The sequence below is a fragment of the Bos grunniens genome, chromosome 16, assembly GCF_055505025.1.
Source record: "Bos grunniens cultivar Pamir isolate PY7600 chromosome 16, Bosgru_T2T1.0, whole genome shotgun sequence".
In the NCBI taxonomy this organism is placed as follows: domain Eukaryota; kingdom Metazoa; phylum Chordata; class Mammalia; order Artiodactyla; family Bovidae; genus Bos; species Bos grunniens.
In genome coordinates, this window is record NC_141180.1 from 38,360,490 (window position 1) to 38,482,385 (window position 121,896).

Here is a 121,896-nt window from a genome sequence, read left to right on the forward strand (position 1 = left end):
TCCCCACCCGGGATTCCCCTCCAGGTATCTCCCGTATTCTCTCCTCCATTTCCTGGACCTTTGGTCAGGCAGCTACTGGGGGGTCAGGATCATGGCTCTTCCATCCTCCCATGCATCCTGCTTTCAGGCCCTAGCTTCTCCCCTCCCAAACCCACCCCAGCCCTCCAAGTCAGCCCCGTACTCTGAAAGCTTCCTCACAGCCTCTGGCCAGCTAGCTCTGGGGCCCCACGGTTCACTCTGGGGGGCCACTGACCCTAATGAAAGAGATTTAGGGAACCAGTAGTTAAGAGTGGAACCAGGAAGACAGAGTTTGAATCCTGGGTCTCCTTCTTGCTAGCTTTGTGACTTGGATACATTGCTTTAACCACCCTGTGCCTCAGTTTCCTCATCTGTAAAATGGGGACAGGAATGGTGTCTTCCTCACTGGGCCTTTGCAAGCCTTGTGGGGGAATGTAAGGCAAAGTATGAACATCCTTTAGCACAGGGATTTAGGGCCACTGCGCCATTCAAAGAAAGGGCTGTGGGGGCAGGAAGTCCAGCCAGTGTCAGAATGAGGGATGCTGGGACCAGCCGGTCCACCCACCCCGACCTGTGAGCCCTTCTGGGGCAGCTCCCCACTGTCTCAGGGCTCTTGGTGCCACCTAGTGGTGGGTGGGGGCATCAGGGGGCCTGGCGGGGGCAGGGTGGGGCTGTGGATACCAGATATGGATACCAGAGAGGGGAGAAGAGGTCAGGAGCAGTTATTCACCTGTCTTGCTGGGCACTATCTGGGGCTAGCGTGCACTCAAGAGGCCACCCCACCCCAGGCCTGGCAGCCTTCCTGGGAGAACAGAGCAGGGAGGAGCCACCTCCAGGGCGCCCTGTGCCAGCTCAGGGGTCCCCGCCAGCCCCACCAGCCATAGCTCAGATGCCTGTGCTATTATTGAGGGAGAATAGAAGTGAGGCAGGGGAGGAGCTGGGAATATCCTCTGCAGCCCTCAAGTGTCCCAGCCTCCTGTCCATCACATCCCCTCCCTCCTCAGGACCCAGGACAGCAGGAGGTCCTGGGTGTCAGGGCTGGATGACCCTGTCCATTCAGGCACCAAGTCCTTCCATGCAACACATGCCTGTTGAGTCCCTACTATGCGGCAGGACACTGGGGAGGCAGAGGGAACAAGACAAAACCCTGGGACTTCCCTGGTGGTCCAGTGGCTAAGACTCCAGGTTCCCAATGCAGGTGGCCTGGGTTGGCTCCCTGATCAGAGAACTAGATCCCATATGCCACAACTAAAGATCCCATACGTTGCGATTACGATCCAGTGCAGCCAAACAAAATAGGGCAGGTGCTTGTTGTTCAGTCACTCAGTCGTGTCCAACTTTTTGTGACCCCATGGACTGCAGCACGCCAGGTTTCCCTGTCTTTCACTATCTCCCGGAGTTTGCTCAAACTCACGTCCATCGAGTCGGTGATGCCATTCAATCATTTCATCCTCTGTTGTCCCCTTTTCCTCCTGCCTTAGATCTTTCCCAGAATCAGGGTCTTTTCCAATGAGTCAGCTTTTCAAATCAGGTGGCCAAAGTATTGGAGCTTCAGCTTTAGCATCAGTCCTTCCAATGAATATTCAGGGTTGATTTCCTGTAGGATTGACTGGTTTGATCTCCTTGCTGTCCAAGGTTCTCTCGAGTCTTCTCCAACACCACAATCTGAAAGCATCAGTTCTTTGGCGCTCAGCCTTTTTTATGGTCCAACTCTTACATCCATACATGACTACTGAAAAAACCATAGCTTTGACTATACGGACCTTGCTTATTTGAAAGTAAATGAGCTTGTATTAGTTGGGGTGGGGTGCAGGCAACAGGTGGGGAGAGGGAGAGGAAGAGACAGAAAAGCAAATAGCAGAAATTCTCTGTGTGTTTAACCAGCACAGATGGTTAAAGTACTGTGGACTTCAAAGCAGCAGGGAGGGCACGCAGGGGGGAGGGCAAGCAGTGGGGAGGGCAAGCAGGGGGGAAGGCAAGCATTGGGGAAGGCAAGCAGGGGGGAGGGCAAGCAGGGGGGAGGGCAAGCAGGGGAAGTTGTGGTGTAGCAGGGTGTGGGGCCCACAGCATCACCTGGTGGTTAGGGCCTTGGGCTCAAAGCTTCCAGGATGCCTGACTCTAACCTAGCTGTGAGGCTTTGGATGAGTTATTGAACTTCTCTGGGCCTGTTTCATTGTTGGTGAAATGAAGAATAATAAGAGCTACTATCTTACTACTTGATGGGTGGGTTTGTCCCCAGGACTGAATGAAACTCAGAATGCAGGGAGAATCTGAGGCTTTAATTGTGGCAACAGCTCCAGGACCCTCTGCTCCTCAAGACCCCACTCTAGCGTCACCACACACACACACACACAGCCCAGGAACACTGGAGGCCATATCCATATCTGTGTAGACATGCCCAGGTGATCTCAGGAATCAGGGCTGCACCTGGACAGGTGTACAAGGCCCTGAATGTGCCAGGCCATGTGTGCCCATGGAAGGGAAGAAAAAGACACCAGGGAATAGACAGGAAAGAAGAGAGAAAATTTTGGAGGTCTAGTTCCCATCCAGGGACAGAGGCTGATACTCTGGATTAGGATTTCCTGAATGGTCTACCAAGGATGCTGCCTAGACTCAGCCTTCCTTGCCGCCACCCAAGGCTGAGGTTCCAGGGCCCTTCCAAACTTTGGAAAGCTCTGAGGCCTGGGCAGAATATGCCCTTGTGTGCATGCATGCTCAGTCATGTTTGATTCTTCACAACCCCATGGGCTATAGCCCAGCAGGCTCCTTCTGTCCGTGGGATTTCCCAGGCAAGAATACTGGACCACCAGGGAAGTCCTACATTGTCATTTCAACTCAATAGATCCTAAATACCTACTATGTGTTGGGCATTAGGGATCCAGAGAAGGATAAAACTCATTCATTTAACAAATGATTATTGGGTACCTATGTGTCAAGCACAGTGCTATGCATTGGGAATACAAACATTGAAAAGATTGATTCATTCATTCATTTGTCCATTCAGCATATGCTAACTAAAAATTGACGATGTGCCAGGTACTGTGCTGGGTCACAGAGATGGAATAGGCTGTGCCAGCCCTCAGTTGCTCACAGTGAAGCTGGGAAAACAGACTCCCAGGCAGATTCATGCCCTCCTCCAGGGGATCTTCCCAACCCAGGGATCGAACCCAGGTTTCTTGCATCTCCTGTATTGGCAGGCAGAGCCTTTACCACTGCGCCACCTGGGATCCCCATGGAGCCCCTTTATTCCAGGCTGAGGGTCCCTGCATCAGGCTGCCTTGTGTCAGGTGCTGGGCCTTCCCAGGCACCAGGGAAAGGGAGCAGAAGCAAGCCTCAGTCTCCTGCATCCTCGCCCCTCCTGCATCCTTGCTCTCACTCCTGCCTCTGGAGTTCCCAGGATGCCTCCCAGCAGGTGGTAAACCTCGCCAAAGGGCCAGCTGTCCTTCAGTAGGCTAAGACAGGGATCAGTAAGCAAGAAGCGGGAAAATAGGAGGCTTCTCATACCGACACTGCCAGGCTGGGCTTCGCATCTCCCCACCCCCATGGACTGGGGCAGGGCTACCTGTCAGCAGCAGAGCCCCTGCCTTTTCATCAGACTCATAGCAATGTGTCAGCAGCTGGCAGGGTCTCCCTCCTTTCACTGGGCAGCCTCCATCAGCAAGGAGACAACTGAGGCAGAGTCTGGACTTCCAGCCTGATGAATGCAGTGAATCTGCCTGGAAATCTGTTTTCACAGCTTCACTGTGAGCAACTGAGGGTTGGCACAACCTCTTCATCTCTGTGACCCAGCACAGCACCTGGCACATCGTCGATTTTTAGTTAGCATATGCTGAATGGATAAACGAATGAATGAATCTTTTCAAAGTTTGTATTCCCAGTACAGAGCACCAATAATCATTTGTTAAATGAATGAGTTTTATCCTTCTCTGGATCCCTAATGCCCAACACATAGTAGGTATTTAGGATCTATTGTCATTTCAACAGAACTTCCTGATGGAAATGACAGTGCAGGACTTCCCTGGTGGTTCACTAGTTGAGAATCTGCCTTCCAGTGCAGGAGACATGGGTTCCATCTCTGATCCGGGAGGATCCTACATACCATGGAGCAACTAAGCCTGTGTACCGAAACTACCGAGCCCACGCTCTAGAGCATGTACTCTGCAACAAGAGAAGCCACCATGATGAGAAACCCGGGCACTGCAACTAGAGAAAGCCTGTGCACAGCAACCAATACCCAGAGCAGCCAAAAATAAATGAATAATTTTTTTTTAATGACAAAGTGGGCTTCCCTGGTGGCTTAACGATAAAAGAATCTGCTTTCTGATGCAGGAGACATGGATTCAATCCTTGATCCCACAGAGCAACAAAAGCCACGAGCCGCAACTACTAAGCCTGCATTCTAGACCCTGGGAGCCTCAACTACTGAGTCCATGTGCTGCAACTACTGAAGCCTGCGTGCCCTGGAGCCCTTGCTCTGCAACAAGAGGAGCCTGTGAACTGCAGCTAAAGAGTGGCCCCTGCTCTCCGCAACTAGAGAAAAGCCCACAAAGCAACGAAGACCTAGCACAGCCACATAAATAAATACATAAAATTATTATTTTAATGACAAAGCAAAACTCCTGAGGGCCTGTCCAGTCCAAAGGGGACTCCAATGATAGGCTTCTGCTTAGACTGGCCCCAGCCTCAGCATCCTGGGAGGGCCTGGGTTCTGGGCACACTCCACAATCTCCCCAACCCCATCTTCCTCCTTGTCTAGAATGGGGTGAGGTGGGGAACTTTGGCTCCCTTGGCACAGGAATTGATGGGTCAAAGGCAAGAGGGAGAGAGGGGAAAGGCAGACCATCAGACAGACACCACTGCAGTGGGTCCTGCCCACAGAGGGGACAGCAGGGTCCCCACAGTGTCCCTGGAGGCCCTTCCCCTGACAAACCAGGTTGTCCTACTGCATCCCCTCCATGCAAAGGGCTCCCCATGGCCCCGCACCTACAGAGCCCTGCTTCCCGACCCTCTGCACACTCAGTAAGTCGGGGTTGGTGAGGGGGGCCAAGTGGAGGGGGAGATAGAATTCTTCTTGGCAGTTTAAAGAGTTTTGGCATTTTCACGAGGGCGCATGTAATATTTAAATTACTTCCCCGCAGCACGCCCTCATGCCTGCCTTGGCTTCCCCAGGTGAATTTGTAGGCGCTGAAATGGTCTAATTTCCCGCACAAGCCATGTCAAATATAATTTGGGTGCAAAGTTGGTAATTATACGTAACATCAGTCTGATGTTAAAAACACTGAAAAATTTAGCAAGAAGACACTACTGGAAAGACGTAAGTCTGAGGCCCAGCCAGAAAAAGGCAGGCCCGGGCCCTGCAGAAGCCAAAGTCTTTAATTAATGATAGCATGTTTTCAGAGACTCAAAGGACGCGGGTCCCCAACTGTCTGAAACTCCTTTGTCTTCCAATTACCAGCATCTGGGGAGAGGGAGGCAGAGAGGAAGTCGAAGGGGGGCACCCAGATCCTGGCGGGAAGCTGCTGAGGTCTGGGCAGCGGCTGTGGCACCTGAAGACCAAGGTCCTGCCGTCAGGTGACCCACCGTGTTCTTCTGTCACCAGAGACCAAGCCCGCACACAGGGCCAGCGGGAGGAGGGGCTTGTCCCCCCCACCCCTGACTCTCTGGGTGAATCATGGGGAGGGGGTGAGGTTGCCGAGCAGACCTGCCAGTCTTAGAGGGTCTGGAGACAACGCCTGTCCCCTTCCTGATTTACCTGGACCTTTTTCTTTTCTTTTCATGTGGACCATTTAAAAGTCTTCACTGAATTCGTTACAGTATCATTTCTGTTTTACATTGTGTTTTTTTTTGGCTGCGAGGCACATGGAATCTTAGCTCCCTGACTCAGTAGGATTGAACCTACATACTCTGCATCAGAAGAAGTCTTGATCACTGGAGTGCCAGGGAAGTCCCTCTTTCCTTTTCAAACAATTCAACCAACTCTTTCTGTGAGGACAGGGGCCACATCTTGTTTGCTCAGCTGTGTCCCTGGATCTAGCACATAGTATGTGCTCAATAAATATTTGTTACCTGAATGTTCTGTGAAACTAGCTCAAATTGCTTCTCACTCTAACTCTACGTGGACCAAGAGGGACCCCAGCACAGGAGACATTCGAGAAGCTAAAAGGACAGATGCTGAGCCTGGATTTGGTTGGTGATTCCACACTTATAAGCACTATAATCTTGAAACAATTGCCAAAACTGTGCCTCAGTTTCCTCATCTGCATAATGGGCACAGTAATAGATCTGCCTCCGAGGATGACTGTGAACTCTGGGTGAGATTCTTGGAGGCATAAAGTACTCTCAACAGTGCCTGGCAGGTAGCTCTTGTTTTGCTAAGAGAGGCGAGGGAGGTGTGGCTTTGTAGAATGGCTCTTCAGAAGGGGTTTCCAGAGGCTGTGTAAAGACAAGGAGAGAAGGGGTGGCCAGCATGGCAGAGGAACCTGGAGTGAACTTGATTTCCAGTGGACAGTTCAGAAAAGTTTCTGCCATTAGTGACATGACAAGAATACCTTCTTGACTCCTTAGGAAATCTTTAATAAAATGTCATCCGTCTCTTGATACATGATATGGAGTTGTGTCTGTTTGGGCTATATGGCCTCCAGGTGAGCAAAGACCTGAGCATCTCCTGTGAGAGGTGACTACGTTCAGAGTGGGTACTGTTACTTATTTATTCGACTGTGCTGGGTCTTAGTTGCGACATAGAGATCTGCGGTCTTCATAGCGGCCTGTGGGATCTTTAGTTTTAGCCTGCAAACCCATACGTGGGATTTTAGTTTCCCCATCAGGAATCGAACACAGGCCCCCTGCATCGGGAGCTGAAGTCTTAGCCACTGGACCACCACCAAGTCCCCTCTTACTGTTATTAATGGTTTATGATGTGAAAGCAGGGCTCAGAGAGATTAAGTAGTGGGCCTGTACTTCACACTTTGGTGTGGTGGGTTTGTCTTCCCACTGTCCACTTTTAACCCTCTGTGCTCCATTAAACATACCAGAAGATTCTGCCAAATAATAACAAAAGCCAGAGCTGACATGAAGCACTTTACTGAGAGTCAGATATCCTGGTTTACCCCACTTCATCCTAACTGCCCTCGGAGGCAGGCACCACTGGTATCTCAGTCTTAGAAATGAGGAGGCTGTGGCTCTGAGGGGTTGAATTGCTCCAGGTCACAGGACGTGGGACGTGGAAAGAAATCCAGGCTGACCCCAGAGGAGCCCTGCCCTCAGAAGGAACCATCTCCTCAAACGCTGTCCTTATCCTGCATGAATGCCCCAGCTACACCTTCTACAAACTGGTCCTAGGCCCTGCACATTGGAATCATCTGGGGACCTTTAAAACCACTGATGCCCAAGTTTGAAGTGGCCTGGGTTGTGTCTGGGCAACAGGATTTTTATAAACTCCCAGGTTGTCCTAACACTGAGGACCTTCCTCCTGTTTCAGCTAAATCTTCCTGAGCTCCTTCAACTGTAACATGCACATGAATCACCTGGTTGTTGCTCGGTCACTAAGTTATGTCCTGTTCTTTGCAACGCCACGGACTGCAGCACGTCAGGCTTCCCTGTCCTTCACTATCTCCCGAAGCTGGCTCAAACTCGTGTCCATTGAGTTGGGGATGCCATCCAACCATCTTCATCCTCTGTTGTCCCCTTCTCCTCCTGCCATCAATCTTTCCCAGCATCGGGATCTTTTCTAATGAGAAGGCTCTTTGCATCAGGTGGCCCAAGTATTGGCGCTCCAGCTTCAGCATCAGTTCTTCCAATGAATATTCAGGCTTTATTTCCTTTAGGATTGACTGGTTTGATCTCTTTGCTATCCAAAGGACTCTCAAGAGTCTTCTCCAGCACCACAATTCAAAAGCATCATTCTTCAGCGCTCAGCCTTCTTTATAGTCCAACTCTCACATTTGTACGTGACTAATGGAATCACCTGGGGATCCTGATAAAACACAGCCTCTGTTGAAGATGTCTCTGGGTTGGGGCCTGGGATTCTGCATTTCTAACAAGCTGAGGCTTCTCCTCTGAGGATCACTCCTCAGAGGCTACTCCTCTGAGCTTTGAGTATAAAAGCTCCATACTAACAACTCTTAAATATGCCTGTATATTCTAATCATCTGTAGAGTTTGAAGAAGTTTGAATGCCTGGGTCCCAACCCAGAGATTCTGGTATCATTGAAAAGGAAGACTAGCAACTGGGTGGGGTTGGGGGTGTGCTTTGAAAAAATACCAATGCCTAGGCCACATCCTCGGCCAATTAAATCAGAGTCTCTGGCATGGCACTTGGGCACCTGCATTTTTTAAAGCATTCAGGTGATTCTGACAAATAGCCAGTCTTGAGGACTAAAGCTTTGGGCTGCATCTCACATAGTGTTTGAAAAGTGAAAGTGTTAGTCGCTCACTTTTGAAAAGTGAAAGTGTTAGTTGTTCAGTCGTGTCTGATTCTTTGTGATCCCATGAAGTATAGTCTGCCAGGCTCTTCTGTTCATGGAATGCTCCAGGCAAGAATACTGGAATGGGTAGCCATTCCCTTCTCCAAGGATCTTCTAGACCCAAGGATCAAACCCAGGTCTCCTGCAATAAATTCTTTATTGTCTGAGCCACCAGTTGCCAGATCCTATCGAACTTAGGCTTCTTCAGAGTTTTGCATTCATCGAGTCTGAGGTAGGACCCAGGAGTCAACACTCTTATGCCCTTCCCAGGGGATCCTGGTGTAGGTGGACCTCAGACTCCTTCATCTTCCCCATCCTCAGCCCCTGCCCAGCTGATCCCTCTGCACAGCATCCCACCTCAGCCCACAAGAAGTATTCCCTGGGCTAGTGGGACCCCACTCCTTAGGACTCCGGGACCCGCCCCCCTAACAAGGAGAGACGATAAAGCCACAGAGGGAGACCAGAGGTGAGGCTGAAGAGGGGCTGGTCCAGGCTGCAGCCCTCTGTCACACTTCTGTGGCTGACCAGCGCTCAGAGGTCAGCTTCATCCTGTGACAGGCAAGGAAGGAGGACTCCTGGCTTCTGAGGAAGGCAGGGGTGGGGCAGAGACTGGAAAACCAGACAGGAGGATTCCTGTCTAGCCAATTCCTCCGCCTGGCTCCCTGCACCACCCACCTGGGCAAGTCAGGACAACACCCCCACCCCATGCCTCTATTCCTGTATTTCTCAAATAAAGAGAATAATCTTACCCCACCCCACTGTGTATGTGTGATTGTGTGTGTTTTCTTTTTAAAGTAGTAAGTGCTCAAGGCAATGAATTCAAACAGATCAGAAGCATGTGAAGTGAGGAGTCTCTTTTGGAGGAAGCACTATTAATAGACTCTTGTGTGTTTCCAGACAATTTCTGTGCATGTACAAGCAAACCTCTGTATGCATCTTCTAAAAAACAAGATCATATATGTTGTTGCAATTTGTTTTTTGCACCTAGCAATATTTTATAGGTACCTTTCCTTGGAAATCCATAAGATCTAGCTCATTCTATTTGAAGGTTGCTTAATATTCCACAGTACTGATATACCTTTGTTTATTCAGCCATTCTTCTATTGGTGGACATTGAGGCCATTTTAACTTTTTTGATTACAATAGATGATGATGCAACAGACATCACTATATGAGTGCCTCTGAATACTTCTACAAGTGTGTCCCCAGCACATTCCTGGGAGTAATGTTAAGGTTCACTCAACTTTCTCTCTCATTTTAACAGAGACTGAAAAGCTCAAGTTTGCAAAACCCATGGATCTTTAATGAGAAGAGACAAGTTGATAACAAACAGTAACTCTGTCTAGAAGTGGACAAGACTGCTATGGGTTTTCACAACAGTAGGATTTCACATAGACACTACTTAACATCTCCCTTATTTCCATCATAACTGGCAGCACTCATACTATTGTCAAGTCACGGCTGCCAGCAGCACCACCAGACCATTGACACCAATGCCATGAGCAAAACCGCCATGACCATCATTTCCACATCAGCCTGTGTTCTCAGTTGCAGACAACAGAACCTACTCTGATTTAACTGGAAAGGTATTATTAAAGGGTAGTAGACAAACATCTAAATGTAAAATCCAAAACTATGAAACACCTAGAAAAAAAAATAAGAAAAATTCTTTAAGACCTTGGGTTAGGCAAGGATTCCTTAAGACAAAAGCACAGATAGATCATAAAAGAAGAAAATTGATGAATCTAACTTCACCAAAATTTAAAATGTCTGCTTTTGACAACACTGTGATGAAGATGAAAAGACAAGCTACAGACTGGGAGAAAATATTTGCAAAATGCATATCTCACAAAAGACTGGTAACCAGATAGACAAGCAACACTCAAAACTCAAAAATAAGTAAAGAGACAATCCAATAAAAATATGAGCTTAAGATCTGCATAGACACTTTACCAAAGAAGGTATTTGGGTATAATGTGCTCAGCATCAGTAGTCATTAGGGAAATGAAAATTAATACCATAATGAGATATCACTGCATACTTATTTGAACCGTTCCAATTTTTAAAACTGACAGTAAAAAATGCTAGCAAGGATGCAGACCAGCTAGAATTCTCATACATTGCTGGTGGTAATGCAGAATGATGCACCCTCTTTGAAAACCTGTTAGGCAGTTTCTTGTACAGTTGAACATATATTTAACACATGGCTCACCAATCCCACTCCTAGGTATTTACCAAAGAGAAATTGAGATATACGTCCTCGTCAGAAAAAAAGCATGGCATGTGAATGTTTATAGAAGCTTTATTCATACCAAAAATTGGAAACAACCCAAATGTCCATCAGCAGATGGATGGATAACCAAATTATGGTACATCCATTCAGTACTATATGCAACAATAAAATTTGTAACATAATTGTTACATAGTAACAACATAGTTGTTACAATATTGTTACTATGCAACAATAAAAGGGAACAAGTTACTGACATATGCAATGACCTGGAGACTCTCAAAAGCCATATGCTAAGTTAAGGAAGCCAGACTCAACAGGCTACATATTGTATAATTCAATTTATATGACATTCTAGAAAAGGCAAAACTATAGCAACAGAAAGCAAAGAGGAACTAAAACAGCCTCTTGATGAAAGTGAAAGAGGAAAGTGAAAAAACTGACTTAAAACTCAACATTCAAAAAACTAAGATCATGGCATCCAGTCCCATCACTTAATGGCAAAAAGATTGGGGAAACAATCGAAACAGTAACAGATTTTATTTTCTTGGGCTCCAAAATCACTGCAGATGGTGACTGCAGCCATGAAATTAAAAAATGCTTGCTCCTTGGAAGAAAAACTATGACAAACATAGACAGCATATTAAAAAGCAGAGACATTACTTTGCTGACAAAGGTCCATCTAGTCAAAGCTATGGTTTTTCCAGTAGTCATATATACATCTCTCTTTGGTATATACCTAGGTGGCCGAAGGCACAGCAACCCACTCCAGTGTTCTTGCCTGGAGAATCTCCATGGACAGAGAAGCCTGGCTGGCTACATTTCATAGGATCGCAAAGAGTCGGACATGACTGAGGCGACTTAGCACACATGCATATACCTAGGCATGGAATTGCTGGGTCATATGGTAATTCTATGTTTAACTTTTTGAGGGACCACCAAATTGTTTTCCACAGTGGTTGTACCACTTTATATTCCCACCCGCAATGTACAGATTCCTATTTCTCCATATCCTCATCAATATGTATTATTTTGCCTCCCCCCCATTTTTTACTATAACCATTTTAATGAGTATGAAGTGGTATTTCACTGGGATTTAATTTGCATTTTCTTAGTGACAAATGGCGGAAAAGGCAATGGCAACCCACTCCAGTACTCTTGCCTGGAAAATCCCATGGACGGAGGAGCCTGGTGGGCTGCAGTCCATGGGTTTACTAAGGGTCGGACACGATTGAGCAACTTCCTTTTCACTTTTCACTTTCATGCATCGGAGAAGGAAATGGCAACCCACTTCAGCGTTCTTGCCTGGAGAATCCCAGGGATGGGGGAGCCTGGTAGGCTGCCGTCTCTGGGGTCGCACAGAGTCAGACACGACAGAAACGATTTAGCAGCAGCAGTGACAAATGGTATTGAATATCTTTTCATATGCTCATTGGCCATGTTTCTTTGAAGAAACATCTACTCAATTCTTTACCCACTTTAAATTGGATTGTATGTCTTTTTGTTGTGGAGTTGTAAGAATTCTTTAGATAGTCTGGATATTACACCCTTATCAGATACATGCTTTGCAAATATTTTCTCCCATTCCATAGGTTGTCTTTTCATATTCTTGATAATTCCCTTTAATGTACCAAAGTTTTTAATTTGGTGGAATCCAACACATCTATATTTTTATTTACTGCTTGCATTTTCAGTATCAAATCAAAGATTCTGTTGCCAAATCTGAAATCATGAAGAAGTACTCCTGTGTTTCTTATAATAGTGTTACCGTTTAGCTCTTATATTTAGGTCACTGATCCATTTTGAGTTAATTTTCGTACAAGGAGAGAGGTAAGTGTCCAAATTCATTATTTTACATGTGGTTATCCAGTTGTCCCAGAACTACTTGGTTTTGGTTTTTTTCTGGCGAGGAGGTAGGGGAAGGTGGAGGTGCGGTAGCACTTCATGGGGCGGCATGCAGGATCGTAGTTCCTGGACCAGGATCGGCACTCACTCTCCCTGCAGTGGACCTGCAGAGTCTCAACTGCTGGAAAACCAATCAAGTCCCAGACCTGGAACTACTTGTTGAAGAGACTGGTCTTTCTCCGGTTAAATGGTCTGGGCACCCTAGCAGAAAATCAATTGCTCATAGATGTCCAGTTTATTTCTGAACTGTCAATTCTATCCCATTTGTTTATATATGTATCCTTATGTCACTGTTTTTATTACTTTCACTTGTAGTAACTTTTAAAATTGAGAAGCGTGATCCCTTCATATGGTCTGAATTGCCCCCCCCCCATTCACATGTTGAAGTCCTAAGCTCTAGTACCTCAGGATGCAGCTGTATTTGGAATAGTTACTAGAGAGGTAATCAAATTGATATGAGGTCATTAATGTTAGATGCTCAGTTGTGTCTTACTCTTTGTGATCCCATGGACAGTAGCCTGCCAGGCTCCTCTCCGTGGAGTTCTCTAGGCAAGAATACTGGAACGAGTTACCATTCCCTTCTCCAGGGTATCTTCCCAACCCAGGGATCAAACCCAGGTCTTCCACACTGCAGTCAGATTCTTTACCATCTGAACCACAGGGAAGCCAGGCAGACCCTAATCTAATATAGTTGGTGTCTCTACACAAAAAGGAAATTTGGACATGGACATGCACAAAGGGCCCCTTCAAGGATCACAGCCTTGTGAAGGGGCTTGCGTAACTCAGTGAAGCTCTGAGCCATGCCGTGCAGGGCCACCCAAGACAGATGGGTCATAGTGGAGAGTTCTGACAAAATATGGTCCACTGGAGGAGGGAATGACAAACCACTCCAGTATTCTTGGTGCGAGAAACCCATGAATAGCATGAAAAGGCAAAAAGATATGACACCGGAAGATGAGGCCCCCCAGGTTGGAAGGTGTCCAATATGCCACTGGAAAAAATTGGAGGACAATTACTAACAGCTCCAGAAAGAAAGAAGCAGCTGGGCCAAAGAGAAAATGATGCTCAGTTGTGGATGTATCTGGTGGTGAAAATAAAGTCCGATGCTATAACGAAAAATATTGCATAAGAACTTGGAATGTTAGGTTCATGAATCAAGATAAATTGCCAAGCAAGAGATGGCAAGAGTGAACATTGATATCTTAGGAAGCAGTGAACTAAAGTGGATGGGAATGGGTGAATTTAATTCAGATGACCCTTATAACTACTGCTGTGGGCAAGAATCTCTTAGAAGAAATGCAGAAGCCCTCATAGCCAACAAAAGAGTCTGAAATATAGTACTTGCATGCAATCTCAAAAATGACAGAACGACCTTGGTCGTTTCCAAGACAAACCGTTCAACATCACAGTATTCCTGTGTATGCCACAGTATGCCACAATCACTGGTGCTGAAGAGGCTGAAGTTGAATGGTTCCATGAAGACCTACAAGACCTTCTAAAACTAACACCAAGAAAAGATTTCCTTTTCATCATAAGGGACTGGAATGCAAAAGTTGGAAGTCAAGAGATACCTGGAGTAACAGGTAAGTTTGGCCTTAGAGTACAAAATGAAGCAGGGCAAACGTTAATAGAGTTTTGTCAAGAGAATACACTGGTCATAGCAAAAACCTTTTCCAACAACACAGGAGAAAACTCTACACATGGGTATCACCAAATAATCAATAATGACATCAGATTAATTGTATTCTTAGGAGCCGAAGATGGAGAAGCTCCATACATTCAGCAAAACAAGACCTGGAGCTGACTGTGGCTCAGCTCGTGAGCCACTTGGTGCAAAATTCAGGCTTAAATTAAAGAAAGTAGGGAAAACCACTAGGCCATTTAGTATGACCTAAATCAAATCTCTTATGATTACAGAGTAGAGGAGATGAATAGATTCAAAGGACTAGATCTGGTAGACAGAGTGCCTGAAGAGCTATGGGCAGAGGTTCGTAACATTGTACAGGAGGCAGTGACCAAAACCACCACTGCAAGAAAGCAGAAAGAAATGCAAGAAGGCAAAGCAGTTGTCTAAGGAGGCTTTACAAATAGCTGAGGAAAGAAGAGAAGCAAAAAGCAAGGGAGAAAGGGAAAGATATATCCAACTGAATGCAGAGTTCCAGAGACTAGCAAGAAGAGATAAGAAGGCCTTCTTAAAAAAGCAGAGGAAAACAATAGAATAGGGAGGACCAGAGATCTCTTCTAGAAAATTAGAGATTTCAAGGGAATATGTCATGCAAGGATGGGCAGGATAAAGTACAGAATTGGTATGGACCTGACAGAAATAGAAGAGATTAAGAAGAGGTGGCAAGGATACACAGGAGAACTATACCAAAAACGGTATTAATGACTAGGATAACCATAATGGTATGTTCACTCACTTAGAGTCAGACGTCCTTGAATGTGAAGTCAAGTGGACCTTAGGAAGCATTGCTACAAACAAAGCTAGTGGAGATGATGGAATTCCAAGTGAGCTATTTAAAATCCTTAAAGATGATGCTGTGAAAATGCCACACTCAGTGTTAGCAAATTTGGAAAACTCAGCAGTGGCCACAGAACTGGAAAAGGTCAGTTTTCATTTCAATTCAATTCAATTCCAACTCAAACTATCCTACAATTGCACTCATTTCCCAGGCTAGCAAGGTTATGCTCAAAATCCTTCAAGACAGGCTGAAGCAGTATGTGAACCGAGAACTTCTACATGTACAAGGTGGGTTTAGAAAAGGCAGAGGAACAAGAGATTAAATTGCCAACACTCATCGTATCACAGAGAAAGCAAGGGAATTTCAGAAAAACATTTACTTCTGCTTCACTGACTATGCTAAAGCCTTTGACGGTGCAGATCACAACAAACTGTGGAAAATTCTTAAAGAGATGGGAATACCAGGCTTACCTGTATCCTGAGAAACCTGTAGGTGGGTTAAGAAGCAACAGTTATATTGCTTATATGAAAGAACTGACTGGTTCAAAATTGGGAAAGAAGTATGACAAGGTTACATATTGTCACCCTATTTATTTGACTTATATGCAGAGCACATCATGCAAAATGTCAGGTTGGATGAAGCACAAGCTGGAATCAAGATTGCTGGGAGAAATACCAACAACCTCAGATATACAGATGATATCACTCAAATGGCAGAAAGCAAAGAGGAACTGAAGAACCTCTTGATAAAGGTGAAAGAAAACAGTGAAAAAGCTGGCTTAAAACTCAACATTCAAAAAACTAAGATTATGGCATCTGGTCCCATCGCTGTATGGCAAATAGAAGGGAAAAAAGTGGAAACAATGACAGATTTTATTTTCTTGGGCTTCAAAATCACTGCAGATGGGGACTGCAGCCATGAAATTAAAAGACACTTGCTTCTTGGACGGAAAACTATGACAAACCTAGACAGTGTATTAAAAAGCAGAGACATCACCTTGCCGACAAAGGTCCATCTAGTCAAAGCTATGGTTTTTCCTGTAGTCATGTATGGATGTGAGAGTTGGACCATAAAGAAGGCTGAATGCTGAAGAACTGATGCTTTCAAATTGTGGTGCCAGAGGAGACTCTTCAGAGTCCCCAGGACAGCAAGGAGATCAAACCAGTCAATCCTAAAGGAAATCAACCCTGAATATTCACTGGAAAGACTGATGCTGAAGCTGAAGTTAAAATACTTTGGCTACCTGATGCAAAGAGCCAACTCATTGGAAAAGACCCTGATGCTGGGAAAGATTGAAGGCAAAGGAGAAGAGGGCAGCAGAGGATGAGCTTGTTGGATGGCATCGCCGACTCAATGGACATGAGTTTGAGCAAACTCCAGGAGATAGTGAAGGACAGGGAAGCCTGGTGTGCTGCAGTCCATGGGGTCACAAAGAGTCAGACATGACTAAGCAACTGAACAACACCAACCATGCACAGAGGGAAGACCATGTGAAGACAAAGGAGAAGGCCACATACAGGCCAATGAGAGAGACCTCAGGAGAAACCAAACCTGCCTGACACCTTCCTCACTTCTAGCCTCCAAAATTGTGAGAAACTACATTTCCATTGTCTAACCCATCCATTCCGTGGCACTCTGTTATGGCAACCCTAGCAAACTATTACACTCCTCCAATTTCATTTTTCTTTTTCAATATTGTTTTGGCTATTTGGGGACCCATGCAATTCTGTATGAATTTAAAGGTCAGCTTTTCAATTTTACCCAAAAAAGAGGCCTTTGGAGTTTTGATAAGATCACACTAAATTTGTGCATCTCTTTGGGGAAAATTGCCAGCTTAAACATACTAAGTCTCTCAATCTATGAACATGGGATATCTTTCTATTTAAATAAGTCTTTGATTTCTCTCAGATAAGTTTTGTAGTTTTCAGTGTATGAGTCTTTCACCTCCTTGAGTTTTTCCCTCTAGGTATTTTCATCTTTGGATGCTATTGGAAATGGAATTGTTTTATTTATTTCCTTTGCAATAGTTTATTGCTTTTATAGAAACACAACTGATTTTTGTATGTTGATCCTATACCCTGTAATTTTGCTGAATTTATAGCATACAATTTACATATAATAAAATAGTAAATTTCATACAGCCAGTGGATTCTCACAGAATGTTGTAGTTAATTTCACCAAACTCATGAATCTGTAGCCAACCTGTGGTTGCAACTGACAAACATGTGTTGCTCCAACTTGAATGTCGGTTGATATTTTCCCTCACATTAAAGAGTGAGGTTGAAACCACCTACGCTCACACAGCTTGGAAACTGAAGACTCAAACCCTCTCCACTCCCCCCAACCCAGTCTACAGTAACAAGACTCCTCGATACGCCAGGCCCTGCACTGAAAGATCCTCCATAAAACAAACTTCTAATTCTTAACGAATTCTGACTTTGCCTCCCCACCTTGACACACAGTAAAATCTGTCAGTGCATTAGGTCTTTTTTACCATGGTGAGAAATAAATTCAGCTTTGTCTTATCAATGGGGTATTGGGGGTGATATTCGGGGAGTAAGACAAGAAGAAAACAACGAATATATATGTCAAAACTTCCTTCAAGAAAGACAAATAGCATGTGACATCACTTATATGTGGAAACTTAAAAAAATATATAAATGAACTTATACACAGAACAGAAATTGACTCACAGACATAGCAAACAAATTTATGGTCACCAAAGGGGAAAAAAGAGGAAGGATAAATTGGTAATTGGGGATTAACAGATAAAAACTAATATATAAAGCTAGGTAAACAGTAACAATCTACAGTATATAGCACAGGGAACAGTATACAGTATCTAATAATAACCTATAATGGAAAAGAACCTGAAAAAGAGTACATGCATATGTAAAACTGAGTCACTTTGCTGTATATACCTGAAACACTGTACATCAGCTTCACTTTAAAAATATAATTTAAAAGTTAATTGAATTTTGAAAAATAAGAACTTCCTTCACTCACCAATGACGTGAATGACTTCTTTGCTGAATCAGATAATAGTGCTTAAATGTGTGTTAGTCATTCAGTCGTGTCTGACTCTTTGCAACTCCGTGGACTATAGCCCGCCAGGCTCCTCTGTCCATGGAATTTTCCAGGCAAGGATACTGCAGTGGGTTGCCATTTCCTTCTCCGGGGGATTTTTCCCAACCAGGGATCAAACCTGGGTCTCCTGCATTGCAGACAGATGGTTTACCGTCTGAATTACTAGGGAAGTCTGTGCTTAAATAACAGAAGAATATTTCCTTAATTTTTTGTGCCATTTGCAAGGTAATGGTTACAGACAAGCACACTTTTAAGTTTAAGCTGCATTATTTATATTTTCTCCATCATTTTCTTATGTCTAGACAATCAACAAAACAGTAAGTCAAATCCCAATCTGTAGCTATCAATTTCTCTGGTGCAAATTCTCCCACCAACATGAGGTCACTGAACTTGGAGCAGAAAAGAGCTATCATTACATAGTATTTCTACCAAATATAATAAACATAATCTCACAAGCATAAGTAGCAAAAGGTAGCAAAATCATTAGGAAGTAAGCTGGTTTTAGAAAAGGCAGAGGAACCAGAGATCAAATTGCCAACATCCACTGGATCATGGAAAAAGCAAGAGAGTTCCAGAAAAACATCTATTTCTGCTTTATTGACTATGCCAAAGCCTTTGACTGTGTGGATCACAATAAACTGTGGAAAACTCTGAAAGAGATGGGAATACCAGACCATCTGATCTGCCTCTTGAGAAACTTGTATGCAGGTCAGGAAGCAACAGTTAGAACTGGACATGGAACACCAGACTGGTTCCAAATAGGAAAAGGAGTTCATCAAGGCTGTATATTGTCACCCTGTTTATTTAACTTATATGCAGAGTACATCATGAGAAACGCTGGGCTGGAAGAAACACAAACTGGAATCAAGATTGCCAGGAGAAATATCAATAACCTCAGATATGCAGATGACACCACCCTTATGGCAGAAAGTGAAGAGGAACTAAAAAGCCTCTTGACGAAAGTGAAAGTGGAGAGTGAAAAAGTTGGCTTAAAGCTCAACATTCAGAAAATGAAGATCATGGCATCCGGTCCCATCACTTAATGGGAAATAGATGGGGAAACAGTGGAAACAGTGTCAGACTTTATATTTTTGGGGCTCCAAAATCACTACAGATGGTGACTGCAGCCATGAAATTAAAAGACGCTTACTCCTTGGAAGGAAAGTTATGACCAACCTAGATAGCCTATTCAAAAGCAGAGACATTACTTTGCCAACAAAGGTTCATCTAGTCAAGGCTATGGTTTTTCCTGTGGTCATGTATGGATGTGAGAGTTGGACTGTGAAGAAGGCTGAGCACCAAAGAATTGATGCTTTTGAACTGTGATGTTGGAGAAGACTCTTGAGAGTCCCTTGAACTGCAAGGAGATCCAACCAGTCCATTCTGAAGGAGATCAGCCCTGGGATTTCTTTGGAAGGAATGATGCTAAAGCTGAAACTCCAGTACTTTGGCCACCTCATGCGAAGAGTTGACTCATTGGAAAAGACTCTGATGCTGGGAGGGATTGGGGGCAGGAGGAAAAGGGGACGACAGAGGATGAGATGGCTGGATGGCATCACTGACTCGATGGACGTGAGTCTCAGTGAACTCCGGGAGATGGTGATGGACAGGGAGGCCTGGCGTGCTGCAATTCATGGGGTTGCAAAGAGTCGGACACGACTGAGCGACTGATCTGATCTGAATGAGTTTATTACTGTTGTTTTTAATACAAGTTATTTGTTAGTTTATGTAATTTAACATTTAATGAGGGCTATGTTTAACAATCAGCTTGCAAACTTCCTGAAAATTTAACAACTGACTCTCACAAAGTGACACTAGCCAGCTCTCGCACAGCACTAGGATGGACTACAGAGTTGCACGGGGAAACTTTTGAGAGTGACAGAAATATTCCATGATTGTGGCTGTGGCTATACGACTATGTAAGTTTGTTAAGATATATAGAATTGTGAATATAAACAGGGTAATTTTGCTGGATGTCAGTTATACTTCAATAAACCTGAAATAAGTGGGTATTTGGGAACATACTAATTTTCCATAGAATCAGACTTGGAGCCTGGAACAGCACCCAGAGATACAGGAGAGGCTTCTGTTGCTGTTGCTGAGCACAAGGAGTGGGGGCTTGCACCACCAATGTGGGCAGGGAAGCCCCTGCCGGGACCCCACCCATGTTTCCACTGGACTCTGGTTGTCTCTCCAACAAACCCATCCACACCGAGCCTGCCATGTACCTCTGCTACATCAGAGCCCTGTGTCTGCATCTGACTGATGGAAGTGAGAGCACACGACTACACTAGCTGCAAGGGAGACTGGAAAATGAATTTCTTTTTTTTTTTGGCCACACCATGAGGCATGCGGGATCTTAGTTCCCTGACCAGGAATCGAACCTGTGCCTTTTGCAGTGGAAACAGAGTCTTAACCATGGGACTGCCAAGGTAGTCCCTAGAAAGTGAATTTCTGATTTCTACCTTTGTGGAATAAGACTCGTAGTATGGGAGACACCTTGAACCTAGGAAGAGAGTTACAGGATACAGAGTGGCCCCATAAGCAAGAAAACTGTCCCCTACAATGACACCAGCTACTGTCAACAGCACGTGAATACAGACACCAGCAACAATGTCATCTCGGTTATTGTTATAAGTCTGGTCCCAGCCCTTCCATGTGAAGGCCACACGGAAGGTTAGAACCCACATGGAGACAGGTGTCAGACAGGCCCCTTCTTAGAGAAGCTTACCTCCTGATCGGAAGTCCTGGTCATCCTCCTCCAGGGCGGTGTGTACTCAGTTGCCGCAGGAGGACCTGAGACAGGAAGGGCTGCGGGAACCAGAAGGAGAGGTCCGTGGCGGCTGGGAAGGGAAGGGAAGACTTCCTGGAGAAGGGGAGCATTTGAGCTGAGCTTTGAAGAGTGGGAAAGACTGAGACGTGGGTAGCCGAGGATCAGGGTACCTCATAAGAAGAGGCCTTTGGCAAAGGCTTGGGTCAAGAATGTGCTCCTCATGCTAAGGGGTTTGGCTAGTGCAGAAATGCAGGCAGTGCTTCTCAGAATTCTTGACCACAGCTTCAAAGTAGGAAATAATACATTTTACTTGCAATATACACATATATAATATACAAATGAGTAAAAATTTCACAAAGCAGTGCTTACCCTTCTCCATGCAGTGCACTTTGATGTTTTCTATTCTCATTTATCCTGTTTCATTACTTTTCTTTTTTTCAAATGCTGGTCATCACTCATTAAATTGACTTCATGACCCATCAGTGAGCCACAACCTGAAAATCACAGATGCAGGGGCCATAGATCTGGAGGAAGAAGCAGGGGTGGGGCTGTGAAGGGCCTTGCACACCAAACCACGGCATTTTTTGCTTCATTGTTTTGTTTTTGACCACACCACAAGGCTTGCAGGACATTAGTTCCTCAACCAGGGATTGAACCAGGCCTGAAAGTGCCAAGTCTTAACCACTGCTGGTTATTGCTGTTCAGTCGCTAAGTCGTGTCTGCCTCTTTGCAACCCATGGACTGCAGCACTCCAGGCCTCCCAGTCCCTCACTATCTCCCAGAGTTTGCTCAAGTTCACGTCCATTTAATCAGTGATGCTATCCTAACCACTGGACTGCCAGGCAATTCCAAACATTTGGACTTTTCCCTGTAGATTCTTGATCCCAGAGGTCTTGTGTGGAGTTGTGATTTGAAACGATTAACATACACCATCTATCGATCTTTAAAATGCACAGAGTATTTGACCCAGCAATTCCACTTCTAGGAATGTAGCCTGGAGAAACACCCACCAAGGAGTTCACAATAGGATGTTTGCTGCCACACAGCTTCTCACTGGAAAAATTGGAAGCAGCCAAGTACTATGCAGCCCTGCAAAAGAATGAGGTCAGTCTTCATTGTGGAGAGATTCCCAGGACATTCTACAGGGGGACGATCAAATCGTCTCAGAGCCAAATCTGTGGTTTGCCTTCAATTTTGGATAAAACACACTTGTATATGCATATTTATACATGTAGATCACTTTTTGTGTGTTAGTCATTCAGTCATGCCCGACTCTGTGATCCCATGGACTGTAGCCCACGAGTCTCCTCTGTCCATGGGATTTTCCAGGCAAGGATATTAGAGTGCGTTTCCATTTCCTTCTCCAGGGGTTCTTCCCAACCCAGGGATCAAACCTGGGTCTCCTACATTGTAGGCCGATGCTTTACCATCTGAGCTACTAAGGAAGCCCCATGGATGACTTTTTAAAAGATCTAAAAGGAAATTCAGACACATGCTACCACATGGATGAAGCTTGGAGACATTATGCTAGTGAAATAAGCCAATCACAAAAGGACAAATACGTGATTCTATATTTAGGAAGGATGGAGAGTAGTCAGCTTCATGGAGACAGAAAGTAGAATGGTGGTTGCTGGTGGCTGATTGGAGGGAGGATGGGGAGCTAGTGGCTTATGGGGAGGGTTTCAGTTTAGGAAGAAGAAGTTCTGGAGATGGATGGTGGTGATGTTTGCGCAACAATGTGAATCTACTTGATGCCACTGAACTGTATTCTTAAAATCGGTTAAAATGGTAAATTCTGTGATATGTGTGTCTTACCACATATACCAAAAATGATTTAGAGGCCCTAAACCAGATTTTGGGCATCCCTGGTTGCTCAGATGGTAAAGAACCTGCCTGCAATGCAGGTTCGATCTCTGGATCAGGAAGATCCCCTGGAGAAGGGAATAGCTATCCATTCCAGTATTCTTGCCTGGAGAATTCCATGGACAGAGGAGCACGGTGATCTACGGTCCATGGGATTGCAAAAAAGTTGGACATGACTGAGCAACAAACACTTTCACTTCACTTTCACACCAGATCTAACCGTGATTGCCACGGGGAGGGGAGTGAACTAGGGTTTGTGCAGGTAAAGGGGGTCTTTCATATTTCACTCTCTATGCTTCTGTATGGTTTGTAATTCTTGAATAACTCATATGATTTTTAAAAAACCAATTAAATATATATATAAAGTTCAAGTGGGCATAGGAGGGTTAGAGGGTGGGGATGAGGGAGGGGTTAGGGTCCAGAGAGTCCTGGAGGAGCTGGAGGGTATGGCCAAAGGGGTTACCTTATTAAGACCAATGCTGAGTGCAGGAGGATGTCAAGTAGCTCACTAGATGAGGAGGTTATAATCCAGTGCAGTAAACATTAGGAGCTCTGGGACCCCAGAGAAGGTGCTTAATCTACCCAGAGTATCATGGAAGACTTCCTGGGAGAAGTGACTGGAGCTAGGAGTGAGGACTGTGAGTAACTCAGCTGAAGAGCAGCAGCAGCAGACTCGGAGGCAGTATTTTCTGCAGCCCAAAGCCTGGAATCCCAAGCACCCTGGGCTGGAGGCCGTTGGTCTCACCACCGAGAAGGCACAGTTCCAGCCCTCTCCCCAGAGACTGGCAGGATGGGAGCAGTTATGCAAATCACCTCCTGGGTGTAGCAAGAGCAGGGACTGGCAGCTGCAGAGCCTCCCTGGCCTGGGGGTGGCGGGGAACAGATGCTTTGTTCCCATCTCTTCCCCCAGCCCTCCTGCGAGAGCCCCCAACCCTAATCCCATCTGGTTCACATTGGTCCTGTTTGGTTCCAATTGTCTCACTTCCTGCTACCGTCTCTGGGCACCCCAACCCCTGCCCCCCTATCTGTGGGAACAGACCCCTCCCTCTCTCCTTCCCTCAGCCTGCAATAAGGCCTTGGTTGGGGGAGGATCCCCAGGGGTGAGGGTCCCCAACAGCCCTGTGGACCTCCCCTTGACCCCTCTCATGAGCATGATGGGTCATGTCACTGTCCCCCAATGTGCCTTCTGCCCATTATTCTGAGGTGTCCTGGCTCTGATAATGCCCACCCTCATCCTTCTAGGTCTGGCCCAGACATCTAGGAACCCCACTATCCCCTTTGCCTGGTCCTTCTCAACTCCTGGGGAGGGGCATTCCATGTCAGGCACTGTGCTGGACTCCTCTGTCCCCACACCCAGGCCTTCCTGGGAGGTCCTTGGTAAGAGTGAGCCAGAGGTGTGTTTACCTGGAGGGCATTTCTCTCCAAAAGAAAATAGCCCCTAAAATAGTCCCCACTTCCAGGGGTTGCTGAACCTCAGAGACAGAGCTGGATAGGGTGGTGGTGGGTGTGTCAGGGAGCAAAGGGCTGATAACACAGGAGATGAGACTCCAGAAGGCAGGCACTCAGACACCCACCCATATGGAGTCAGCAAAGTGCTTTAGAGGGAAGTCAGAGAGTGCCCTCTGCTTCCACCTCTGGGATCAGCTGGGAGTGCAGCTCTCTCTCCAGTACCAGACCGTGCCCTGGTGAAACATGCTCTGTAGTGTTTGTCCCAAATGATCACTAATCAGTGACAAACTAGCTTACCATAAGCCAAGCCCCTAAAATACGTTAACTCCTTTAATCCTCTTGGCAGCCCCATGAACGAGCTATCATCGTTGCCATCATAATCCCATTTTACAGCTGAGAAAGTTGAGTCGGGAAGAGGTTAAGTAACTGGTCCAAGGTCACACAACTGGTAAATTGTGAAGCCAGGATCTGGGCCCAGGAGCCTCTTAATCTTGGAGGCCAGGAGGCCCCCAGAGAGCTGGTGTCTCTGCTTCCATCACTACCTGCCCCTCGACTGGACCAGACTCTGGACTGGGAGCTCCTTGAGGACAGGAAAAGGGGCTGAGGTTCCTCGATGCCTCCCCCACAGCCAGCACTAGACATCCACCCATCCATTCATTCATTCATTCCATAGAGTTTTTCCTGAGTACCACGAGGCAGTCATATGCCAAAACCCCTCTGAGCCTCCAATCCCTCATCTCCAAAATTCAAATGTTGTCTGAGCAGAGGGGGTCCAAATAAGATACTGCAGGCCATGAATGTAATTTTAAAACTTCTAGTAGCCATGTTTAAAGGAGTAAAAAAAATGACAGGTGAAATTAATTTTAATAGCATACTTTCGAACCCAATACCTCCAAAATACTATCATTTTAGCATGCAATCGATGTAAAACTGATGAATGAGATATTTGACATGCTTTTGTTTGTACTGGCCCCGAGAAATCCTATGCGTATCCCTTTCTGGCACTCCTTCCTACGGACTTGCCATCCATTCAGTGCTACGTGTGGTCGTCGTACTGGGCAGCACATATTCGGGCTGTGAGGTTCAGTAGAGATCAGAGGACACTGGTGTGTTAGCCTCCAGCTTCCAGTTGGGTCCGAGGTGGGAACACATCCAGGTGTGAAGGTCCCAGCCCCTTCCTTCCCTCGGCCTGGCAGAGCCTCCCCTTTCCTGCTCCAGGGGGAAGGGAGGCCCCTCTGGGGTGCCCCTGGGGCTGAGACGCTGCTGGCTTTCCGGGAAGAAGCAGGAGGAGGAGGGGGAGAGCAGTCTGGGGCCTCGAGGAGGGAGCTGCTGCCGCCTGGCACGGGGACAGAGTTTGTTTGCACCTCTTTGAAGCCGGGAGATGAAAGCCGGGCCCACATGGCTGCCTTTGATTCCCCCCTCCCTGGGCCCTCAGAGCTGCAACCGGGCCAGGCCCGGTCCCTCGCTGCACCCGGGGAGCAGAAGAAGCCCCAGGCCAAGGGTTTCTCCCCTGGGTGGCTTGGAGTGTAAGCAGAGGAAGCACCCTCCATCCTGGGGCATCTACCCTCCCATAGACAGACCCACCCAAGGGAAGAGTGACAGCTTCCCTGGAGAGGATGGGGCAGGTGTGATGTGTAAGATGCAGGGGCGCCTGCAGACTCGAATCTCTCTTCTGCTAATGCCTGAGCATCCACCGTCAGTGGTCAGACCTTATGAAGAAACACAAGAGCGTGGCGGTTGAGAGTTGGGTGGATCCCTTTACCTCCCTAAGCCTTTTAATCCAACAAATGTTTGTTGTAGACCTACTGTGTGCTTTCAAACTGTGGTGCTGGAGAAGACTCCTGGGAGTCCCTTGGACAGCAAGGAGATCAAACCAGTCAGTCCTAAAGGAAATCAACCCTGAATACTCATTGGAAGGACTGATGCTGAAGCTGAACCTCCAATCCTTTGACCACCTGATGCAAAGAGCTGACTCATTGGAAAAGACCCTGATGCTGGGAAAGATTGAGGGCAGGAAGAGAAGAGGGTGACAGAGGATGAGATGGTTGGATGGAATCACCAGTTTCACGGACATGAGTTTGAGCAAGCTCCGGGAGATAGTGAAGGACAGGGAAGGCTGGCATGCTGCAGTCCATGGGGTCACAAAGAGTCGGAGGTGATTCAGTGACTGAATAAGAACAACTGTGTGCCAGGCACTGTTCTAGGCGCCCTCCAACTACATATCATGGAGCAGATGGAAGGAAATGACGTGTGTAAAGTGCTTAGCATGGTGACTGGCATGTGGAAATTGCTCAGTACATGTCAGGCAGTATCAGCATCATTACTGCCAAGTTCTGCAGGGTCTCTTAACCATGCCCAGGCACTGAGAGAAGAGGATCAGCTGCTGAAAGAGTGCCCACCCTCAGGGTCATGGCCGTCTGCTTCGGCCTGGGCTCTGCCACCTCCTCTCTCTTAGGCCCTTTGGGGCAGGTCCTGGCCTAGAAGGGAAAGCAGGAACATTGACCAAGACCACTGACGTCTCTGGGTCAAGAACGGCAGCTCAGATCGCAGGTATCATTCTCGGGGACCTCCTGGCTATGATAGACTCACATTCACATCTGAGACCTTGGTGGGCCCCTCCCCAGACCTGCAGACCCCTCCTCAGGCAACTGGAGACCCAGGGGCTGCAGGATCCTTTAGAGCAGCAGGGCTTTGGGCATCTGCTGTACTAGGGGCGTGGCTTCTGTGATCTCAGACCCTATATCATCCTGGCAGCATGGACAGGGTGTCCTCAGCCCTAATCCCTGTCCAAACAGTTTCTGGAGTCTCCCAGCTGCTGCCTCACCTCAGAGGAAGAATCACCTTTGTCCCCTTCCTCTGGCACAGGGCACCATCTGCACCATCCTGCTCACTGCATCCCCGCACACACACTGCTGGTTCACACTGCTCAGGGCACAGCAGTGCACAGAGCAGGTTTTCTTCTCTTGGGCCTGCGAGCCCCTCGGGTCAGAGAGGAGACGTGGTGGAGCCAGGGCTGCAGATGAGAGCCAAGTGGGTAAGACCCATGTCCCGAGGGCTCCTGGACAACCCCTGGTAGAAGAAAAGGTAGAAGCAGTGACAGGTTTTATTTTCTTGGGCTCCAAAATCACTGTGGACAGTGACTGCAGCCATGAAATTAAAAAACACTTGCTTCTTGGAAGAAAAGCTATGAGAAAACTAGACAGTGTATTAAAAAGCACAGACATCATTTTGCTGACAAAGGTCTGTAAAGTCAAAGCTATGGTTTTTCCAGTAGTCATGTACAGATGTGAGAGTTGTACCATAAAGAAGGCTGAGCACCGAAGAATTGATGCTTTTGAACTGTAGTGCTGGAGAAGACTCTTGAGAGTCCCTTGGATTGCTGGATCAAACTAGTCAATCCTAAAGGAAATCAACCCTGAATATTCATTGGAAAGACTGATGCTGAAGCCAAAGCTCCTATATTTTGGCCACCTAAGGGGAAGAGCCAATTCATTGGAAAAGACCATGATGATGGGAAAGATTGAGGGCAGGAGGAGAAGAGGATGACAGAAGATGAGACGGTTGGATGGCATCATCAACTCAATGGACATGATGAGTTTGAGCAAACTCCAGGAGATGGTGAAGGACAGGGAAGCTTGGCATGCTGCAGCCCATGGGGTCACAAAGAGCTGGACACAGCTGAGTGACTGAACAACAACAGACGCAGGTCATTCCCAGGTGCATCTCGATCCTCATGCATGGTCGTACCCATTTCACAGATTGGGGAATCAAGGCTCTTTCACAAATGCACACGTAGGAGGGAAGGCAGCCACATTGGATGCCAGGTCTGATTGATTCCAAAGTCCATGTTCTTTTCACTCAACCTGCCAAGGAACCCAGCTCTCTCAGCGCACTCAGAGCAGCATAGTCTGAAACTCCAGGGCCGAGAAGCCTGCCCTGTAGATAGATGTGCTGGAGCAGAAGAACCCTGGCCTTGCAGACAGACAAACTGGTTGGGGAAACCACCAACCCTGGAGCCTTGGGCAGGTCGCCTCACCTCGAGACCTTCTTCTCTTCCAGGGATTTCCTGAAACATGCATGGTTGGCAGGATTATCTTAGGTGTTAAATAGCCTTTTTAAAAAACTATAATTTTGTTTATTTATCCATTTTTGGCTGTACTGGGTCTTCATTGCTGTGCGGGATTTTCTCTAGTTGGCAGCGAGTGGGGGCTACTCTCTAGTTGCGGCGCATGGGGTTCTCATCGCAGCGGCTTCTGTTGTTGCCACGCACACTGTCTAGGGCGCGCGGGTTTCCATACTTGTGGCATGTGGGCTCAGTAGTTGCGGCTTCCAGGCTCTAGAGCGCAGGCTCAATAGTTACAGCACATGAGGTTAGTTGCTCCGTGGCATGTGGGATCTTCCTGGATCAGGGATCAAGCCTGTGTCTCCTGCATTGGCAGGCTGATTCTTATCCACTGAGCCTCCAGGGAAGCTCCTACATAGCCTTTTCTTTCTACTTCAGTTGTTACAGATTTGTTCTATTCTGTAGTAGACCAGAGAGATGTAACTAGCACACCCAACTCATAGTTTCACAGATATTTTGGCTTAGGTGGTGTCTACGTAAGTGAGAAAGGTGCATTGACTTAAGGGATGATACTAAGCAACTAAAAACACAGGTGGAAGGAGGATGTGATTTATCAGCTGCCTGTGTCTGGGGAGCAGGAGCTGGTACAATGACCAGCATCAGCCAGAGGGGGACACCAGGTGGCTCGGGGCTGGACGCTGGGTACCCTGGCCCCATTGGCTGGGGCGAGCTCCACGGAGGCTTGGACAGGAGAGGGAAGCGGGCATGGAGGTGGGAAGAGGGGGAGACGCCAGTGGGGCTCCAGGCTCACCCCAGCTGGCTGGCCTGCTGCATCCACCCGGGCCTCTGAGCCTGGAGGCCACATTGCCGCCTCCCCTCCCTGGGCCACGCAGTCCACAGCTGGCTGATGTAAAACACACATGTTTTGACTGAAGCTGTTCTCCCCCCACCTCCTGAAAAACGCCAACATTAAAGGGAGCGTAGCTTTGTAAAACTGAAACTGTAAAACGCTTCTGAAACCCAGCCCGGGGGATTAAAGAAACCACATGAAAAGAGATTTGGGACGACCTGCACCCTGACTTCCTGTTCAGAAGTTCGCTCACCATGTGCCTCCCACCCGCTGGTGCCATGGAGCGAGGAGGAGAAGGAGGGAAGAGGAAGGCCAGGCCCGCAGGGGCCGCAGAGAGCCCCCAGAAGTCCAGCGCTCCCTGAGGTCCAAGGCCTGCCAACCTCAGCCATGGCCCTCCCAGGCCTCCAACCTCTGGGGGTTCTGAGAAGACACCCTGCTGCCCTTGCCCTTGGACACCCTCTCTTGTCATAACAGAGGGATCAGGCAAGCAAATGAGACCTCAGCCAACCACCATAGGCCTCCCTCCCAGTTTCTGCCATTCTCCCCTGCTATTCCCAATGTGGTCTTCACTGGCCCTGGAGCCTCGTAGAGGCAGGAAATGTTTGGACCCCAGCTTGGCTTCCTGTTCTAGCATAGCTAAGAGCCTCCCCAAGGCACAGGAATCGACTATTCGAATCCTAGCTCTGCCCTTCTTTGCTCATGGGATGAGCACAAGCTACCATTGGAAGCTCCCACTATCCCCTACCCTCGTCACTGAACAGCATGAGCGATGCTGTGTGCAAAGATGCTGCGACTGGGATGATGCCAAGGCGGTCCTTCTCCCACTCTTAGAAGACTGGGGTAGGAGTTCCCATGGGTCTCCCTCTTGCTATGTATGTGTTCTTGGGCTTATCACTTTCCCTCTCTGGGCTCAGGATCGTCATCCTTGAAAAAAAGAGGGTAGGATGGGCTTGGCCAGAGGGGAAGCCTGGCCTATGGACAGACATCATATCCAATCGTGCATGGACACGCACTCATCCCCCACCACACACATCATACACACACGAAGACACACACAGGCCACTTGGTGGCCACCCCCAGCTTCATTACAGCCCTCTTTCCCTTATATAAACTCCCCATGCCCTCCAGTGTCCCCCGCAATCACTTACCTAATATTAGGATATTAAAAAATATGGCAAGATTTTAAGAGACTTATTAAAATGCAATTAGCAGCCTGTACGACTTAAGCAGGGAGATTATTTTTAAAAATGACTTGATTGTGCAGAATACCACGCACCTTCCTGAGGCCGTAAACCTGCCAATCACACATATTCTCAAATGAGGAGATTTCCCCGCTTTCTCTTTGTCCTTCAGGGTTTTCTCCTGCCCCCAGGGACCATGAAGGCTGTGGTACCCCAGCCATCTGCCCACACACAGACACTCTGAACCCTGCAAGAGGCCCCTCAGAAGGAAGCAAATGGGTTAATCAGGTTCATGCCAAACCTGGAGAAGCTTCCAGAAACTGGCCAGAGGGTAGGCATGGGGATGAAGAAGCTCCCATTCCCCCACTCATGCCCACCCCTGTTAAGATTTGGGTCTGGCCGGGGCTGCAGCCGGGATAACGATGACAAACTGTCCTCGGAAGGGGCTGGGGATAGGAAGGGCCAAGGGAGGTGGAAGAGGTCCCAGGGAGAGGGCTGCTGCTGGCCCCCTCTGAGGGCTAAGCCTCAGAGACCCCCTGCCAACGCCCCCCACCTAGCGCCCACTTTCCCGGCTGGAACGGTGGGTTATGCTGCCCCCTGCTGGCTGCTCTTGACACTGCAGCCCCGCTCCCGGGACCGGCGGCTGAGCAAAGCAGCGGGGCTCGTCCAGGGTCAGTCCTTCTCCAGATGCAGGTCCATTAGACGGACCCCAGGATCCTCCAGGCTCTAGCCTAAAAAGAAACACACCTCTGGAAGCATGGGACCCGCTCTCTGGCCACCCCCACTCAGGCCGCCCCACCCCTGGCTGGAGTTTATCAAATGTGCTCGCTACTTCCTGGCATTAGGCTCCCGCTGGCACTTTTATTCCAACCATAAAAAGGCTATTTCATTGAGAAATAAAGTCCCATCTCCCTGACGTGTAACTCCTTTCAGAGCTCTTATTCAGCTGCCAGGCAAAATTTATGTTTCCTGGAGGCTTTCTCCTGGGATTGCAACTGGAAATAGGGGAGAAGGGGCCGGAAGGGGGAATTTCCTTTCTGGCTGATGGACATGTATTTATTCCTTTGACCTAAGGATCCCCAGAAACCCAAGGTGTCCAGGAGGGAGCCTTGGCCTTCGAATGAGAAGGCCAGGGTTCGAACCCTGGTTCTGCCACCTATTAGCTGTGACCTTGAGTGAGGCTGAGTTTGTTATTCAGTCGCTAAGTCATGTCTAACTCTTTGTGACCCCCATGGACTACAGCATGCCAGGCTTCCCTGTCCTTCACCATTTCTCAGAGCTTGCTCAAATTCATGTCCATTGATATCACCCATTGATATCATGTCCATAGATGATATCACCCAACCACCTCATCCCCTGTCATCCCCTTCTCCTCCTGCTTTCAATCTTTTCCCAGCATCAGGGTCTTTTCTAATGAGTCAGTTCTTTATATCAGGTGGCCAAAGTATTGGAGCTTTAGTATCAGTCCCTCCAATGAATATTCAGGGTTGATTTCTTTTAGGATTGACCGGTTTGATCTCCTTGCAGTCCACCGGACTCTCAAGAGTCTTCTCCAGCACCACAGTTCAAAAGCATCAATTCGGTGCTCAGTCTTCTTTATGGTACAACTCTCACATCTGTACACGACTACTGGAAAAACCACGGCTTTGACTATATAGACCTTTGTCAGAAAAGTGATGAGGCCAAGTTTTGTCATCTATAAAATGGGAAGAACAAGTCCTCTCTTCCTCAGAGGGATAGTGCTAGATGCAGTGAGCAGATGGAGGCAGAAATTTATTAGATGCTGTTGAGTGCAAGTATTGAAGGTATATGGAGGCAGAGGAGTTCTCAGACTCCAAAGGGGGCAGGGGGCCCCTGGCACAGATTCTCCCAGGGGTGGTCTTCAGCTGCCTTGTGCGTCAGAATCACTTGGAGGACTTATTACAACACAGCTTGCTGGGTCCTGCCCTGTGAGTTTTTGAATGGTAGAGGCAAGAATTTGCTTTTCTTACAAGTTAGCAGGTGAAGCTGATGCTGTTGGTCTGGGGGCTCCACTTTGAGAACCACCATTCCGAAGGTTTTAAGATCTAGGCTGCGAGACAGCTCAGCTTGGGCCTCAGGGAAGGCATGAGGAGAAGGTGGGAGGTCACCTGTAGAGTCAGGTAGATCTGAGCTGTAGCCAGCTCCATGGGAATGAGGATGGGTCCACGGCACCCCGTCTTGTTTCCCCACTGGCTTGGCCAGCCCCTACCCCGAGTCCAGACCTGTGAGCATGAATGTCAGTAGGTGGACTGACCTGGGCAGGATGGACCTTGGAAGGGGATGGGTTCTCTCAGAGCTGCATTAGAGATTCTTGATTGCCATCTTCAGGGGTTGACTGCCAAATCACCCTAGAGCAGGGGTCCCCAACCTCCTGGATTTAATGTCTGATGATCTGAGGTGCAACTGATGTACTAATGATGGAAATAAAGTGCACAATGCATGTAATGTGCTTGAATCATCCAGAGACCATCCCTCCAATCTACCCACCTACCCTGGTCCATGGGAAAACTGTCTTCCACAAAACCAGTCCAGTGGTTGGAGACTGCTGCCCTGGAGCACCGGTTCCTGTTTCCAAACAGCCGCATGCCAAGGTAGGAGCTCAGAGAAGTGAACTGACTTGCTCAAGGTCACACAGCTTGGGCAGGACACCCAGAAGAGAGCTCTTCTCACCACACTGCCTCTCTGGTTATGCAGTAATTTGGAAGATTACTAAATTGATGACTCCAATTCCAGTTTAAGTAATATTCAAATACCCAACAGAGACTTGCAGCTAAGGCTGAAAGAGCATGTTGTGATGGAAGAGGTCTGACGTGGGAAGCATCTAAAATCTGGAAATTCGAGACCTTCCACAAGGGAAAAACAAGGAGCTGGGATGTTTTAGAGCGTGAAAAATGGCTTTGTGCTCAAGGAGGGAAAACCCAAAAGGGAATCTGGATCACTGACTGTTCCCGTAACAGGAGAAAAGGACAATAAACACATCAGACACTGGATTTTACACACAGAGTCATGGGGGGAATGCTGAGGATCCAAGCTGCTGAGGGTAGGGGGCCCCAGATTTCTAACTACCCCCAAATCTCAGGTTGTCTGAGATCCCACCCAGCAGGGCACTGACCGGGAGGGGCAGAGCCACTGTCTGCCAGGATCTCACCGATTACACTCGTGTCACCTGTCAGCCGTAAACAAATGACTGCATGACCACGGGGGAGGTCTCAACAGGAAAACCGGAGGTCCCCAGGGCAGAGAAGACACTGGGGCACGTGTACACACGGCTGCGGGTCAGACCCGGGTGCCACCCAGGCCCTGCCAGACCTGGAGCCCCGGTTCCAGATCCAGGGTTGTCCTATATTGAGGGAGAACAGGAGCCCTCCGGAGAAGCGGGATCACTTTCTAATTAAGTATGACTGTCCCGGTTTTGAGCCGATGCGGAGCAGAGCGAAGGGAAGGAAGAAAAGGAAAGTGGTTTGTTCCAGCTGTGCAGCGAGCTGAGCTGGGAAGAGTGCCCAGAGCAGTTAATGTCCAGACCCTTTCAGCCTTGCAAATCGCTGCCCGCCTGGGGGGTGAAGAGCCATTTATGCCAGGTAAAGGCGGGCGATTTCATTAACTTCGTTCCCTGTGTCTCGTCTCCAAGGGCGCGGGTGGTTAAATGTGAGCAGGACTTGGTAAAGGGTCAGCCTGGTTGGCAGGACTTGCTGAGGGCTGTGCGCCTCTGGTCTTTGAGGTCCCGAGGCTGAGTGGCTCTGCAGAGGTGAAGAGGGGAAGAGGTGGGTGTGGGGCAGGGCCACGGGGCAGATGAAAGACAAACTGAGTCAGAGACTGATTCCAGACAGAAACACTGCAGGCCTGGGGACTCCCCCTCCAAGCTTCTAGTGCAAGAGGTTTGATCCCTGATCCGAGAACTAAGATCCCATGTGCTTTGAGGGCAGCCAAGAAAATATATTTCAGAAAAGAAGAAAGAAAGACTGCAGGCTGGTGTTTTGGGGTAGAAGATGTGACATGTCTCAAATGTCACCAGCAGTCACCCCCACCACTCCAGCCACCCCAAGTCCTCCAGGTGCAGGGCGAGAGTGGCCCAAGCCCTCAACGAGGAGCCCTTGGAGTCACCTCTCCTCATGGGGCCTCTCTTGCCCTCCCCTTGTCCCCTCCCTGCTGCTCTTGTCCATCTGATGTCCAGTTTTTTAAAACAGAATAAAACAAGGCTCCTGCTTCGGCCTTCAGGCTCTGCTGGTCCCCTCCTTCCCCCTACTTTCTCCCGCTGGAAGGCCGTCTTTCTGTCCCTTCCACCCTCCTCAGGACCCTGGCACTTGCCTTGCCTCTGCCTGGATGTCCCCTACCCCAGCTCTTTCCAGACCAACTTCCTCAGAGGGTCAGGGTCCGCCCCCACCATCCCACCCAAAGCAGCCTAGGATGTGCCCGCCCACGTTGTCCATTTGGGGCTCTTCAGAGCACTTGGTGGGATCTAGAACCGTCCATGCATGTGTTCACTGTTGCTCTGCCTGCCCCTCATATGCACGCGTGTGGGGCTTTCTCTGTCCCATTCCCCTTCCTCTGCAAGTGGACCGGTGCCTGCACAGAGGATGCACTCCGTAACTAAGTGATGCAGTCCAGGAGATGCTCTACAGGAAGGGGAGTGATCTGGGGAACCAGCCAACAGTGAGCCCACGACAGCAGCGCTGGGCTCCAACCATTGCCCCACCAGCCTCTGCAGACCTTCTAGCCCCCCAAGCCCTGGTTTCCTGTGAGTTGCTCCAGGCTTCGAAGAGGTCAGGCCTTCTTTCTTCACCAGTCCAGGCCACCCAGCCAGCTGTCCAGGGCAGCAGTCAGAGGCTTGGTCCTCCTCCTACCGGCTTCCCCTCTAGGTGTCAGGCTTGCCCTGGCATGGGGGGCCGCCATCCCTGGGCAGCGGCTACCCACAGGGGAAACGCCTGGAGGGGCGGGGAGGGTGCGGAGGGGGCAGGCCTTGGAGTCACGGTTCCGATTCAAGAAGGGAAATCATCTGAGCTTTTAAAAAATTAAATGGAGTCAGTAATTTGATTTCAGAGAGAAGCTGAAAACCTCGTAATGGCAGGAGCAGCTCAATTCCGTGGTGAAAAGGAAAAGCCTTAAATGGGGCTATTAAGCTTTTGCCTGGGATGGATCTGCCCGGAGAAGTAGGAAGGAGGGAGGGCGGGTGGGGGGAGAAGTCATCCTCGAGATAGAGACCGTTTATCAGCCAAGACAACCCTGATTATTTATTTATTTATTTATTTTGCGTTTCGGGCGTTGCCGAAGGCCTCCTCTTCTTGGCTGCATTTCAAATCCCACTTCCAGTGAAGGGCCAGCCTGGGGGTGGGGGTGGGGCTGCTACCCTTCCGGGGAAGCGCTGAGTACCCGCTCTGGCTCAGGCCGCAGCTGGGCTTCTGGGCTAGAGAGCCTGGGAACACTGGCGTCCCTGGGGGTCAACAGGGGTCACCGGAGCTGTCCGAGCCAGCAGAGTGCCAGCTGCTGCCATGGGAACCAGAGGAAGGGAGTGGTGAGTCATGAAAGCAAAGCAGCAGCACTCCCCATTCCTCTCCTGGGGTTCCTCCCATGAGGCTCTTTAATGACCTGGGGTCGTGGCCCTCTGAGGCCCAGGAGAGAGGACTTCTCACATCACAGCACTTTATCAACACCTACCTTCTCAGAAGACGTCTGAACTATTGTTGTTCAATTGCTAAGTTGTGTCCAGCTCTTTGTGACCCCATGGACTGCAGCACACCAAGCTTCCCTGTCCTTCACCATCTCCCAGAGTTTGCTCAAACTCAAGTCCATTGAGTCAGTGATGCCACCCAACTGTCTCTTCCTCTGTCGTCCCCTTCTCCTTCTGCCTTCAATCTTTCCCAGCATTAGGTTCTTTTCCAATGAGTCAGTTCTTTGCATCAGGTGGCCAGAGTGTTGGAGCTACAGCTTCAGCATCAGTCCTTGCAATGAATTTTCAGGCTTGATTTCCTTTCGGATTGACTGGTTTGATCTCCTTGCACTAGAAGAGACTCACAAGTCTTCTCTAGCACCACAGTTCGAAAGCCTTGGCATTCAGTCTTCTTTATGGTCCAACTCTCACATCCTGAGCTATGACTGAAGGCTTATCATGCTCTGCTGGAATAAGCAACCATCCTCTCTGCCTGGGCCTGGGAGCCTGACTGTTCAGCTTCTCTAGATGGCAGCAGAAATGACCTCAAGAGTGGCTCACAGGCTCTGAGTTAGAAGCCTGTGTCCATCTTCTCAGTGGCCCCTAAACAGACCTGTTGGGAAAAACCATTGTCAACCCCTGTGTAACTGATCTGGAAACTGAGGCACAGAGAGGTTAGTGCCTTGCCCAAAGTCACCCAGCCAAAGAATGAAGGGACTGGGACTTGAACCACAGCAGCCTGGCTGCAGAGCCTACAACCCTTCTCTTTTCCCCGTGCACTCATGGGTCGTCCAAGCAGGTGGGTGTGCATGCATGTGTGCTCAGTCTTATCTGACTCTTTTGTGGCCCTGTGGACTGTAGCCCGCCAGGCTCCTCTGTCCATGGAATTCTCCGGGCAAGAATACAGGAATGGGTAGCCATTCCCTTCTCCAGGGATCTTCCCAGCCCCAGGATCCAACCCATGTCTCCTGCATTGGCAGGTCACTGAGCCACCTGGGAAGCCCCAAGCAGGAGGGAGCCATGCCCAAATGATGCCCACCCACCCCCTTCCTTGCACTAGTCATCCCTTGGGGCACTGCCAGGACTCACCCCACTAAGGGAGTCTCTCAAAGGCCCTCGTGAAGTTCTGAAGCTCATGAGGCCTGTGCCCTCCAGGGCTTGATGCCAACATGGGCTCTGTCGGTTCCTGCTAGGGGCTCCCCAGGCCAGCAGGGAAAGGGTCTCTAGGTTCAGCTAGGCTGGGTGAGGAAATGGGTGCTTGTAAGCTCTTTGTTTGCTGGACGTGTGTGTGCCACCCCCACTCAGCCTGCTCCACTGGCCAGCTGTGCACTGACTTTAGGCCTTGGACTCTGTATGACTCTCCCATAGATGAGTCAGTGGCCTTCTAGGAGGCAGAAGACAGACAGCTCTCAGGAAGGGCTGTCAGGTGGCTGCACTCTGCTGGCAGCTTCTCAGCAGTAAGAACTGGCAGGAGGGCGGCTGGGCCCTCCCGGTGCTCTGGCTTGGGCTCAGGTCTGAGACCTTCAGACGGGCACCAAGGCCTGGCACTGCACCTTGGAAGTAACTGTTGGGGCAGTGATGGTGGCATGTGCCCCCAGAAGGAGGGTGAATCCCCCCCAGGTCCCGACTTGGTTCTGGGAATGACAGATCCAGGTGCCCTCTGATCCCTCCCCAGGTGGCCCCACAGCTTCCATTCTGGAGTTGGTTGGCTAGCACTTTCTCAGGGGACAGTGGGAAGCCAACACCTCTCCAGCCGGGCTGGTCTTCAAGGACCTTGTCAATGGCTGGACCTCCTGTTGGCCTGGCCAGGGCCCCAGACATGGTCTAGTTGGCTGCCACCTCCCCCTGTGACAGTCCTCCGGGAGGAGAGGACTTCCTGGTAGCTGGGGGGAGGGAGGATCTGTTCAGGCCTAGACTGTCAGGGTCACAGATAACCTGAGACCCCCAGAGAGCCAGGTAGAAAGGAGACAGCTGAAGACAAAGTTCCCTGGGGGCAGGAAGAACTGGACAACTACTATAGTGAGACGAGGGGACCAGGTCACCCCACTTTCCCTGGGGGAGCTGATCCTCTGGGAAAGGGAAAAGGGAAGCCAGTAGGTGAGCATCTTCTTGCACAGGCTGGCTGTTTGCAGAAATGGTCCAAGCCCCTTCTGCAGCGAGAGAGCGGTGGAGAGAGAAAAATCTCCAGAAATAAGATGTGGTCTCGGCCACTAAGAATGGCAGCTGGTGGCAGCTGCGACCTGAGGCTGGTTCTCTAGGCCTGGCTCCCAGGCTCCGGCCACAAGTCTGTGGAGATGTGCCTCAGTTTCCCCCTGATTTTGTGCACAGCCACAGACCCTCCCTACTGCCTCCTCGTGCCCAGTCCCAAGGCCGTGGAGGGATGTGAGCCAGGCAGGACAGCTGGGCTGCACTCAGGTGGGAGCTCTCAGCGAGGGTTGGGGGCGGGTAGTGTTGGGGAGTTTTATCGAGAAAATGGCTAGCATTTGAGGAGGAGGAGACATGGCCAGAGATCAGAGTGGGGCTCCCTTTGGAAGAATGGTGGTGAGAGAGGGGCCTTGTGCCTGGTTGGGTCCACTGATGCCTCGTGGGGCTGTGCCCTTTAGGGGAACCCGTGAGTGGAAGTCAGGGTGAGGACTTCCATCAGCCAGTCCATGGGAACTGGACTTCCATGGTGAGCGAAGCTCTGACAAAGCCCCTCCCAACAAGGACCTATTGTATACCACATGGAGCTCTGCTCGATGTTATATGGCAGCCTGGATGGGAGGGGTTTGGGAGAAGAAGAAAAGATACATGTATATGTATGGCTGAGTCCCTTTGCTATTCACCTAAAACTACCACAACATTGTTAATTGGCTGTGTGTGTGTGTGTGTTAGTCGCTCAGTTGTGTCCGACTCTTTGCTACCCCATAGACTATAGCTCACCAGGTTCCTCTGTCCATGGGACTTCCCAAGCAAGTATATTGGAGTGGGTTGCCATTCCCTTCTCCATGGGATCTTCTCAACCTGGGGATCGAACCTGGGTCTTCCACATTGCAGGTAGATTCTTCACCATCTGAGCCACCTGGGAAGCCCCATTAATTGGCTATACCCCAATACAAAATAAAATGTTTAAAGTTAACAAAAAAGAAAGAAAGAAAATCCTTCCTGCTGCTGCTGCCCAGTCGCTTCAGTCGTGTCCGACTCTGTGCGACCCCATAGACAGCGGCCCACCAGGCTCCCCCGTCCCTGGGATTCTCCAGGCAAGAACACTGGAGAGGCCTCCAAATGCAGCTGGTCCTCAGTTTGGAACTGGGAGAAAGTGGCAGATGGCATTCCTGCTGGAGGGGTTCCTGGGGATGGTGGGGAGTGGTCCTCAGCATGGCAGCTGAAGCAGACAACTCCTTCCTGAACCTCTCAGAAAGGAGGCAGAGATCAAGTCCTTCTCCTAAGAGAGCAGAATCCTCCCGACACCCTGCTGGAGGGGCCATTTTTACAGACAGGGAAACAGGCTTTGGAGTTCAAGTTCAAGCACTGGAGTAGAAACTGTCCTCATCGGTTGAATTTCACAGACCCTTGACCTGGAGTCCTTTTTGAGACCAAAATCTATTTCTGAAATTGAATCACAATTTCAGCTTTTCTGTAAAATTTTATTTATTTATTTTTTGTTGCTGGGTCTTCATTGCTGCACACAGGCTTTCTCTAGTTGCAGCGAGCAGGGGCTACTCTTCATGGTGCTCGGGCTTCTCGTGGAGGTGGCTTCTGTTGTTGCAGAGCACAGGCTCTAGACACACAGGCTTCAGCAGTTGCAGCGTGCAGGCTTGGTAGTTACAGCTAGTGGGCTTTAAGAGCACGAGCTCAGTAGCCGTGCCACACGGGCTTAGTTGCTCCACGGCATGTGGAATCTTCCCAGACCAGGGATCGAACCTGTGTCCCCTCCACTGGCAGATGGAGTCTTATCCACCAAGCCACCAGGGAAGTCCCAGGTTTTCTGTAAATTGCCCCTGGTCCCAACTCTCTGCCTCTCTGTTTGATGCCACCAGCTGGTTCCACCTCTGAGCCATTCCCTGTGTTGAGACCAAATCCATCAGCTCCGCCCCAGGAACCATCCAGAACAGACTCTGCGTTGACCCCGTCGACATCCCGGGCAAGATCGTTCTTTGTTGTTGGGGGGCCTCCTGTGCACCCCAGCAGCATCCCTGGCCTCTACCCTCCACGTGCTAATAGCATCGCCTTGCCTTGTCATAATCAGAAACATCTCCAGACTGCTAACTGTCCCCCGGGAGGCAAAAATGCACCCCACCCAGTTGCAAATTCTGGCTCACAAGTCAAATATAGCCCTTAGACATGTTTGGTTTGGCCTGCAGAGGGTTTAAATATTTTCTAAATTAACTGACAAAATTTTATAAACAGATTTTCCTGAAAAGTCACATTTGGCCACGCCAGCCTGCCTCCCTACAAGGCAGGAATGGGTTCCAGTAAAGTGAAGCTACTTTTCTTTTTTTTTCTTTTCTGGCCACACCACTCAACACGTGGGCTCTTAGTGCCATGCCAGGGATCAACCCCATGCCCTTGCATTGGAAGCAAAGAGTTTTAACCACTAGACTGCCAGGAAAGTCCAAAGCTACTCTGTTTAAAGTGGTCTGGTGGCTGCCAGTGCACCAGAGTCCCCGCCACTCCCTTGTGGCTCCTACACTGAGCTTCATGGCCTTTGTCATCCGACACTTGGGCCAGGTGTGGTTGCAGAGCAAGATGCTAAACAGGGCAGGGCCCCTGATGGTTTTCTAACCCTCACTCCTGCTTTAAAATGTAAAACAGGTTTAGCTAAACCACCCTCTTGGTTTCTTTTCCAGGCTGGGCACTCCATTGCCTCCACTGTCCTTGACACCTCTGATCTTAAGTAATTAGGATTTCTCCCATAGGTTCTAATCACCTTTTGCGGGGGAGGAAGGAGATTTTTAAAAATCTGTAAAGAGGAATTCCCTGCAGTCCTGTGGTTAGGGCTCTGTGCTTCCACTGCAGAGGGCTTGGGTTTGATCCCTCGTTGAGAAACTAAGATCCTCCATGAGGTGTAGCCAAAAATTAAAAAAAATAAAGTGTGTGTGTGTGCTCAGTCACTCAGTCACATCTAACTCTGTGGCCCCATGAACTGTAGCCTGCCAGGCCCCTCTGTCCATGGAATTTTCCAGGCAAGAAATACTGGAGTGGGTTGCCATTTCCTACTCCAGGGGATCTTCTCAACCCAGGGATCGAACCCAAGTCTCCCTTGTCTTCTGTTTTGGCCAGTGGATTCTTTACCATTGTGCCACCTGGGAAACCCAAGTAAATAAAGACTAACAGTTTAAAAAAAAATCTGTAACCTCCAAGTGCTTAGGCACTAATATTCCAATAGATTACCCACATATTATCTCAAAGAAATGTTCTTTGTCTAAAACTTTTTAAAAATTCCTGCTGAAAATTCAATCCCATGGGCATTTATTAAGTGTTTACCAAGGCCAAGGCAGTCTGATAAGGCCCACAAAGAGCAAAATGCTGAACCAGGCAGGGCCCCTGATGGCAAGGAGTTCCCAGACCGCAGGACAAGACAGGAGCGTGTACCAATAACTATAATAAGAATAGAAAGACCTAGAAACTGCAGGGGATATACAGGGAAGGCATGTTGGAAACCAGGGAGGGGAGAGGTTCATTCTGGCTGCTGGTATTAAATTAATAAAACAAGGAAGAGAACATTCTTTCCTTGTGTAAATCTTTCGAGAGAGGCCAAAAAGACTTCCTAAAATGTTCTTATTGCTGTTGCCAGCTATTTTTGTATCTTATGTACTAGGTCCCTACCAAGAACCTACCCTCTCTTCAAAGCCCTAGACAAGGGTCACGTGCTCCTTGGCGTCTCCCTCCCCAAACCCGCCTGCCCTCCATTACAACTCCCTGGACATTTCTTTTTTTTTTTTTTTCCCTGGACATTTCTTCTCTCCCCTTCCAGACAGGCCAGTACTTGAAAGCAAGGACAGAATCCGGTGAACTCCGTTTCCTCCCACGGGGCCTCATGCGTGGCAAATGCTTAGTGAATATTTGTTGGATAAAATTCTGGCCCTCCCTTTCCAAAATCAATGTCATCGCTGCAGGAAACTGTTAAAACAAAAACAGCCGAAATGTGTAAAAACTTTCAGGAAACTTTTCCATTTTTAGCAGACTGTTAGAACTCATCCCCGCCCCGCCTCTTCCTTTGTTTCTAATTCTGAATTTGGGGCTAGATGGTAGGCAGTCCCCCTTTTAATCTTTAAATATACTTCTGAATATAATTACATTTTTATGCAGCACCGAAACATCATATCCTGGTAACGGGGCATTCTTGCACTATTAACATCTGAGTTAAATCTCCTTCGCGTCTGTCTTCTATTGAGGACAGTTAGGAAGTCGAAGATGAAAGTGATCAACATCATTTGTGAATTATGTGTATTTCCTTATGCTGTATTTCAATGGGTTTTGCTCCTGGTGGTTTTGCGAATACCAGGTTGTCTGGTAACTGCGCTTTCACCAAAAACCCCTTTCAAGCGGAGAATCCCAGCATCTTGGAGAGGACACACACCACGTGGAGAAGAGGGCTCGACTTGGGCTCAGAAATAAATGGCATCAAGTACTATTCTTTGCCGAAGAGCCTACTCCCTCCTGTAGGTGACCCGAGAAGCTGGAGCCCACACAGATTGCTGGAGGATCGAAATGGAAGTGGCTCATTTTGTGCCAGGAACCCCACCGAGCTCCTAAGAACCATCACCTCCAGTCCTCAGAGCAGGTACCCCTATTCTCATTTTGCAGGTAAAAAAAAAAAAAAAAGGCTGAGGTCCTGCAGCTAGAAAGTTAACGTGTGCCTTCCCTCTCCCCGGCACTTTGACCACATCACCACATCAGCCAGCAACCACATCATCACCGGTTCCCTCGGCTTTCCTGTTCCTGGGCCAGTTCCAGCCAGTGTGCCTGATGCCATTGCTTCCCTGGTTGGGTGTGGGACGTGTCAAGCCAGGGGATAGGAAGCCTTGTCATGGGAGAAGGAGCCACAGGCAGAACCAGCCCTCTCCGTGACTCTCACCCATACACCGGAAAAACCCCAGAGGATGGGTGGGGGAGCAAATTTCCAGCTCAGGGCCATCCTATAGAAAGCCTGCTTTCCCGGGGCTCCTTGGGCCTCCTGGCAAAGCTGCAGGGCAACGAGGTGTTATTTGCATGTGTCACAGTGCATCCTGCGCCCTGTGGCTGTCCCTCCCATGGAGCCACCCTGACAAGAGCGGCAGCTTCCAGGGTGTAAGTGGCAAAGGTCCATTCCTGCTGGCCTCACCGTGCTGCACTCATGTCTCTGACTCCTCACCACCTCAGTGGCCTGAGCAGAAGGGGCCTTCAGAAGGGGCAGGACAGCCAACACCACTACCAAGACCCTGGCCTGGACCTGGTACACCCCAGCCTCCAGGACACAGACCACCACAGTCTCTGTCTTCAAGATGTAGGACTGGAACACTCAGGAATTTTAGGCTCAGGCTCTCCTCTTGTGGCTTAGACAGTGAAGAATCCACCTGCAGTGTGGGAGACCTGGGTTTGATCCCTGGGTTGGGAGGATCCCCTGGAAAAGTGAACAGCAGGCTACCCATTCCAGTATTCTCCATGGCCTGGAGAATTCCATGGACAGAGGAGCCGAGTGGGCAACAGTCCATGGGGTCACAAAGAGTCGGATCCGACTGAGCGACTTTCACTCACTCCTCTGAGTAGGAGCCTCTTTAGACCAGATCAAGTCTCTGCTTTGGGACATGAACAAGACCCCCAACTCTGGCTGGGGGGATGATTCTGGAAGAACACGTGACACAGAAAGATACACACTCTGCAGTCACATGGACAAGAGGGTGGTGGCAGGACCACAGCCAGGGGCCACGGCCGTGGCCGGCATAGTACATTTTCGGGATCGGTGACATGAGGTTGGGTTTCCCAGGTGGCACTAGTGGTAAAGAACCCCCCTGCCAACGCAGGAGCAGTAAAAGACTCAGGTTTGATCCCTGGGTCAGAAAGATCCCCTGGAGGAGGGCATGGCAACCCACTCCTGTACTCTTGCTTGGAGAATCCCATGGACAGAGGAGCCTCGCCAGCTACAGCACATAGGGTTGAACAGAGTCAGACATGACTGAAGTGACTTAGCTTACTTGCTCGCTCAACACGAGATTACTTGGTGTTGAGTATCACTCCCTGGGCTGGAACGTGGCCACTGATGAGCAAGAGAAGGAAAAGCCATCCCCAGCACCGGGGGATCCCACCATACTCAGAAGCCCACAAGGAAGCAGATGTTGAGAGCAGCTCTGCTGTGGGGAACTACAGAGATGTCTCAGCCAAGACTTCTTCAGCTCGGTGACCTAGCCTGGTGCCCCTTTCATTACCAAAGCTGCTCTTAAGAAATAAAGCTTGTATCAGTTGTTTACACTTTAGCAAGAATTTTGTCGTGTCAGCCCTCTCACGGGGCCGTTTTAAGCCAGCTCTGCAGTGGCTAAATGAAAGCATCTGTCTCTGAGTAAATGGATTTCAAGCATTGTGAATAAGAAAAGAGATGTTTGAGGGCTTGGTGAGGCCATCCCCAGTGCCCTAAAGTCTCCAGAGCCCCGTCGTAAAATCTGGCCCATGATAAAATTCTAATACACCCATGTCACATCTTAGTCACCTCAGATCTACCCGCTCAGGATGAAGCCTTGGATCCACCTAAATCCGCACACAGAGTTCCTTAAAATTTAATTCCCCAAAAGTAGGAAGTGATCTTCCCGGCCCCTCTGTATCACACCCCACGCTGGATGAAATAGTTATCACATCCAGGGTCTAGATCAGGGGTCCCGACCACTGTCAGACCACAGAGCCCTGGAGAGCCTGGTGAAGACAGAGGACCCTCTCTCATCTATGTTCTCGGAGCCCCTGGAGGCCACCTCGGACTTCCTAGGAGTTTGAAGACCCCCGGGTTTGGAAAAGCAGATGATTCCACTTTTCATCCAGTCTCCATACTCCATCCCTACTCCACACACACACTCATACCCACCAGGAAGAGCCAAGGTCTGTCTGTGCCAAGCAATTCAAGAATGCACGGCTGAGATGGGGTGGACCCACTGGCACAAGGTGCCCAGAGGATGGAGGAACACAGAAGGGACCAGAGAACAACGCAGCCAGAAAGGCAGGACCTTGGGGGCACCCCTGGGTCTCACCCGGTGGGCCAGCGGCTCCCAAAGACTAGGTGTAGGGACTTGCCTGGTAGTCCAGAGCTTCCTCCAACCCAGGGGGTAAAGGTTTGATTCCTGGTGGGGGAACTCAGATCCTGCCTGCAGTGCGTCTCAGCCAAAAAATAAAGCCTAGGCATAGTGGCCGCTCCCCACAAGCAGCAGGGACCCTGGGGGATGTGCAGCACCTGCTGAGGCTGGAGTGACTCCCGTGACCTCAGAAACTGCTCCTCCAGAAGCAGACCCCCTCCGACATTCCAACCAGCCTCTGGACTGAACCCCCAAGTGTCATAGAGCTCAGGTCAGGGACTGTGGCTCCAGTACCACCGGAAATATTATTTAGCTGAGATATTTTTAGCAGCAAGCCAGCTCAGAGCAAATGTCATGTGAGCCATCTTCTCTTACACGGCAACTTTGGGCTATTTAAAGAGATGGTAATTACGCTCCTGCCACCATGATCAGGACGACGAGCTGAATGCGTGATTGCAGAAGCCCCCCGTCTGCCTCCCAGAGCACTTGATGCTAATGCAGCCCAATTTTCGAAGCCGCCTGCCTAAATCTGTCCAGTCTCCAGGTGGACATTTGAATCAGTGTTTGAGCCCCAGGGAATTGTTCTCTGGGGCCTCTCCAAGGGGCCACGCCTCAAGGCTCCCCACCTGGCATGGTTGCTGTCCACCCCTGACCTCCCGCCTCTGGACAGCGTCTTGCCTTGGGCTCTGTCAGGGGAGGCGGGTGGTGGTGATGGCCACACTGGTCATCACCGTGCTGATAATCCCATCAAGCTGCCATTGCCCAGAGAGGCTGCCAGCTCCCCTCTATGAGACAGCAGACACAGGGTCTGGATAAACAGGACACACTCTTAAAGAGTCTGGCCAAGGAGACTGGGTCACTGGGGGCTCAAGCAGAAGGTGAACTTGAGGAGACATACTCAGGAAGGTCACAGGGTCAAGGGGAGGATGGGCAGGACCGCGAGGCCAGGCAGCATGCCACTCAGTTCAGTTCAGTCGCTCAGTCGTGTCCGACTCTTTGCGACCCCATGGACTGCAGCATGCCAGGCTTCTCTGTCCAACATCAACTCCCGCAGCTTGCTCAAACTCATGTCCATCGAGAACCCATGAATAGTATGAAAAGGCCACTCAGAGAGGAAAGCAAACTGGACGCTTGACTCCTTATACTCCAGGGGACCCCTGGCAGGACCAGAGCCGGGAGACAACCTGGCTGAAAGATCCAATGCACCGTGACCCCTGCTAGCAAGGCCGTCAGGTGACCTGCACTCCACCCAGTCTGCATGCTGCCTCAGTTCCCTTTGCAAGCTTCTAGTAGGACCTTGGCAAACGGGTACCTGGATGGCGGGAGGGGACGGGGAGGGGACGGGGAGGGGCCCCCAGTCCCTATCCTAGGAGGACTAGCAGGAGGCATTCAGGAGAAGATTTGAGGAAGGGAAAGCTCACTGACTTCACATATTCAAAGGGATGTGAAATGAAGACGGGACCGCCTGCTCCCAGGGGGCCACGGAGAACAGAGGACCAGCTGATGGAAAGTTTGGGGAAAGAGCTGGGCAGTACGGGAACAGGTGGCTTTGCAAAGACATGAGCTTCCATCACTGGAGACGGTGCAGAGGGAATCACAGCACTGGGTAGACCTCGGAGGCCTCCCAATCAAAGCCAGGACCCCTCCTCAGATTCTCCTGGATGGTCTCAGGCCTCTGCTTGCAGGTACCAGTGTATGCTTCCAACTCCACCGCCACAGCCCAAGCCCAGCACACTCAGCCGCACCCACTAATACTCTCCAAAGGAGAACAGAAGTCAACACCTCCTGCCTTGGGGCGTCCCCAAACACCAGACCTGGCAGAACCTTCAAGAAAGTTGCTCCTGCCCCAGCTATCTGTCCACAGGCGCTTCTCGTGGGGTGAGGGGGAGACCTGCAGAACAGAAAGCAAGCAACCTCTCCTGGCAAGCAGTAAGCAAAGGTGAGAATAAACATTTCTGCCTGAGCACAGAAGTGCTGGCAATTACCCCAGCGGGAGGCTGGTGAGGGAGCCCTGCGGCTGGGCTGTTTGCTCATTAAGACAAGAAAATCATTTATGTTCTGAGACGCCAGTGTCAACAGACCCAGGGAAATGTCGTTGCCTCAGCTGCTTCCCTGGGCCCGGCCAAGGGGGCAGCAGGGGTCCCAGGCAGGGAGGAGGTCCCGGGCGCAGCTGGTGAGGCCAAGAGCGCATGAACGTGGCAGAAGGGTCTCTCTGGATCCCCCAAGTTCACACATTTCTCCCTCACCCTTTCTCTTTCCTTTTCAAATCCAATAAGCAAAGGTGGAAGGAGTGCTTCCAAGGGCTGGTGCACTCACCACTGGCATTGAACTCGGGGTGGCCACACATCACAGTTTCCTGGGAACTGAGCAGGCCCCCCTGGTGTGGGACTTAGGGCCAAAGCAGGAATAGTCCCAGGCGAACTGAGCTGGTGGGTCACCGTCCTCCCTGTGAGCCTCAAGACCATGCCCTCAGGGAACCAGTCTTCTCGCATCACAGATGAAGGGAAGGGATGGTACAGGCGAGACACCTTCCCAGGAGTTTCTGCTGCAGCCCAAGCCCTCCACCCTGCCATCCTCTCAATTCTTCCTACTTTCTCCAAACTCCACCTCGCATTTGCTTCAGGCTTTGGCAGGGCAGTCTCCGCACAAGAAGAGAGTCACAGACCAGCCAAGGGTCCGTCAGAGATCATCTGACCACATCCCATCCAAGGTGGGGACGTGTGAGGCCAGAGGGGACTGACTTGCCTTAATGACACCCCCATCCAAGACTACCCTCTAACTCCTCCATACAGAGGGACAGAGAGGGGCTCCCAGGAGCAGAAAGAAACAAAAGGGACCTGAGGAGACCCCAGCCAGCTCAGCCTTCTCAGTTCCCCAGCTCTGCTGCCCCTTGGCCCCTCGGCCCTTCCTTGCAGCAGGCTCGCAGTGGCCCCCAGGGAGCCCCTCCAGTGAGCCCCAGTGTCTCCTTTGGAGGTGCCGCCTTCGCTTGGGGAGTGAAGAGGCAGGAATGGGGCAGAGGAACCTCCCTAGCAGTCCAGTGGTTTAGAACACCGTGTTTCCAATGCAGGGGGCCCAGGTTCGATCCCTGGCCGGGGAAATAAGACACCATATGATGGGTGCCACAGCCAAAAAAAAAAAAAGAGGAGTAGGGCGGATTCCTGAGGCTTGGTGAGAGGATGGAGAGGATTCAGCGTTTCCTCTGCCACTACTAGCGCGGTCCTGCTCTTGTCCTCCGCCGCAGCCTGGAGGAAGGCAGGGGAGCTGCTGCAGGCTGGGCTTTGAGGAGGGAAGAGTTCTGCTTAAAGAAGGAAGGGAAGACAAGAACGAAGCAAAAACGCACGGTGCCCTTTAAGGCCCCACGCGGAGGCTATATTTAGGGCCGAGGACATTCCGCAGGACCTCGGGCAGTCTTCTCTGGGAGCAATCGCTAATCACTGCGTTGAGTTTACGGGTGCCCCTGGGCACACTTAACCCAGGGCAATGAATAGTTATTGCTCGGCCTCCCGCTCGGGGCCTGTGGGCACACTTAAGTGAGCTCGCGGATCGCTGAGAGCGCGCATGGCTCGGGTACACCCTTGGGCACCCTGCGCCTTCAGTGGGGAGAGGCAGAGTATTAAATATCTATGTGCCCCGTGCCCACAGCTGCATGTAGCCAAGGGCAAGGCCGGTGAAACGGCTTTAATTAAAACTTAAAGCAAGTTCAAGGTGCAGACGCGGAAGCGGGCTGCAGAAGTCACCAGGAATGAATCAGTCAATTCGATGAGGTCCTCAGGTGGGGGAAGGGGGTGGTAGGGAGGGAGGCCAGGGCAGCGGAGACCTGTCCTCTGTTGAGTACTTGCTGCCCACCTCTCTGCATCTGTGTTCAGGGATGAGGGGGCCACCGCATACACCCACGCCTCACTTGGAAAAGGATGCTGAGATTCGGGTATCCAGGCTTCAAAGGCAGGTGGCTGGAGACAAAGCAGTCGCCTGGGCCGGGAGTGAGTCCTGCTTTTCTCAGTCACTCGGCCCCGTGTCGCATGACACCGGCAACACCGTCCCCCTGGCGGCAGCTCCCGGAATTACAGGCCCGTAGCAGAGGAGAGGTGACCGGCGCAGGAATGTCAGTGGAACGCCCTGGGGCGATGCTTAGGGATTCTGGAGGTCTGGCCCTGTGATTCTCAGGAGGACTAGCATTAGACTTGGCCTGGCCACTTGTGCCACTAAGAAGGCAAGTAGACAGGGTTTCCCTGGTGGTCCAGTGCCTAAGGCTCCATGCTCCCAAAGCAGGGGGCTGGGGTTTGATCCCTGCTCAGGGAACTAGATTCCACATGCTGCAACTTAGAGCCCATGCAGCCAAATAATATCTGGAGAAAAGAAAAAAAAAAAAAGACAAGTAGGCAGAGAAAGCCCTGCCGCTCTATCCCTGCTCCTTGTGATTGGGAAGCAAAAGAATCTCAGAGAGGCCAGCCCATCTGCCCATGACAGCCGTGAGCCAGGCTCAGAGCTGGAGGAGCTCAGATCCTCTGAGCTGTGGTCTGGGGACTCTCCTTGCCAGGCACATTTGTTTTAAAATTCAGACCTGAGGAAAACACAACTACAAGCAATTCTCTGGTGGTCCAGTAGTCAGGACTTTGCACTTACACTTCAAGGGGCACAGATTGAATCCCTGGTCAGGGAACTGAGACCCTGCAAGCTGTGTAACGTAGCCAATAAAAGAAAACACAGATATAAACCCTTCCTGGGCAAGGCTCCATGTCTCATTCAAATCTATTCCCTTAGCAACAGCACAGCACCTGGCCTAGAGGAGATGTTTAATAAATGCTTGCTGGGTGACTGTCGTTAGCAGGTTTTTTGCACCAAACTCTTTACATTTCTCTTTCTGTTTCCTAATCTTTAAAATGGAGACATTATACCTGATTGTATTGGAGGTACTTTTATGACTAAAAGTCTATAATTCCTCGACACTACCCAGGTCAAGAAGGAACATGCAAACTAGCAACTTTTTCCAATGGAGGAAAAAGAGGACAAAGACTCAATGAGTGTGAGTGTGTTAGTTGCTCAGTCGTGTCCAACTCTGCAACCCCATGGACTGTAGCCCTCCAGTCTCCTCCATCCATGGGATTCTCCAGGCAAGAATACTGGAGTAGGTCGCCATTCCCTTCTCCAGGGGATCTTCCCAACCCAGGGATCAAACCTGGGTCTCCCACATAGCAGGCAGACTCTTTACCATCTTAGCCACCAGAGAAGCTATAGCTTAACTCTGTCCTCCAACTATCTCCAGTGCCAGCGAGGATGGGAAGTGGAGGACATTAGCTCGGGATCTTTAATACCCCCACCCCTACTCCATCCCATTTCCTCCCAGCTTGCTCAGACAACAGCCCAGTGGACCCGGGCATCCAGCCAGTGCCCATGAATGTCTAGAGGAGAACTGTGCCACCTGTCACTTCCAGCTGCCACCTGTGGGCCCAGCCACATCTTGAGGCTCAAGAGCCATGGCCTCTGGAAGGAAACTCGGCCTGGGAACCCCAACCCCACCCTCAGGCCTCTGAGCCCTTTAGCTGAATGAACGTGGGCCAGCAGTGGACACATTCTTGTCCCCATCTGGACATGATCACTGGACACTTCATTATGTAGCAGTCACTCTGCTTCAAACTTTTCACCCCTCCTTTGGGATATTCTGATTTCTAACCCATAATTTGTTTTCTGGAAGTAGAGAAAAATTCATGTGTGCAAATGAAAGAGGAAAACATAGTTAATAAGCTGCAATTATAGGTCAGTGACTGTTCATGGCAAATATGATTAACATCAACCCACTGGAAGCTGGGCAGTTCTCATGGAAGAGTCTAAGAAGTGAGCTGAGGCTGCTAGGGATGAAAATCTGGGTCCAGCTTCCAGAATCCAGTAGTTCAACCCCCACCAGGGAAGCCCTTAAAGCCAAGGGACACTTGTGGATTTCAGGAAAGTCCAGCCTTGCCAGACTGAACATCCCTTGACCGGTGTCAAGCATCTCCTCATATCTTGTCTCCCTTGACCCTCACCGATATCCCATAGGGTTGGCTTTCTTATTCCCATTTTACAGATGAATCAGTTGAGGCTCAGAGGAGGTAAATAACCAAGCCAAAGGCATGTCGCCACTCTGAGACTGCCTGGCTCATTCCAGCACTCAACCATGAGCAAGACGGATCTTCAAAGATGTCAAAGCAGTGGTTCCCGTGAGGGATGCTGGAGTTGACCTCAGTCAGTCACACAGCACATACCCAGGTCAGTGCTATGTGGTGGGGCCTGAGAAGAGAGTGTATTGGTGGGGTGGAAGGTGGGGGACGTTAAAGAGGAGAGTGATTACAGAAAGGAAAAGAAAGAGAAGGGAAAGGAGAGTTACTGAAATTTCTCCCCCACTATGGACCACAACCCTCCCGGGAGAAATTCTGGGCTGGGTTAAGGGAGGGAGGACAAAAAATGAAGGAAAGAGGAAATGGAAGTGAGGAGAAAAACAGAAGAGGAAAACAAGAGGGTCCAAGGAGCAGTTCACACCCTCCTGGGGGCCAAGCAATTGAATGAAGCGACAGGTGTGCTCAGGGAGCCGCAACCCTTGGGCTCCCAGGCCATCAGAAGAAAGTGAAAGTGTTAGCCGCTCAGTCGTGTCTGACTCTTTACAACCCCATGGCTCTTCTGTCCATGGAATTCTCCAGGCAAGAATACTGGACTGGGGAGCCATTTGCGTCTCCAGGGGATCTTCCCCACCCAGGGATTGAACCTGGGTCTGCTTCATTGCAGGCAGATTCTTTACCATCTGAGCCACCAGGGAAGCCCCCCAGGCTATCAGTTGCTGCCTAAATCAGGGCGGTTTCTTGTCTTCCTGACTCTCAAAGAAGCATCTGCCGCCCCTCTAGCCGGCATGAGCCCACCCCTCCAACCGCAGCTCTGAAACCTGCTTCTCTGAGCCTTCCCTGGGCATGGTCCAGGTCGTATGGGGTCTGCAGCTTGTGTAATTTGGAAGAAGGTGGTTTTTAAGAAAAAAATACAAACATATCTCACTTTTGCAAATTGTACTGAATCATATGGTCTTGTGAGTAATAGACCATGCATGTGAGGGACCCTGAGCTTATGCTCTATCAGCTTCACAGTCAGTCAGCATTTTATTCACCCCAACCCCCCATTAAGCAATAATTGAGCACCTACTATGTGCCAGGCCCTAAGGCAAACACTGTGGGGGTGACTCCCTTCCCCAAACACACTCCAGACCTACCAGGAGAAGCTGTGTGAGCAGATGTTATTCATCAGGGTGGCAGGCGTTGTGGTAGAAGCAGGTACAGTGCGCAGAAGAGGAGTGATCCACTATTAGGAGGACTGCCTGGAGAAGGCAGCATCTGAGCTTAGCAGTCTTCCTAGATCTGTGCCCATAAACTCTGAGAAGGCAAGACCTGATCTTCCCTCTGTCCGTCTCTCTCAGCTGGGTTTCTATGGAGGAAGGGTGGCAGTGTCCCCTTTCTGGACATCTGAGCTCAGGCTTAGCACCTTTGGTCTCCTAGAATGGAAGCTTCCCAAGAGACATCACCAAGTCTGGTATTGCCCAAACCCACCTCCTTCTGCATGAAGAAGGCTAAGTATCAGGCTTGTGAAATGAAGATACCAGGGCTTCCCTGATGATCCAATGGCTGAGATTCAGAGCTCCCAGTGCAGGAGGCCTGGATTCCATCCCTGGTCAGAGAACTAGATCCCACATGTTGCAAATAAGAGTTCACATGCCACAACTAAAGATCCCACATGCTGAAACTAAGACCCAGTTCAGTCAAATAAATAAGTAAAAATAAATGTTTTTTTTTTAAAGAATGAAGTTACCATCAGGATCATGATGCAGGAAGTAGTCACATTTGGCAGGAAAAGAATCCAAGCGTTTGGGGGCCTCCAGGTCCCTGTAATGAGAAGAGGACAGAATCATGGGCTGAACCTGCTCAGGCTACTTCTCTGCGAGGCTGGAAATCTCGGACACCCAGATAGAAGCTAAAGGGCTGCTCTGCCTAGAAGCCCCTTACATGAAATAGATTTTTTAAACAGCAGTAATAGGAGAAAGTTTGGAAAGGTACACACCAACAGGATATTCCATGGGTTTGTTGTTGTTTAGTTGCCAAGTCACGTCCAACTCTATTGCGAACCCATGGACTGTAGCCCACCAGTCTCTTCTGTCCATGGGGTCTCCCAGGCAAGAATACTGGAGTGGGTTGCCATTTCCTCCTCCAGGGGATCTCCCTGACCCAAGGATCAAATTTACATCTCCTCCATTGACAGGTAGATTCTTTACCACTGAGCCACCAGGGAAGCCCTCACATTGGTTTTACCTTCAAAATATACCTAGAATCCAGCCCCTTCTCCCCACTCTGGCCCTGGGTTTCTGCAGCTTCCCCTTCCCTGTCTCTGGGCTTCCTCCCTCACCCCTGTTTGTCTTCATTCCATGCAACAGCTGCAGGAACTTGTTCAAAACTAGATCAGATCATGTATCTCCTCTGCTCAACCCTCCCTATTTTTCACTCCAAAGAAAAGCCAATGTCCTTGAAGGCCTTTCCCCTCTCTGACCTCTCCCACCTACTCACCTCCCTGCCCCTGCTCCAGCCACCTTGGCTTCCTGCTATTTCTCAAGCATGCCAGGAACACTCTTTCCTTAGGGCCTTTGCACTGGCTGTGCCTTCTGCATGAACTCCTCTTCAATATCTGCACAGCACACGCCCCGACCTCCTTCAAGTCTTTGCAAAAATGTTGCCTTTTCAGTGAGGCCCACCCTGACCTGCTTTATCCTACACCTCTGCTTCCTTATTCTGTAGCACTTGATACCTTCTAATCTGATTTGTTATATTTAAGGTTCGCCTCCCCCTCCCCACAAATGTCAGCTCTGTGGGGCCAAGGAGTCTTTTTGCTTATTGCTGCATCTCTAGCAGGGCTTCCCCAATGGCTCAGTGGTAAAGAATCTGCCTGTAATGCTGAAGACGCAGGACATGTGGGTTCAGTCCCTGGATTGGGAAGATCCCCTGGAGGAGGAAATGGCACCCCATTCCAATATTCTTGCCTGAGAAATCCCATGGACAGAGGAGCCTGGTGGGCTAGAGTCCATGGGGTCACAGAGAGTCAGACACGACTGAGCACATATGCATCCCTGGTGCCTTGAGCAGTCAAGCATCTAAAGGGCTGTCAATAAATACGTGTTGAATGAGTGAAACACACAAAGGACTATCTCTGGATAGAGAGATTATGGGTAGTTTTTAAATTTTCTCTAGTCTCCATAATTATCTCATACTGCTGCTGTCATGATTTTTTGTCATTTTTAAAAGCTCACGGTTTCTTTTTCAAATCCTTGACTCAACTGTGTATTTGATAGAAGATGAATGTGCTATTTCAAAGAACAGCTCTGGAAGCCTTTCTGGGGGACCTGGAGGGGATTCTCTGGCAACATGTTTTCCTTTTAAATGCACACAGCTTCCACCTCTATCTTTAGCAAACGATCAAGGCCGTGCCTCTGGCAGAGGGAAGTTCTGAAAGGTTGATCGCTGGGGAAATAAAGCGTCTTAGCCTGGATGTGCAAATTGACCTGCATCATTTTAGTTTTGCATTCACGTTTGCACTTTGTAAATATTTGCCTGGCATCCCGCTGCTCACACCTGCTTGCTGTCCCCTCAAGTTTATGGAAGGCAGCAGGCACTGTCATTTCTCCAGCCCCACCTGGCGCTGCTGCAAGAAAAGGAAACGCGCCCACGAAAGCCACAGGTGTCTCTGACAGCGCCTAAAACTAATGGCCTGTGGCTGGCCGCTGTGACTAATTCTCTGATTATTGACTTTATGATTTTACGCTTAAAACTTCTTTATAATAACACACAGAAATGTTTAATGGGCTCTATCCAGAGCCATAAAAATTACTTATTGAACAAGCGTTTTAAAACTATTAATCTATTGTTTTCCATTAATAATGGCTCTCTAAAGAATGGGCGACAGCTTAATGTATCCACAGCATTTCTCCTCGAAAAGTGCCTTTTTAATACATAAATGCCACTCCCCAGGCATCACAGGTTGGCCGGCCATTGGGCAGTTGACCCTCCCAGGACAGATTCAGGCTTGGCCAGTCCCAGAGGGTACTTTAAGGATTTCCAGAATGAACACGGGCCCTGAGAGATGTTGCTAGTCTCTAAAAGAGAGCAGAAAGTCCCTCTTCTCAATTTTTCTCTTTTCATGCAAAAGAGAAGAGGAATTTCAAGGATCTGCTCTGCAGTGCCCAAGATGGAGAGAACAGAGGAAAGCAGGCAGTTTACACTCTACGTGTGTTCCTGGATTTCCCTGGCGGCTCAGTGGTAAAGAATCCGCCTGCCAAGCAGGAGACGCAGGTGGGATCCCTGGGTCAGGATGATCCCCTGGAGCAGGAAATGGCAACCCACTCCAGTATTCTTGCCTTGTCCCACGGACAGAAGAGCCTGGCAGACTACAGTTCATGGGGTCATAAAGAGTCAGACACAAATTAGCAACTGAAAAACAACAACCACCCTTGTTCTTTCTGGAAGGTTCCAGGTAACCATCTGGTGGCACCCACCGCCCCCATTCTTCTGTTGGCAATCCCATAGCTGAAAGTTTTCTGTGATACCATTCCCTTTTTTTTTTTTTTTTTTTTGCCATTTTTCCTGACACAATTCTCCCACAAAGCATGAGATGGCTTCCTGCTTCAACTGTGTAGAAATCACCCCTTGAAAATAAATCATCCATTTATTTTTCTTGGTAATTTTGATGGTGGAGCTTATCAGCACCAGATGGGTATTTCTTCGAAAGGCTTCAGGCTCTTCGCTCTTTCAGTGAATATTTATTGAGCATCTACTAAGTACCAGGGTGTGTTCCTGGTTCTGGAGACATAGGAATAAATCAGAAACACAAGGGCTTTGCCTTTGTAGAGCTCTTCTGTTGGATGGGAGTGAAGATGACAGCAGGTGAACATTACAGAAGATCATTTTAAGATCATTTAAGTAATATGTGCTGGAGGTAGGCGGGGACTGCTTTGGATGGAGAGTCAGGAAGGCTTCTTGGGGGAGGTGGCCTTTGAGCAGAGATTTGAGTGACAGGAAAGTCCCAGCCATGAGACACATTCCTGGCAGGGGAAAGGCAGTGCAAAGGCTCTGGGATGCAGTATACCTATAGGCATCTCTCCCTAGGTGAGGTATCTGCCCAGACAACAACTGTCCCTTACCTGGCAAGTGTGGGATCTCTCAGCCATGCCTCAACCCCCCGGAGTGGCTCCTGGGATCCAAAAGGCATGTACTGAGATGGCCAAAAAGATGGTTTGGGTTTTTCCAAATCAGCGTGTGGAAACTAGAACAATCTTTTTGGCCAACCTAATAGTTTGAGACATACACTACTTCATCTATTGAACAATAAGATGCTTCTCCCAGCCCTACTTCAGTGGAATGGTTGGGAAGAGGCACAGAGGAGTCTTACTCTCATAACTGAGAAAGACCCTTTACTCCATGCAGAGATCATACCATAGAAAGTCAGAGGGGATATGCCTTAAGACACAGCTCAATCTTCAGGTGCCTACAAATCACCTGGGGGTCTTTTTCAAATACAGATTCTGATTCAGCAGGTCCAAGGTGGGTCCTGAGATTCAGCAATTCTAACAAGCTCCCAGGTGATGCCAGTGCTGCTGGTCCAGGGACCATACATTGAGCAGCAAGATCCTTGAGGCCATTAAACCTCACCACCATGTTTTATAGGGGGAGATAGAGAACAATGTGACTTAATGGTAACAGGAGACAGGACACCTGGGTTTGAATCCCACTTCTGTTCTCTGTGAGTGTGGGTGTGTGCACATATACCAGTTTCTTAGTTTCAGTTTCTTTCTGTGAACTGATTGTATGATGACAATGTCAATGATGATGGTCACAATGGTGGTAGAGATAGTGGTGATAATGGTGATGGTGGTGGTGATAGTGATGATGGTGGTAGTGATAATGATGGTAGTAATAATGATGAGCTAGACCTAGACAGCAGATTAAAAAGCTGTCATTTTTAATTCAACCATGGGGTCGCAAAGAGCCAGACACGACTGAGTGATTGAACTTTACTGAACACAGTCAAAGACTTTAGCGTAGTCAGTGAAGCAGAAATAGATGTTTTTCTGAAAGTCCCTTGCTTTTTCTATGATACAATGGATCATATAAGTCATTCTCTGTCTGACTTACTTCACTCAGTATGACACTCTCTACGTCCATCCGTGTTGCTGCAAATGGCATTATTTCTTTTTAATGGCTGAGTAATATTCCATTGTTTATATGTACCACATCTTCTTTAGCCATTCCTCTGTCAATGGACATTTAGGTTGCTTCCATGTCTTGGCTGTTGTAAACAGTGCTGCAGTGAACACCTAGGTGTACCTACAGCTCAGTTCAGTCGCTCAGTCATATGCAACTCTTTGCGACCCCATGGACTGCAGCATGCCAGGCTTCCTGTCCATCACCAACTCCTGAAGCTTGCTCAAACTCATGTCTATCGAGTTGGTGATGCCACCCAACCATCTCATCCTCTGATGTCCCCTTCTCCTCCCACCTTCAATCTTTCCCAGCATCAGGGTCTTTTCCAGTCAGTCGGCTCTTCCCATCAGGTGTCCAAAGCATTGGAGCTTCAGCTTCAGCATCAGTCCTTCCAGTGAATATTCAGGCTTTATTTCCTTTAGGATTGACTGGTTTGATCTCCTTGCAGTCCAAGAGTCTTTTCCAACACCACAGTTCAAAAGCATCAATTCTTTGGCGCTCAACTTCCTTTATTGTCCAACTCTCACATCCATACATGACTACTGGAAAAACCATAGCTTTGACTATACGGACCTTTGTCGGCAAAATAATGTCTCTGCTTTTGCACCTACAAGTCATTTTTAAGTAGCCACAGTCCCAGCAGCAAGAAAGATTCTTTTGAAATATGAGGGCAATCCTGTCCCTTCCTTGCTCAGATTTCTCCAGGGCAAGAATCTCCATTCTTAAGATAAAGTACCAGTCTTCAATTTTTTTGTTCTGCCCCCTTGCCTGCTCATCTCACCTTGTGCCCACCACCTGTCCCTTAGTCACCGGCTCCAGCCCCACTGACTTTCTTTCCGTTCCTTAAACATACCTAACTCATCCTCTATTTTAGGGTCTTTGCACCTACTATTCCATCTGCTGGGGATGCCCCCTCCCCAGAGTTTCTCTTGGGACTACTTGACACATCATCTTGGCTCAAATACTACTTCTTAGCAATGTTTTACCCTGATATTGTTGTTCAGTCACTGTCATGTCTGACTGTGACCCCATGGACTGCAGCACACCAGGCTTCCCTGTTCTTCAGTATCTCCCAGAGTTTGCTCAAACTCACATCCATTGAGTTGGTGATGCCATCCAACCATCTCATCCTCTGTCATCCTGATACAGGAAACTCGGAATAAGCAGAAAAGATTACTGCCTGTCTCCAGTGTTAACAGGGCACCCTTCCTGCTATCTGACTCCAGCTTTTCATCGTTTCTGAGATATTTTACAGCACTGGAAGTTGTAGAGCACCCATGGCAATGAGTGATCCTTGTCTTTGGACGGGCAAATAAATTGCATCCAGGGGAGTTCAATCGACTTCCATCACCCTCCGTGGAAGAAGCCAATTTCAGTCTATTTCTAAATTCATTCCAACATTTTTCATCTATAAATGTGTCTATTCTTTGATTTCTCCTTTGAACTGGTTGTAACCTCTGTCCAATTCCCTCATTAATAATTAGTTAAATAAAATCATTAACATTTAAAAAAATCAGTACAAGAGTCATGATGTTACCTTTTTTTTTTTTAATTATCTTTTAACACTGACCTTCCTCCACCCAACTCTTCGTATTGCATTGCTTTACTTTCTTCAGAGCTAGATCGTCTTCTGAGATTACTTTGTTCATTTATTTCTTCACTTGTTTTTTGGTGAGTCTTTCCCTGTCTTGGTCATGGCACAGGGTGGGCACTCCAAATAAATATAATGGACTGAATGAAGGAAATTAGATCGTTAGCAGCTGTCCCACCCACAGCCCTTCCCTGTTCCTTTGTCTTAACTGTGTTCACCTGTGGTGCTCCTAGGGCACCTTCCCTTTGGGTCAAACAAGGACAGGTTCATCCCTGTGTCTGAAGTTTTCACAGGTAAATGAATGATGTTTTTATGGCTTGCATCAGGCTTTGGCAATTTCCCCACTGAGCAGACTAATAAGCAGCCTGGTGAAACCGGGTCACTTGGGAAGTAAGAGGCCTTCTATAGGAGCCTGGATTTTTCTTTCCTTTTTTTTAAAGTTTTTTTCTTTTGGATAGTGACCATTTTTAAAGTCTTCAATGAATTTGTTACCATGTTACTTCTGCTTTATGTTTTGTTTTTTTGGCCCTGAGGCCGGTGGACTCTTAGCTCTCTCCTTGACAAGAGATGGAACCCACATCCCCTGCATTGGAAGGCCAGATCTCAACCACTAGACCACTAGCGAAGTCTCAGAAGCCTGGATTTCAGTTTCTCATTCTCCCAGAGAGGAATTAGGAGGCTAAGTGCTGATGGTCATGTCACTGGCTAGTGCCAGAACTGGGGCTGGATCCTCTGACTCGGAATTCAGCACTTGTTTTAGTAATGAAAACCACCACACGGAGCATGTGCCAGGCCTGCCTTCAGGGATTTATGTCCATTAACCCATCCTCATGACAGCATGACTTTTAGATGAGGAAACCAAGGTCTAGGGGAAGGAATGGCTTATCTGAGTTCCCACAGCAGTGAGCCAGAGGATTTTACCCCAGCCAGTGAGGCTCTGCCACCACACCAAATAGAGGACACTAGAAAAATAGCATGTCATGGGACTTTCCTGGTGGTCCAGTGGTTAAGACTCTATGCTGCCACTGCAGTGGGCCTGGATTTGATCCCTGGTCAGGGAAGTAAGATCCTGCTTGCTACATGGCTCAGCCAAAAAGAAAAGTAGCACATCTTTGTTGAACACTTATTCTAAATGTTGTACGTACATCGTCTCATTTTATCTTCTTGGTACCCAAGGAGGGAGGTGCTGGCTCAGGGGTCCCCAAGACTAACCTTGCTTTTGACACTAGCTTCAAGTTGAGGGTTCAGTCATTCATTAAAAGGACTCACAGAACTCAGAAAAGCTGTTACATTCATGGTTCTGATTCATCATAGTGAAAAGATACAGATGGAGATCAGGCAAAGGGAGAGGCACACAGAGCAGAACCCAGAACAGATTCTGGTACAAGTGTCTAGTCACCCTCTCCTGGTGGAGTCGAGTGGACAGAATGACCCCCTTCCAACAACGATGACAATATGTCAGGGTGCTGCCAACCAGGAGAGCTCACCCCAACCTCGGGGTCTAGAGAGTTTACTGGGGATCAGTCACATAGGCATGGCTGACCACCTGTGTGGCTGACCTTAGTTTTCAGCCCCTCTAGAGGCTGAACTGATATCATAAAATTCAAGGTCCTCTACCATATATCACATAGTTAGCACAGAGTATCTTGTGTGGTCCAAGGCCCCCAGGTAGACACAGAAAAACACTTACTAGGTGAGATAATCCAAGGGCTTAGAATTTATCTCCCAGAAACTGGGGGCAAAGGGCCAAACCTTTCTATGGGCAAATTAGTCCTTTACTGAACATGTGCCCATTTAAAAGATGTATTGATTTATTTTTGGCTGTGCTAGTGGTTGTCCTAAGAGGGCTTCTTATTGTAGTGGCTTCTCTTGTTTCAGAACACGGGCTCTAGGCACATGGTCTTCAGTCACTGCAGCACATGGGCTCAGTAGTTGTGGTATGTGGGTTTAGTTGCCCCGAGATACATGGAATCTTCCCAGACCAGGGGTTGAACCCGTGTCTCCTGTGTTGGCAGGCTGAACTTCCAGGGAAGTCTGAACATGTGCCTATTTTGCACAAGAGGAAATGGAGTCTCAGAGATGTTAAATAACTTGCCCAGGTCACACAGCTATATCCAGGTTCTGAAACCTGATAGTCTAACCCCAGGGCCCCATGTATCTTTATTCTTTCCAGCAGCTTTAATGTCTCTGTTGAGGGAGAAGTTAACCCAGGAGATAAGATTTTTCCATCTCCCGATTTCTCCAGTTGTCAGATAAGTCATGTTTAGAGTCTATTTAATTTAAGGTCTCTATCAACTCTATGCATTAGGGAGGCCTGGGCAAGACTCTGTTTGAGGAACTATATTATGTCCAACAAGATTATGCCATCTCATTTGGTATTGTTTCCCATGTGGTTACAGAAAACTGCACGTATTTGGAATAAAAAACATGTATTTAACATTTATTTACCAGGCACTGGGCAAGGGATTGGAGTGCTATGGTAAATAAGTTAGACACAATTTATGCCTTTTCATGGAGCTTACCTTTTATGGGTCAGGGGGAAAAGGGAAATAGACAAATCACCAGACCATTACTTTGTCCATCATTCCCTGTCTTCTGGGCAGACTAGGCTGCAGCCAAAACCATTTACTGGAGAAATATTTACTAAGCAGTTACTGTGTGCCAGGCACTGGCCTTGGGAATAGAGTGTGAACAAAACAGTCAGTCACTGTCCTTCTGAGCTTGTTTTCACTTGAATGAGAGACGAGCTCGTCTGCGCCTGTTGTTGTTGTTCAGTCGCTAGGCCGTGTCCAACTCTTTGAGATCCTATTGACTGCAGCACACCAGGCTTCCCTGTCCTTCACTAACTCCTGGAATTTGCTCAAACTCATGTCCATTGAGTTGGTGAAGCCATCCAACCATCTCATCCTTTGTCGCCCCCTTCCCCTACTGCCCTCAATCTTTCCCAGCATCAGGGTTTTTTCCAAGGAGTCAGCTCTTCCCATCAGGTGGCCAAAGGACTGGAGCTTCAGCTTCAGAATCAGTCTTTCCAGTGAATATTCAGGGTTGAGTTCCTCTAGGATTGACTGATCTCCTTGCTGTCCAAGGGACTCCCAAGAGTCTTCTCCAGCACCACAATTCAAAAGCATCAATTCTTCAGCGCTCAGCCTTCCTTATGGTCCAACTATCACATTGTACATGACTACTGGAAAAACCAGAGCTTTGACTATACAGACCTTTGTCAGCAAAATGATGTCTTTGTTTTTTAATATGCTATCTACATTTGTCATAGTTTTTCTTCCAAGGAGCAAGCATCTTTTAATTTTGTGGCTGCAGTCACCTTCTGCAGTGATTTTGGAGCCCAGGTAAATAAAATCTGTCACTGTTTCCATTGTTTCCCCATTTATTTGCCATGAAGTGATGGGACTGGGTGCCATGATCTTAGTTTTTTGAAAGTTGAGTTTTTAAGTCAACTTTTTCACTCTCCTCTTTCACCTTTATCAAGAGGCTCTTTAGTTCTTCTTTGATTTCTGCCATTAGGGTGGTGTCATCTGCATATCTGAGTTTGTTAATATTTCTCTCAGCAATCTTGATTCCAGCTTGTGATTCATCTGGCTTGGCATTTCATATGATGTACTCTGCATAGAAGCTAAATAAGCAGGGTGACAGTAAACAGACTTGACATACTCCTTTCCCAATTTTGAACCAGTCCATTGTTCCATGTCTGGTTCTAACTGTTGCTTCTTGACCTGCATACAGGTTTCTCAGGAGGCTGGTAAGGTGGTCTGCTATCCCCATCTCTTTAAGCATTTTCCAGTTTGTTGTGATCCACACAGTCAAATGGAAGAAAAGCCATGACCAACCTAGGCAGCATATTAAAAGCAGAGACATTACTTTGCTGACAAAAGTCCATCTAGTCAAAGCTATGGTTTTTCCAGTAGTCATGTATGGATGTGAGAGTTGGACCATAAATGACTTATATCCCTTACATATGGAATCTAAAAAAAAAAAAAAAATGATACAAATGAACTTACAAAACAGAAAGAGATGCACAGACTTACTGTTGCTGGGGAGAAGGATAAGGGCAAAGGATAGTTAAGGAGTTTGGGATGATCACATACACTTGCTATATTTAAAATGGATAGCCAACAGGGACCTATTATATAGCACAAGGAACTCTGTTCAATGTTATGTGGCATCCTGGATGGGAGGGGAGTTTGGGGGAGAATGGATACAATGGCTGAGTCCCTTTGCTGTTCACCTGAAACTATCAGAGCTTTGTTAATTGGCTATACATCAATACAAAATAAAAAGTTCAAAAGAAAAAAAAAAAATTACTTTTAGGGAATTCCCTGGTGGTCCAGTGGTTAGGACTCATGGGCTTCCATCACAGGGGGCACAGGTTGGATAGCTGATCAGGGAACTAAGATCCCACAAGCTGCGTGGTGCAGCCAAAAAAATTAAAATGACTTGTAGGCAAAAACCTAAGCTTCCTGGGAGGAAGTTTTCCTTAGGGAAATTCAGAAAGTAATCCTGGAGCTAGAAGCCAGAAAGAAGGACCGATTACAACAGGAAGAGACAGTAGGATGCAGTGCAGTGAGAAAGGTCGTGCCTTCCTGTGGGAAGGAGATTGGCTCAACGTTAGGAGCCTGATGTGCGTGTGCAGTGTCAGTCATGTCCAACTCTTTTCGACCCCATGGACTATGGCCTGCCAGCCTCCTCTATCCATGGAATTCTCCAGGCAAGAATACTAGAGCAGGTTGCCATTTCCTGCTCCAAGTGATCTTCCTGACCCAGGGATCGAACCCAAGTCTCTTGCGTCTCCTGCACTGGTAAGCAGATTCTTTACCTCTGTGCCACCTGGGAAGCCCCTGGGAGCCTGGTAGGATCTGCTAAATCGAACATACCTCCACCCTCTGACCTCTAGTAATTCCACTCCAACAGAAGTGCAGACACATAGGCACCAAAAGACACAGAGAAGAATTCACTGCAACACTATTACTTCCTAAAACTAGAAACTGCTCAGATGCCCGTCAATACTAGAACAGATACAGCAGTTGTTGTTGTTGTTCAGTTGCTTAGTCGTGTCCTACTCTGCAACCCCATGGACAGCAGCACGCCAGGTTTCCCTGTCTTTCCCCATCTCCTGGAGCTTGCTCAAACACATGTCCATTGACTTGGTGACGTCATCCAACCATCTCATCCTCTGTCATCCTGTTCTCCTCCCGCCTTCAATCTTTCCCAGCATCAGGGTCTTTTCCAGTGAGTCGCTGTTCGCAACTGGTGGCCAAAGTATTGGAGCTTCAGCTTCAGATTCAGTCCTTCCAGTGAATTTTCAGGCTTTATTTCCTTCAGGATTGACTGATTTGATCTCCTTGTAGTCCAAGGGACTCTCAAGAGTCTTCTCTAACACTACAGTTCAGAAGCATTAATTCTTTGGCACTCAGCTTTCTTTATGGTCCAACTCTCACATCTATACATGACTACTGGAAAAGCCATAGCTTTGACTAGATGGACCTTTGTCAGCAAAGTAATGTCTCTGCTTTTTAATATGCTGTCTGGTTGGTCATAGCTTTTCTTCCAAGGAGCAAGCCTCTTTTAATTTCATGGCTGCAGTCACCATCCACAGTGATTTTGGAGCCCAAGAAAATGAAATCTTTCACTGTTTCCCCATTGTTTCCCCATCTATATGCCATGAAGTAATGAGACCAGATGCCATGATCTTCATTTTTTGAATGTTGAGTTTTAAGCCAGATTTTTAACTCTCCTCCTTCACCTTTATCAAGAGGCTCTTTAGTTCCTCTTCACTTCCTGCCATAAAAATGGTGTCACCTGCATATCTGAGGTTATTGATATTAATACAATGGTAAGTTCATCCAATGAACAACTATTGAGTAATGAAAAGGAATGAATTACTGATATGTACAACAGCATGGATGAATCTCAGAAACACTTTGCTGAGGGTAAGAAGCCACACACAGAAGAGTATATGCTCTTCAATCACAGTGATAGAAGTTTAAACATAGACAAAAGTAGCCCTTGGGTTTGGAACCCGGAGAGTAGTTGCCTACAGGGAGGAAGACAAGAGAAATGAATGAATGAGAAGAAGCCCAAGAAGGACCACCAAAGAGATGATGATAATGTTGGTATGTTTCTTGTTCTGGATGGTATTTACAGGAGCGGTCACTATGGAACAACGAATGAAGGAGTCATACGCTAGAGCTGAAGGGAAAACTGAAATCCTTTGAAATAGATTTCAAAGATTATTAGGTGTCTTTATTGGAAAACTAGGAGTTGTCTAGTGCACACTTCCAGATTATTTGGTTCTGTGCACCTTTCATCAAATGATTCTTGTCTGGGACTTCCAGTGGTCCGGTGGCTAAGACTCCATGATCCCAATGCAGAAAGTCTGGATTGGATCCTTGGTCGGGGAACTAGATCACACATGCAGCAACTAAAAATCCCACACGCTGCAACTAAGACCCCACCCCCACCCCCCCAACCCCCCCAACCCCCCAACCCTCCCCACCCCCCGTGCAGCCTAATAAATATATATATTTTTAATGATTCTTATCTACAAAAATGGGTATATTGTATCCAGTGGCGTTTTGGAGTTACAATATTGAGCAATTTTGTATCTACTAAGCAAATTCATTCCAGCATTCCTGACTACCTATATGTGTGTCTGTTCTTTGGAGTCTCCTTTGAGCAGATTATAATGTGTTACTTAAATGAGTTAATATGTGCCTTTTTTTTTTTGGCTGCAACCTACAATATGCAGAATCTTAGTTCCCTGACCAGGAATCAAACCTGTGCCTCTTGCAATGAAAGCCTTGTGTTCTTATTACTGGACAGCCAGGGAAGTCCCTACGTGTTCATTTAATATTTGTATGAAAGTCACGATTACACTATTTTAAAAAATTCTCCTTGAACAAGATCTAAAGGTTTTTTGGCCTATGACTTCAATTTTAAAAGTTAAATATATGGGGTGGGAGGTGAAAGGAAGGTTCAAGAGGGAGGGAACATACATATACCTATGTCTGATTCACATTGATATATAGTAAACCAACACAATATTGTAAAGCAATTATCCTCCAATTCAAAATAATAAATAAATAGTGTGTGTGTGTGTGTTAGTCACTCAGTTGTGTCTGATTCTTTGCAACCCCATGGACTGTAGCCAGCCAGACTCCTCTGTCCATGGAGTTCTCCAGGCAAGAATACTGAAGTGAGTAGCCATTCCCTTCTCCAGGGGATCTTCCTGACTCAGGGATCAAACCCGGTCTCCCACATTGCAGGCAGATTCTTTACTGTCTGAGCCTCCAGGCAAGCCCAAAGTTAAATAGAAAAGGGCAGAGCAGGGCGTTGTGATTCCATCTAAGATTGTTGTCATCGAGCCTTGGGCCAGGGCCAGGCCAATTGCCAGAACCCACAGCCTCCCCAGAGTGAGTTGGCAAGAATGACAGGGTGATTCCCTGGCCGGGAATCTGAGCTGAGGCTGCAGCCTGAGAGCCAGAGGAGCAGGAAGCTGCCAGCTGCCTAACTTTATTCACCAAATTCACCAGCTACTGGGATCCCCTTCGGAGGAGACGGGCTCCTCCCCACTCTCTGAATCTTCTGCGTCCACTGGCTCTCAGTAGGGGCAGGGAGCATTATTATTATTTGATTAATTCAGAAAACAAAGACCTGGCTGGGACAACTGGGCTTGAAGTAAGTTTCTCTGCGGGGGAGTTAATCTGAAAGGAGAACAGAGAAATAGACCAGGGAAGGAAAAGAGTCATCTCTGACATTTAGCACCGTCCTCACGGGGGAATTCCTGCCTCTGCCTCTGCATGAAGGAAAACTACCCAAAGTTGACCTTGCAAAACCGGACATGGGTGGACAGCCACCCCCGCTTCTGTACCCAATTCTCCTCCTTGAGTTTCTGACCCACTGCAGATTGACAAACAATTCGGAGAAAGATGCAGATTTGTGTTTTGCGCCCTCATTTCTGCAACCCAGCTGAGGTGGCCCCTGAATCTGCCTGTCCCAGCTGCAGGGTGGAATGACACCCCATCCCGAAGCTGAGCCCCCTCGTTGGGCATCTGTGAGAAGTGGGTGGGTCCTGGGGACCTCAAGGAGGACAGAGCCCAAGCCTCCTCCTGGCCCACCCTCCTCCACCCACAAAACTGGAAACAGAAGCCCTGCAGTCATCTGCCAGCTCCCACCCCAGGGGAAGTGACAACAGCCAGCTACTGTTGCCATTCAAGCCGGCCCTTGGAGACCTCCCTTCCCACTCACAGGAGCTTTTCAAAGTGCTTCTGAAAAGTGGTCTCAGCTGGGGAAAGGAGGCAGCAGTCCTGCTGTTGAGACCAATGACATTTTCTCCACATCCTGACCATTCACTAACTTGTGACCAGAGCCCCTGCCACTTGAAAACTCCTTGAGGGACTTCCCTGATGGTCCAGTGGCTAAGACTCCACATTCCCAATGCAGGGGGCTCAGGTTTGATCCCTGGTCGAGGAACTAGATCCCACATGCCACAACTAAGAGTTTGCATGCCGCAACGAAGATCAAAGATCCCGTGTGCCGCAACCAGCCAAAGAAAAAATGAGTAAGTAAAAATAAATATTTAAAAAGAGAAAAACTGCTTGAGATCAAGCATCTCTCAGTCAATATGAACCCTAATTTGTTTTAAGGATCCCCTCTAAGAAAAACAAGGCGTGTTCCAGTTTCTCCTTCACAAGACAGAATGACCCAGACTTGGTCACACCTCACACCACCCACTTAGCTGCAAAGTTTCAGAATTCTGATGAAATATTTGGCTTCTGCTCCAAGCAGTGCTCAGCACTCCAGTGGCCTCCCTGAGTCCCACAGTAGCCAGATGAGACCTTTGGGGACGCCCTGGATAAGTAACACTCATCAAATGACCACTGGGAACCCTTATCATGTCTTCAGGCTCAGCAGTTCTCTCTAGCACTTGACAATTTCACCCAGAAGCAGTTCCAAGCACATGAATGAAAGGTCAGCCTCTCCCTGCCTCCTCCAGTGCAGGTCTCAAGGGTCACTCAGGAAGCATCCCCCAACTCCTGTTTTAGCTCTGGGGGCCCCAAGTAAGAGTGGGGATCAGAAGGATGACAATAGATCACCATTCTTTTGTCATCTATGCCTTCTAATAGAAAGGCAAGGGCTCAACCTCTGCGTGCAGGAGCAGCCTGTGGAGGGAGGAAAGAAAAGTTTCCTAGACCTTCTTAGGGTCCCTGGGGTCTCAAAATTGAACTGATCAGGCAGAGTAACAGGAGAAAAGCATACACATTTATTTCACAGAAGTTTTACAGGACACGGGAGCCCTCATAAGACAATGAAGACCCTGAGAAATGGTTCAAACTCCAGGAGCTGGTGATGGACAGCAGGGCCTGGCGTGCTGCAGTCCATGGGGTCGCAAAGAGTCGGGCACGACTGAGAGGCTGAACTGAACTGAACTGAAGAAATGGTTCAACCCAAGTGTTTCTATTCGAGGTTTGAGGAAGAATGGAAAGCCGTGGAAAGATAAGACTAAGGGTATGAGTGAGAGCAGTCAGCTGGACACGACTCAGTGACTGAACAACCAAACCACAGCATAGTTGATCTACAAGGTTGTGTTAGTTTCCGGTGTACAGTAAAGTGATTCAGTCATAGATACAAGGAATGATGCTGAAGCTGAAGCTCCAGTACTTTGGCCACCTCATTCAAAGAGTTGACTCATTGGAAAAGACTCTGATGCTGGGAGGGATTGGAGGCAGGAGGAGAAGGGGACGACAGAGGATGAGATGGCTGGATGGCATCACTGACTCGATGGACGTGAGTCTGAGTGAACTCCGGGAGTTGGTGATGGACAGGGAGGCCTGGCGTGCTGCAATTCATGGGGTCGAAAAGAGTCGGACACGACTGAGCAACTGATCTGATCTGATCTGACACATATGTACTTACGCTGAGTGCTCAGTCATGTCCGACTCTGTGTGACCACATGGACTGTAGCCCACCAGGCTCCTCTGTCCATGGAATTCTTCAGGCAGGAATGCTGGAGTGGACTGCCATTTCCTTCTCCAGGGGATCATCCCAACCCAAGGTTCAAACTAAAGTCTCCTGCATCTCCTGCATTGCAGGAGGTCTCTTACTGCTGAACCATCGGTGAAGGCTCTCATGTACATATATCCATTCTTTTTCAGATTCTTTTCTCATATAGATTATCACAGAGGATTGAGTAGAGTTCCGTGTGCTATACAGTAGGTCTTTGTTGGTTATTTATCTTATATATAGTACTGTTCATATGTTCACCCTAAGCTCCTGATTTATCCCTATTTCCAACACTTTGCTAATATTTCCCCTTTGATCAGACTTTATTTTTAGGGGCTCCAAAATCACTGCAGATGGTGACTGCAGCCATGAAATTAAAAGACGCTTATTCCTTGGAAGAAAAGTTATGACCAACCTAGGTAGCATATTGAAAAGCAGAGACATTACTTTATCAACAAAGGTCCATCTAGTCTATAGTTATTCCAGTGGTCATGTATGGATGTGAGAGTTGGATTGTGAAGAAAGCTGAGCACCGAAGAATTGATGCTTTTGAACTGTGGTGTTGGAGAAAACTCTTGAGAGTCCCTTGGACTGCAAGGAGATCCAACCAGTCCATTCTGAAGGAGATCAGCCCTGGGATTTCTTTGGAAGGAATGATGCTAAAGCTGAAACTCCAGTCCTTTGGCCACCTCATGTGAAGAGTTGACTCATTGGAAAAGACTGATGCTGGGAGGGATTGGGGGCAGGAGGAGATGGGGATGACAGAGGATGAGATGGCTGGATGGCATCACTGACTTGATGGACGTGAGTCTGAGTGAACTCCGGGAGTTGGTGATGGACAGGGAGGCCTGGCGTGCTGCGATTCATGGGGTCGCAAAGAATTGGACACGACTGAGCTACTGAACTGAACTGAATCATAAGTCTGTTTTCAGGATCTATAGGAATCCAGTTACTTCTGTTCATCATTTTTGGATTTTTTAAATGGAGCTGGAAGAAAATTACCCCAGTTATATAAAAATTTTAAATTTGAGGGTTCAGGGATAACAAGACCTTATTTTTCAATTGGGTCTCTCCCTTTACCCAGCATTTCATTATGATAATTTTCAAATGAACAGAAGTCAGAAGTGTACAGTGAACACCTATGTACCTACCACCGAGATTCTACTTAGACTGTTGAGCTATTGCTCCATCTGTTTCGGATTATTATTTTTTTTAACTCATCTCTCTGTTGATCAACTTTTCCTTAATCCCACATTGCTCTGGATTTATCATGAGCCACGTGAGAAAACATGGGATTGGACGTCGGCCCCCATTGTGGTGCCCAGGGGCTGCTCATCACCAGGGTCTATCCATGCACGGATGGGAGGCACTCACAACACCCAACAGAAGCAAACAAGAGCAGAACACACAGCTGGTTAAACCTTCACAGGGACTCTGGAGGGTACCAAGGGGCTTGGAGGCCCTGGCCCTCTTCAGAAGGTCTCACCGAAGAAGGCCAAGGCCAGTGCATCCTCATCTCACTCAAAAGAACCTGTGAGAATCTCCCCTGAGCTCTTGTTTAAATCTTTTTTTAAAATTGAAGTATGGTTTCTTATTTGTTTGTTTTTGCTGCATGGCATGTACGATTTTAGCTCCCTGACCAGGGACTGAACCCTGCCCCTGCAGTGAGAGCTCGGAGTCCTAACCACTGAACCACCAGCGAAGTCCCTTTTGAAGTCTAATTGACTGACAGTGCTTCAGGTATACTGCAAAGTGATTCAGTTTCATATATATCTATAGATATAGATATATGCTTTCAGATTCTTTTCCATGATAGGTTATCACCAGATATTGAATATAGTTCCTTGTGCTATACAGTAGGTTCTTGTTATTTATCTATTTTATATATAGTATACAGTAGGTCTGTTGTGTGTCTATTAATCCTAAATTCCCAATTTATCCCTCCCCCCTTTCCCCTTTGGTAACCATAAGTTTGTTTTCTTTTTCTTTTCTTTTCCACAGGTTTGTTTCTATGTCTTTGTTTAAATTTGAAAAAGAGAAGAGGAAACAGGAATTGAAAAGCAAGTTTCTTCTCTATTTGACAACCCAAAGTCCATTTCTCCTACATACACATTCCGCTTCACACATAGCTCCACACTCCCACACACACCCCTATACAAACCCTTACACGTACACCCTTCACACACACACACACACATATATATACACATGAGGGCTCCTGTGTTGGATATTCTTAGAGAAAGTGGTTTCATTGGGATCTTTTCATTTGCGCTCAAATTTTATTTCTCCATTTGGGAAAAATCACATTTTGAAAATTGCTTTTACTCAATAGACTGTATGCCTCGGGAATTGACTGAATCACAGTCCCAGCGTGGTTTCACCACAATTTTATTTATTAACACCCTCCCTCCCTTGCAAATAAGAAATTGTGAAATCCTTTTTAAACGAAGGGCTCTTCTACCTGCTCAGCTGGTTTTTCAAAAACAGAAACCACTGACCCACTCACTGGTTTCCTTTGATACTTAGAGGTCAAAGGTTAATAAAATATATTAACACCAATTGCCAAGCTTCCAAAGTATTCTAAATTGGCCCATCTTGTGAGATCTGGCACCATCATTACCACTTTATAGATGAGGAAACTGACATTTAACCAACCAATTACAAGGCTTGTTAAAAAGGTACTGATTAGTCAGTTGCAAAACACACACAGCACCCTGGGAACCAGGAAATGAATGGTCAATGAGCTGTGATAAGAAAACCCAACTTTCTTATTTGCTCTATTAGAAGCAGTGATCTAATTTATTCTTGAGAGGAGTTCCCTCTCCTGGCGTGCGTGCTCATTCACTTCAGTAATGCCTGACTCTTTACAACACTATGGACTGTAGCCCATCAGGCTCTGCTGTCCATGGGATTCTCCAGGCAAGAATACTGGAGTGGGTTGCCATGCAGTCCTCCAGGGGATATTCCCGACCCAGGGATCAAACCTGAGCCTCTTATGTCTCCTGCATTGGCATGCAGGTTCTTTACCACTATTGCCATGTGGGAACAGAATGAAAATCTTTTATCATCCTTCCCTCCAAGAGGGCAACCAGTTTTTCTGCTGCTAAGAACCATCATTTATCAAGTGATTCCAGAATCAGGCTTGGTTCTAAAACATGGAACATCCAATGTGGGAATTCTTACCCAGGGTCCACCCCAAGGGTACATGTATAGAACTGGGGGTTTCTTCAACTTGGATGGGAAAGAAAATCACATCTTTATTCCCATTAACTTCTAACTGGAATTTAGCATTTTTATTACAATGAAGACAACAAGCCTCATCATTATTATGACTCTGTCCACAGTGGAAAACCCAGATATTTTCGTACAACATGACAGTTGATACAGAGATATCAAGATCTTTTACAAATATCACTATTTTTTAAAAATAATAGTGAATTAATCTGCTGCCATTTAAATTCCAGGTGGTACAGTGGTAAAGAATCTGCCTGCCAATGCAGGAGATACAAGAGACAAGAGTTTGATCCCTGGGTCGGGAAGATCCCCTGGAGTAGGAAATGGCAACTCACTTCAATATTCTTGCCTGGAAAATTCCATGGACAAAAGAAACTGGTGAGCTACAGTCCATGGGATTGCAAACAGTCAGACACAATTGAGTAACTGAACACACGCGCGCGCACACACACACACACACACACACATTTAAATCCTAATAAAGCTGTGCTTATTCTATCACACATCATACCTTATTAGTTTGTGTGTTTTCTCAGTCACTTGACAGTCATGTCCAACTTTTTGCAACCCTATGAATTGTAGCCTACCAGGCTCTTCTGCCCATGGGATTCTCCAGGCAAGAATACTTGAGTGGGTTGCCATGCCCTCTTCCAGGGGATTTTCCCAACCCAGGGATTGAACCTGGGTCTCCTGCATTGGAGGCAGATTCTTTACTGCTGAGCCACTGGGAAAGCCCCTATACATTAGCTTAGTATCTTGATAACCCAGATAGGAGTTTTGATATCGGGTTTTGTAAACCACCTCTTTTATCATTTTTATTTGTAGTAAAACCCAGGTAGTAATATAAAATTGACCATCTTAACCATTTTTCGGTATACAATTCAATAGCATTAATTGTTGTTCAGTTGCTCAGTTGTGTGTGACTCTTTGCACCTCCATGGACTGCAGCACACCAGACTTCTCTTTCACTATCCCGGAGTTTGCTCAAACTCATGTCCATTGATTTCATTCACAATATTATGCCAACATCACCACTATCCATCTCCAGAACCCTGTCTTACAAAACTCAAACTCTACATCCATTAAAGAATAACTCCCATTCTCCTCTCCCTCAGCTGCTAGCAATCACCATTCTACTTTCTTTCTAATTTGACTAGCCAGACCTCAAATAGGTGGGATTATACAGTATTTGTCCTTTTGTGATTAGCTTATGTCACTTAGCTTAACATCCTCAAGGTTCATCCGTGTTGAAGCATGTGTCACAATTCCCTTCTTTTTTAAGGCTGAATATTCCATTGCATGTATGTACCACATTTTATTACTCATTCATCCATCTATGGAAACTTGGATTGGATATAATTATTTCTTTGTTATATCATGTATTTTATTATGTGCATTTTAATCTTTTTTAAAGACCTTATTGAATTTATTACAATATGGCTTCTGTTTTATGTTTTTTGGTTTTGGTGCCGCAAGGTATGTGGGATCTTGGCTCCCAGCCCAGGGATTGAATTCGTACCCCCTGCTTTGGAAGGTAAAGTTCTAACCATCTCACTGCCAGGGAAGTTCTTTATTATATGCATTTTAAGAAGTTATCTTGAGAGGAAGTCCATTGACTTCATCAACCATCCAAGGGATTCATGTGTAATACATAAAGGGGGAAGAAGCCCAGTGAGACAGACATGAGGAAGTGGGCTCAGAGAAGTTGACATTTGCCCGAGGTCACCCAGGAGGGAGTCAAGTCCAGCTCGGTCAGAGTTGACTGAGGTCAGGTATGACTTCCCTTGCACAGAGAATGGCTCTGGTTTCAAAGGACACTTGGTGTTTTTCCAGAGAGGCCCTCCAGGAACACTGTGAAAGGAATGAAGATGCCTTCATCCTAGCACTGAAATTCAAGGTGTAAGTCACCATTTGTGGGAGGAAAGTCCAGCCCTCTCTTCACTCCCATTTCTCAGGCAGCGCTCCTGTGATTAGGTCTTCACTTGCCTCTGTCCAACTCCTGAGTGAAGACCCCAGGACAGCTGAGACACAAGCGGGCCTCTGATGTCTCATAAGGTACCTAAACCCCCAGATCTGGGACAGTGGGGAGTGTGCACCCCACTAAACCCTTAAGTCTGTGAGCAGACAACTAGAATACCCTCATTCTCACCCAACAGCTGGAAGAGGGCAGTGATTCGCAAGCCTCTCCCCAAGTCGTACTGACAAACAGTCACACAACTTTAACACCCAATATAAACTTTCAGGTCCTGTAATTGCTCTAGTTTAGCAAAACTTACCCCTGAGAAAACTAAATACTGAGATTATTCACACTGGTGTCATGGGAGACCCTCTCGAAAATGCTAAACTCTCTGACATCACCATATAATGATTCTTTTTCTTGTGAGCACTGATGGGGATAATAATAACAGGGTGGAAAGGGGAGGAGGGATAAATTGGGAGATTAGGGTTCACATATACACACTAATACACTATTGTATATAAATAGATAAGTAATAAAGACCTACTGTATAGCAGAGGGATCTCTACTCTATACTCTGTAATGATCTATATGGAAAAAGGTTCTAAAAAAGAGTGGATATAAGTATACATACAACTGATCCACAGCTATACAGCAGAAACTAACACAATATTGTAGATCAACTATACTCTGATAAAAACTAATTTAAAAAATAAATAATAGTCACTATTATTGATTGGCACTTTCTGTGTGCCAAGCATGTTAATTCTCCAACAATCATAGGTAGCAGGGGCAACTACTGTCCCTCATTTTACAGAAGAGGAAAGAGAAGCCCAGAGTGGTCAGTAATTTTTAAGAGTCACACAGCTGGTAAGTGACTTGAACTTTGACCCCAGGTGGTCTGCATGAAGCGCATCATGCCAAGATCTGGGAATTCTCTTTCTGAGACACAAGCCTGCACTTTCAACAAGGGAGGAAGGCATATAAATGTCTGTCAATTTCTTGGTTACACTCTTTTTTCACCTTGTGTAGGAGATAAAGTACAGTAAGTCCCTTACATGAAAACTTTCAAGTTGCAAACTTTAAAAGCTGCAAATGTGCCTGTCTACCAGGCTCTGTATGCCAGCTGTTGTACAGGTGTTGTTCAATTACTCAGTCATATCCGAGTCTTTACAACCCTATGGACTGCAGCCTGCCAGGCTTCCCTGTCCTTCACTATCTCCCAGACCTTGCTCAAACTCATGTGCATTGAGTTGGTGATGTCATCCAACCATTTCATCCTCTGTCGTCCCCTTCTTCTCCTGTCTTCAGTCTTCCCCCAGCATCAGGGTCTTTCCTAATGAGTTGGCTCTTCGCATCGGGTGGCCAAAGTATTGGAGCTTCAGCTTCAGCATCAGTCCTTCCAATGATTATTCAGGCTTTATTTCCTTTAGGATTGACTGGTTTGATCTCCTTGCAGTCCAAGAGACTATCAAGAGTCTTCTCCAACACCACAGTTCAAAACCATCAATTCTTTGGTCCTCAACTTTCTTTATAGTCCAACTCTCACATCCATGCATGACTACTGGAAAAACCATAGCTTTGACTAGATGGACCTTTGTCAGCAAAGTAATGTCTCTGCTTTTTAATATGCTGTCTAGGTTGGTCATAGCTTTTCTTTCAAGGAGCAAGTGTCTTTTAATTTCATGACTGCAGTCACCATCTGCAGTGATTTTGGAGCCCAAGAAAATAAAGTCTGCCATTGTTTCCCCATTTATTTGCCATGAAGTGATGGGACCAGATGCCATGATCTTAGTTTTTTGAATGTTGAGTTTTAAGCCAACTTTTTCACTCTCCTCTTTTACCTTCATCAAGAGGCTCTTTAATTTCTCTTCACTTTCTGCCATAAAGGTGGTGTCATCTGCATATCTGAGGTTATTGATATTTCTCCTGGCAATCTTGATTCCAGCTTATGCTTCATCCAGCCTGGCATTTCACATGATGTACTCTGCATACTGTACTGTAAGATTAAAAATGTTTTGTTTTTGTGTGTTTGTTTTTTATGCATGTATTATTTGTCTGGAAAGTATTATAAACCTATTACAGTATGGTACTATATTACCAATTATGTTACTAAGGCACCTAGGCTAACTTTGTTGGACTTATGAACAAATTGGGACTTACGAATGTGCTCTCAGAACAGAAATCCTTCATAAGCAGGGGACTTACTGTAGTTTTATTTCAAGAAGCAAATTAACAGCTAAGAGCCCAGATTCTAGGAATATTCAAATTCACTAGATACCAGAGAAGTGCAAATTAAAACAACATTACGACAGAGGATTTACACTCATCAGAATAGCAAAAATTATGGAGGTGGAAATGAGAGAGGAGGAATGTTGGCAAAACTGTGCAGAGAGGCAGGAAGGCAAAGAGCTCAGAGCCCAGGTGCCACAACCAGTCTGGGGAAGGCACACCCACCTGGGCACTCCTGAGCTGGTTTCCTTATCTGCAAATGGAGGTGATTTTATCTACTTCATAGAATTGCTGCGAGGATTTCAACAGCTAATGACACCCAGTGCTGGGAAGGGCACCTATGCCAAGTAAGGGCTCTGAAAACAGCACAGGCAAGCCTGAGCTCCCAGAAGGCAAGGCCTTTTCTCTTGTCATTGGCTGCATCCTAGTGCCTAGAAGATTCCCTGGAAAAGGGCATAGCAACCCACTCCAGCATTCTTGCCTGGAGAATTCCATGGACAGAGGAGCCTGGTGGGCTATAGTCCAAGGGGTTGAAAAGAGTCGGACACAACTGAGAGACTAACACTAACTCAGTTAATATTTGTTGAATAAATGAAAGCATTTACAAATTGTATGGGGAGAAGGCGACATCTCAGCACCACTTGATGGAACATCAAATAGTTAAAAATTGAAAATCTTGAAAACTGGGACAACACGGAAGGAAAATTAAGTGTCTGACCACTCTGTGAGGCAGTTGTCTCACTTAGATGTATCTCAAGAGTTCCTCGTCTGGTTCACAAAGGGGGCAAACCAGGGGACAATCCAGGGAACAAGTGAGTCAATGTGGGAAAGCCACACGAGAGAAGATGCTGCAGCAGTTAGAAGCGATCATCCAGGGACTTTCATGACGGCCCATCAGGTAAGACTTTGCCTTGCAAGGCAGGGGCTGTGGTGGCTGTGGATCCCTGGTTGGGGAGCTAAGATCCCACATGCTTTGCAACCAAAAAGCCAAAACAAAACAGAAACACTATTGTAACAGACTCAATAAAGACTTAAAATAAAAAGTGATCATCCAGAGCAGGGCTTGGCAAACCTTCCTGTAAAATGTCAGATAATAAATACTGTAGGCTTTTCAGGCCACAGGATCTGTTACAGCCTTAGATGATATGCAAGGCTGTTCCAACAGAACTAACTATTCATGAACTCTCAAACTTGAATTTCATATAATATTTATGTGTCCCAAAATATTAATCTTCTTTTGAGTTTCCCCACCACCACCAAGTTGTTTAAAAATCTTAGCTTGCAGGCTGCTCAAAAACTGTTGGGAAATGTGAGACTGGACACTGCAAAACTCTTAGAGGAAAACATAGGCAAAACACTCTCTGACATAAATCGAAGCAATATCAGAATAATGGAAATAAAAACTAAAATAAACAAATGGGATCTACTTAAGTTCAAAAGTTTTTGTACAACAAAGGAAACAATAAACAAAACAAAAAGACAACCCACAGATTGGGAGAAAACATTTGCAAACAATGTCACCAACAAGGGATTAGTCTCCAAAACTTACAAACAGTTCATGATGCTTAACAGCATCAAAACAAACAACCCAATCAACAAATGGGCAGAGGACCTAAATAGACATTTCTCCAAAGAAGACATAAATATGGCCATGAGGCACATGAAAAGATGCTCAACATCGCTAATCATTAGAGAAATGCCAATCAAAACTAAAATGAGATATCACCTCACAACAGCTAGAATGGAACAATAGCATCAAATAGCATCAATAGCATCAAAAAATCCACAAACAATAAATGCTGGAGAAGGTGTGAGCCCTACACTGTGGATCCAACACTTACACTGTTGGTGGGAATGTAAATTGGTACAGCCCACTATGGAGAACAGCATGAAGGTACCTTAAAAAACTAAAAATAGAGCTACAACATGACCCTGCAATTCCACTCCTGGGCACATATCCAGAGAAAAATGTGATCCAAAAGGATACATGTAGCCAAATGTTCACTGTAGCACTGTTCACAACCCACAAGATACAAAAGCAACCTAAATGTCCATTGACAGAGGAATGGTTGAAGAAGATGTGGTACATATGCACAATGGAATACTCCTCAGCCATTAAAAAGAATGAAATAATGCCATTTACAGCAATATGGATGGACCTAGAGATCGTCTTGGAGAAGGCAATGGCACCCCACTCCAATACTCCTGCCTGGAAAGTCCCATGGATGGAGGAGCCTGGTGGGCTTCAGTCCATGGGGTCGCTAAGAGTCGGACACGACTGAGCGACTTCACATTTACTTTTCACTTTCCTGCATTGGAGAAGGAAATGGCAACCCACTCCAGTGTTCTTGCCTGGAGAGTCCCATGGACAGAGGAGACTGGTGGGCTGCCATCTACGGGGTCACACAGAGTCGGACATGACTGAAGTGACTTAGCAGCAGCAGCAGAGATTGTCTTACTGAGTGAAGACAGACAGAGAACGAGAAATATTGTATGAAAACCCTCATATGTGGAATCTAAAAAGAAATGATACAAATGGACTGACTTACAGAACAGAAAGGGATCCACACACTTAGACAATGAACTTATGGTTGCCAGTGGGAAGGATGGGGTTATTGCACAAAGGCGGACCCCTGCCAGGGCCCAAAACTGGGCTGTTGTCTAACACTTGGAAATGAATTGTCCAAGGAGACACATGTGCTGACAAAGCAAGAGATTTTATTGGGAAAGGGCACCCGGGTGGAGAGCAATAGGGTAAGGGAACCCAGGAGAACTGCTCTGCCACGTGGCTTGCAGTCTCAGGTTTTATGGTGATGGGATTAGTTTCCGGGTGGTCTTTGGCCAATCATTCTAATCCAGAGTCTTTCCTGGTGGTGCACGCATCGCTCAGCCAAGATGGATGCTAGCGAGAGGGATTCTGGGAAGTGGACGGACACTCGGTGTCTCCTTTGGACTTTTCCTGAACTCTTCCACTTGGTGGTGGCTTATTAGTTCCGTATTCCTTATCAGGATCTCCTGCCATAAAACAACTCATGCAAATGGTTACTATGGTGCCTGGCTGGGGTGGGTGGTTTCAATCAGTGTGCTTCCCCTAACAGGGTGAAGGGATAGTTAGGGACCTGGGGATGCACATGCACACACTGCTGTATTTAAAATGGATAACCAACAAGGACCTACTGTTTAACACAGGAAACTGCTCAATGTTGTGTGGAAGCCTGGATGGGAGGGGAGTTTGGGTGGAATGGATACGTGTGTATGTATGGCTGGGTCCCTTCGCTGTCTACCTGAAACTATCACAACATTGTTAATCAGCTATACCCCAGTACAAAATAAAATGTTTTAAAAATGTTAAAAAAAACTGCTGGGGCTCAGACTTTGCCCATGAGCCATCATTTGCTGAGCCCTATTCTAGATATGTGTCAACAACATGGATGAATTCCAAAAACACAACCAACAAGGCTGGTAATCTTGGATAGGATGGGGGTTAAAGAGAAATGACCACACATTCGAGACTTCCAGAGAAAGACTAGTTTACCCCAGGTTGTCCCAGTAAATAATAGCCCATATCTCACTCTCTAAAGTCACAGATCAAATGATAAATTATATGTGCCCTCCCCAGTTAAACCATCATTCTTGTTACATAAATTACAAACAGACATTCAGAACAACCATCAACAGGAGGACACTGGAACCTACCAAAAAAAGATACCCCACATCCAGAGACAAAAGAGAAACCACAAGGAGACAGTTTGATAAGCACCTAGTCTCTTCCTATCTAAAAAAATAAAAATAAAAAATTAAGCAAGAACAATAATTCTTCCAAAAAACAGACATTCACTCATGTATCCTCCAACATCTAGAAAAGAGGTTGGCAACTTTTTTCCTCATAAAGGACCAGATAATAGATATTTCAGGCCTTGTGCTATGTGACCTATTGATGAAGCCTGAAAACAGTCAGAAACAGCACAGAAATTAAGGTGTGAGGCCAGGTACCACTAAAACTTCCTGATGGACGTTGAAATTTGAGGGTCATATAATTTTCATGTATCAAAAAATTTTATCCTTCTTTGGATTTTTTTCAATCATTTGAATATGTGAAAACACTTTCAGCTCGTGGGTTGTATACAATCTGGCAACGGGCTGGATCTGGCCCAAAGGCTGTAGTTTGTTGACTATCAGTCTGGAAGAACACCTGGCCCCATGGTAGGTGCTGCAGAAATGTCTGTTTTTAGCTGAGTGCACTTACCATCAACAACCATGCCTGTCTTACAAGGGCACATGCATATTTAAGGACAGATAAACACCTGAGAGGGCTTCCCTGGTAGCCCAGATGGTAAAGAATCTGACTGTCAAGTAGGAGACCTGGGTTCGATCCCTAGGTCAGGAAGATTCCCTGGAGAAGGAAATGGCAACCCACTCCAGTATTCTTGCCTGGAGAACCCCACGGACAGAGGAGCCTGGCGGCCTACAGTCCAGGCGGTTGCAAAGAGTCGAACATGACTGAGCGACTCACACAAACGCCTGACTGAGGGTTGAGGAGACACTTAGGAGGGAATAGGGATTGGGAATAAATGAGAAAAATAATGAAATAAGAAAAACTTCACTCAGACTGAGAAAGATGACATTTAATCATGAACTGAGTTGGGTGAGAAATGAAACTCCACTTCTGAGGCAACAAAAAAGGGAAAAAAGAAGAAAAGAAAATCAGGGCTCTGGAGCTAGAGAGCCTAGATTTGAAATTCTGAGGCTGCCCCCACTATCTGGTGACTTTGAGCAAGTTTAACTTCTCAAAGGTTCTTTGGAAAATGGAACTAAATATGGGACCTTCTTCCTAGGGCTGCTGTGAGAACGGAATGAATCCATACAGGAAAAGGCTTGGCACAGTGTCTGGTCAATGAACAGTATACTGTTACGGCTGTTTTCCATAAAGAACAGAGAGAATCGTATGCCCCGGAGGTATAAACAAGGTGAGTGAGCACAGGTAATTAGGGCTTCCCTGGTGGCTCAGATGGTAAAGAATCTGCCTGCAGTACAGGAGACGAGGGTTCGATCCCTGGGTGGGGAAGATACCCTGGAGAAGGAAATGGCAACCCACTCCAGTATTCTTGCCTAGGAAATTCCATGGACAGAGGAGCCTGGCAGACTACAGCTCATGGGGTCGCAAAGAGTTGAGACCACTTAGTGACTAAATAACAGCAACAAAGAGATGATTGAGGGAACAGGCTCTAGAGCCAAGAACCCCAGTTTTGCCACATACTGGCTGTGTGACCTTGACCAAGTCCTGTGTGCTTTCTGTACCTCAGTATCCTCAGCTGGACAGTAGTGCTTGCCTCATCGGGTTGAGGTAAAAATCAAATTACTCAAAACATAGCTTAGCACACAAGTGCTCAGGTACGTTAGTATGTTACCACTCTGGACCCACAATTTCTGCCCCAGGGGAAATTAAGAAAGGAGTCAGAACAACAATCCCATGTGACACACTCCAAAAGGTCCAAGGAGCTGGGCTGTGGGCTTTGAGCAAGGATTCAGTGGAGGAAACATCTAACATGAGAGACAAGATCAAAACAAACAAACAGAAAGTAACTATTCTGATGAAACAGACATAATGTTGTGTGCAAGAAAATATCAGAGAAACTATCATTAATAGCTTCAGAGAGTTAAATAAAAAAAATATTGCCTGTATGAAACAAGAATCATGGCTATAATCAAGGAGAAAATAAGGGAATAGGAATGATCTTCTGAAAAATGAAAATATAGCTGCTAAAAAAATTCAAATAGAAAGACTGAAAGTAGAGTTGTTGGAGAAATTTTACAGAAAGTAGAACAAAAAGAAAAATTTGAAAAACACAAGAAAAAAAGATTTTTTAGATGATGTGTTATTGCAGGAGGTTCAGTAGCTAACTAAAGAATTTTAGAAAGAGAGAACCAAGAAAACCATGGGGAAGAAATTATCAGAGTAATAATGTAACAAACTTTTCCAGAATTGAAAGAGAAGACTATCTGGAAAGATGCGATCACCTTATGCCCAGAACAATGAATGAAAAACAAGATCTCCAGGAAGACAAAGTAAGTCACCATCTTCAATTTCAGAATACAAGTGGTAAGAAGATTATGAAATATGTTAGAGAAAATGCAGATTACTTGAATGACCAAGAATACAACGGCCTTCTCAAAACAACAAGAGAAGCTAGAGAGCAGTGGAAAAAAATATCTTCAAAGGGCTGAGAAAAAATAATTTTCAACCTGTTATTCTGTATACAACCAGACTATCAGTAAAGTTTGAAAAAGGAATAAAGCCATTGTAAGGAAGTCCCAGGATGACAGCTGATACAACTCCCAGAAAGCAACTGAGAAATAAGGTTTGAAGACTCAAAAAAAATCTAAAAATGAAAGTGATAATTATCGGACAGATTGGACTATAAGGAAAACCTTAAGAACTTTCTACACCTTTTGGAAGGTATAGGGAGATGGAGATGGAGATGTTCAAAGAGAACAAAACAAATGAAAAAACAAGGCAATTAATAACAAAAAAAATTAAAAGTTGCACAGGAATAGCTACTTCTTGGCTCAGTATTGAATAAAATTTATGTAGTCACAATAAAAAAAAAATATTATATGTGTATTTAACCAAAACTTGTGATATAACTATATTCTAAAAATGGAGGAAATAATAATGGAGCATATGAGTTAAAAATCTTCACCAATCAGGACTTCTCTGGTGGTCCAGTGCAGGGGGACACTCAATCTCTGGTTGGAGAACTAGGATCCTAGGGGCCATGGGGCAATTAGGTCTTGAGCATCACTCCTGGAGAGGCGCCGCACCTCAAGTAAGACTTAACACAGGCAAATAAATAAACAAAAAGGAAAAAAGAGAGAGAAATAGATTTTAAAAAATCCTCGCTGATCATAACAGGAAATCAACAGGTGATCTCTAAGATAGGTGAATCAAAATATTATATAACAGCTGTACTATTTAAAAAGAAGGAAATCTGTAAGAAGCAACTAAAAGAATGGTTACTTTGAAAGGGGAGGTGGGGATTGAAGAGAATATGGGACTGCAGCCTTCATTACTGGTGTTTTGGCACTAATTGGCTTTTAACAAAAAGCATTTTAGGGCTTCCTTAGTTGCTCAGTGGTTAAGAATTCACCTGCCAGTGCAGGAGACACTGGCACCCCTGCATTGGCATGAGCTCCATGCCTGATCTGGAAGATCCCACATGCAATGGAGCAATTAAGCTCATGCATCCTGGAGCCTGCACTCCACCCAACAGGAGAAGCCACTGCAACCAGAAGCCTGAGCACCGCAAGTAGAGAAAAAGCCTGCACAGCAGTGAGACCCAGCACAGCCGAAAACAAATAAATAAACAACTTAAAAAAATCTTTTTTTAATCTAAGACCTAGGCCAAATAGGGGAGGCAGATCTTAATTCTGGCAGGTTCTAAGATATTTAAATGAAAAGGAAAGTAAGTCATGATGAAAGAAAAACAGCTTGCCTTGGTATTATATTATTTTATCTTTCAAAAATGCTTCTGGCGACCAAAGCAGTAATGAGTACACCTAATGCCTGGCTTCTAGTTTCTAAATGTCTCTTCTGACTGAAAGGAGCCAGGGCTCTTTAGAGGAATGGCTGATTCCAGGCTTGGCACATGGAAAGTATAAGGTGAGCCTGGAACACTTTGTTATGCCAGAAAGCAAGAATGTACTCAAAGAGTAATGGGAACACATCAAAAGGACCAAAAGCCAGTTTAAAGGGCTTCCCCAGGCCATAATCAGGACAATTTGATCATTAAAAACACTAATGACTATAATTATTGCAAAACATTGAATAAATAAAATCCAAGAGTTCATGGTAACTACAAAAAAAAAAAAAAAAAAGTAGTTACCATTGCAGATGACTATTGGTGGTTTAGTTGCTAAGTTGTGTTTGACTCTTGCGACCCCATGAACTGTAACCCCCCAGGCTCCTCGGTCCATGGGATTCTCCAAGCAAGAATACTGGTGTGGGTTGCCATTTCCTTCTCCAAGGGATCTACCCAACCCAGGAATCGAACCCAGGTCGTCTGCATTGCGGGTAATGACTATCTACAGGAGAGGACTATTAGGCCAACCTATTCTGAAAATTGATAACAAGTTAAGCATTTAGGGGGAATTGCAGTTCATCTCCAGTTAATGAAGAAAAGTTCTTCTTTACAAAAGAATGCAGAATAAATTATATATTTAAAATTTTGCCATTCTGCAATCCCCAGTGAAGTAACTGAATCAGGCAAAGATCGTCAGTGGATGTTAAAAACATTAAGTAAAAGGTTGTAGGGAAGTGGGATATTTGCCTTATGCCTGAGTATCATCCAGAGATCACTTGCAAATTGCAGAGGGAAAGTATACCTTTTCTGTGGAGGGATCCAGTGGTCACAATCTTAACTAAGGAGTCCAAATTTAGCATCATTGAAAGTAAGACAATCAGACATTGTGTTCCTGACGGGTGTAATAGGACATATTTGGCTGTACCCACAAAGTGACCTGGCCATTATCTAACCTGAATTTGATCAAGACTTTACACCACAGAGCAGGAAAAACGAGGAGAGAGGAATGCGCTAAGGAATGTCATGAGGAACAAATCAGGTGACTCCAGAATGTATCACGAATCCAGTTGATCCTTGAACAATGCAGGGCTTAGGGATATTGACCCTCCAAAAATTTGAAAATTGGAGTGTAATTTATAATGTTCCTCTGTATTTGTGGTTCCCCATCCTCCTATTCAACCAATCAGACAGTATTTGGAATCATCTCAGGGTATCTACCTAATTATTAGATTCCTTATTAGGTTTATTTATTAGGGGCTTCCCTGGTGGCTCAGACAGTAAAGAATCTGCGGGAGACCAGGTTCGGTTCCAGGGTTAAGAAGATCCCCTGGAGAAGGGAATGGCTCCCCACTCCAGTATTCTTGCCCAGAGAAGAATTCCATGGACAGAGGAGCCTAGTGGGCTACAGTCCGTGGGGGTTCATGGGGTCACAAAGAGTCGGACATGACTGAGCAACTAACACTTTCACTTTTATTAGTTCCAAAAGGGGGGAAATGGTATTTTTATGCTGATGGTAGTTTACAGTGGAGAATAGCAGGACAAAAAATACACCGCACTGCCTCTATGGTATTCATGCCAAAAATTATTATATTAATGAGAAAATTCCTGAATTTGATAATAGCACAATATTGAATTATACACATTTTTATTATTTTATATATCTAGAGAGAGGGAGTGATAAAGCAAATGTGACAAAATTTTATCAGTTGCTGAATCTGGATAAAGAGTACACAGGAGTTCTTTCTACTATCCTTGCAACTCTATCCAAAATTTTAAATAATTTCAGAGAAAAAAATCTTTAGAAAAATCTAAGTTAGACCTGGACCAGTTGGGGAGGCAATTCCTAAAAATATAGGGATTAAGAAAACATTTAAATCTTGATCAAAAAAGTTACCTTTATTTAAACACCTTGTATTATGTTGGCATTTCTTTTAGTTTTCAGGAATACTTGTTGACTTCATGGAACTGGCAGAGCTGGGACTCCAAGGTAAGGAGGCATGCATGGCCAAGTGACTGAGCTGTAAACTGAAGTCTGTTCCCAGACATTCTGGTTCTCAGCCAGTATCCTTTCTTTCCAGCTGAATTGCCTCATCCTTATGCTGGAAGCCAGCCCCCCAAAAAAGCTACTGTGGAACCCCTCAAGCCCTCAGCATCTGCCCAGCACTGGCACCCACGTGCTTTATACTCTAGAAATGCTTTCCAATTATTCTGTTGCCACTCCCGCCTGGATTAGACCACTTCATCCAGGCCATGACTGGGTTGTGTGTTTTTACACTATAGTTTTAGCACAGTGCTAAAGGCAGAAGAGCATAAGGCATAAGAGCTCAGAAAATCTTTTCTGATCCATTATTTTCAGAAAGCATTTAATAAATAAATACTCAGAAGATAGGATATGGGTAAGAACAGATACTTTTGGGCCATCTAACAACCTTTGGGCTTAATGTGTAAGGGATATGAACACACAAGCAAACAAACCAAGATAATTTATAAAGCACATCGCAAGTAAGTAGAACTTTTTTCTCTTTTAAAAAAAAATTTTTTTTTTTTTAATATCGTTGCTTTAGGGCTTCTCTGGTGGCTCAGTGGTAAAGAACTGACCTGCCAATGCAGAAGATACAGGAGACTGGAGTTTGATCCCTGGGTCAGGAAGATCCCCTGGAGCAGGAAATGGCAACTCACCCCAGTATTCTTGCCTGGGAAATCTCATGGACAGATAAGCCTGGTGGGCTGCAGTCCATGTGATCGCAGAAAAAGTAAGACATGACTTAGCAACTAAACAATGCAGTTGCTTTAACAATGTTGTGTTAGTTTCTGCTGTTCAGCAAAATGAATCAGCTGTACATATACAATCCATGAAGTCGCAGCAAGTCGGACATGACTGAGAAACTAACACTTTCACTTTTTTCCATACCTGTACATATATCCCTTCCCTTTTGGACTTCATTACCATTCAGGTCACCACAGTGTATTAAGTAGACCCTGTGCTACATAGTAGGTTCTCATTAGTTATCTACTTTTAACATAAGTATCAATAGTGTAAATGTGTCAATCCCAATGCCCCAATCCCTCCCACCCACCAGTAGAACTTTTTTTTTAATTGAAGTATAGTTGACTCACAATGTTGTGTTAGTTTCAGGTGTAAACAAGCAGAACTTTTGACCTGTTTCGAAAGTACTGTTTCAAGCTGAAACTCAGAGATGAACTTGGCTAGGAGTGGGAGGACTGTCTCCCTCTGGCCTTATCAATTCTCTTCCTCAAGGAGTTATTTACCTTCTTCAAGATTGTGTTTGCTGGTCTTCCCAACTGGCCTGAAAACTTCTGGGGAAAGGGACAGACGTTGTGGTTTTGTCCCTCTGTGAACTTTCTCCCTTTTCTGCATACTCAGCTCTGCCCACTTGCAGCAAGCATCCCAGGCCCGGAGGAGCCACCTGCACCCAGTACCTCAGCCTCAGTCTTGCCAGAGAGAGTGGGCCAGGGAGACGGACGGAGCACAGCTTCAGGACCTGACAAACCCTGACAGTGACTTACGGGCCAGGTAACATTCTCACGCAATTCATACAGCCTCTGAGCTTCAGTTCCTTCTGCTGCAAAATGAGGGAAGTGGGAATTCCCCAGCAGTCCAGTGGTTAGGACTCTGAGCTCCCACTGCAGGGGGAATGGGTTCAATTCCTGGTTGAGGAACTAAGATCCCATCAAAAAAACAGAAAATGGAGGTAGTAAAACTGACTTCTTGGGCTTCCCTGATAGTCTAGTGATTAAGAATCTGCCTGCCAATGCAAGGGACATGGGTTCAATCCCTGGTCCAGGAAGATTCCACATGCCACGGGGCAACAAAGCCCGTGCACCACAACTCCTGAGCCTGAGATCTAGAGCCTATGCTCCACAACAGGAGAAGCCACCACAGTGGAAAGCCAGCTAGACACAACACAGCACACCACGAGAGCAGCCCCTGCCGGCCACAACTAGGGGAAAGCCTGTGCACAGCAACAGGGACCTAGCAACGTCAGAACACGTTTTTTTAGAAAACTGACTACTCCCCCAAAAAACTGGGTGGATTGTGACGATGAGGCCTCTGCGCTTCATCCAGTGTTTGGAAACCTTAGTGACCATCAGGGGCCTTCTGTCCAGTTTTGTCCCTTGTTTGCACAGCTATCCCTGGCGGGGTGGAGTGGGTAAAGTCACTCATTCTTACTGTCTCCACTCCTTCCTTCCTATCTCTCCAAATTTTGTTGTTGTTCAGTCGCTAAGTATGTCTGACTCTTTGTGATCCCATGAACTGCAGCACGCAAGGCTCCTCTGTCCTCCACCATCCCCTGGAGTTTGCTCAGATTCATGTCCATTGAGTCGGTGATGCCATCCAACCATCTCATACTCTGTCACCCCCTTCTCCTTCTGCCCTCAATCTTTCCCAGCATCAGAGTCTTTTTGGCTCTTTGCATCAGGTGGCCCAAGTATTAGAGCTTCAGCATCAGTCCTTCCAATGAATATTCAGGGTTGATTTCCTTTAGGATTGACTAGTTTGATCTCCTTGCTGTCCAAGGGACTCTCAAGAGTCTTCTCCAGCACCCCAATTCAAAAGCATCAACTCTTCAGCACTCAGCATCTCTCCAAGTTGGTTCAGGTATAATCTGGTCAATATCAACAGCAGGTATCAGAGATGGATGTGCAGGACAATATTTCTTCCCTAGGAGGCCATAAAAAGCAGGAGGCATCCACTCCAGAGTCAGGCTGCCTGGGTTCAAATCCCAACTCCACCATGTTCCTGCCCTGTGAACCTCTATGCTTCAGCTTCCTCACCTATAAAACAGGAACAATAACAACAGCAGCTACTCTGTAGGGTTATCCCGAGGATTAGATTCATCAACACATAATTACAGAGCGCTCTGCTAGTATTGCATTTCATTGAATCCAATATGATGGTACACACTAGGAAATTAAGTGTATTGCCAATTAAACTAAGACATATCATCAGTGGAACTGGAACTGAAATTACATATTGATATTAGAAAGTCTTAAATATGACATTCTTATATGTGGAATCTAAAAAGAAATGATATAAATAAACTTACTAACAAAAAAGAAAAGCTATGACAAACCTAGAGAGCATATTAAAAATCAGAGGCATCACTTTGCCGACAAAGGTCCTTATAGTCAAAGCTATGATTTTTCCAGTAGTCAAGTATGGATGTAAGAGTTGGACCATAACAGAAGACTGAATGCCAAAGAACTGATGCTTTCCAACTGTGGTGCTGAAGAAGACTCTTGAGAGGCCCTTCGATAGCAAGAAGATCAAACCAGTCAATCCCAAAGGAAATCAATACTGAATATTCATTGGAAGGACTGATGCTGAAGCTGAAGCTCCAATACTTTGGCCACCTGATGTGAAGAACTGACTCATTGGAAAAGACCCTGATGCTGTGAAAGAGTGAGGACAGGAGGAGAAGGAGATGACAGAAGATAAGATAGTTGGATGCCTCCACCAACTCAATGGACATGAGTTTAAGCATACTCTGGGAGATGGTGAAGGACAGGGAAGCCTGACATGCTGCAGTCCATGGGGTCCCAAAGAGTCAGACATGACTTAGCAACTGAACAACAACAACTTAAAAACAGAAAGAGACTCACAGACTTAGAAAATGAACTTATGGTTGCCAGGAGGAAGGAACAGTTAGGGACTCGGGGAAGGTCATGTACACACTGCTATATTTTAAATGGATAACCAACAAAGACCTATCATATAGCTCATGGAACTCTGCTCAATGCTATGTGCCAGCCTGGATGGGAGGGGGGTTTGGGGAGAATGGATACATGTATATGCAAAAAATAAATAAAAGCTATGATAAAAAAAATTGATAGATGAAATATACTATTGTTATTAGTATACATAGCTGGAACATATTCAGTTCAGTTCAGTTGCTCAGTCATGTCCAACTCTTTGCAATCCCATGGACTGTAGCAGGCCAGGCTTCTCTGTCCATCACCAACCCCGGGAGCTTGCTCAAACTCATGTCCATTGAGTCAGTGATGCCATCCAACATTCTTATCCTCTGTCATCTCCTTCTCCTTCTGTCTTCAATCTTTCCCAGCATCATGGTCTTTTCCAATGAGTCAGTTCTTTGCATCAGGTGGCCAAAGTATTGAAGCTTCAGCTTCAGCATCAGTCCTTCCAATGAATATTCAGGACTGATTTCCTTTAGGATGGACTGGTTTGATCTTCTTGCAGTCCAAGGGACTCTCAAGAGTCTTCTCCAACACCACAGTTCAAAACTATCAACTCTTCAGCAATCAGCTTTCTTCATGGTCCAACTCTCACATCTATACAAGACTACTGGAAAAACCATAGCTTTGACTAGATGGACCTTTGTCGGCAAAGTGATATCTCTGCTTTTTAATATGCTGTCTAGATTTAAGGGCCTAGATCTGATAGATAGAGTGCCTGATGAACTATGGAATGAGGTTCGTGACACTGTACAGGAGACAGGGATCAAGACCATTCCCATAGAAAAGAAATGCAAAAAAGCAAAATGGCTGTCTGGGGAGGCCTTACAAATAGCTGTAAAAAGAAGAGAAGCGAAAAGCAAAGGAGAAAAGGAAAGATATAAACATCTGAATGCAGAGTTCCAAAGAATGGCAAGAAGAGATAAGAAAGCCTTCTTCAGCGATCAATGCAAAGAAATAGAGGAAAACAACAGAATGGGAAAGACTAGGGATCTCTTCAAGAAAATCAGAGATACCAAAGGAACATTTCATGCAAAGATGAGCTTGATAAAGGACAGAAATGGTATGGACCTAACAGAAGCAGAAGATATTAAGAAGAGATGGCAAGAATACACAGAAGAACTGTACAAAAAAGATCTTTACGACCCAGATAATCACGATGGTGTGATCACTGACCTAGAGCCAGACATCCTGGAAAGTGAAGTCCAGTGGGCCTTAGAAAGCATCACTACGAACAAAGCTAGTGGAGGTGATGGAATTCCAGTTGAGCTATTCCAAATCCTGAAAGATGATGCTGTGAAAGTACTTCACTCAATATGCCAGCAAATTTGGAAAACTCAGCAGTGGCCACAGGACTGGAAAAGGTCAGTTTTCATTCCAATCCCAAAGAAAGGCAATGCCAAAGAATGCTCAAACTACCGCACAATTGCACTCATCTCACACACTAGTAAAGTAATGCTCAAAATTCTCCAAGCCAGGCTTCAGCAATATGTGAACCGTGAACTTCCTGATGTTCAAGCTGGTTTTAGAAAAGGCAGAGGAACCAGAGATCAAATTGCCAACATCTGCTGGATCATCAAAAAAGCAAGAGAGTTCCAGAAAAACATCTATTGCTGCTTTATTGACTATGCCAAAGCTTTTGACTGTGTGGATCACAATAAACTGTGGAAAATTCTGAAAGAGATGGGAATACCAGACCACCTGACCTGCCTCTTGAGAAATCTGTATGCAGGTCAGGAAGCAACAGTTAGAACTGGACATGCAACAACAGACTGGTTCCAAATAGGAAAAGGAGTACGTCAAGGCTGTATATTGTCACCCTGCTTATTTAACTTATATGCAGAGTACATCATGAGAAACACTGGACTGGAAGAAACACAAGCTGGAATCAAGATTTCAAGGAGAAATATCAGTAACCTCAGGTATGCAGATGACACTACCCTTATGGCAGAATGTGAAGAGGAACTAAAAAGCCTCTTGATGAAAGTGAAAGTGGAGAGTGAAAAAGTTGGCTTAAAGCTCAACATTCAGAAAATGAAGATCATGGCATCTGGTCCCACCACTTCATGGGAAATAGATGGGGAAACAGTGGAAACAGTGTCAGACTTCATTTTTCTGGGCTCCAAAAATCACTGCAGATGGTGACTGCAGCCATGAAATTAAAAGACGCTTTCTCCTTGGAAGGAAAGTTATGACCAACCTAGATAGCATATTCAAAAGCAGAGACATTACTTTGCCAACAAAGGTTCGTCTAGTCAAGGCTATGGTTTTTCCTGTGGTCATGTATGGATGTGAGAGTTGGACTGTGAAGAAGGCTGAGCACCGAAGAATTGATGCTTTTGAACTGTGGTGTTGGAGAAGACTCTTGAGAGTCCCTTGGACTGCAAGGAGATCCAACCAGTCCATTCTGAAGGAGATCAGCCCTGGGATTTCTTTGGAAGGAATGATGCTGAAGCTGAAACTCCAGTACTTTGGCCACCTCATGCGAAGAGTTGACTCACTGGAAAAGACTCTGATGCTGGGAGGGATTGGGGGCAGGAGGAGAAGGGGACGACAGAGGATGAGATGGCTGGATGGCATCACTGACTTGATGGACGTGAGTCTGAGTGAACTCCGGGAGTTGGTGATGGACAGGGAGGCCTGGCATGCTGTGATTCATGGGGTCGCAAAGAGTTGGACACGACTGAGCGACTGATCTGATCTGATCTAGGTTGGTCATAGCTTTTCTTCCAAGGAATAAGCATCTTTTAATTTCATGGCTGCAGTCACTGTCCACAGTGATTTCAGAGCCCAAGAAAATAAAGTCTGTCACTGTTTCCATTGTTTCCCCATCTATTTATCATAAAGTGATGGGACCAGATGCCATGATCTTACTTTTTTGAATGTTGAGTTTTAAGCCAGCTTTTTTGCTCTCCTCTTTCACCTCCATCAAGAGGCTCTTTATTTCCTCTTTACTTCCTGCCATAAGGGTGGTGTCATCTTCATATCTGAGGTTACAGATATTTCTCCTGCCAATCTTAAATCCAGCTTGTGCTTCATTCAGCCTGGCATTTCACATGATGTACTGTGCATATCAGTTAAATAAACGGGACGAGACAATATATAGCCTTGACGTACTTCTTTCCCAAGTTGGAATCAGTCTGTCGTCCCTTCAAGATGGTGGAGTAGGACGTGCACTTTTCTCCTACAAGAACTCCAAAATTGCAACTAACTGCTGAACAACCATTGACAGGGGAATGTTGGATCCCACCAAAAAAAGATACCCCACATCCAAGGGCAAAGGAGAAGCCCCAACAAGACGGTAGAAGGGGCAAAACTGTGTTTAAGAATCAAACCCCATACTCACCAGAGATGCTTGGAGGGCTCAAATAAAACCTTGTGCACACCAGGACCCAGACACCCCACAGAGGCTGAGTCAGACCTGCCTTTGTGGTTTGAGTGTCTCCTGAGGAGGCACGGGTCAGCAGTGTCCTGCCGTGGGGACAGGGGCTCTGGCTGCAGCAGACCTGGGAGGCACAGCATGTGGCACAAGTCCTCTTGGAGGAGGTCACCATTAGCCCCACCATAGAGCCACCAAGCAGACGACTCATAAACTGGAGAACAATTATACCAAAAAGGTTCTTGCACTGTTGTGAAAATTCTAGGGCCCCCAGGAGATTTCCCAACCTGGGGATCTGGCAAAGGGACTGAGAAGCTCCAGGGAATTTGACTTTGAAGGCCAGTGGACTATGAGTACAGAACTTCCACAGGACTGGGGAAACAGACTCTTGGAGGGCACAGACAAAACATTGTGCAAACCATGATCAGGAGAAAGAAGCAATGACCTCAAAAGAGACTGAACCAGACTTGCCTGTGAGTGTCCATGACTCTCTGGAAGAGGCTCGGGTTGACAGCGGCCTGCCCTGGGGTCAGAGGCACTGAATATAACACCATGCGGTAGCATGCTGACATAAAGCCTTCTGAAGGAGGTTGTTACCATTGCTACCATTATCCTTGCCATAGTTTGGCCTCAGGCCAAACTACAGGGATGGAACATAGCCCCACCTATCAATAGAAAATTGGATTAAAGATTTACTAAGCATGGGCCATCAGAGCAAGACCCAAATTTCCCCACAGCCAGTGCCTCCCATCAGGAAGCTTCCACAAGCCTCTTATCCTTATCCATCAGAGGGCAGACAGAATAAAAACCACAATCACAGAAAACTAACCAAACTGAGCAGAAGGATCACAGCCTTGTCTAACTCAATGAAACTATGAGCCATGCCATGTAGATCCACCCAAGATGGACAGGTCATGATGGAGAATTCTGACAAAACGTGGTCCGCTAGAGAAGGAAATGGCAATCCACTTCAGTATTCTTCCCTTGAGAACCCCATGAACAGTATGAAAAGGCAAAAAAGATGTGACACTGAAAGATGAACTCCCCACTGGGTAGATACCCAATATGCTACTGGAGAAGAGTGGAGAAATAACTCCAGAAAGAATGAAGAAGCTGAGCCAAAGCAAAAACAATGCCCAGTTTTGGATGTGACTGGTGAAGGAAGTAAAGTCAGATGCTGTAAAGAACAATATTGCATAGGAACCTGGAATGTTAGGTCCATGAATTAAGGTAAATATCGAAGTGATCAAACAGGAGATGGCAAGAGTGAACATTGACATTTTAGGAATCAGTGAACTAAAATGGACCGGAATGGAAGAATTTAATTCAAATGACCATTATATCTACTACTGTGGGCAAGAATCCCTTAGAAGAAATGGAGTAGCCCTCACAGTCAACAGGAGTCCAAAATGCGGTACTTGGTTGCAATCTCAAAAATGACAGAATGACCTCTGTTCATTTCCAAGGCAAACCATTCAATATCACAGTAATCCAAGTCTATGCCCCAACCACTAATGCCAAAGAAGCTGAAATTGAATGGTTCTATGATGACCTACAGGACCTTCTACAACTAACACCCCAAAAAGATGTCCTTTTCATCATATGGGATTGGAATGCAAAAGTAGGAAGTCAAAAGCTACCTGGAGTAGCAAGCAAGTTTGGTCTTGGAATACAAAATGAAGCAGGGCAAAGGCTAACAGAGTTTTGTCAAGAGAACACACTGGTCATAGCAAACATCCTCTTCCAAAAACACAAGAGACAACTCTACACATGGACATCACCAGATGGTCAATACCGAAATCAGATTGGTTATATTCCTTGCAGCCGAAGATGGAGAAGTTCTATACAGTCAGCAAAAACAAGAGCAGGAGTTGACTGTGGCTCAGCTCATAAACTCCTTATTGCAAAATTCAGACTTGAAGAAAGGAAAACCATTAGACCATTCAGGTATGACCTAAATCAAATCCCTTACGATTATACAGTGGAAGTGACAAACAGATTCAAGGGATTAGATCTAACAGACAGAATGCTTGATGAACTATTGACAGAGGTTCGTAACATTGTACAGGAGGCAGTGATCTAAACCATCCCTAAGAAAAAGAAATGCAAAAAGGCAAAACGGTTGCCTGTGGAGGCCTTACAAATAGCTGAGAAAAGAAGAGAAGTGAGAGGCAAAGGAGGAAAGGAAAGATATACCCATCTAAATGCAGAGTTCCAAAGAATAGCAAAGAGAGGTAAGAAAGTCTCAGTGATCAATGCAAAGGGATAGAGGGAAACAACAGAATGAGAAAGACTAGAGATCTCTTCAAGAAAATTAGAGATATCAAGGGACTATTTCATGCAAAGATGGGCACAATAAAGGACAGAAATGATACAGACCTAACAGAAGCAGAAGATATTAAGAAGAGATGGCAAGAATACACAGAACTATACAAAAAAGATTGTCAAGACCCAGATAACCACGATGGTGTGATCACTCACCTAGAGCCAGACATCCTGGAGTGCAAGGTCAAGTGGGCCTTAGAAAGCATCACTAGGAACAAAACTAGTGGAGGTGATGGAATTCCAGTTGAGCTATTGCAAATCCTAAAAGAAGATGCTGTGAAAGTGCTGCATTCAATGTGTCAGCAAATTTGGAAAACTCAGCAGTGGCCACAGGACTGGAAAAGGTCAGTTTTCATTCCAATCTCAAAGAAAGGCAATGCCAAAGCATGTTCAAACTACCGCACAATGGCATTCATCTCACGTTAGCAAAGTAATGCTCAAAATTCTCCAAGCTAGGCTTCAACAGTACGTGGACTATATCAGCATTAGAGTTATGGGTCAGATGTCAGGTTCACCATTTACTACCTGGGTAACCTTACTTTGGGGTTCCCCAATAGTTCAGCAGTAAAGAATCCGCCTGCAATGCAGGAGACGTAGCTTCAATCCCTGGGTCTGGAAGAGTTCCCCGGAGGAAGAAATGGCATCCCACTCCAGTATTCTCACATGAAAAATCCCATGGACAGAGGAGCCTGGGGGGCTATAGTCCATAGGGTGGCAAAGAGTTGGACAAGACTGAGCATCTGACCTTACTTATGCAAGATACTGAGCCTCTCTGTGTCTCAGTTTCGTCCTCACCTGTAAATGCGGATAACATCAATAGCACCTACCATACAAGACTGTTGGGGTAATTAAATACGTGATGACTTAGGTAGTACCTAGTACACAATCGGAAAAGGCAATGGCAACCCACTCCAGTACTCTTACCTGGAAAATCCTATGGACGGAGGAGCCTGGTAGGCTGCAGTCCATGGGGTCGCTAAGAGTCGGACACAACTGAGCGACTTCACTTTCACTTTTCACTTTCATGCATTGGAGAAGGAAATGGCAACCCACTCCAGTGTTCTTGCCTGGAGAATCCCAGGGACGGGGAAGCCTGGTGGGCTGCCGTCTATGAGGTCGCACAGAGTCGGACAAGACTGAAGCGACTTAGCAGCAGCAGCAGCAGTACACAGTAGGTGCTATGCTTGCTATTCTTTAGAACAAAGTTATTCTCTCCAGGTGTGGATGTTGACTGCGGGAGAATAGAGGACGCACCTGGCTGGGCTTAGGTTAAAAATGGCTTGGGCTCAACAGCCCTCTCCCAGTCTCCCGAGGGTCAGGATGACCTAAGGGCCTTCGCCCCGCCCAGCCCGGCCCAGCCCCGCCCAGCCCGGTTCGGCCCCGCCCCGCCCCGCCCGGTCCGGCCGAGCCCCTGCGCTAGTCTCGCGCATTTTAAAAGTGCGCGAGCTCCGGCGGAGACCCGGGGCCGGCGGTTGGTCGGGCGAAGCCATCTATTACGCTACGTGGGGGGAGGTAAAAGCCTACCCATCTACATTTTTTCCATTTTTAGCCTTTCTGGCCTAGGTGCTGGCCTCCTTATAGCCTTCAAGTTCACTCCCTGTGCTCAGACTGAGGGGAGGGGGGTTCTGCCTCTCTGGGGAGAGGGTCGTTGTCTCTGTGCGGCGGTCCCCCCCACCTGCGGACGGGAAGCCGGTGGGAGAGGACGATGGCCGGAGTGGGGAGGAGGCGGCCCTAGCGCCATTTTGTGGGAGCGAAGTGGTAGCTGGGCTGCTCTTGGATTCCTCCTTGCTTCATTCTCCCTGTCGGGCTTCCTAGCAGCGGCCTAGCGGGTGAGTTGCAGATGCTTCTCACTAAGGACGCCCTGTGTGCCTCGGCTCCCGCGATGGGGCGGCCGCCGCCCCGGAAAGGGAGTCGTGGGACCAGGCCTGCTTGGTCCTGCCGGAGCGGACTCGTGTGGGAGCGACGTTAGGGCCTGGCGCGGGGTGGCAGCCGGCGCCTGAGCTAGGGTGCTGGGCCCACGCAGCTGTGCAGCCCGAGGCAGCGGTTTGGCCTGGCTTCCCGGCGCGGGTATTGCTTTGTGCTTTCGTACTTTTGCACCGGGACGGAGTTTAGGGCCTGATACCCCAGCGGTCCCGCCTCGGCCGCGCTTAGAAACTCCTCCCTCGGTTGTCACGCACTGGCTTCTGGGAGGCGGCGGCCCGCGTCGCGAAGGACCTGTCGCCGCTGTCCCTGCGGCTCAAGTTTGGAGAGCCTCTGGACAGCCCACCATCTGGAACAGGGAGGAACTTTTCCGTTGTTCTTTTCGGCTGGCTCACTGCTCCTATTCAGTCCTCAAAACTCAGCTTCTGCATCGCTTGTTTAGGGAAGTCACTTTGACACCCCTGTACACCCACACACACAACACATCTCAACCAGCTTAGGTTCTCCCAAACACCCTCAGACTACTTTCCAGTAGTACTTATCACGATTGTAATAAAATAAGTACTTGCTTGAGATCTTTCTCCTGCTTTCCCCTTCCCCCCCCCTCCCCCGCCTTGCCACTAGCATGCCATCTGAGACTAGTTTCACAATGGCAGCACTTGATGTATAGTAGGCATTCATCAAATACTTAATGAACTAGCGAGGCATTACATTTCAGTAGCTATCCTTGCCTTTACTTTCTCGTTTTTCGGGGATAATCAACACCTGTAAGAATCCAGAGACCAGAGAATTTTTCTACAAGTTACAAAACAGTGACGTATAAATCAGCTGGGATAAGGAAACAGTTACTTTGACCACAATTGTTAAGTCATTTGTATCTCTTTTCCCTTTAAGAGAAACAAAGATGTCTGAATATATTCGGGTAACCGAAGATGAGAATGACGAGCCCATTGAGATACCATCGGAAGACGATGGGACAGTGCTGCTGTCCACGGTTACAGCCCAGTTTCCAGGGGCATGTGGGCTGCGCTACCGGAATCCAGTGTCTCAGTGTATGAGAGGTGTCCGTCTGGTAGAAGGAATTCTGCACGCCCCCGATGCTGGCTGGGGGAATCTGGTATATGTTGTCAACTATCCCAAAGGTTTGTTGCCATTTGGTTTTGCAGTGATCCTAAAGTATAGGTTTGTATCTCGTTCTCAAGCATAGATCATGGTCTCTTCGTGGTAAACCATCTCCTATTTATTGCCCAAGTATTTCTTCAAAAGTTACTGTCAGACAAGCTTGGAAGACCACTAAATGAGTGAGAATTGGAATACAGAACATGTTTTTAAAACTATGTGTTTAATTATCTGCACTAATTTTGCTGAACTAATGCCAAGTTTAAGAAATTAAGAATGCTTTGCAGTTCTATCAGTCTGTTGAAAATAGTCCTCTGAAGTGCCTCAATATTTTGGTTTGTTCTTAATCCTTGCAAGCTACGTCATTCATTAAGCTAATTTTACTCCTTTTTTTTCCCCCCTTAAATGAACATCAGTTGCAATAGCCCAAATCTTGAAGTAATTCAGTCCTAATTATAGTTTTAGGTCTGGGCTTTTTCTCACTGTGTCTTATCAGTGATGGTTTTAATCTAAAAGGAAGCATGAAGATTTAGAAGTGTGCCAAGGAACTAAGAACATTTTATCAGTAGGTACTTTGTGCTAGTTGATAGATCTGTTACTTTTATTGTAACTTTATATTGCAACAAAGGTGTACTATTTGGTCAGTATTTAAGATGTTGCCTCAAGAGATTTTTTCATGTATCAAGAAAAATTTTACTGGAATCAACTTGGTTTCTTTTAGTCTGCAGTTTCTTGATCCATTGGTTGTAGATAAATACTTACCCAAATTTGAAATGTCATTTAGATAGTAATGTATTGATGTAGGTTCATAGTTGTAACAAGTGTACCACCCTGGTAGGGGATTTTTATAATGGGGTGGGGCTCTGCCTCTGTAGAGGGAAGGGTATATGGGAAATATGCCTTCCTCAATTTTGCTGTGAACATAACGCTACTCCAAAAAATGGTCTGTCTTTTGTCCAAATGTCATTGAGTTTCTCTGCTCTTCCAAATACTGGTTTTTTTTTTTTTTAATAACCTTAAGTTTCTGTTATTATAAAATTAATGTGAGTTTGATGTTGAAAGTTTGGACATAAAACAGAAAAACTGAAATCAGCCTTAAAAATCTATAACTGGAGATTACAGTTGCTAATTTTGTGGTAGTCAGATTATTGACATTAAAATAATCAAGGAAATATATTTAATAGGCACAAAGATAGCATCATTGTTTTTCAACCTGTTTTTTTTCCTTCCTTAATGTATTTTAAAGTGAAAATAAAGGAACTTTTGTTTTGATACATCTTTTGAGAGGGGAGAACATACAGTTGTAATCTTGAGCTGTTACAGAACCAGAGGTTAGAATCCCCAGATTGGCTCCAGAAAAGCAACCGAGCCACTTATTTAAGCCTTATTCTGTCCATGAGAGCTAACATCACTCATTACCAGAAGTTTCCAGTGTCTTACTATTCCTAGAATGTTTTTGTTTCTCATTTCTGCATGAAGGGGGTGAAGTGTTTAAAGTGTTAAATGAATGTTCTAAAAGATTTCTGCTCATTTTGTTTAGATAACAAAAGAAAAATGGATGAAACAGATGCTTCATCAGCAGTGAAAGTGAAAAGAGCGGTCCAGAAAACATCTGATTTAATAGTGTTGGGTCTCCCATGGAAAACAACTGAACAGGATCTGAAAGATTACTTCAGTACCTTTGGAGAAGTTCTTATGGTTCAGGTAAGCTTTGATTTCACTTAACAGTTTTTCAGTGAATGAGCGTCCAGAACTCCTTGTTCTGGTGATGCTACCCTTCATGTTCAGTAGGTGATATTTTTAATATTTATTATATGTATGCGTAATGGGTGCTGAAAAGAAATTTGGTTTATACTATTTCCCTTCATGTGTGTACTCTGGGTTGGTTATATGTGTGTGTAGATTTAGTGAATTTAAATGATTTTTTTTCTAGGTCAAGAAGGATATTAAAACTGGTCATTCAAAAGGGTTTGGCTTTGTTCGCTTCACGGAATATGAAACCCAGGTGAAAGTAATGTCACAACGACATATGATAGATGGACGATGGTGTGACTGTAAACTTCCAAATTCTAAGGTACTTTCTCTTGTTTTCTCTGCTTTGGCCATTTGTGGTGACAAACTTAATTAAAAGACACTGTAAAATAAAACATTACAATTGGAAAATGTGGCAGGGTGTGTTCTTGAAATCTTTTGTTAAAAGTCTCAGGACCTTAATGCATGGTGAATATTTTATATATTTGTTTGAAATACTTAGTTTATTGCTTCTCCAGAATAAAACATGATTCATTTTATTCCTTCTCTTGTTATTTAATGAATTAGCAATTTCTTACATAGTTACATGTGAACAGAGAATATGTGGATCTCGTTAGTGTTAACAAAGACAATTAGAATATGTTGATCTTGTTACAAAAGCCTTACTTATTCCAAGCAAGCAAGACTTGCTTATTTGGAACATTATCCTCTTTGCCAGGACATTTCTAATTCATCAACTTTCCTTAATCCAAATATACTTTCATCAGCTTTAAAATTAAAAGCATTGAAGTCTTACAAGAAGATGTGCTAATACAAAAAAGAAAGGATGTACCTACTTTTTAAGCACTCACCTAAAGAAAAGGCAGGTAGATTGTGTTACATCCTCCACCAGAATGCTGTTTTCATTGCTTGTAAAATATTTCTGATGGTTTTTCTTCCTTTTGATTTGATCAGCAAAGCCCAGATGAGCCTTTGAGAAGCAGAAAGGTGTTTGTTGGGCGTTGTACAGAGGACATGACTGCTGATGAACTGCGGCAGTTCTTTTGCCAGTATGGAGAAGTGGTAGATGTCTTCATCCCCAAACCGTTCAGGGCTTTTGCCTTTGTTACGTTTGCAGATGATCAGGTATTTTTCTCTTAATAACTTTGCCCCAGTTAGGTGATTTCTGTTGAACATTGCCCTTCCAGCTAATTACCATCCTTACTAACTAAGCTCTCTGACCCTGTATTTGGGTCTGAATATTTGTGATAAACCCCTTAGGTATATTTTTAATATGTGACATTTAAGTGGGAGTGTTACACATCCTTTGAAAATGAACGGAAAAATCCCTGCTGCCATTACTATAAAGCTAAAGGCTATTTTATGGGTTTAAAGGAAATAAGTGCTCCTTGCTGATTTTTTTCTCCAGCGTAGATGATGGCTTGAAATCTAAGTTTTATTGCTACTTTGTATGAATCAATGGTTTAATCTCCTCTATTTACATCCCTTATTTTTTATAGGTTGCCCAGTCTCTTTGTGGAGAGGACTTGATCATTAAAGGAATCAGCGTACATATATCCAATGCTGAACCTAAGCACAATAGCAATAGACAGTTAGAAAGAAGTGGAAGATTTGGTGGTAATCCAGGTGGCTTTGGGAATCAGGGTGGATTTGGAAATAGTCGAGGGGGTGGAGCGGGTTTGGGAAACAATCAGGGTAGTAATATGGGTGGAGGGATGAACTTTGGTGCTTTTAGCATTAACCCAGCAATGATGGCTGCAGCCCAGGCTGCTCTGCAGAGCAGCTGGGGTATGATGGGCATGTTAGCCAGTCAGCAGAACCAGTCTGGCCCATCAGGTAATAACCAAAGCCAAGGCAACATGCAGAGGGAGCCAAATCAGGCTTTTGGTTCTGGAAATAACTCTTACAGTGGTTCTAATTCAGGTGCAGCGATTGGTTGGGGATCGGCATCAAATGCAGGGTCAGGCAGTGGTTTTAATGGAGGCTTCGGCTCTAGCATGGATTCTAAATCTTCTGGCTGGGGAATGTAGACATTGGGTTACAGTTAGTTGGTATACTGGTGGGAATTCAAATTTTTCTAAACTCATGGTAAGTATATTGTAAAATAACATGTAAGAATTTTCAAAATTGGTTTGTTCAGTGTGGAGTATATTCAGCAGTATTTTTGACATTTTTCTTTAGAAAAAGAGGAAGAGCTAAAGGAATTTTATAAGTTTTGTTACATAAAGGGTTGAAATATTGAGTGTTTGAACGTGAACTGCTGTTTGCCTGATTGGTAAACCAACACACTACAATTGATATCAAAGGGTTTCTCCTGTAATATTTTATCCCTGGACTGTCAAGTGAATTCTTTGCATGTTCAAAATGGAAACCATTGATTAGGACTACATTCTTTTCTCCTTGTTTTAATTTGAACCCCACCATATGGATTTCTTTCCTTAGGAAAATCTCCTCTTTGGAGATCATGGTGTCACAGTGGTTGGTTCTTTTGTTTTTTTTTGTTTTTGTTTTAACACTTGTCTCCCTTCATATACAAAAGTACAATATGAAGCCTTCATTTAATCTCTGCAGTTCATCTCATTTCAAATGTTTATGGAAGAAGCACTTCATTGAAAGTAGTGCTGTAAATATTCTGCCATAGGAATACTTCTGTCTACATGCTTTCTCATTCAAGAACTCGCCATCACGCTGCGCAGGCTGCGTCTTTGACGGTGGGTGTCCCATTTTTATCCGCTACTCTTTATTTCATGGAGTCGTATCAACGCTATGAACGCAAGGCTGTGATATGGAACCAGAAGGCTGTTTGAACTTTTGAAACCTTGTGTGGGATTGATGGTGGTGCCGAGGCATGAGAGGCTAGTATGAGCGAGAAAAGGAGAGAGCGCGTGCAGAGACTTGGTGGTGCATAATGGATATTTTTTAACTTGGCGAGATGTGTCTCTCAATCCTGTGGCTTTGGTGAGAGAGTGTGCAGAGAGCAAGGATAGCAAATAATGTACGAATGTTTTTGCATTCAAAGGACATCCACATCTGTTGGAAGACTTTTAAGTGAGTTTTGTTCTTAGATGACCCACGTTAGCTGAATGTGTTAAGTGAAACGATACTTGTATTTCCCTTACCCCTTTGTCAACTGCTGTGAATGCTGTATGGTGTGTGTTCTCTTCTGTTACTGATCTGTAAGTGTGGTAATGTGAACTGAAGCTGATGGGTTGAGAACATGGACTGAGCTTGTGGTGTGCTTTGCAGGAGTACTTGGAAGCAGAGTTCACCAGTGAGCTCGGGGTGTCTCAAAGCAGGGTGGAAGTTCTCATGTCTGTTAGCTACCCATAAGAATGCTGTTTGCTGCAGTTCTGTGTCCTGTGCTTGGATGCTTTTTATAAGAGTTGTCACTGTTGGAAATTCTTAAATAAAACTGATTTAAATAATATGTGTCTTTGTTTTGCAGCCCTGAATGCAAAGAATTCATAGCAGTTAATTCCCCTTTTTTTGACCCTTTTGAGATGGAACTTTCATAAAGTTTCTTGGCAATAGTTTATTTTGCTTCAAATAAACTTATTTGAAAAGTTGTCTCAAGTCAAATGGATTCATCACCTGTCATGCATTGACACCTGATACCCAGACTTAATTGCTATTTGTTCTTGCATTGTCCAAAGTGAAAAGTTTTTTTTGTTTTTTGTTTTTTCAAATCTAGTTTTTAATAAGTCTGGGTGACCACACCTAAAATGGTAAGCAGTACCCTCCAGCTTTTTCTTAGTGCCTCTGTGCATTTGGGTGATGTTCTATTTACATGGCCTGTATAAATCTCCATTGGGAAATCATCCTTCTAAAAATATTCTTATTTGAAGGAGTGGGCAAAGCAATGTTAATTTAAAATGCTTTGTAGCAAAGCCTATCAATTGAAATGAAGGGAATATCAGCACCTTTCTAGATGGGGATTTGAAAAGTGGAATTAATTGCAATAGGGATAAAGTAGAAGAAACCACAAATTATCTTGTGCCTGAAATCCATTAAGAAGCCTGATAGCTTTAAGAACTAGCAGGGTGGGTTGTCTGTCTGTGGAAGTGTTAAGTGAAAGGGGCTTTGTCTTCCAAAGGTGGGGAGATAGTATAATGTCAAATAAATCTACAAAACTCAAGACTCTCACGGTGCATTGTTAAGTATGTAAAAGCAATAATATATTGATTCTCTATTGTACTTAAAATGTAACTAACTTATGTGAGAGTCAGCTCCTTTTCTAGTGGAAGAATGTAACAGTTTTTGTGTTGATAATTTACCTAATGCCCTTATCTAATTAGATTATGATAAATAGGTTTGTCGTCTTGCAAGTTATGTGTTTTAAACTTTTATAAATGAAGTCGTCTTTTAGGCTTATGGTCGCCACATTGTTTTATTCAGTTTCCTCTGTAAAGGATCTTGCGTTGTTTTAATTTTTTTTTCTGCATCTAAATTGCATGATTTCCAAACCCTGTACCATCTGAATTTTGCATTTTAGCACTTGCACTATTACTCAGCAGCAGTAACATGGTAACTTAAAATGGTATTCGGGGACCTCCAAAGACTAAACTGACAAGCCTTCAAGAAGCCCAGGGGTAAGTTAACTTTGTCAATGGCATGGTTTTAATCCCTTATTTACACTTGTATAAATCTAGTTACCAGTCTTAGAAGGCTTTCAATGTTGAGTAGCCTTCTATTAACATGTTTATGGTACTACATAGCTATGGGTATTTAATTCTACCCTAAAAAAAAAAAATTGAAGTTTAGAAGTAAACTATTTGGCAAAGATTTGTTTAAGTCTATTTGGTCATCTAAATGCATTCATTCTAAAAACTTTTTTGAACCAGTTGAATAAAAATTTTTGTTGCCACCACAGTTTAGTGTCTGGAGTCTTACTGGAAAAATACAGTTTCTTTTTTTATTTATGTGACAAAGATGCTGGAAAGTTAGCTTTAAAAAGTGAGTCTCTAGAAGTTGCACTTTATATGTACAAGAGAAGTTAGTTGAAATCACAGTGAATTTCTACATAATAATGGTGACTCTTTGGCTAGAATGAGGAATTTTGTTGAGTGTTAGGTATTAAAACTTTTTAGGGAGGCCAACTAAATGAAATTTTTTAAGGTTGGGTCAGGGCTTAAATTTTGTCCTTAGGAAAGATGTTAAGTACATAGTAATTCAGATGTATGTGATAATTAGAATAGTTTTTTGTTGTTGATTACTAGGAGAGCAACTCTTAACTGTGTGTTTGAGTTCTGTACTCAGCTGTTGTACGATCTGTAATCTATTTTTAAGTGTGCCCAAGTATTTCATGTTCATGGTAAGAAAAAAAACTACATTTATTAATAATACTGCCACTTATTTTTAATATATTTCTTATGAAAATGACACTTTTGAATCAACTGTCTTCTGAATTTGAACATTATTTAGGTTATTTCCAAGTGCTAGGAATATTCTCACAGCTAAATTAAAATCTTAGCATTGTAATTACCAGGTCAAAGACTATGCACGCTTTTAAGACTTGTGAAATATATTGCCAAATTGTCCTTTAGAAAATCTCTTGACAATGTGAAATAGTGCTGTTCGTGTTCTTTGTTTGGCAGTTTTTTATAATTAAAAAATGATAGTGTTGGTTTTAACATGGAAATCAATCTATACATAGGCCAAAGTGTTGCTATTTCCAATTTATCTACCCAAGAAAAACATTCAAAGTAACTCCTGAACCAATACTGCTGTAATATATAACATTCTCAGATCAATAAGAACAAATACAAAAATAGTTAAAGAACATGAATAGGAAATTTCATAGAAATGCAAATGGATAGTAGAAAAAGACACTGGACTTTGTTAAGTAAGTAAATGCAGATTTAATCCATGAGTTTGTAATGGATTGGCCAAGATGAGTATCACTACAGTGGCTTATGTCCCCTTGAATCAGAGAGTTAAGTGGTGGAAGAGTGGCGTGGACACATGCCTGAAAGGCAGGCTCACCTGCAGTCGGGTTCAGTTGGGGTGGAATGGCAGCGCTCCTGTTCATGTTTCTCAGGTCAATTTGCCACTAAGATCTTTTACGGATATTTTTTAAAACAAAGAATCACGTACTAGCTGAAGACACAAAGTTAAAAATTACTATTAATGATGCTCTTGATCCAGGGAATGTAGTTTATGACTTTGGTGTAGACCCCATACTGATCTGCTTCCCCACAATTAATGGAACCCCAGGACACTATTCCTCCCACAAACCACTTCTGGGTCTCATTATCTAGAAACACTAATGCCCCCCCACTGTCACCTCTACAGCTGTCCTTGCCCCCACTTTGCAAGCCAGCACAAAGCATGTTATCAGTTACCCTTCCGTCTGGATAGGACTTCTTTTCGTAGGCAGCAGTACATTTTTGATGGTCAACAACTGGTACGTCAATAAACTTTAGATTTCTGGCAAGAAACCCTCTTTGGGTTAATCCCCATCCAGATGCAGTTCCAATGTCATTTGTCCTCATGAAAGATTCTGCTTCTTTTCTTGGCAAACAAATAGGCATGATGTTGCTGTTGATTGCAACTTTGTTCTTCAGTTTAATCAGTGCTATGTCGTTATCGTAACCAGCGTCATGAATGTAACTTTCATGTATAAAAATGGCCTCCGCCCAGGCTTGTGTATAATTAGGTGATATTCTCTTCAGGGCACCCATTCTAATCTGTAGGGAGGCAGTGTCTTCCCTTTGGTCATATACAGCATGAGCAGCTGTTAGGATCCAGTTGTCGTACAGAAGTGCACCTGCTGCCATAGTTTTACCTAGTAACAGCACTTGCCAAGGAAAATAACCAAGCTTTGCATTTTGTCCTCCATATATACGACCTTCTGTAGTACGGGTGGATATTCCACACACTGGGGAAATAAGCAGATGTATAGAGGCTTTACAGAAACCTGATGGTGTTTTTCTCTAATTATTACCACTTTGGAGTTGTCAATTACTCATGTTTCATGTCACCCAAAAATTGTATCACACGAATTGGTGTTTGTCCACCTGTACAGGCAAGTGAGTATAGTATATATATGTTTTACTGCTCGAAACATTGTTCAAAGATCCGATAAAACCATTCGGTATTTTTTAGCTCCTCAGAAAATGAGGTGAGTGAAAATTAATATGTAGAAACTAATTTGTTTTGCCAAAGTAACTTGGTCTCAGGACTGGGAATGTGTTCGGTAGGGCTAACAGGAGTTGTCTGAGCTGGTGTGCACAGGAAGTGAAAGTAAATAACCTCTCCATTGCTTCTGTTTTCCTCCTTGTAAAATGGGGTATCTACACTGTAGTTCTGGGAAAGCAGGAACTAGGGTCAGTATCATAGGATTTGCAGACTACTTTCACCTTTGAACATTTAAATGTTTTAAAAATGAGAATGTTACAGTTGTAGCCAGGAACCTTCAGGTTCAGAAATTATTTCTGGTCTAGTTGTTCCTTCCAGACACTAGACTTTACTGTATATTGCTAACTAAATATGCTTATTAATGTAGCAAATCTGTTTCCTGTTGTGGCAGAATACTCTTATGAAAGCTTATAAACATTGTGTCAACTGAGAAGACTAAACCCAGTAACAGGGGTAATGGATATACTATTACTTTTCTGATTTTTTTTCTTCTTTGTCAACTATATCTTCAGAGCCAATTCTGGTAAAAACTTTTTCTGAGTACTATTAAAAGGCAAATTGCATTAATGTTTAAAAACTAGATGTCATTGGAAACAATTGCTTAGGGAAATAATGAGGTTATTAGCTTTGGGTTTTAATAGCATTTCTATAGAGAAGAAAAGTAACAGAAGAACTCGTGTTTATAAATGTATAAATGGTTCAAGATAATTTTAAGTATTTAATTTTTTATGCTTGCCTAGTTGTAAGGTCAAAAATAATCAAATGACTGATGCAGTCAGGACCTAACAAACCTCTCCACATGGAAAGGGGTAATGAGAACATATTATTTGGAAATAATAAGTTGGTCTAAGAGCCAAGTGCTGAAGTTACATTTCTGCCAACACAGCTAAAGCCCTACTTACTGTCTTCTACCCAGTTCTACTTTCCATCAATTACAAATCTCTTGTATAAATGTATCCATTACCAGGCTCACAGACTGGGAGTGATTTTTCTCTTTTGGAGCTCGTCCAGAATCCATCAGCCTCACACACATATTTACCTGCAAATCATTGGAAAAACAAAAATGTTTAACTGCATGTAAAAGGTGGTTGTCATTTGCTTGAATACCCCCTTGAAAAATGTTGATTCTTGAGCATCAGTGGGAAATAGAGGTTCTGAATAACCGTTTTACATGATTTCATAAATAGGAGGTCTCTGCATTACCATGTTTGCTTGCAAAGTGGAAACCTTTTAGACGTGTAACTTGAATATGTATCAAGATCTCAAGTGCTTAATGATAAGGTTTTGACTTGTTAAATTAAACCATTTGGAATATATTGTGTGTTTGTGGTAGTCATTTACTAGATAAGATCTGTTTTCAGATTCTTGTAAATTGACATTAAAGTCACTTCAGCTGCAATATTTCACTTAGCAGGTGGGAGACGTGCCTTTTAATCTTTTGCCTAGCCTTAGCCAAAAATGTTGGGTAAGTTTATTTTCAGATCATGAGGGCTTAGGTTCCAAATATTACCCACCCCCAACTTGGAACAGTTTGCTTACCATCGTTGGTTGTCATCGTGTAGAACTCATTACAGCGGTATTTAACCACAGCCCTGTATGTGGTCACAGCAGGACCTGTGATGTACTCCACCTGGCCACTGGGTAGATCGTCAGGAGGGCCACAGTCCACAACTAATAAATAATAAATAATGGGAGAGGGAAGTCAGTTTGTGCTGAATTCTAACATTAAAATGATGTGTGGAGATTGTGATGGTGGTTGGCTGTGTGGTGCTGTAACCTGAAGGCACATTCAAGGTGGACATCATTTCATCTCTGAAAATGAGCATCACCTTAAGTGTGGTTTTAAAGCGTCACTCCTTCCTATCCCTCAGTAAATGGCTAGATTGAAGTGAAGGCCCTGGGCAAGGAGGGTAGTATGCTTTCCCTAAAGGAAGGGGATTTGAAACCACTTGGACTTCCTTAGCATTCCCACATGTAAAAAAAGTGGTTGGCATTTATTGAATATCTCCTCGTGCAACAAAATTGCAACAGAAGAAAACAGCGCGGCGTGCAGGTGGCATGTACAGTCTGGCTCCATGTAAATGGTGCAATTTGATTGGCCTTAAGGGTAGAACAATACAAAAATGACTGAAGGACTCAGCTTGTTATGATCCTTAGCTTTTTAGAAGGCCTAGAAGTCATGCTACCTTGAGTTTGGGTTGGAATTCATACCTGTTCGGACATTAATGTGAAATAACTAACCCGTTTGTGAGAAAGTGGTATCAGTCTGAAAGTCATAGTTTTGTACACAATAAAACGTTGTTGATGTATTTCTGTGGATACTAAAAAAATAATACTTGGTTTTCAGCAGCTTAATAGCAGTGTATCTGGCTCTGTGCCAAGTGCTTAGTCCACATGGTCTGTAATTTCTCCACAGGTAATATGCGCATAACCACAGAAGTGGCAAAACCAGGGCTCACACCCATACCTCTTACTCCAACACTCCCTTCAGTGCCAACTCTTACTGTTTTTTAAACTAAAAATTGGTGGTATATTGGTGGTATATTCTGACAGGAATATAAATTTTAGAGATGAAAATATTTAAATTCCCCTAGGAATTTTGTAGAAACCGTTGAACAAGATAGGTGAAGATATAGGTACAGAGGTATTAACTACAGCATCTGTAATGGTAAACGAAATAAAGATCGCATGGACTGAAAATCAGGTCTCATGGAATACTAGACAGTCATTAATAAGAATGAGCAGCTCTGTTAGTACTTGAATTGATGTGGAAAGATATAGCCCAGCAATTATGGAGGGGAAGGGTAAACTGCAGTCAGATTTGAGAATCCCACTTTGGTTCAAAAGTATGTAATAGTGAAATACATTAGTATGAATAGCATAGGAGATAACGAATGTGAAGGAATGGACCCCAGTGTCCTAAAGGTATCAACAGTTTGAGGATTTGGGCAAGAGAGGTTTTCACTTTTTTTTGTTTTGTAAATTTGTTACTTCCACTAACATTGATGCTTTTGAACTGGGGTTCTTGGAGAAGACTTGAGAGTCCCTTGGACTACAAGGAGATCAGTCATTGGAAGGACTAATGCTGAAGCTGAAACTCCAATAGTTTGGCCACCTGATGTGAAGAACTAACTCATTGGAAAAGACCCTGATGCTGGGAAAGATTGAAGATGGGAGGAGAAGGAGACGACAGAGGATGAGATGGTTGGATGGCATCAGCAACTTGATGGACGTGACTTTGAGCAAGCTCCGGGAGTTGGTGATGGACAGGAAAGCCTGGCATGTTACAGTCCATGGGGTTGCAAAGAGTCGAACACAGCTGAGTGACTGAACTGAACATGTAACAGTTCATTAGATACATGACTCAGTTCACAAAATGGTAATGGACATTGTCATCCCAGTTTGATGTGGATATATGTCTGTGTGTATGTACGTGTATATACACATACACATACCGCAGTTGTCTGCATCAAGTGGTGGCCTGAACATGTTTGTATGTGTGATATATGTAATTGAGATATACACCAAAATAGCAACAGTGGTTATACTCTGATACAGTGGGATTATGAGTATTACAATGTAATTTTTCTCTGTTCCCCATCTTTTTACTTAGAAAAGTACTTTTGCATATACTAAAGCAAATACTTTTCCTAGTAGCATGGTCCCATTTTAACTGCTTAAGAGTACACCTAGACACTGGGTAAGACAAGCATACTTAGAATTCAAGCCCTGATAAAATCATTTTCTAAAAAGACCAAAAGCAGTAGTAGCAGAAGCAGCTGCGGGCGTTGTGGTCGCACATACGTACTGCTGCACACTGGCATCGGTCGGTCCCAAGACCCGTCTTTCTGACAGACTGCAGCAAATGACTTCAGGGCTAAGTTACCCTAAAGAGGAATTGAGAAAATATTAATTTCCTCGTTTTCATCATAAAGCACTCCACAGTAGTTCCTCTTCCAGTGTTTCGAGAGATGCTCCCAAGGAGGGTGATGAACCCACATGACACAGCCCAGCTACCTCGATACATGTGTGTGCTTGGTAATGTCTTCTTGAGTGTGTCTCTCAAAGATGTTGACCTCTTGCAGCAGTTTTTGCTTTCCTGAGACCTCTTGCAGCAGTTTTTGCTTTCCATTTTAATCCAAGAACATGTCAGATTTCAAGTTCCTGCTGATGCTGCACCATTTCTTTAAGTGCCAAAGGGTGATGGTCAGAAGTCTGGGGAAGGTCAACCTGATCAGGCATGGAATGAATATGTCTGGATTTTTCTACCCTGCAGCTATTAGCTGGAGGAAAGTCATTTAAAATACTTCCTTAAACTTCACAAGGGTGTTTTCTATCAGTTCCATTGCTAATATCTAGAAGGACATTTTTGACATTGAGATATTTTCCTGAAACGGACTTTAAATGAAAGAAAGTGGCTTTGACAGAAGCTTTATGCTTCAAAGGAGAGCAGGATGATTTTTTTTTTTTCTTTCATCAGAGACTGAACAGGAAATACTAAAAAAAGAGAGTGAGACTTCCCTGGCAGTCCAGTGGTTATGGTTAGGACTTCAAGGTTTCACTGCCAGGGACTGGGTTCAATCCCTGGTCGGGGAACCACAAACAACGAGGCATAGCAAAATATATATATATCTTTAAAGATAATGGCTGATAAAACTAGATGTTCAATAGATGTTTATTTAAAAAGAAAAACAGATTTGCAGTTCAAGGAGCTATGGTAAGAGCCCGCCCAGAAGTTTGCGAATTGAGAAAAGTGTCTCACTTTTCCCCCCTCCACAGGACTGGATTGCATAGCCAGCTATCATTTCAGTGTTATTACTTTTTACCATTGGGATTCAGTGACAATTTTGAAGAACATAAAGAGGACATGTTAATCTCCTACCTGGGCCCCTAAAGCAACACACTAAGCATTTTTTGAAATTATCCTCCCTCTCCCTTAACAGTGGTCACTGTTTATAACTCTGCAGAATATACTGTTTGCAAGGGCTGTTTAATTTTTTGTGGGCCCAGGAGTTGTTTCAGGTAAAGGTCATTTGACCACGAGGAGTTTGATTATAGCAAGGTGATAACATAGAGCACAATGGCAAACATTTCAGTGGCTTTACCAGGGAACTGAGAAAGGTGTTCATTTATATCACCAGCGCTCCCCAAGACAAAGCTTTTTTAAATAGCAGAGTTCTGGGACTTCTGGTGGTTCAATGGTTAAGAATCCTCCTGCTAATGCAGAAGATGTGGGTTCAATCCCTGTTCCGGGAAGATTCCACATGCTGCAGAGCAATTAAGCCCTTCATCCTTGTGCTCAAGAGCCTGTGCTCCACAGCAAGAGAAGCTACCACTATGAGAAGCCCACACACTAACTAGAGAGTAGCCCCCGGCTTGCTGCAACTAGAGAAAACCTGAGCAGCAAGGAAGAACCAGCACTGCTATAAACAAATTAATTATTTTTTTTAAATAGCAGAATTCCTAAGAACAGAAATTTTTCTATAGCCATTTCTCTTAGCAAATGTATCATTTCTTTGAATTTTATTGTTTAATCACAGGGAAAAGAAACCACCATGCTGACAGCTGTTTTCCCATCTTCCTTTCACATACTTGCTGATATAAATGTGTATTCATTTAAAAACCATCATGATTGTGGTTGCAGTTAGCAGTTTTATATTAACTTACTTGCAGAAGTTCATAACCGGTCTCGCAGAAGACGGAGAAGTGGTCTTTCAGGATGTATTTGGCTTGCACAGGGGAGATGCGGCCATTAGGTGGCGCCAATGGATCAGGGCAAGGCTCAGCTGAGCAAGGAAATGAGACGAATGGGTTTGGCTGTGGTCTACAGCAGGCAAGTCTGAATTGAGCAATTAGAAGTTCTTGATTTATAAGTGAAACACTTATTGTGTAGAGAGAGCTTTCCACAAGTGGGATAGAGTTCTTAAGATTTAAATCCAAAGGCAAGATTAAATTTTCCGTTGCTTACTGTACAAATTAGGATTTGTTGTCTGGCCTGGGCTTCAGCCAAAGTGATGGAAAGAAAATCAGGCATGCAATAAGGGAGCATGGTCATTGCAAAGGGTGTGTCTGGTCCCCACCAGGGGCCTCACACACACTGCAGAGAACTGGGGAATGTAACGGGGGCGGTGGGGGCGGGAGTGGAGAAGAGTTGCACCACATGCATTTAAATCACAGGAAAGTCTCAGTTTCCTCATCCATAAGTCTGATGAGACTGTTTGCTCACCTCCTGGGGTTTTGTGAGGACTGAGTGTGAAGCACAGACGAACGTGCTTTGCTAATAAAGTGTTAGTCGTTCAGTTGTGTCCTACTCTTTGTGACCCCCATGGACTGTAGCCCGCCAGGCTTCTCCATCTGTAGGATTTCCCAGGCAAGAATACGGGAGTGGGTTGCCATTTCCTTCTCCAGGGGATCTTCCTGACCCAGGAAGTGAACTCAGGTCTCCTGCATTGCAGGCGGATTCTTTACCGGCTGAGTCACCAGGGAATAAGCACTGGAAGGGGATCAGTCCTGGGTGTTCTTTGGAAGGACTGATGCTAAAGCTGAAACTCCAGTACTTTGGCCACCTCATGCGAAGAGTTGACTCATTGGAAAAAACTCAGATGCTGGGAGGGATTGGGGGCAGAAGGAGAAGGGGATGACAGAGGATGAGATGGCTGGATGGCATCACCGACTCGATGGACATGAATTTGAGTGAAGTCCGGGAGTTCGTGATGGACAAGGACGCCTGGTGTGCTGCGATTCATGGGGTTGCAAAGAGGCAGACACAACTGAGTGAACTGAATTGAACTGAACTGAAGAGGTGGTCGCAGCCAGGGAGCCCTCCCAGCAGACCTCGTGGCTCAGAGCCAGACTGGCACCTGGGAAGCCTCTCCTGTCCCTCATGAGCATGTGCCCACAGGGCTCAGGACTGGCTTCCACTTTGGCCCCCAAACCCTGGCCTGTTGTCACCCCATGGCTTCAGCCCATCCCCCATGGCTGACAATCCCCCAAGGCCACCCCTCAGCCCACGCAGGCCATTTGCCTGTCCTCCACTTCCTCCAGCAGCCGATCTCTATGTGTCTGGGTGACTCTCAGTCCCAGGCAGGCCCCAGAGACTCCAGGGACATCCCAGGGCTTACTGAGACCGTCTTAATCCCAGGCCAGGGTCCTGCTCACACCCTCCTTCACACACACTGCCAGGCCATGTGCCGGCCCCTTCTCACTCAGCAGCTGGCAAACCTGACTTTTCCCTCCTACTCGCTCTGAAACCAGTACTCCAGGTTTAGAAATTTTATTACTTTGACCCACAGGAAAACAAAAGGCTTTTAAATAATGAAATGTTTGGGACTTCCCTGGCCATCCAGTGGTTAAGACTTTACCTTCCAACACAGTGGGGTGTGGGTTCGATCCCTGGTCAGGGAGCTAAGATACTATATGCCTCGGCCAAAAAAAAACAAAAACAGAGGCAATATTGTGGCGAATTCAATAAAGACTTTAAAAATGGCCCACATCAAAAAAAAAAAGAAAAGGCTTCCCAAAGTGCTGGTCTCTGCCCTCCTGACCAGGCTCTCATTCTTTCCCACATGTCCAACAGAGGCGGCCCAAAGGTTAATCTTTGTTAATCCAGTCTCCTCATTTTAAAAAGTAATACCTCCTTCACACACACCCCATGCCTTCTACATTAGCCCACCAACCCCCACCTTTCCACAGAGATGTTATCCTTCATTAGATAATTGAGACATTATATCTCAGGAAAGTTACTTTAAGAAGCTCAGTGTCACACGGCCAGGAAGCAGGTGGCACTACAGCTGGGACATCAAGCTGGGCAGCCTGACCCTCAGCCTGCACTCTCAGCACAGCTTGGGCTGCAAATATTTTGCTTTGGAGTTTCTCCAGTTCAGTTACTCGGCCCTTCCAAAAACATCCTCAGAGACCAGTTGGCTGAGAGTGTCAACTCTCAGGGGGACAGTCACATCCAGCGGTCAGTGCCCAGAAGATGGGGGACTTGGACTTGTGTCTAAGGAGGAAGTACCAAGAACCATCCAGTGTGTGAGGGTCTGTCATGAGGAAGAGGTGGGGAAAGCCCAAGAGGCCTGGAGGGTGGAGGCGGATCAGGGAGGCAGAGTGTAGCCCCAGCTGCAGATGCCCTGTCCAAACTCTGTGTGACGGGAGCCCCCATCTCTGCCCACCCCATCACACCCACTGCAGCTTCACACCAAGAAAGATGGAGCCTCTGGGCTTTTGCACATAACAGTTCCCTTGCCCTTGGGACAACACCCTTCCATATTCCTCCCTTTACCTCTCCCTTCTCCCCTGAAGCAGGTTATAAGACCCTTGTGTGACAGGTGTCTTCCCTACACTCAGAGGGAAGCCTTATCACCAAAGACAAAGGGATGCCAAGAAGAATCCTAACAAACAAGGCTGGCTACATTTGAGTCATTGAAGGGACTGAGGCTGAAGCTGAAGCTCCAACACTGGCCACCTGATCCCAAGAACTGACATTGGAAAAGACCCTGATGCTGGGCTTTCTCAGGGTAGGAGAAAAACGGGACGACAGAGGATGAGATGGTTGGATGGCATCACCGACTCGATGGACATGAATTTGAGCAAGCTCCAGGAGTTCATGATGGACAGGGAAGCCTGGCATGCTGCAGTCCATGGGGTCGCAAAGAGTCAGACATGACTGAGTGACTGAACAACAAGTTTCCCCCAGTTCACCACCCTTACTTTATATTCCTCAACCTGTCACACTCCTTAGCAGACCCAGCACAGAAGTACACAGCTGTGTCTCTGGGTCTTCATTTCCTTAGGAAGGCAGTTGTGCCATGTAAAGCATGGAGTGTGTGTAGAGTGTTAGTCACTCAGTCGTGTCCAATTCTTTGTGACCCCATGGACTGTAGCCCAACAGGCTCCTCTGTCCATGGGATTCTCCAGGCAAGAATGCCAGAGTAGGATGCCATTCCCTTCTCCAGGGGCTCTTCCTGACCTAGGGAGTGAACCCAGGTCTCCTGCATTGCAGGCAGATTCATAGCATCTGAGCCACTGGGAAGCCCTAGTGCCACATAAAACTTACATGAAATGAACAAGTATACTTTTTCCCATTAACCTTTCAGTTTGCTTTTCAGACTTATCCAGGGACACTGAGCAGGTTAAGGAAAAATTGTCCCTTCCCAGTTTCTGGGGCCCAGCCAGGAAGAGTTCCATCCCTTGTGGTTCCTTGATGCTTCTGGAAGAGTCCCTACCTGCCCTCACCTGTGCTGTTGTATCGGACCTTCCAGCCCATGTGGTCCCCCGACTGATCGGTGGTAAAGGTGATGGTCACGGTATTGCTCTTGGTTTCAATCCTGCTGGGCAATGTCTTCCCACAGAACGGGCCGTATTCCGCCTTGTCTGTTCGAATCTGAAAACGGAGAGATACCCGTCACCCCAGGACCTACCGGGCCAAGATGAGGTGGGGGCCAGAGGAACCAGACCTTGAGGGAGTCGTAGGGGCACAGGGTCTCGGGGTGCGTCTCCACGTCAAAGGACTCCACAAAGTCCAAGATGACGTGGAATCCCTCCTCCAAGTGGATGCTGTAGGTGCAGCTGGAGAGTTTGGGGTATGGCTGTGGGTATTCAGGGCTGCTGAGCTCCCCAGACCGGGCAGTGAAGACCTGGTCAGAACACAGGGCTGGGGAGAGGGGGGAAGACAGGCACGGTGAGCCGGGCACAGAAGCCTGGCTCAGGCTACTGGTCGAGCTCAGACACCAGCCCCAGAAGCCCTTCCAGAGACAGGACACTCCACCCAGGGGCTGAAGGGACAGTTTAGGGAGGGGCTTCCTCTGGCTTCCAGGCTTTAGCTGACACCCTCGACACTTGAATGTACATTCTCTGGGGCTGCACTCACACCCCCAGGGAAGGTGGGGGCCCTAGGCCAAGGCTTCTGTTGCAGGAATCACTGGGCCAGAGTCCCAATTCCAGGAATGAGGGGTGTGGGATTTGCCCGGGGGAAGGAGGCACCAAGAGAAGAGAAGGGGACTTTCCTTATTCCCCAGGAATTGGGTGGGGAGTGGATGGGAGGAGGGATATCTCCTTGGGCTGAGGGTCACCCACCCACCCCTGACTCTAGCAACCCCCAAGTTCATCTCCCCCAGTCTTGGACAGTCCAGCCCAGCCTCCCTTGGGCCCTCCCCCCACCCACCTTCCCTGGATCAAGACAGGGGGGCAGTTGAGGGAAGTTCAAGTCCACATTGATCACAGATGAGTCTGGTGCCCACATTCCCCACTGAAACAGCTGATTCTGCCTTTGAAGAGGGAAGTCAGCATCACTCATGGGAGGGTCCTGCCCCCCTCCCCCAGGTGGTGGTGCAGGGGACATTTCAGGAAGTAGGAGCCCAGCACTGCCTTTCTTCTTCTACGTGGCTGCTTCCCAGGGTGCAGAGGCAGTCAGCCCCAGATGTGGGGGACCAGATTACCTGTCAGTGAGTTGATGGGCAATCAGTTTCCATCCATCAAAACCTCCCTGGCCTCTTCTGCTCTGGGTCAGGCTCCCCCTAGCCCATCACACACAGGACCTGAATTGCCCTCTGAATAGGAAGTGGACCCAAGGATGCTCTGAGCCCAGTCCTTGGATTCCTGGTAGGGGAGCAGCAAGAGCTTGGCTGCCCTGTGGGAACTCAGGCAAGCCTATGCCCCCTCTCTGGACCTCAAGGCCCCACCATCAAAACGAGGGTGGAGGTAGAGCAAGCCCTTCTGGGAAAGACGCCTGTGGCCCCATGGAGGGGGCCACCCCACCAACTGGGGCTCCTCAGACTGAGATGAGGGTGGAAGAGGAGAGGGGCCAGGAAGCACATCACGGCCCTCCCCCACTGTCCCCCCAGAGACAGGCAGCAGGTGGAGGTGGAGGTGGAACCACATTTATTGTTAGGTCCAAGGGGGCGGTCAGTGGGGGCTGCAGACAGCAGCAGACTTGCCCAACCCAGATGGGAGCTGGAGGGGAGGCTAGAGGCTCTGCTCTGGAAGAGAACAGAGACAGGGAGAGACACGGGGGAGGGATGACTGAGCAGGGGGCACAGGGTCAGCTTCGAGGGATGCGGCTGCTCACTCCCCAGGGCGCCAGCTGGTTTTCCATCCAGGCCCCTGGCAAAGGCGCAGAGGGGCATCCAGGCAGTGGAGGACAAAGGGGTTGGCTGGCTGGGCACCAAACAGCAGCTTTGAGCAGGACCTGCCCTCACCCTGAGGTTCCATGAAGGGAAGCTTGTGTGAAGCAGGCCTGGGGCCCCCCACTCCTCCATCCTGGAGCCCCCCCACCCCAGGGAGGGTGAGCCAGGTACAGAGTGAGAGCCTAACACATGCTCACCAAGTGAATGAGCTGAAGGGGATGAGAGTGAGCCAAGGACAGGGCAGAGGTGAGTGAGGAATTGGAGAGCACGGGTGAATGGATGGATGGATGTGTGGATAGATGGACGGATAGATGGATGGGTGGATAGACAGATAGATGGATATATGGATGGGTGATAGATGGATAGATGGATGGATGGATGGGTGAGTGGACAGATGGATGGATGGATGGGTGAGTGGACAGATGGACAGTTGGGTAGAGGATGAATGGGTGGATGGTGAGAAGGGACAGAAGACCAAGAAGGGGCCACCACCTAGGAGAAGTGTCTAGAGGGCCAAGGCCAGTGGTCCCTCCAGTCGCCTGGGCAGAGCAACTGTGGCCTTGAGGAGCCAGTGGTATCTTGGGGCAGAGTGGGGGCTGGGCCAGGCATAGTGTCCCCCTTTTCCCCTTTCCAGCTGTGGCTCACCTGAGCAGGTGCGCTTGTTCCTGTGGAGAACATAGCCCACACGGCAGGAGCAGTAGAAGCCACCCAGGTAGTTGTGGCAGTGGTGGTCACAGGTGGGGGCCTCTCCTGGGGGCACCTGGCACTCGTCAATGTCTGGGGGAGGGCCAGGCAGGCAGGCAGCAGGAAAGGAGAGGGGATATCACTGAGGCCCGGGCTCAGGCTCAGAGGCCCCCAGCCTCACAGCTGCCCTGAGAGGAGCCTCCTCGGGAATGGAGGTGGCTTGTGCCCGGCCAAGTGCGAGAGGCCAAACAAAGGTCACTGTGGCCTTCCTGCAGCAGGTGGAGGGAGACCTCAATTTCACCCTTTTTAAACCAATGAAGGTGAAGCGTCCTGCTCCACGTAGCCAGGCCAGTGCAGGGAGCAGCCTACAAGGGGACCCGGTGGGTAGGCCTCTGTACAGGTTTCACTGAACTCTTAGAGCAGCCTCAGGACAAACACAGAGAGGTTGAACCACTTGCCCAAGGCCACACAGCAAGTCCCTGCAAGAGCCAGAATCTGAAATCAAGCATCGAAGTCCACATGCAGACGCAGTACTCAAGCTAGTGGGGCTTCACCTACCCATCTGCAAATGGGCTCACCTGGCCCTTGCATCACAGGGGCCCCTAAGGATGTCCCTGGCACAGAAGGGCATTCAGTCTTAGCACCTGGCACCCAAGGGGGGCTTAGTGTAGAGCAGAGATCATGGCCTGTTAGGGATATTTGCATTGTGATGATGTCAGACCAGGTATGCACTCTTCTCCTGCTGGTCTGGCAAGAAGCCAGCCTCAGGGACTAGAGTGGGGGTGGGGAGGAGACCAAAGGGAGGACCAGTCTGGCCTGAGACCGAATCCCGCCCCCACAACCGGCCTCCTCCCCTGCTCACCCTCTGCAGAGTAGAAGGCCTCAAAGCCCGTGAACGGCTTCTCGTTGGAGTAGTCGGAGCGGAAGGTGACATCCAGGCTGGAGCCCGGTGAGTAGAAGGTGTCGTTGCCAGGCGCCCGCTCTGTGTCCGTGCTCTCCGAGCCACACAGCGTGGCCAGCTCCTTGGTCCCGGCGCTCAGCTGGGGGGTTCGGGGGTCACGGGGAGCAAAGGCGCGACGCCAGGCCTGACTGCCCTCCCACCCTCCAAGGTCAGACCCTGCTCCCAGGTGTCCCATCCCCCCGCCTGCCCTGCTGGCACCTTGACAAAGTCATACTCGCACAGGTAGGAGGGCTCCAGCTGGAAGTGGGTGAAGTAGAGGCGCAGGCGGTAGCCGGGGGGCGCCATCAGGGCCCAGCGCCGCTCCTGGTTGTTGGCGTACTTGTCGGGGAAGCCGGGCGATGCCAGGCGCCCGAACACTGGTTTGGGCCACTGTGGCCCCGAGGACGCAGCCACCAAGCCCCACAGCAGGCCCAGGAAGACCAGCAGCCTGAGGGCGGTGCAGGGCAGGGACGGTGAGGCCTGCTCTCAGCCCTCACCCCTGCCAAGCAGGTCCTGGGGGCTTCCACCCACCTCATGGTGCACTCGGTGTCCTCTGGCTGACTAGGCACCGTCTGGAGCCCAGGGAGCCTCACCTTTGATCTGTTTGTCCAGCGCCTGGCCCTGCCCCCAGCCACCCTGGCCTTCTGGGAACAGACCCCATGACTCCTGCCTCCCCAGATTTCTGGGCAGCGAGGGCAGGATGCTCCAGGAGCCAGGGGCTGGGCCTGGGTGACGGCCAGGCCTGGGAACAAATGCTAGCTCTGTCTTCACCCTTGACCTCTGGGGTTCCCCAGCAGTGTGTGACTTCCAAGGTCACGCAGAGTCCTGGGGACAATGATCTCAAAGGTGGTGGCTTCTAGGTGGACATGGGGGAGGCACACAGGCATCTACCTTTCCCTCCTGGCAGAGAGAAGAGGGGAGCTTTAAAAACACGAGTCCACAACAATGGGGAACATGGGCAAGGACATGGAATCGACATTTAGGAAGCTGGAGAAACAGATGGACAGGTGGAAATGATGCTCCAGGAAGCAACTCTGAGCTTGCAGTGAAATCAGGAATTTGCGGCCCCAAGTCCTTCTGGACACAAGTAAGCATCTTGCCAATCCCTGCTTCCCATCCCCCAACCCCAGCAGAAAAGGGTGACTTATTCTTGGAGGAAACACCTGTCAAAGCAGGAGACGAAAGAGACACAGGTTTAATCCCTGGGTTGGGAAGATACCCTGGAAGAGACCATGGTGACCCATTCCAGCGTTCTTGTCTGGAGAATCCCATGGACAAACAGCTTAGCAGGCTACAGTCATACAGTTACACAGAGTCAGACATGACTGAAGCCACTTAGCACACATGCATGCATTCTTGGAGGAAGGATTTGGAGAGTCCCATCCTGCCAAGGATGGCAGGGCCCAACAGCAAACAAGGGATCCATGCAGACAGACCAGCCGTCCTCTGACTCAGCTCCTGGAACCTGGCAGCCACCAGACTTCTCTCTTTTCCCGGGAAGAGTGAAGAGGTCAGGAGGAAAGATCTAAAGATGCTGACTTGAAGGTTCTACATGCAAATGGCTCAGCATATTATCCACCTTGAAGGTCACCAAGCTTCCAATTAGCTTTTTAGTCCCTAGTCTTACAATGAGCAGAACTTTCAATGATTACTGAGGAAAACCGCATACATGAGAAAGACCAAAAAATATCAGC

General features: G+C 46.5%; 2 protein-coding genes and 1 long non-coding RNA gene across 11 annotated transcripts; 1 reads left to right on the top strand and 2 right to left on the bottom strand.

The window, feature by feature from the left end:
- Positions 1-41,915: 41,915 nt before the first annotated feature.
- LOC147356636 (uncharacterized) lies at positions 41,916-96,873 on the bottom strand. The gene is made up of 4 exons (XR_015143398.1): positions 96,452-96,873; positions 53,065-53,138; positions 52,472-52,683; positions 41,916-42,109 (listed from the first exon to the last, which is right to left on the bottom strand). It is a non-coding gene; the product is annotated as an uncharacterized LOC147356636 (long non-coding RNA).
- A 36-nt stretch (positions 96,874-96,909) lies between these two features.
- TARDBP (TAR DNA binding protein) lies at positions 96,910-108,771 on the top strand. 8 transcript variants are annotated; one of them, XR_015143394.1, is made up of 9 exons: positions 97,272-97,356; positions 98,342-98,589; positions 100,107-100,270; positions 100,500-100,640; positions 101,273-101,443; positions 101,818-103,029; positions 103,764-104,043; positions 104,811-104,907; positions 108,423-108,771. XR_015143394.1 is itself a non-coding variant. In XM_086344467.1 (6 exons), exons 2-6 carry the CDS (start codon positions 98,352-98,354, stop codon positions 102,346-102,348), a joined length of 1,245 nt encoding a protein of 414 aa, XP_086200593.1. In that variant the 5' UTR covers positions 96,910-97,039; positions 98,342-98,351; the 3' UTR covers positions 102,349-103,743. The 8 variants fall into 8 exon arrangements, 2 of the variants coding, with proteins under 2 accessions (XP_086200593.1, XP_086200592.1); XR_015143396.1 differs by having other exon boundaries at positions 104,010-104,043; XR_015143393.1 differs by having other exon boundaries at positions 104,811-108,771.
- On the bottom strand, positions 104,737-120,841 carry MASP2 (MBL associated serine protease 2). 2 transcript variants are annotated; one of them, XM_086344463.1, is made up of 11 exons: positions 120,734-120,841; positions 120,422-120,650; positions 120,125-120,302; positions 119,224-119,355; positions 116,911-117,107; positions 116,690-116,837; positions 113,123-113,241; positions 111,264-111,342; positions 108,995-109,126; positions 108,420-108,494; positions 104,737-107,195 (listed from the first exon to the last, which is right to left on the bottom strand). In XM_086344463.1, the coding sequence occupies exons 1-11, from the start codon at positions 120,736-120,738 to the stop codon at positions 106,429-106,431; spliced, it is 2,061 nt and encodes a 686-aa protein (XP_086200589.1). In that variant the 5' UTR covers positions 120,739-120,841; the 3' UTR covers positions 104,737-106,428. The 2 variants fall into 2 exon arrangements, with proteins under 2 accessions (XP_086200589.1, XP_086200591.1); XM_086344465.1 differs by lacking the exon at positions 116,911-117,107 and having other exon boundaries at positions 120,734-120,804.
- Positions 120,842-121,896: the final 1,055 nt, after the last annotated feature.

Bases quoted from the DNA above. Each gene is read 5' to 3' on its own strand.
- TARDBP (XM_086344467.1), top strand. From the start codon at position 98,352: ATGTCTGAATATATTCGGGTAACCGAAGATGAGAATGACGAGCCCATT. The intron at 98,590-100,106 runs GTTTGTTGCCAT...CATTTTGTTTAG, and splicing joins TGTTGTCAACTATCCCAAAG to ATAACAAAAGAAAAATGGAT. The intron at 101,444-101,817 runs GTATTTTTCTCT...TATTTTTTATAG, and splicing joins TTACGTTTGCAGATGATCAG to GTTGCCCAGTCTCTTTGTGG.
- MASP2 (XM_086344463.1), bottom strand. The intron at 111,343-113,122 runs GTAAGTTAATAT...ATTCCTCTTTAG, and splicing joins CCGGTTATGAACTTCTGCAA to GGTAACTTAGCCCTGAAGTC. The intron at 109,127-111,263 runs GTACGTATGTGC...ATTATTTATTAG, and splicing joins ACCGATGCCAGTGTGCAGCA to TTGTGGACTGTGGCCCTCCT.